The sequence below is a fragment of the Spodoptera frugiperda genome, chromosome 22, assembly GCF_023101765.2.
Source record: "Spodoptera frugiperda isolate SF20-4 chromosome 22, AGI-APGP_CSIRO_Sfru_2.0, whole genome shotgun sequence".
Lineage (NCBI taxonomy): Eukaryota > Metazoa > Arthropoda > Insecta > Lepidoptera > Noctuidae > Spodoptera > Spodoptera frugiperda.
Window position 1 is genome coordinate 2451836 of NC_064233.1, and position 115585 is coordinate 2567420.

At 38.2% G+C, this 115585-nt stretch overlaps 4 protein-coding genes and 1 long non-coding RNA gene across 20 annotated transcripts; 3 read left to right on the top strand and 2 right to left on the bottom strand.

The window, feature by feature from the left end:
* Nucleotides 1–5505: 5505 nt before the first annotated feature.
* Nucleotides 5506–23783, top strand: LOC118279782 (3-hydroxy-3-methylglutaryl-coenzyme A reductase). The gene is given in 3 exon segments (XM_035599535.2): nucleotides 5506–5677; nucleotides 20624–22578; nucleotides 22581–23783. Coding segments are annotated over 2 exon segments (2508 nt in total). The 5' UTR covers nucleotides 5506–5677; nucleotides 20624–20654; the 3' UTR covers nucleotides 23165–23783.
* Nucleotides 23784–26686: 2903 nt separating this feature from the next.
* On the bottom strand, nucleotides 26687–72240 carry LOC118279619 (paired amphipathic helix protein Sin3b). Of its 14 annotated transcripts, none has more exons than XM_050702500.1 (26): nucleotides 71787–72240; nucleotides 59308–59417; nucleotides 51960–52023; nucleotides 51272–51450; nucleotides 48484–48743; nucleotides 47704–47827; nucleotides 47042–47175; nucleotides 45295–45351; nucleotides 44321–44445; nucleotides 43735–43832; nucleotides 43147–43275; nucleotides 42568–42717; nucleotides 41659–41775; nucleotides 40175–40280; nucleotides 39316–39487; nucleotides 38166–38323; nucleotides 37465–37626; nucleotides 36790–37004; nucleotides 35660–35833; nucleotides 33714–33818; nucleotides 32961–33159; nucleotides 30991–31158; nucleotides 29878–29969; nucleotides 29325–29418; nucleotides 28818–28942; nucleotides 26687–28671 (listed from the first exon to the last, which is right to left on the bottom strand). In XM_050702500.1, the coding sequence occupies exons 2-26, from the start codon at nucleotides 59380–59382 to the stop codon at nucleotides 27811–27813; spliced, it is 4143 nt and encodes a 1380-aa protein (XP_050558457.1). In that variant the 5' UTR covers nucleotides 59383–59417; nucleotides 71787–72240; the 3' UTR covers nucleotides 26687–27810. The 14 variants fall into 14 exon arrangements, with proteins under 14 accessions (XP_050558457.1, XP_050558445.1, XP_050558455.1 ...); XM_050702488.1 differs by having other exon boundaries at nucleotides 35657–35833; nucleotides 47704–47839; nucleotides 48484–48746; nucleotides 71787–71972; XM_050702498.1 differs by having other exon boundaries at nucleotides 48484–48746; nucleotides 71787–71971.
* A 382-nt stretch (nucleotides 72241–72622) lies between these two features.
* On the top strand, nucleotides 72623–86026 carry LOC118279620 (protein seele). The gene is made up of 7 exons (XM_050702544.1): nucleotides 72623–72832; nucleotides 72908–72975; nucleotides 76649–76748; nucleotides 79497–79651; nucleotides 80684–80776; nucleotides 81447–81542; nucleotides 83225–86026. The coding sequence occupies exons 1-7, from the start codon at nucleotides 72745–72747 to the stop codon at nucleotides 83357–83359; spliced, it is 735 nt and encodes a 244-aa protein (XP_050558501.1). The 5' UTR covers nucleotides 72623–72744; the 3' UTR covers nucleotides 83360–86026.
* LOC126912112 (uncharacterized) lies at nucleotides 76934–78144 on the top strand. Its single transcript, XR_007706750.1, has 4 exons — nucleotides 76934–76994; nucleotides 77427–77534; nucleotides 77643–77750; nucleotides 77859–78144. It is a non-coding gene; the product is annotated as an uncharacterized LOC126912112 (long non-coding RNA).
* A 1021-nt stretch (nucleotides 86027–87047) lies between the features above and the next one.
* On the bottom strand, nucleotides 87048–104768 carry LOC118280102 (ras-related protein Rab-31). Of its 3 annotated transcripts, none has more exons than XR_007706733.1 (7): nucleotides 104576–104768; nucleotides 97508–97635; nucleotides 94416–94558; nucleotides 93570–93714; nucleotides 92819–92942; nucleotides 91041–92214; nucleotides 87048–87178 (listed from the first exon to the last, which is right to left on the bottom strand). XR_007706733.1 is itself a non-coding variant. In XM_050702545.1 (7 exons), the coding sequence occupies exons 1-6, from the start codon at nucleotides 104616–104618 to the stop codon at nucleotides 92108–92110; spliced, it is 690 nt and encodes a 229-aa protein (XP_050558502.1). In that variant the 5' UTR covers nucleotides 104619–104768; the 3' UTR covers nucleotides 91920–92023; nucleotides 92071–92107. The 3 variants fall into 3 exon arrangements, 2 of the variants coding, with proteins under 2 accessions (XP_035455907.2, XP_050558502.1); XM_050702545.1 differs by lacking the exon at nucleotides 87048–87178 and having other exon boundaries at nucleotides 91920–92023; nucleotides 92071–92214; XM_035600014.2 differs by lacking the exon at nucleotides 87048–87178 and having other exon boundaries at nucleotides 90923–92214.
* Between the last annotated feature and the right edge of the window lie 10817 nt (nucleotides 104769–115585).

The window sequence follows — 115585 nt, forward strand, 5'->3', positions numbered from 1 at the left end:
CTAGATGGACATATAGCGACCAGATTGGCGATATATTAAAGAAGGATGTGGGAGAGCCATGCTTCGGTACGAATGGGCCGGCTCGACCGGAGTAATACCACGGTCTCACAGAAAACCGACGTGAAACAACTCGCGTTGTGTTTCGTTGTGTGAGTGAGGTTACCAATCCACGATTCCCAAACAACCCTTAAATTCCTAACCCCCAAAGGCCGGCAACGCATTTATAACGCCTCTGCTGTTTCAAGTGTCCATGGGCGGCGGCGATTGCTTACCATCAGGTGATCCGTCTGCTCGTTTACCGGCTTATTCCATAAAAAAAATACAAATTAAAAGTACCCTTAACCGACGAGCATGCATGAAAAGACTGATGACTGTTGATGAAGCGAAAGAGGTGTGTGAGATTCGTAGCAATTGGCGTTCCATTGTCTCTGCCTACCCCCATGGGAGACTTTTAGAGAAATTTTGACATTTTAGATGAGTCTATCCAAAGACTATAGGAGAGTATGTCAATCATTTTACGTATTGCTCCGATTGTATTTATTTTCTAAGCTCTTTGTATTTTATACACAAAGACGTTTTAATTTTAATAGTATTTTACTTTTTACTCTATACTTTTACCTTTATAATATTGATATTAATATATTTGTTTTAATACATAAATCAGAAAAGCTGTCTGTGTTTACAAGTATTTCAAAGTAAGAAGATATTTTAAAGTTATTTGTGAGCAGCTTATATTGAAAGTTCATGAATGTAAGTTTTTTCATAATAACTATCGTGAGACATACTAAAAATCACGGTTTACTCACGTACATTAAAGGAGAAAAGTTCTACTAGTTTCGAATCACAGAGGGACTCTTCATCATGAGCAGCGTGCGCAGACGACGAACTCAGAAACGCTGTCGCAGTGCAGTTGCAGTAAGAGTCCCTCTGTGACTCGAAACTAGTAGAACTTTTCTCCATTAATGTATGTGAGTAAACCGTGATTTTTAGTTAATTTAATTATTTCACTTTACAAAGTCCTAGTGACAGAGGTTACTAAACCTAGAAAGCGCCTAAAACCTCAAGCATGGCACTTTTTTATGGAATAGGAGGCCACAAACGACGCTGATGGTAAATTTTTTTGACACCCGCAACACCAGAGGAGTCCAAACACTCCGTCACTCTCTGGGCAGTTGGGCACGCGCCACCCCTCTCCCAGCGCCCCTCTGTAACCTAGCGCCCTAGGCACTTAAGTTAACAACACACAACGTCACGCCTTTTTATCCCCGAAGGGATAGGTAGAGGTGCACATTACGGCACGTAAAGCCGCTATAGAATGTACACCTACTTTTCGACATTTGTGTTATAAATCCCATGTAATAGGGGGTGAGCCTATTGCCATATATCGTACACAATTCCATACTCCGTGCTACTACTGAGGATTTTTCGAAAAATCGAAAAAAGCCCAGTGATACTTTGCCCGACAGTCGCACTTACGACTACTTCCATTAGGTGACTCGTTGGCTCGTTTGCCACCTATTCCATAAAAAAAAGACTGAGCTGAGACTGATATAGTGAGGTAGATTTCTAGGCACTAACTAAATATATTTGTATTTTTTTTTCAGAATAAGAAACAAAATAGACCTACATCATAGGTAAAAAAAATCTAATAAGTGAAAGTTGCCATAAGCAAAAATTTTAAACTGAACATTGTATAAAAATTCCAAGATGGGGAAAAAGAAGGCTATAGGAGATGAAATCGACTGCACAAAAGCCATCAAAATGGAGAGGTTTGTTACAGATGCGGATGAGGCCAGTAATTCATGGTTCCACATATTTTGCCTACCTTACAGCTTACTCTTGAAAATTTGGGACAGTTGCATGTCTGCCTGCAAGGGAACCAATCAAGTGTTTGTCTACATAATGTTCCTCCAATATCTCATCTGTAGAATTAAAGCCATGGTGACCCCACACCCAATATTTACCCCATACTACTTCTACATGTTTTGTCAAATTCTCCTTATGGGTTTATTTTTAGCGTTATTTTGGTTCCTATGGGGTGATTCGCTTGTTATGCCGTTTGTCGATAATGTTATATCGGCATTTATTGGTAGAAAAGTGAATCCCCCTACTGCCCTTTCAATGATTTCCAAATCAAAACCTAAAGCAAAGGCGAATGAAACAAGACGCACTGTATCTTTTAGAAAATATTGTTTTACAAAAAAAGATTTGTATACCATGCCGCTGGACAATTCGCCACGAACTGTTAGTCCTGCGGCCATCTTAACATTCGTATTACAAGTTTTAGTAAATCAGTTGCTTTAAAAATACACGACAACAACAATAATGTGTTTTATTTCTATAGTTATAAGAATGGGATAGCCATGCTTCGGCCATAAATGGGCCGGCTCGACCGGAGTGATATCACGGCCTTACAGAAAACCGACGTGAAACAACGCTTGCGTTGTGGTTCGTTGTGTGAGTGAGGTTACCGGAAGCCCTTCCCAATTATCCCCTTTCTAAGTTTTCGGGTGTCCTTGATTCCCCCACAACCCTTATATTCCTAACAGAATTTTAGTGACTAAAAAGGCCGGTGACGTACTTTTAACTCCTCTGGTGTGCATGGGCTGAGCCAAAGAGTATAATAAGTATATGGAAAGGCTGAGCTCTTTGTTGAATATCACATGACAATGTCAAAATAATATGCAAAGAGTTATGTCAGTTGGTCAGTTGGACAGTCAATCATTCAGGGAAAACGGTGTGTTTTCTATTTTGTATATTAGTTTTTATTTTAAGCGCATTTATATTTGATATAGGTACATTATTTTTAATAGTGATATAAAGGATAATCAATAATTTAATCGATAACCCTGTTTCACTCCTAACATATACAAATTACAAGAACTTGAGTTTCCGAATAAGAAAAGAACTAATATTATTTTAAGAGCAGCGTTAAATTTAAGTTTACCAAAGTAAGTGGTTTTACTTCTCAAAAGATGACTGATTGTAAAGAAAAGAAGGCTTTCCGCTGCGATGATGTAAAAGGGGAGAAGTTTTTCGTCCAAACTGACGACATCGGGAGCGGCACGACTTGGCTGGAAATACTTTGCTCCCCACTGATTATATGCTCTAAGCTATATGATATCTACCAAGGATTAACTGCCGGAACGAACGAATTACTTCTCATGATTGTACAATGCCTATACTTACTTTGCAAAATAAAGCGTTCAGTATCGCCGAGCCCCATCTTCTACCCATACTACTTCTACATGGTCGTACAAGTTTGTATGATTTCTGCCATATTCCTAACTATATGGTTGCTTTGGGGCCGGTCGGTTATAATCCCCTTCTTCAAAGCATTTTATTACGCAATGATTCAAGATTATGATGATCTCATAGTACCAAAGAAGAAAAGATCGAAACCGAATATATCACGTTTAACTTTTAGAAAGTATTGTTTTAAAAAAGGGGACATATTTGATACACAAGTGGACAGCAGCATGTCGCCCATAGTTGTTCGTCCTACGACAATCGTCACTTTGGTATCACAAGTTTTAGTAAATAGGTTTCGATAATTCATTGTGTTTCATTTCCTTAGCCCTTTTTTATGGAATAGGGGGCAAACGGGTCACCTAATGGTAAGCGATCAGTGCCGCCCATGGACACCCGCAACACCAGAGGAGTCACAAGTGCGTTGCCGGCCTTTTAAGAAGGAATATGCTCTTTTCTTGAAGGTTTGAAGGTCGTATCGCCTTTTAAGCCCTAACAACATAATAATAGTCCGTTGTGCTGTGGTGCTGTAGTAGCTGCGACACGAACGCAGCACACGGGCTCAAGAGAGAGGAATTTCCGGACAATACCGCCGTGTCCAGAACTACTGCTTTCTGCATCAGGCTCTTGACTCAACCGTCTAACGTTAGCCTTTTTAGGTGTTGGTCAAGGCTGAGGCTATTGGCATATACGACTAGCAGCACAATGATTGCTGAATCTACATCCCACAATGTCTTATTATCTATTAGCAACCCGCCCCAGCTTCGCATGGGTGCAATGGTGATATATATTATGCGTGTATTTTACATATAAACAGCATCAAAATCCGTTGCGTGATTGAAGATTTAAGCATACAAAAGGACAGAAAAAGCGACTTTGTTTAATACTATGTAGTGGTATTATTATCTCTTTTATTATAAGATTGTTTAAGACTTCTTCGAGCCAGACCATAAAACGTAATCCATAATCAATGGACCTGTCAACTGCCAACTGCTAAATTCATCAGTCAAACGCAAGCCTATTGATAGGTTATGTCGAAATAACAACGGGGCAAAATTTTTATACTTTATGTTTTATTTTACATAACATATGTATAAATCAATGTGTCTTCAAACCAAATTATGAGTACGATACATTAGTGGTACATAAATTTGTAGTTTGTAAGGATAAATTGAAGTATGCCGCCAAAGAGGAAACCGTTTGATAATGAATTCCATTGCACTGAAGTGCGTGGTGCACAGAATTTTCAGCCACAAAGCTTTCAAGCGCAGACTGACGAGGTGTTCAAATATAACTGGTCAGAAGTCTTCTGCTTTCCTTATGTGCTATGTACAAGGTTCTGGGATTGTTGTGTTTCAATATGCGCTGGAACAAATCAATGTGTCGTCTACTGGATGATGATACAATGGCTGGTTTGCAAAATAACACATTTAACCACACCGGATCCAATCCTCTTTCCTTATTACTTCTATGTGTTCTGCCAGGTTATACTGCTAACATCATTTTTTATTCTTTTATGGGTTTGGTTTGGGAAAACCATCATTATACCGTATTTTTACGCGTTTTATGAAGCCTTTGTTGAAGATATAACAGAAGTTCCACCGAAAAATGCATCCAGATTGTCTTTAAGAAAGTACTGTTTTCGAAAAAGTGAAATTTTTGATACGCCTCCGAATAATGTTGTCGCTTTCTTACCAAATGAACCTTTAAACTTAGCTATGATGTGTATACAAGTTTTTGTTCAGAAAGTTTTGCAATAATATACAAATTGCAACCTTAAAATACGCTCTTTTATTTCATAAATTGTAATCATCAAAAAATCCTGTTTAAGTAATTTTTTTATGGAATAGTTGGCAAACCAGCAGACGAGTCACCTGATGGTAGGCAATCAGCGCCGGCCATAAACGCATGCAACATCAGAGGAGTCACTTTAAAAAGGAGTTCGCTCTTTTCTTGCAGTTTTGAAGGTCGAATCGGCTCGGAAATGCCGCTAACGACACTTCCACAGTTTTGCTGTGCAAGGTAGAAATTTTAGTGAGAAGCGCACAGTTGTGACCTGCTAACCAACAAGGTAGAATTGCATTCATTCAAATCAAATCAAACTCAGTCAGTAAAGGCATAATCACGGAATATAAAAAACTAGTTTTTTGTAGTATATATACGTGTATAAAATCTTTAGTACGAAATTCTACGTCGTACATGGCAATACTAAATTTGACGTTTCAATTTTGACATTGACAGAAAACAGATGGTAGAAAAAAATCTTTACGTCAGTCACCCCGAAAATGGCGAGAAGTGTGTTACGCTAACAATATTTTTAATTTTTAAAATAAATCTGAACATTATATTGAAGCTAAAATCATAAGTTCAGTCGTCGTAATTCGGGTTATCAGTTTAATTAAGAAACAGTTTATAAAAACGTCTACTGGTGAGTAAAAAAATATTTTTTTTATAATCACGACAAAGTGAAATTCGAATTAGAACTTCGGTGGTGTATTTATTCAAATAATTTGAATAATAAAGAGAGATCTCTGCTGTGATCGATTCCGATACTATTTACGTCCTTTTATCAGTGTTTAGATTTATGTATTCAGTTCTTTTTCACTCTGAAATGAATGGAAAAATCGCATTGTTCGAAGTCAGTAGTTTATGTAAAAGATTGCGTGATGGTAGTATATTCAGTTTAAAATAAGTTGAAGTGCGTCCTAACGTGCAGTAAAGTAGTGTATTCCGCTCGCGAATATTATCACGTAAGTTAATAATACTAGAATAACACATTTTCGGTTGTTGATAAATAGTCACTTGTGTATAAACTCCAGTGACCCACTAATGCGCGGAAGATTCTTGACACACTTTCTAGATCATAGACAATTTGCCTGTTTTTTTGCAAAGGAAACTTGATTAGAAATTTTTGTTTTTAATTCTAAATTAGAATATGAACTTCTTTTATCTAAACTCTGTTGTTTAATGACCCACTTTTTTCGTACATAATTTTGGCGATGTGTGCTTTAATATTTTTTCTCGGCTTATTGTAACAAAGGTAGGTAGTTTTAAGCTTGATTCATGTTTTTAAAAGGATTCATTTTTGTATATTTTGTCATTTAAACATGCATTTTAGGACAAACTGTATAAGCATATATGGGACACACCCAGTACAGTTTCCCTATTGTATGTATTAGGTGGGTAATTCTACCACCATAATTAAACTACATGCTGTATCTTTGTAAATATACCCTAATGTACAAGTTAGTAAACATGAACAAAGCAATTATTTAAAAAATCTAAGTACCTACAAGTCTTCTTATAAGGATAATTTTTAATGCTTCTCAGAAAAGAAAAAAAAGTAGGTATAGTTATAATTCAAATGTTTATTCTATTACCAGCTAGCTGCTTTGCCTGCCTTAATTATCCTGTCATTCTCTGTACTCCCAATTATGTTATAAATTAGTTTTTATGCTTAACAGTTTTATTCAGCTCTATTCTACCAATCAAGCCCTTTCGTTTGATATCCATAATGGAGGTAGTTGTGAAAAAAAAATGATTATATTTTATGGTCATTAAATTAGCTTTTAGTCTGTAGGTATATGAATAGGCAACACATAGTTTCTTGCATAGATCTGCACTCCAATATCTCCTCTTGCTTCACCCAAGGGCGGAAAATTCATTGCGTGATATTCCCCTCTCAAAAAATCATACTAAGGGTTAAGAGTGTAGACCAAATATCAGATTGATTTATCCTCATGAAGGAGGTAAAATAAATTTTTGGATTTCTGTATACATTAACTAATAAGGTAGATGACTAATTTTTATTTTAATGTCCGTCTTGTAGATTATTTTAAAACATTAGGTACATATTTTTTGTTTTCTTATAGTTTTAAGAAAAGATATATTAAATACTTTCGAAGATATATTAATTTGAATAATTTTAAATATTGCGTGACGTCACTTTTAGGTATGTTTCATATGTAGAAACGACGTATTTGCTTCCACTCCTAAAGTTTGAATTGTTTTTTTTAAGTACTGTTATCCTTATATGATAGAATAACAAAATATGTGTCAAATATTTTTTTATTATCTAATTGACGGACTGAATAGATTTTTTATTTTCATATCCCATCATCATCCCTATTGGTATTTATTCTGTGTAGGTAACAGTTTTTCTAAAATGCAGCAGGTTTTGATTCCCGTACGATGCAACTCTTTGTGTAATACACAAATTGTTGTTTCGGGTTTTAGTGTCATGTGTATGTGAACTTGTATGTTTGTAAACGCTACCATCATTTTTCTAAAAGAAAAGCAAGAAATAAAAAAGAGGTTGGTCTCTTAAAAAAAATCATAATACCTAAACAGCCAAACAGACAGATTGTTCAATTCTTTTTTCACATATACCCATGACAAATAATGTGTTTGCTAACAACATACCGTTAAATTTAAATTAACACGTTGACTTATTACCATTATTGATTTAACTCTATATTTAACTGGTTTTTTGGTACATAAATACAGTCACGCCGTCATCACATGGTAGGCAGTAACTACAGAATGCCACCTACATACTTCTTAACTTATATCTAACTAGCTACTTCCGCGCGGTTTCACCCGCTCTGCTCGGCTCCTGTTGGTCATAGGGTGATGTTTAATAGCCTATAGCCTTCCTCGATAAATGCACTATCCAACACAAAAAGAATTATTCAAATCGGACCAGTAGTTCCGGAGATTAGCGCTTTCAAACAAACAAACTCTTCAGCTTTATTATTAGTATACATATAATATTAGTATAGATATCATTAGAACTTATGAGACAGGATATTTACGTTTATTTATGTCTATGAGTTTCCGATTTTTTTTTTCATTACCGTACCTACTCCTTTCATCGTCTGTCTTTATGATTTTTCAAAAAAAAAGCGGTACAAAGTTTTAAAGCATTAATATAGGAATGACGTACATATTAACTACATAAGACGGTAATAAATAAATTTCTCTGAATTTATAATAGGTAGGTACATAATCATTTGTTTATATTATTAAGTTTTTTCGTCGTATTCAATCGTTTTACTGTAATGGTAGTAATTTTTTAAAGAAATGCCTCCTTGTTTTTGTTATCTGGGGAAAAACCTCTTTACCGTTACTATGTGACTTACATTATGTAAATACTTCTACCTACTAGTTCGTCTTCCTACCTACCATCCTCTCCTAAATTTTAAGTAACCCCAAAGCGAAGATAGGTGACATTTACCGTACGTGTCAAAGAGCCATCAGCCTCCGCCACATTGACATTTGAAGACACCAGTAGGGCTGATGCCTGTCCGTTGCGTCCGTTCAATTTACCGGGGGGTTACAAATTTAAGGGTTGTTGGGGAATCAGGGATTGGAAAGTTTGGGATGGGGAGTAATTGGCCGGTAACCTCACTGACATTAATCGAAATATTGTTTTTCACCAATCTTTAAGTGATAGTGCAGTTTTGATATCGAACCTAGCTAATTTTCTGTAACGGGAGGCCGCCGGTAGTCAATAAAAAAAGTCAACGTCACGGCCTTTTATAAGGCAGAGGTGCACATTATGGCGCGTAATGCCGCTACAATGTACACTCACTTTTCACCATTTGTGTTAAACGAAGCCGGTAGTAATAATGTGTCAAAATCTCAATTAACGAAATGAGACGATTCATAAGATATCCAATTATTATTATCAACGCGAATTTATCTTGAATTCGTTATCAATAACCCAAATTCTTAATTATAATTACGCATTTATTTAAACTAAATAAAATGGTAGAACGTGTAAAATGAGATATTCGGATATAAGTACGGAAACAATTTTAAGAACATTCAACCTAAGGCAGTGCTTCCTCTAAGGTCTGTGACCCACAGAAGATATAAAATATCCGCAAAATAAAAAAACGCAAGAATACACTTCTGTCCAATAAATACCAACCACGTATGGGACCACCTGATAAAGGCGATAGTAATAGTGGTCCCTAACTTAACAAGAATAAGGATGATGACGGAGTATGAAAATTAAAAATCTATTTAATCCGTCAGTTAGGTAATGATAAAATATTAGACACGTATTTTTTATTTTGTCATATAAGATAACAATACTTAGATAAAACGAATCAAAGTTTAGAGTGGGAGCAAATACGTCATTTCTACGTATAAAATGTATCTAGAAGTGACGTCACGCGATATTTCAAATCGATATATCTTCGAAAGTATTTGTTTTTGTAAGCAAAATAAAAAATACGTGTGTAATATTTTAAAATAATCTACAAGACGGACATTAAAATAAAAATGAGTCATCTGCCTTATTATTAAATTGTCCCTTGACAAGGAAAAGGTTGAGGTAGGCAGAGATAAACAAATTAAATGTGACACGCATTTTTATTAGTTAATTTAGCATATTTGCTCGGAATCTTTGATCATTATTGGTATCAAATATTATCCAATCAATTTTTTTATGAGTCGTATCACCTTATTTTAAGCAATCGCCGTCGCCCATGGACACTTGAAACACCAGAGGCGTTACAAGTGTGTTGCCGGCTTTTTGGGGGTTAGGAATTTAAGGGTTGTTGAGGAATCGGGGATTGGGAAGATTAGGAAGGGGGGAATTGGGCCTCCGGTAACCTCACTCACACAACGCAAGCATCATTTTTGTAATTCAACGAAGATAAGGTTATCGGTCTGACCCGTATCATTGTTGGACATTATTGGATTTATCGGATAATATTTGAGTACCTATAATGATCAAGTGTGGGAGAGCCATGCTTCGGCACGAATGGGCCGGCTCGACCGGAGTGATACCACGGCCTCACAGAAAACCGACGTGAAACAACGCTTGCGTTGTGTTTCGTTGTGGGAGGTTACCGGAGGCCCGATTCCCCACTTGTAACGCCTCTGGTGTTTCAAGTGTCCATGGGCAGCGGTGATTGCTTACCATCAGGTGATATGTCTACTCGTTTACGTGTTTCGTGTTATCGGCCATAAAAAACTATATGACCATTTCCACTGATACTAAGCTATGTAGCGGTGCAAGGATTATGCGCAGATCGAGTACATCCAAGCCATCTATAGCACGCATCTTTCCATATCAAAACATAGCTTAGACAAGGCAGTTTCCACTAGTGCTAAGCAAAGCCAAACGCAACCACAGGAACGTGGCATAGCCCATCTCTTTTTTTATGGAACACGTCGGTAAACGAGCCTACGTATCACCTGATGATAAGCAATCGCCGCCGCTCATACACACTTGGAACACCAAAGGCGTTACAAGTGCGTTCCCGGCTTCTTGGGAGTTAGGAATTTAAGGGTTGCTGGGGAATCGGGGATTGGGAAGATTGGGGAATTGGGCCTCCGGTAACCTCACTCACACAACGAAACACAACACAAGCGTTGTTTCACGTCGGTTTTCTGTAAGGCCGTGGTATCACTGCGGTCGAGCCGGCCCATTCGTGCCGAAGCATGGCTCTCCCACACTCCCACATCTCTGATGGAAAAGCACTCTAAAGGAAGTTATATTATGTTAGTATTTTACCATGACCGTGTAAATGGAAATAATCGCTTGTTAAAGTTAACCACACAATTTTCGCGGATTGATTTAGGAAATTTCACGGCTTTGGATTAGTATACATGACTTTTGTTATTGATTTGGACTAACGAGGTAGGAAACGTGATTTTTTTAAATATATTTATTAGTCTAGTTTGTGGATTTTTTATAGTATAAGCCGGTAAACGAGCTGCCAGATCACCTGATGGTAAGCAATCAGCGCTGTCCATGGACACTTGAAACATCAGAGGATTTGCGTTACAAATCCTTTGTGAGTCTTTTTAGGGACTTTGGAATTGGGTAGTTAGAATACATACTGCCTTAATTTCTTGAAGGACTCGTCTGAAAAACCAAAATGTTAATGCCATTTTAAGTTCCTCAAGAAAAAGAAGATACTCCGACCTGGCGACCTGATCGTGTCTTGCAGGCTTTCTGCCGATCTGTTGTTTGTTAGGATGTTCTATCCATATTTATTCGCATGTAAACTTCAGATGTGCGATGTAGGGTTTATTACGTCATCCGTTGATTTATTCGTCAATAGTCTATGTGCGACTACTGTCATCCATCACGTGTCGCCACACCATAATCCATGCTTAGCTAGTTGGTTAGAGATCGCAGTCTAAAAGGTTCAGGTTTATCAGAGAGCGCTGCTGCCCAGTCTCTATCAAATGTGTAGTCCCTTTTTTGCGGTAGGAAAATCATTCAATGCCTTCTCCCGCCTAAGGCGAAGCGAGAGTTAGCGTCAGACTCTTACTGACTTAAAACCATCCCGTTCCTACTCCTGCTTTTCGAGCCGGAGCTCCAATAAACCCGCTAGGTAGTCCGCAGCTCCGGAAATATGTAGTCTCTGAGTTCAGGGGTCTTAGTCTGCTATTACAATTGTGTCAGAATGGTCGATCATTGAGCAGTGCGAGAGGGACGGAGCTATACAACCTACATAGCTCCCCAGGTAAAGCAAGGGTTGTGTGTTAGATGACCTAATAAGGGTCTGCGACAGTCGCTGTATGCAGGTCGCTTCCAACCTCGCGATGTGTAGTCATTGGGGGAGGGCTGTGGGGGGGCAGTGGACGGTACGCGGCTGATTGTATGATGAAGTGTAAATCTTTCGTCATCATATCAGAACAATAGTTCGTTATTTACGAATAAAACTGAAGTACTTGACTAATCTATAAAGCTGAAGAGTTTATTTGTTTGTTTGAACGACCTAATCTCTGGAACTACTGGTCCGAATTGGAAAATTCTTTTTGTATTAGATAGTCCATTTATCCATGTAGCCTATAGGCTTTTGATCCGGAGCTGCGAATTACCGAGCAGGTTTTCTGAGGCCGGCTCCGGCTCGAAAAGCAGGACTAGGAACGGGGTGGTTTTTAATCAGCAAGACTCTGACACTCGCCTTCGCTCTTCGCTTAAGGTGGGAGAAGTCATTGGATGATTTGTCCCCCGTCAAAAAATTGCTATAGTTTATAAACCATCATACTGCGATCTGGGGCCTTAGTCTGCTATTACAATTGTGTCACAATGGGCGATCATTGAGCAATGCAAGAGGGTTGGAGTTATACAACCTACATAGCTCCGTCCCTCTTGCACTGCTCAGTGATCGACCATTCTGACACAATTGTAATAGCAGCCTAAGGCCCCTGTAGAACTAGCGAGTGAAACCGCGTTTATAACTAGTATTACATTCAAATGATAAATGCGTATACGTCATTTGAGCTCCAGTTCATACGCAAACGAATTTCCGTGTATATTTGTATGACAAAAGGATGTTGCTTCATCTGACGCCATGATATTATCGCTCCCATACATATGGCGTGGTTAAAAACGTCATTTGCAATTATGGATTTGGTTTCAAAAAGGATTTTTTTGCTTGCATCTGCGTACGTTTTCCTTATGAGATGACAAATACCTACGATATTTGTGTAATAAAAATAAATTTGTTGTTTAGTTTCTTCCATGTTAAGTCCCAATTTAGCTTTTTTTGGTTATTTTTCTTATGAGTCTGGTTTGAGATATGGGATGAATTAATCCTACTACTATTATAAAGGCGAAAGTTTGTATGGATGTATGGATGTATGGATGTTTGTTACTCTTTCACGTAAAAACTACTGAATGGATTTGAATGAAACTTTACCACAATATAGCTTATACATCAGAATAACACATAGGCTACAATTTATAATGATTTTATGTAGTTTTGGTCATAATATAACGATACGTGTCAATTAAGTCAGAAAAAATTCTTCCATCTGAGAGCTATCTTGGCGTGCGCTGCTTAAACCCATGGAGTTACAAAAGGAAGATGTACCGCAGGATTGTTTGTCTTAAGTAGATCTAAATAAAAGTCCGCGACAGCATATATCTATCTTTTATGTGCAAGCCAGTACAAACAAAAGTGTGAACCATAAATCTAATTAAATTTGGTACTATTTTACAATGCACATTTAGTCTATAATTATCAAACTCTTATCAAAATGAATACATTTTTCGGATTAAGTATTTAATGTAGATAAACTTTGTCTTGACTTCAGTCGCACTAAGTAATAATGAAGAAACCACTGGACTTAGCATTTTGAAATTTGCAGTTCTATTGTAGCTTAAAATATTGAGCACTTACAAAGGAATTCAGATAATTCCACCCTCATGAGATACCCTCTAAATAATATAGGTATAGGGTAGGTTCAAAGATTGTATGGAAACTAATTTTGAAATTAGAATCTGGGATGTACGATGTGAAGGAACATAAAAAAATACCAGTGTTTAAAAAAATGTCACGTAACTTTTCTTTTTTTTAAACGTTGGGATTTTTTTCACATTAGGATTTTCTCCTGTGCCGTGGGTGCGTTTACAAACATACAATTTCACATGCACATGACACCCAGACCCAAAACCCACAAAGAGTTGCTCTGTGCGGGAATCGAACCCGCTAAACGTTGCACGGCAGCCAGTTGCCCAGCCACCGTGCCAATCGTGCAGTCATAAATTTCAGCAGGGAGTAACTTAATGTGGCAGACCAAATTCTACGCGAGCGAAGCCGCGGGCAAAAGCTAGTTTCTAAATATAGTTTGAAATTGCCAACCCGAATTGATTAATACTTTGACTGCCAATAAAAATCTGTTGAAAGCAAATCCTCCGCTAGCGCCGGTCATTTTTGCCCCCATGGCGTTTAATGTGTTAAGAGCCTTTAAGATGCCCGCTTCTTATACATCAACGAGCACCTAGTTCACAGACAGACTGACGGACAATTCAATTGGACGTTTCAAAAGTGCCTAATTTAGGATTAATTGAAATAAATACTTTGACTTTGATTTTTTTGACGTGCGGCTTCGAAACCTACCAACGGCAAGTACCAATGTGACATTTTCCGAGTTATATGTACTTTCTAAGATTATTAAGACACCACTGACAAACGGTGAAGGAAAACATCGCGAAGAAACCTGGGCTTATAATTTCTAATTATAAGTTTGAAATTGCCAACCCGCATTGAGCAAGCGTGGTGATTAATTCTCGTTCCTTCTTTGTATGACAAGAAGCCTTTGCTCCAGCAGTGGGCAATTTGAAATTTAATATTTTATTATTTATTTTTTTAATTTCTTTTCGCGATGTTTCTGGTGATGTATAAACCTCATTGGTGTTACATTGTTCTCACATAATTGAACCAACGAATACAATGTAACCAAGTATCGTATTTTGAAAAAGAGTAACCTATGGAGTTTCTTGCTCGTTCTTCTCCATAGGAATCTACACTTTGGAACGAGCAAATAGAACAACTATACCCTATGCGCCGTAACAAGGTGCGGCTGACAGATGCCTGTATGACGTTGACGTCTCTCTTTAGGGATGGACATTAGAAAAATCTTTTTGTATCGCTATCGATACTCGCAGCATACATTTAATTCTCTTTAATTTTTTTATTAAATGTGTGTGTTATTTAGTTGTGCAGTGTAACTATGTGTATATACTTGTCAAAATAAATATTTTATGACCGAGCCCTGAGGTGTTTCAGAGTTTCAGTTTTACAGAACCGTGAAGAATATAAGTATATATTAGTTTGTATATGTTACTAAAGCAACCACGATCTTTCAGATTAAGTACCACCACGCATTATCAAAGGCGCCGGAATTGTCTACTACATATTTGTGCTCAGATAAAGTCACTGTGTTTCGGGCAGAGAGAGCCGCGTCTACAGTAGATTTACCCACATAATTAAAGGTTTTTTAAGAGTGATAATTGAACGACGCACGATTTTTGTTTTTTATTCTAAAAAAACATCGACTGCCTATCTATCGTTGCAGTATATCCCATCACTAAACACGACTATGGCTTTACGTTATACGCATAACACTTTACTTTATTTTTCATTTCATTAGATTTTATTTAAAGACTAGAACATTCCGGTTGGTTTTAATTTAATTAACTAAACTTCCGAATGATTTAACATAATACGAATGTGATACAGTTAAAATACTAAGGCATAATTTTTAAATCGCAGCAACATTCAAGAGTGATACGAAACGTTACTGAATCTGTCAGCCGCACCTTGTTACGGCGCATAGGGTATAGAGGACTGACCGACAGACAGAAATTTTGTTTTCTTTATATTGTAATATTTGCTTTGACGTTCAAAAGTGCCTTCCTGGTCTATTTGAAATAAATATTTTTGACTTAGACTCAAGTAATGACCGCTAAACAAAGTCCAAAGTTCGAATCTCTAGTCAAAACAAAACGAAACACACACAACTTTAGCATTTCTACCGAGCTGTTTGTAATTCTCTCGCGCGCCGTCCTGCTTTCTCCAATCTCGAGTTGTGTCCTTATTTTAAGGAGCTTAGCTACCTTCCGATGACTGTCCACTGTCAATATGTCTACCATAATATTACGCCTATTACTTCTGATAAGGTAATCAGAGACATTGAATTATACTATTGACACAGTGACAGTGGTTATGCAGTGTACCGTTTTAAATATAGGAGAGCCATGCTTCGGTATTGCTGTGTCGGCTTTACCGGAGTGATACCACGGTCTTGTTATATACCAGGGTGAAACAACGATTCACCATGTGAGTGAAGTTACTGAAGGCATAATCGTCCCCCATATTTTTTTACGGTATAAGCCGGTAAACGAGCAGACGGATCACCTGATGTTAAACAATCGCCGCCGCCAATGGACACTTGAAACACCAGAGGCGTTACAAGTGCGTTGCCTGCCTTTTAGGGGTTAGGAATTTAGGGGTTGTTGGGGACTCAATGATTGGGAAGATCGGGAAGGGGGAATTGGGCCTCCGGTAACCTCACTCACGTCACGAAACACAACGCAAGCATTGTTTCACGTCGGTTTTCTCTGAGGCCGTGGTATCACTCCGGTCGAGCCGGCCCATTCGTGCCGAAGCATGCCGCCTTACCCAAGGCGGGAGAAGTCATTGGATGATTTTCCTCCATCAAAGTTATGTGTTAAAAAAGGTCTTTAGGTTAACCAAACTGACTTAGTATATGTCTATTTAAGTATACAAGGCCAGATATATGCTAAAATATGAAATGACATACTTAACATAACACTACTAAGTAATATGTACCCAAACGTCTTAGGAATACAGACCAAAATCGCTTGAAAGTTGTAAGAATAGTTGTATGGCAAAAATACATATGTATATGTCGTATGATTTTTCTGTCTTGTACATAATTTTGAAGTACATAATGAGTTTTGTTCGCGATTTCTTACGCTTGTAACTAATTCTTGTAAAAATGTGTGTGTTGTTCACATTTTTGGGTCCCGTGCGTTGCTTGAAATTAGTCGAGTTGACTCGTCGATTAGTTTACATGTGTAACGTAATTAATTTACTATGTCTCATGATAGTTTTTTTTTCATAAACTCCGCACTAGTATTTTCTCCTGTGTCGTGGGTGCGTTTACAAACATACAAGTTCACATACACATGACACCTAGACCCGAAACAACTATATCTGGATCACAAAAAGAGTAGCTCCGTGCGGACTAAGCGGGCTTACCGGAACCCGCTACACCGTGCACTTATAATAATAAAATCTGACATATCATACCATCCTAATTAAAAACCCCTTTTTTTCGGGAAATTGGTTAAAAAAAACTTATTTTTTTATATTGAACGGTCACCCATCTGAAACAAGACCGCGGTAAGCAGTCAGTATGATTGTATTGAAGGTACCTACACTAATTCGTGTGTAGCATATGAATTATATATTACCGGCTACCATATTATTATGTTTAAAATCTTTAAATGTATTCCGTGCGTATGTCGGATACGTGATTCGCAATATAAACGCTTTAACACCTGGTATTCTGCGAAGGGCTAAGCAGAAACTTCAGTATTGCTATAATTAATTGGAGTATCTATAACCTAACCCGCATTGTGGGAGAGCCATGCTTCGGCACGGATGGGCCGGCTCGACCGAAGTGATACCACGGCCTCACAGAAAACCGACGTGAAACAACGCTTACGTTGTGTTTCGTTGTGTGAGTGAGAGTACCGGAGGCCCAATTACTTCCCAATCTTCCCAATCCCCGATTCCCCAACAACACTTAAATTCCTTACCCTCAAAAAAGCCGGCAACGCACTTGTAACGCCTCTGGTGTTTCAAGTGTCCATGGGCGACGGTGATTGCTTACCATCAGGTGAAACATTTGCTCGATTACAGGCGAGTTTTATAGTGATTATTAGTGATTTAGTGATTGAGGGTGCTTCCACCAGTCAAAGTCAAAGCATTTATTTCAATTAATCCTAAATTAGGCACTTTTGAAACGTCAAATTGAATTGTGTCCGTCCGGCACCAGAGATGTGCTATGTAGCTATGCTACGAAGATGTAATAGCTGAGCTGTGAAAATATTGTGATTGTGACCGTTTCCACTGATACTAAACTATAGAGCTATGCGAGGATGATGCGCAGCTCGATTATGCGATGTATTGATAGTAGGGAAGCCACCCATAGTAGTCGTCTTTCCATATAAAAAACATAGCTTAACTGAGTCCGTTTGGACCAGTGCCAAGCTACGCATACCACATGAATATGATTGGTGGAAGCCATAGCATCAACAGTTGGACGTAGCAAAGCCCGAACAGACACGATCACCTCGCCTGATCGGAGGATCCTCCTTTTCATAAAATTATTTTAAGGAAAAATCATTCGAATAATGTTATAAATTATTTATAATTATATAACTTTCGTTTTCATCTAAAACAAGTATAAAATGTCGACGTTTTCGTAGAAAGCTGTCACGGTCATCTGTCCGTTTGTGAGCGCAAAACTCCAAAACTGGTTCCTTTATAGGTCACTCGGTATTATTGAGAGAATCGTAACGGTTTTTCGCGAATTTGTCGTCTAGTGGTTGTTAGTGTTACTGCCATGCAAGGAGATACGGATTCAATGCTTGAATTTAATAAAATATTTTTGGGATTTGAGGTATCCTGGCTTCTATAAAAAGTCGGCAACACCTCTGGTGTTTCGGGTGTACATGAGCGGCGATTGCTTACCATCGTGATGATGGTGATCCGATTGCTCGTTTACCAGCTTATACCATAAAAAAGACCGGGCAGCAGCGCTCTCTGATAAACCTGAACCTTTTAAACTGCAATCTCCAACCCGCCCTTTTTGGGGGCACGCAAAAATCACAGATCCTTTAGACTTCTTTACCTTGAAATATCTTTCTTCTCTGCTTACCACTTCTCTGTTAAAAGCCGTGATGTTCTCTAACTGTCTATTTTCCCGTTGCATACAAATAGTTTAGCCAAGCGTTACGCTAGCTATACCGCTGTTACTGCTGTATAAATAACGCTAAATTTAACTGCGTTTAAGCTAAATTTAGCTTTAGTGTTTGTGTTTTGTAACATACATACATAATAATTACAGCTTTTGATCTTCGAAGGGAGGTAGGCAGAGTCGAAAGCACACAGAGGTGCATATACAATGTGACATCCACATTTCACATGTTTCGGCACGAATGGGTCGGCTCAACCGGAGTGATACCACGGCCTCACAGAAAACCGACGTGAAACAACGCTTGCGTTGTGTGAGTGAGGTTACCGGACCCAATCTTCGAAATCCCTGATTCCCCAACAACCCTTAAATTCCTAACCTTCAAAAGGCCGGCAACGCACTTGTAACTCCTCTGGTGTTTCAAGTGTCTATCGGCAGCGACGATTGCTTACCATCAGGTGGCTCTTCAAAACGGCTGAAGGGATCGGGATGAATTTCCTGCCTGCGGAAATTATGGCAATCACCCTTATGTAGAGGAGGCCCATAGTCCAGCAGTGGACTGTCACGAGTTGTTGATTATATTTCTTGAATTACCATCGCCATCGTGCCGAAGCATGGCTCTCGTACGTGTGAAACTATAATTTATCATTTACTAGCCTTCCAAGTTCCAACGATCTCCATATAAATCATATCTGTCTATTGTTTTATTTTTTTGCAATAGCACACCACCGTTGCCTCTTTTTTTATAAGGCTGTAGAGTAGATGACTAATTTTTATTTTAATGTCCGTCTTGTAGAATTATTTTAAAACATTAGACACGTATTTTTTTATTTTCTTACGGAAACCAATACTTTCGAAGATATATCGATTTGAAATATCGTGTGACGTCATATCTAGGTACATTTTTTACTTAGAATGTCGTATTTGCTCCCACTCCTAAAATTTGGTTCGTTTTATGTAAGTATTGTTATCTTAAAATAAAAAATACGTGTCTAATATTTTTTCATAACCTAACCTACCTAAATTTTACAACGCCTCTACCGGTCCCGTTTGGAACTAAAAGCTATAGGTTAAAAAAATTGACGTCGTCGCTAGCGACTATCGACAAATACTATTGCTTCAAACTGATGGTAGAGGTACTAGACAGCAGATGAAACCGAAGAAATATCTAGTAGTTATCTCTATATATAAAAATCAATTGCTGTTCGTTAGTCTCGCTAAAACTCGATAGCGGTTAGACCGATTTGGCTAAGTTTGGTCTTGAATTATTTGTGGAAGTCCAGGAAAGGTTTAAAAGGTGAGAAAAACGTTTGACGGGGTACGAAATTTGCCGGGTCAACTAGTTAAAAATACAGAAGAAATGCTGATAATTTATTTCAAAGTAACCGTTAGTTTCAAGGTTGCCATTTTATAAAATAATTTCTCAAATACCTCGTTTAGTTCGGCCTTGTAGTGCTGAAGTTCAAAAATTATAGATTCTTTTTATTAAGTCATATTTTATTGTCTGGAATTTTTTTTTTGCCATAATAGCGGCTGACCTGTGTGGCATTAGGTAATGAAAGAGTGAATAGGAATTGCGTTTTGAAAAACCTTAGATGTTATTAATGATAAGAAAAAATAACTCTTACGCACGAACGTACATATAAAAGCTATTTGGTATCCCATGTTTTGCTTTTCAGAAAATAAGTTATGTCTGGCAGGTCTGGGCCCTTGGTCCACATGTTCGAGTGTTATTAAATAAAAAAATATAAAACAAAGAAAATATAAATTTTAAAACAAAATCCCTCTATTAGGCGTCGAAGTACTCGTCCGCATCACCGTTCCTGGTGAACGTTCCCAGAAGATTGCCCGCATTGCCACGTTGAATGCAATGCTTATCATCTGATCTGACCGAAGAAATTGGTTTTTTTAAAAAGGCATCTGGTCACGTGTGAAGTCAATGCTCTAAAAACACATTTTTAAAACACTAAATTAAAGTTTTTAACAATTAAACACGTGGGAATGACAACACAATTACTTACAAGTAATAAATGGCAGACAAAAAAAGATTAATGTATACAGTTTTTTACAAACAAAAACTAAAGGAAAACCCTTTCTTTAATTCCAGATATCAGCTGTGAAGCAGCTAAGCAGTAGAAATGAAAGTTTGGGGGGCTCACGGAGAATTCTGCGCGCGACACCAATGGGAGGTGATCGTCGCTACCTTAGCCCTTCTAGCCTGCGCCGCCAGCGTTGAAAGAAATGGTCCAGGAAACAGATCGGAACACTGCGCAGGGTGGGCCCGCGCCTGCCCAGGACTCGAAGCAGAGTACCAGGCCGCTGACGCAGTGATCATGACCTTTGTCCGCTGCGCCGCCCTCCTCTACGCCTACTACCAAATCTCAAACCTCCACAAAATAGCCTCGAAGTATCTCCTCATCATCGCTGGCGTGTTCTCCACGTTCGCTAGCTTCATCTTCACCTCAGCTCTCGCCAGCTTGTTCTGGAGCGAGCTGGCGAGTATTAAGGATGCTCCGTTCCTATTTTTGCTGGTGGCTGATGTAGCTAGGGGCGCTAGGATGGCGAAGGCTGGGTGGTCTGCTGGAGAAGACCAAGGGAAGAGGGTTGGGAGAGCGCTGTCTTTGCTCGGCCCCACAGCAACTTTAGACACACTTCTCGCTGTTCTGTTAGTGGGAGTCGGAGCGCTGTCTGGCGTTCCTAGATTAGAACATATGTGCACATTCGCCTGCCTAGCTCTTTTAGTAGACTATTTAGTATTTGTGACATTCTACCCCGCCTGTCTGTCTTTAGTAGCGGATTTCGCTTCAGGACGCAAAGAAATATCGCCTGACAATCCTTTCTCTGAAGCTGACTTGAAACCAAACCCTGTTGTTCAGAGAGTGAAGATGATTATGGCCGCTGGTCTTCTGTGTGTGCACCTGACCAGTAGATGGCCTTGGAGCGTTGACAACGGGATCATAGAAGGTCCTACGGACACATTAACCCCTGCCTCGAATGACAACGTCCTCCTACATTCCTACGTGAAGTGGTTCTCAGTCTCCGCCGACTACATAGTTATAGCGACGCTACTGTGTGCCTTAATCATTAAATTCATATTCTTCGAAGAACATCGAAGCTGGATCATTGATATGAACGACATGACCGTCAAAGAAGTAATTCAAGAGCAAGCAAGAATCAAACCGAAATTCTCAGTAGGAGACGACTCTAACTCTGACGTGTCGACTCAGACAGAAGGAGTTTCGGAAGAGGAGTGGCCCACTCTCTCTCCAAGCTCTTCCGCAGCTAAATTGAACGCGAAGAAGCGTCCAATGGCTGAATGCCTCGAAATATACAGATCTGAAGGAGGCTGCATCTCTCTTAGTGACGAGGAAGTGGTGATGTTGGTGGAACAGTCTCATATACCTTTGCATCGGCTGGAGGCGGTGCTGGGCGACCCACTCCGCGGCGTCAGATTGCGCAGGAGAGTGGTCGGGACAAGATTCCAGACGGAACTAGCTATTAAACAACTGCCTTACTTAAATTACGATTATTCTAAAGTGCTGAATGCGTGTTGTGAAAATGTTATCGGTTATGTCGGAGTGCCGGTAGGATACGCCGGCCCGTTGGTCGTTGACGGCAAAGCTTACATGATACCGATGGCTACTACAGAGGGAGCTTTAGTTGCTTCTACGAATCGAGGAGCTAAAGCTATCGGTCCTAAAGGTGTAACGAGCGTCGTGGAAGATGTAGGAATGACGAGAGCGCCCGCAATCAAACTGCCAAACGTAGTCAGAGCGCACGAATGCAGACAATGGATAGACAATAAGGACAACTACGCCTTAATCAAAGAGGCCTTTGACTCCACGTCAAGATTCGCTCGTTTACAAGAGATCCACATAGGCGTGGACGGGGCAACACTGTACTTAAGATTTAGAGCGACAACAGGAGACGCTATGGGCATGAACATGGTCTCCAAAGGCGCAGAAAACGCCTTAAAACTCCTCAAAAACTACTTCCCTGACATGGAAGTCATTAGCTTATCAGGAAACTACTGTTCTGACAAAAAGGCAGCAGCCATTAATTGGGTAAAGGAAGAGGGAAACGGGTGGTCTGCGAGACTACTATAACCAGTGACAATTTGAGGACTATCTTCAAAACTGACGCTAAAACTCTGGCGAGGTGTAACAAGATTAAGAATCTCTCGGGGTCTGCTTTGGCCGGGTCCATTGGGGGTAATAATGCCCACGCAGCGAATATGGTGACCGCCATTTACATAGCAACGGGGCAGGACCCAGCTCAGAATGTCACCAGCTCGAATTGTTCCACAAATATGGAGTGCTGTGGCGAAAATGGGGAGGATCTTTACGTGACTTGCACCATGCCTTCTTTGGAAGTGGGTACTGTCGGTGGTGGCACGATTTTGACGGGCCAAGGCGCTTGTCTAGAGATCCTGGGCGTCAAAGGAGCTGGGGTACGCCCGGCAGAGAACTCAGCAAGACTAGCTTCCTTGATCTGCGCCACCGTACTAGCTGGCGAACTCAGCCTAATGGCTGCCCTCGTAAATTCAGATCTTGTCAAATCTCACATGCGACATAACCGTTCCACGGTAAACGTGCAATCGGTGAACGTTCAACCAGACACTATAACACTAAAAGTACCGACGTTATAACACACAGTATTTATGAAACTTCTCCTCAACATAGGGGCCTTATGGAAATGGAAAATCAGTCGTTTCAAGCCGTTTTTGGTACTTTATTGAATCAATGTAGGGCGTAGCACTGTGCTTCATTTAGCTAGAGATGTGAGAAGCCTGGTTAAACAATGCTAGATGGTTATAAGAAATCACGTTATTAAATCAAGAATTTTATTAATTTTGAAGACATGATGACCCACATCTGTGTATTGTGAAATTAATTTGACGTTTGGCAATAAAGAATAGAATATCGACGCCATTTTCTCTTTATTTTTTTCATATGACAACTCGTAATTGAAAGAGGCTTTTTTTCTCACTATCTATTATTAAAAAACGTTGCCAATGAAAATAATTGTTTTAATTTCACATCTGCCATGAAACTAAATATGAATAACAGTGATTTTTTACTATATTTTTAACAGCAAGAGGATTCGGTGGCCTATTTTAAGCAAAATAATATATTTTTATGTTATGTTATTATATCAAAATGGTATTATCTATTATATGTTTAGTCTAATGTCTGCTAATGCTGCAAATGTGAATCGAGAACATAAATTTTATTAAATAGTTGTTCAATAAATTGACTTTGAATGTTTTATGTGTTTTATTCAAGTTTTTTTTTTTTATGAGAAAAACGTGAATTATTACGTATCGTAGCGTTTATTACGAAAAACTAGCTAGGTACGGCTGATGAAATATAAGTTGTCAAGGGCGACTGGTTTAATTCGCCATACTGACTACGTTCCCACTCGTACCGTGCTACTCTATGTACATTTTATATGAATCTATATAGAAGTATATTTTAGTTAATATTGTCCCTTTAATCGCCGAAGGGGTAGACAGAGGTGCTCATTGATGATGTTAACTGGCACTTTAAAAGCGGTTATGTTATGAAGTCCTTTTTTCCCATGGTACCTAAGTTATTTTTTATTTATTGGCATAGTAAACGAGCTTACTGTACTAGCTATACTATTCTCGAAAACTGCTACTATTCTATATTAGAGGGTTTTTTAGCTAGAAAAGGTGATGAAAAACCCATTGTGTCATAAGTACCATGTAATAGAGGGTGAGCCTATTGCCATATACTGGGCACAATTCTAGACTGCGTGCTACTACCGAAAAATTTCAAAAAATCCGAAAATACCCCAGTAATACTTTGCCCGAGACCCATTGTCCGGCAGTCGCACTTGCGACCACTTGACCATTTAGGCAAAATTAAATTAAATTTGACATAATTTACAGTAAAATCTACTGTTTTATTGGTGCATTAAAAACTGACAGTTTTATGCGCTGCGCCTAAGTAGCGTAACGAAGAACTAAGTGAACATAACATCAGGCCTTTAGGGTGCTTTTCCAGTAGCCATGCTGCGAAGATGTAATAGCTAAGCTGTGAAACTATGTGACCGTTTCCTCTAATACTAAGCTATGTAGCTGTGCGAGGAAGATGCGCAGCTAGTATCGATGTATCGACAGTACGTCGTACGGAAGCCAACCATAGCAACCATATAATCTAACTTAGCTGTTTTCACCAGTGCTAAGCAAGGTGTACTAATTAATATGATTGGTGGAAGCCGAACGCATCCACAGCAACGTGGCATTGCACATCTCTGGTGGAAAAGCAATCTTATCCCCGTAGAGATAGACAGAGGTGCACAACTGCACATATACAATGTTACAACAACTTATACCAGTTATGTTAGGAGTCCCATATAATAAGAGACGCTATGGTAAAATCTATACTACTTTAATATAATTATAAAGCTAAAGAGTTTGAATGCGCTAATTTCTAGATAGTAGCGTAACGTGGCTTGGCTCCGTATAAAAATTTATTGAGGCCCTTTTTATTTTTTGATGGGAGGCAAATCATCCAATGACTTCTCCCGCCACTTGGGCGAGACGAGAGTGTTGTGACACTATAAAGGTAAGGGTCCATAGACCCGCATCGTACGCATCGTATGTATCGCACGTATCACACACATCGGAAGCATCGCACGTATCGGACGCATCGGACGTATCGCACGCATCGGACGTATCGCATGCATCGGACGTATCGCACGCATCGGACGTATCGCACGCATCGGACGTATCGCACGCATCGGACGTATCGCACGCTTCGGACGTATCGCACGCATCGGACGTATCGCACGCATCGGACGTATCGCACGCATCGGACGTATCGCACGCATCGGACGTATCGCACGCATAGTGCGTATCGGACGCATCGTACGCATTGTACGTATCGTGCGTATCGGACGCACCGGACGCATCGTACGCATTCCGTATGACCTCATCGGTACGCATCGCACGGATGCGGATCAGTGGACGTAGTTGTATTAGTTTATACACAAGACGAACTAAAATCCGTTGCGATCATGAGTCTACTGTAATTGAGTAAACCTACCAAAACTTCAGAGTCCGGTAAGCACCTGTCAGGCGATAGGTCCCTCAAAGCACTCAGAGGGGTTCTTTTAACCTTGATAAGTCTGCGTTTGGCCACCAACCCGCTTACTGCCAGGACGGCGAAGCGAAGGTGTGGCCGAAGATGGAGCACACAGACTTAGAAAGTACCTATTCACTCTGACCTTGAAAAGGCCCGGGTTGTATTTCTCAGGAAAGATAGAAGCCGGCAGATTGTTCCATTCCCTGGCTGCACGAATTAGGAACGTGGATTCGAACTGTTTCGTTCGCACCCAAAGGAAGTCCACTCTCTAGAGATTCCGGAGCTGCGGACTACCTAGCGGGTTTTCCGGGGCTTCGGCTCGAAAAGCAGGAGTAGGAACGGGGTGGTTTTTAGTTAGTAAGACACTCCCTCTCGCCTCGTCTAAGGCGGGAGAAGTCATTGGATGATTTTGCCCCCTCAAAAATAAAAAAAACTTTAGGGATGATAGTGGGCCGACTTTCTAATAGTCTTATGTTATTCATCGCTGTTATAACAGCTAGCCCATGTTTTGGGGGGCGCCTTGTAATAATTGATATGGTAGATACGGCGCTAGTGACGCCCGTTTCTGCAACTATTAGTCCAAATTGAACAATACGGTAATATCTATCCTTAATTTTATTTGTAATGTTTGTAAAACAGTCTGGTACAAATTTTTAAAACATTGGACACGTATTTTATATTTTCTTTCACTTGCGAAGATCTGTCGATTTAAAATATCGTGCGACGTTACGATTTAGAACATTTTATAGGGTAACGACCTCGCACTTTTAAACTTAACTCCGTTTTATCTAAGTATTGTTATCTTATACGACAAAATAAAAATATACGTGTCTAATATTTTTTCATTACCTAACTGATGGACTAAATATATTTTTAATTTTCATACCCCGTCATCATCCCTATTATCTAACTGACGATTTTTACCCTATTTGTTTATAGTCTATTGCCCTATTATTTTATGTTGGATAGTCCATTTATCGAGGAAGGCTATAGGCTATAAAACATCACGCTGAGATCAATAGAAGGTAGCTAGCAAATAAATGAGAAAAACGACAATATATTTATTTGTAATACTTTTATTAAAAAATTAAAAATTCTGTCTTACTTTTCTTTTTTTACAATATTTTACATACATATTAGACAGTACAGTGATTACGCTGTAGCTCCAATTTCCATTGTTCTCTACGATACATACAATTAACAAATTCGAGTATTTCTTTACTATAACAATGAGATTGAATAAATTATTGTTTCGACATTTGCAAATCAATCTATCCCATTTTTAATTTTATATTTTACATTATTGAGACAATTTCAATATATTTAGATAGTTTGAAATGCTAGTACAAGACAATTTTTATAATAATTACATGGTTTGTTTAGCCATAGTCATAGCTTGTACTTTTTTTATAGACAGTGAGAAGTTTTCATAAAAAAAGTAAATTATATACATAAAATCACGCTTTTTGTTGAAGGAGTAGAGCAGTACATATAAGATATTATACAGATAGTAAGATGCCTTGAAACATTAATGAGATTGTGTCAGACAGGGGCAATCGCATTGAGAGTCTATTACCAAATACCTCACACAAAACTATTGTTGAAAATTATTAACATTTACATTATAACCCAATGTATGGATTGAAACAGCTATTTTATGCTCGGTAGCCGTAATTATCATTACTTCACCAAGTCAGTCAAATTCTGTAGTGATTATTACAATAGTTTGAAGTCAAAAATCTACATTTTCGAGTCTTACAATCATGAATGACTAGATTTATAGTGTCTACCAGACATATAATTGTTATAAAACAAATATTTTCGTCAAGAACTATGTCATTCTATAAGAATATAATGTATAGTTATGTTGAAGTGTACCTACACGTTCACTGTGTTGTGTAACGACATATTTTATATATACAATGTATTTAAATATCTAGGAATCGATTGTGTTTCCACATGAGAGACTATAAATCAGAAGTTTATTGCTCATTATACATGTGAGGTGTAAATGAAACGCATACACTTTATTATAAATATAATAACATTGTGATCTGTTGACAAGGTCGTAACACTATCACTGACTGTCGAATATTTACAGTAAGACAGGCGTACTAGGCGCACTATAGCGGAGTCCGTGGTCGCGGCACTAAAACGTGTCGGCGGCGAGGGGGGCGGAGCGCTAGGGCGCCGCGCGGTCGCGCAGCCAGGCGCGGAACGTGTCGCGGCGCCGCGCGGCCTGGCGGGGCTGGGAGGCGCGCGCCGCCGCCAGGCAGCCGCGCCGGTACAGCTGCAGCGGCCGGAACGCCAGCAGGCGCGGCGCGCCGCACTCCGGGGGCTTGCGGCGCGCGTGCACCGCGGGCGCGGCCGGCGCCGCCTGCGAGTGCGCGTTGTGCGTGTAGCCCGGGGCCCGCGCGCGGGCGTTGCGCCGCAGGAACACGGGCTTGGGCGGCGGCGGGGCGCCGGACGGTCGGTAGCGCCAGGCCGGCTCGTCGGGCGGGGCGCGCGCCGCCAGCAGTTCGAAGGTGACGCGGCAGGAGTCGCCGCCGTAGAGTTTGACGAGGAAGGCGGAGTGGTCATGTCGCAGCAGTCTTGCGGCGCGGCGCACGTAGCTGTGCGGGCCGCGCATGCCGGAGCGCGCGAGGTCGGCGGCGCGCACGGACCAGGGGTCGGCCACGCAGTGCTGCAGCTGGCGCACGGCGATGCTGACGAGCTTGTCGAGCGTGTAGGCGGGGTAGGCCTTGATGCCGAGCATCTCGCGCGCCGCGTCCTCGTAGGCGGGCGCGTCCATGTTGCCGTCGAGCACGGCGCGCACGAGGTCCAGCAGCACGGCGTAGTAGTGCGCGGGCTCGGCGGCGGCGGCGGGCAGGTTGGAGGGCCGCAGGCGCAGCGCGTGCGCCACGGGGGGCCGCGCGGGCCGCTCGGCGTTGCGCGCGCGCTGCAGGGCGGCGGCCGCGCGCCGCGCCGCGCCCAGCCGCTGGCACAGGGCTCCGTGCACGCGCAGGAACAGGTACCACGACGACGTGCACACAAACCGGGCCTCCTGGTGGACAAATTGAAGATAACATTAGTAAAAACATCACAAGAGAAACAAATTTAAGATATTCACACCCAAATAACTATTAATTCAGTGCTCTAATATTTCTTAACATGAAAATATGAAGTACACAAGTACTACAAGCTACTTACATTAGGCGGATGATCTCTATAGTCCTCCTCGACGTCCTGCGGCTCCGACTTGATATCAGTCTTCATTGACATTTCCTCGTTACTACTAGTGCGCTTCACGCTGTTCGCTGAACCAATTGAGCTTTCTGTAATGCAAATACATAATATTAATACTTATTCACATTCCAATAGTACATTAGTAAAGATTTTATTATTAAAAGAAGTGTTTAGAAGAGACATTTCAGTAGGAAGGCAGCATGCGTGTATCACCACCGACATTCTGTAGTTTGCACATCGCACGGTTTGTCATCATTGTCTCGAGAAATATTATTACATCATTAATCGAAAAAAATACTATTATTTCTAGATAGTAGAATATCTGAATCTCGTAGAACATATACTTGATACTACAATGAACCAATTATTAAAGCTAATATGGATAGATAATGGAAAGCACCAAGTTTTTTAACAGTGTTAACAGAAGATTTGTTAAAAGTTGAAATAAATAGTAATAAAGTAATAATTTACCTTTGCTATCTGTGTTATTATTGTTCTTGGGCTTGTTTTCTTTATTCTTATTGTTTTTACCGCTCTTGTCTGAAGCGTTGTCAGATTCTGATGACTGTGGACAAAAGAGAATACAAATTAGTTATATTTTAATGAATTTTACTAATATTAAATATGAAACTTTGTGTATGTTTGTTATTCAATCACGTCAAAACGTCTGAAGGATTCGGGTTTGAAACAGTGGTAGATTATGGTTTGAATTAAGACATAGGCCCGCCGTTTTATCCCACGGGAACGTGGACGAACGTGGACGTGCACTAGCATATGCTAGAACCACATAAACACTAATTTGGACACCAATAATTTTGCAGAGTAGTGAATATGTCTCAATAATATAAAAATTAAGAGTCAAAACCAAAAGATTATTACATTTATAAAAAGAATCATTCGAAATATCCAACTAATTAACCAAAAATGTCTATGAAAGAATGTGTTAAGGACGGATTAAGCAGCGTAGTTGGTTTCAAAATTAATTTAATGTATATGTATGTATCTTAGATCTTGAAGTGCTTACCTCTTGTTTCTCCTGCTTAACATCATTGGTATTCTTGTCTTCCGGGTTCTCAGTGGTCGGACTTCCCGGACTACCAGCCTCGTCTTTCTCTTCTGTACAACAAGGATATTTATTGTTAATATAATAGTGATAAGTAGACTTGTATATAATTTTTTATTGTAGCATCACATATTTTTATTTTCTTATATGTTTAGAAGTATAGTTAAGCCAGTTTGTAGAAATTAAAATACTAATTTGAGGTATGTGAAAGTTATTTTAATATAGAAATTTAATGCTTGCAATAATTGTGTCATTTTAGATAAAAGTGAAATCTACACTGACTTTAGAAAAATAAATGTGATGTTTAAATATAGTTAAGTGAGACATTTCAGTAGGAAGGCAGCATGCGTGTATCACCACCGACATTCTGTAGTTTGCACATCGCACGGTTTGTCATCATTGTCTCAAAAATATCAGCAATATAAAATGTAACTTGGTTTTACGACATACAACAAAATCAACTTAGATCACTTGTAAATAGAACTTAATATAACTTAACCTAGGTCAAGTTCGACGTGAAATGTTTGTAAACACATCACAAAGGCCTTCAATACCCTTAGTAAGAGTCTGTTTTGCTTCTAACGAAAACAAAACGAGAGCGCGTTCGACGCTGATTGCCTGGTTCACTCGAGTCGGCCAATCCAAAGGCTCTCGTTTCTATTACTTTAAACGTAAAGCAAACTCATACTAAGGGTATACAGAACCGTCACTAACTCCCACGCAATGCTTCAACGTAAAGTAAACTTGTACTAAGGGTGCGGTAACACGGGATCCGAAATTTCCGAATATGGGATCCAGTAGGTGAATAGCGACTGTTGAGAGGCAAATCGAATCCGATTCTAACGTCGAAGAATCACCGGATCGATTCCATCGATACTGGAAATCCTTTATAGCATGTATTAACATCTTCTGTCCCCATTTACCTCTCAATCTTGGTTTAACCCGTTGTCTATCGTTGTAAAACTGTCGCTAGATCGCACGCGTAAAATTAACGCAATGTAGTTCTATTTGTGTCTTACATTTCGACATACAATCTTGGCTAAAGATATAAAATAAAGTATTTATTCAACATACCTTCATCCCTCTCATCATCAGACAAGGGTTGTCGCGGATGAGCGAAGAGATCAGGCAGAAAGTGTCTGAGCAGTTGCTTGATGCGACGCTTCTCCGTCTTTTGAATGGCGGTCTGCCGCCGGGCGTGGTGTATCAGCAGTTCCGCTGTATCGCGAAGGATTTTTATTGCTGTTGACAAAGAAATTATAATATTAGTATACAAGAAACAAGTGAACAGTGATATATAAAATAGTGTTTATGTTAAACAGGTTCAATGGGCTGATTGTGTGCTAAATTGTGTGCAAAAATATCAGATAGATTGGTCGTCAGATTAAGGGATTAAACCCAAACAAACAAAGTCAAACTAAATAAAACTGTTAAAAAGTCACCAGACCAGAGGTATTACAAGTGCGTTGCCGGCCTTTTGGGGATTATTAATTTAAGGGTTGTTGCGGGAATCGAGGATCACGTTGCACGGCAGGTAATTGGGCCGGTAACTTCACTCTTTCTGCTCGGCCGTGGTATCACTCCGGTCGAGCCGGCCCATTCATGCCGAAGCATGGCTCTCCCACACTTTACTTGTGTATATAAAAACGCGAGTGAAACTGTTAGAATAACACAAAAATTCACTTCCAATTCCTTCCATTAACATTACTAGTAGATTTGAAGGAAATAATTGACTTTAATTGTTACGCATTACTAGTGAAAACGGAAGCTATACGGCGCAATGTAATGAGCTAATAACCGTTTAATTTCCTATCCATTATTATTGGTGAATAAGTGGATTTAACTTGCTTGTTACGAATATTGGGATGTTCTAAGTCTATTTAAAACTAATTTGAAAAAGTAGCTATATCCTTGAACTTCGTCCGCGCAACTAACTTTAGGCAGAATTCTTTTGTTCCTATTTTCATAAAAGCTCCTTTAAGCCAGGATCTACAGTAGATACAACCATGCAAACACTGGAACACTGAAGTCCGGCGCGTCCCAGGGACATGAATGACTATCTTGGATCCCGCAACGAAATAAATCAGAAGATATTATTAGAAGAGAAAGAAATAGAAAACGATAGTTTCCACTCTCCTTTACTTATTCTTTACAAATGTATGTGAATATTGTTGATAATATTAGATCACCATGTGACCAAACTATATTATCCTTTTATAACAACATATAGGTATATATCATCCAAATATATAATTATAAAATGACATAACAATACATAATAAACAAGGAAAATCTGTTCAGATTGGCGCGCAATTTGTTTGTATACGTAATTCGCGCGCGACCTTCGGTACAAGGCCGCATGACGCAACGCTCGCTACAAACTTTATATAAAGAGCCGATCTAGTTTATTTATAGACTGTGAATAGGTAAATTGTTTTGTGTAGGTGTTCACGTTCGATTCTCGGGGAAAGGAAAGTGTTTTTGTGTTATTTTTGTTTGGTTGGTGTTTCCGAAACGTGTTTATTTCAATATTTCTATTTAGCATTATTTTTATCGTGGATTACGTGATGGTAAGCAATCGGCGCTAATCGTAGAGACCCCGCAACTCCTTAGCAATTACAAACGCATTACCAGACTTTTGGGGATCCGGGATTTGCAAATCTCTCACACAAGGGATGCTTAACGTCGATTTTCTGTAAATCCACCCACTGGTGGTATCACTCTTATTTATTATGGTATAAGCCGGTAAACGAGCAGACGTATCACCTGATGGTAAGCAATCGCCGCCGCTTATGGACACTTGAAACACCAGAGGCGTTACAAATGCGTTGCTGGTTTTGGGGGTTAGGAATTGTTGAGGGAATCAGGGATTGCAAAGGGGAGTAATTGGGCCTCAGGTCGCGCCGGTCAACTTATTATGAAGCATTACACCTAAACTTCTACTAATGTTGAAACTTATTAACCCTAAATGTTAAACCAGACGATATGGTAGCCAAGCACCATCCTATTATTATTATATAGTATAAAAAAGAATATGTCCTTACCTTCCTGCCGGCTTTGCATGTTGTAATCGACCACAACATGAGGGCCAGGCCGCCGCGCCGCGAACGCAGACTCGACTTCGTTAAACAGAGACTTCGACCGCATTGCTTTCAGATCATTCTGCTTGAAGTTAATCCCTTGATGGTCGAGGGATTTCAGGTAATACTTCTCGTTCTGTTCGCGCCATTGCTTGTTGAAGCCCTGTGGAAGAGATGTGGGGTTTAGTTACTGAAAATTTATGTGTTTGTGTGACCATTTATTTATGGCACGACGGGGTCAACGCCTATGAACGCTTACAACACTATGAGGGTGTTTAAAAATGTCAATGAATCAAAGTTTTGTCAAAATAGGAGCTAAAAGTTTGTGAACATCAAGGGATCTAAGGGTCTGGTATAATATTTTTGATATTTTCGCCACCAAACCATGCTCCTATCAAGAAAGACAATATGGTTGCCCTTTTATGTCACAAATAAAAATGTAGTCTTTCCCTAAAGTATGCAATCATCTCCATTATCAGCCTTTAATGTATAGTTGTCATTAATCTTTGTACTTGCTGAAGTCTTTGACTACCCAGCAAACTGTCGTGAAATCGGCTATGTTAACCCGTTGTCTGTCGGAACGCAGATCTACGCGAGACACAATGTGTTTTCTATTGTGTCTTATATACCGATAGACAAGAGATTAACGACCCTCTCATGCAGTGCGTACAAAAGAAACATTAAATAATATCTAAAACATATGTGAATGTTATTTACCTTCTGCGCCTCCCGCCATTCATCTTCCTTAGCCTTTAGCCGGCGTAGCACGACTGGCACGGCGACCACGGGGTTCTTCTTCAAACCGGCTATGATGTCTACAGCCTGTAAACGAAATAAACATTATTATATTGGCAATTAGACATACTATTGTTTAGATATTAATACCAGATGCAACCCTTTCTAGATATACAATACAAAATTATACATTTTAAATAAACCCTGGATGCATTTAAAAGACAAGATTTTCAGATAAACATTACAACCAGACCAGAAACAACAATTTGTGGATCGGTGCGTGAATCGAACTCGCCATATACGTTGCGAAACAGCCGATAATACCACTGCACCAATAAGTTGTTGATGATTGATGATAACTTTGAATATTAGGATTTTGTCTTTAGTACATGACATTGAATATATCAGAAAGCTGTGCAACTGGTGCTTAGCATTACAACTTTAATAACTATATTATACCGCGTTTCTATCTACATAATAAAGCTAAAATTCTACACTACTAAATAACTGAGCGCTTACTCTTGAAACCAATCTCAATGTCAATGCAATATCAATCCAATAAAATCTCAACTACGTAAAAATTTTACAATATCAATGTCCATCGATCGGAATTGGATTCAAGAGTAAGCCACCAGTTGTAGTTTGCGTTAATTCTACTGTTTACTAAGTCTTTAACCATTCCTGCCCTCAAACAACTATTGACGAATCATGCTAGAATTAGTTCCATGCGGGAATCGAACCCGTATCACGTAAGCGTAGTAGTTTATTGGCTATTGTGTAAACCAACTTGCCTACAAACTACACAACTACAATTGACTACCTAACCGCCGTCCTCAGAGTCATTTAATGGTTACTTAACCCAGTCCTTAGCAATTGTTTCCGGAACAAAATCGTTACTAAGGAATAGTTTAAGTAATCATTAGATGACTCTTGAGTATGACAGTAAAGGAGACAAAAGTGCACATATACAATGTACACCCACTTTTCACCATTAAGTCCCCTGTAATAGGGGGTGAGTCTATTACCATATTCTAACACTACAGTAAAGCTACACAAACTAAAAGCACAACAGTGCATAGTGCAATAATATAAACTAAAAAATATAAATAAATAAACCGTAACCCAACTTACAAACTAACTAAAAACTAAATATAAAAGAGCAGAGACGAAGGCATGCAATGCTGTGTATAAATAAACAAAATGCAAAAATAATAAATAGCAGTACTACGGCATTATACTTTTGAAGCTGTGGTTGGGCAAATTAATGCTAATATTGGTAGTTAGACAATGTTTTTGTATGGAAACTGCTGAGCTGATTTAGATAAATACTTGCATCTGTAAATCGGTATAGTTAAAATATGTATTATTTTGGTTTCTACATAGAATAAAAAGTGTCTTTTGCAGATTTTACAAAAAAACTGCATTTCCACAGTCAGCAGCAAAAATTTTCAAGCATTTTACGACTTTTTACAAAACAATAACATTATTAAATTGGTCCCCAAAGGTGCAGTTTTCAAATATAGCAGTGTTTTTGCTATACAGACTAATATTTGGTATACAGACAGGGTATGAGCTGACTTGGGTGATAGGATACTTTTTATCCCACAGGAACGCGGGCGAAACCGCTGGCAGAAGCTAGTATCTTATTATAACTGGTATAATCTACAGTAGCAGCGCAACAATCGCCGCGTCGTGTGTCGCGGAATGCTGCTCATGAAAATGAGCCTCTAGCATGGCTTGAAACTAGTCGAGTTCCTCGTCAAACAGTTACGTGAGGAAGCCGATAACATAATAATTAATTTGGTATAATCTACTTTTGAATACCGACTTTGCCCAACCCAGCGGTAAATACAGGCTGTGTTATAACACAGTAAGCCTGCGTTCCTAGTTTGCACAGCATGCCTAGTAGTCCGACTCGATCGTACCACCTTATCACCGTAAATCCGGCGCAGCGCCCTCTGGTGTATGGTGGGCGAGTGTCCGCCGAGACAGTCGTCCAGCCGGTACTTGGCCGCGTCCTCTGTCGTCATGCGGGCAAGCTTCTTCTGTACGCCTTCCAGTACGCGGATGGTTGACGCGTTCGTTTCTATTACCACGTCCAGCTGGAAAGAGGGAGAGTAGGAGTTTAGTATGGTTTGATGATAATTTTTGTCTGTTCGCGAATGTTAATATTATAAATGTGAAAGTCTTTGTGATTGTGTGTTTGTTACTCAACGTCAAAGCAACTGAAAGGATTGGGATAAAATTTAAAACAGAGATAGATTATGGTCTGGAATAACACGCAGGCTACTTTTTATCCCAAGGGGATGCGAGCAAATCCGCGACTAGAAGATAGTGTTGTTATATATGTAGTATTTTACCAAGAACTGCAGCTCAAACTCAGTGGTTTGTTACTGATGATGCTTATGGATAGCAGTAGATTAAACAGAACAATTCGAATTTTAAAGATAATGTTGTTTATTCAATCTGATTTCTCATTTGATTTAAAACATCTCTATGTAAAACAGAGATATGTGGCTATTTAGTGGACATAGAGATGGACATAGTATCTATACTATATTATAAAGCTGAAGAGTTTGTTTGTTTGTTTGTTTGAACGCGCTAATCTTCGGAATTACTGATGCGATTTGAATAATTATTTTTGTAATAAATAGTGCATTTATTGAGGAAAGCTATAAGCTATAAAACATCATACCATAATCAATACGAGCTAAAAAGAGCGGGTGAAACCGCGTGGAAGGAGCTAGTAACAAATGTACACAGTGTATTGCCAGTTTTTAATAACGACAATATCTGTGAGGCTGACTGAGTAGTTAAGATGTGAGAGCTGAAGATCAAGTAGCGTCATTTTGAAATATGACCATATACCAGTATAGCAGTGTACAGACGTCCAGAGCCGACAACGAAACTAATTCAGCATCAGATCATATCGGATTTGTCGGTTAAGTCTGTCTGGTAATAGATGACTATAATGACATTTAACTTTCTCTGTCTACCTAACTACACATATGTTGCTTTATCGAATCGACAAAAACATGTAATGGATATCAATACCAACCTCGAACCTCTCATCCTCGCAGCGGTAGATGTACTCCTCGTACTGCGTCTTGCGGCTGGTGACGAAGGTGGAGTCCTCGCTCCAGGTGGGGAAGGACACCCACGTGTCGTTCAGCACCTCGCGGCACAGCGCCGTGCGACCAGAGCAGCGCCGCGCCGCCGCCTCGCGGGGCAGCGCGCAGTACGACGTGCCCAGGCGCTTGCATGTCGATAAATCTGTAAGAGTATAGTTTTTTTAATATAAATGTTGAAGAAAATCATTTCTTTGTTATCTTGGTCTAAAAGTGAAAGAGGGGTATAGAATTTGTCTTGTCTTTTTAACTATTTAATGTATGCTCTTGCTAAGTGTGAAAATCATGACAAATCTAGTCTAATTAGGACTGTCACAGAGGGCAGTCTAAAACTACAAAATATTACCTCCTAAGATGTTTACATACTTCTTTAGCAAAAGCTTAACTCATCATTATCATCACATTATCTATCACACATCCACTGATGACCATAAGCCTCCTCCAATGAGTTCCAATGAGTTCCATAGAGAACGATTGGAAGCGACCTGCATCCTGCTTTATCTCATACAGCATCAAAAAGCCTTCTTTACCATCCCACGCATTCATCCACACACATAATCCTTCATAATCATCATTTCCCAAAGAAAAAATCAATGTATAATTACCAATATCCATGGCGGCGTCCCCCTGCGGGCGGTCGTGTCGCAGCTGCGCGCCGAGCGGTCCGATGGGCTCGTACCGCAGCTTGGGGTCGGCCGCCGCGGGCCGCTCGCGCTCGAACACCACGCCGCTGGCCCCGCCGAACGTAGCGCTGTTGTAGCTCGTGCCTACAAGTGGAAGGTATGGGTTTAGTTGTTTTGTTATTAAGTTCAATATTATGTCTGAATGAAGTGCAAATATGTTTATACACCGAACATATCGCTCACATATTTCGTATATTTTACCTTGAAGTCAAGGTATAGCAGTTTTTTATTTTAACTTCAGTATTTTGAATTAAGCTAAATTTTTAGGTAATATTTCTAAAAGTTCACGAAATACAACAACAAATTATGTCGTTATTTAAAAAATATATATATAATAGACTACATCTAAGACTGTCTAAAACTGAAGACACTAAAGAGATAGACATTGAAATTAAATCAAAGACATCTTCCAAACAACTCATATCTCTACTGAGGCATAAAAATGCAATAGTCTATCTATATAAAAACCAAATACCGTAAAACAGAGTGAATAGATACAAGAGAGATGAATAAAATGGTGGGAAAATGTTTTAACATCTATTCACCCCATTCCTGTATCTATTCACCCTCTGAGTGTCCATTCACCCCATTTTACCATTATCAAATTTAATTCTTTGACTTACCGCTATGCAAAGTATTAGTAGGAGTGTGTGGGGGTGAAGGCGGTCCGAGGAAGTCCTGCAGCCACTTCTGCAGCTCCGGGTGGCGGCACAGGAACGGCGCCGTCACCGACAGGAGCTCCGACGACGATATTATCTCGTTTGTGAATAGTAATAGACATCTGCCAACAATTTTATACCGTTAGATATTGAATACAGGTGAATTGTGGTTAGGAATGTAGTTAATGTTATTTTAAACGTGTTAATGTCGGTAGATTTGGCTACTTAAAACTAAAAAATGTGTCAAACTATCTTTATATGCTACAATTTGACTAGCTTATGCCAGCAGTTTCGCTCGCATTCTCGTGGGTAAAAAACTATTCTATCAACTAAGTCAGCTCATAGCTTGTCTGTATGTATACCAAATTTCATCAAAATCCATTCAGTAGTTTCAGCATGATTGACGGACAAACATCCAAACAATGAAACTTTCATATTTATAATATTAGTGTGATGTTAATAGCCAAAATCTACCGACAAATATGTGATAACTGAGACATTTCAGTAGGAAGGCAGCATGCGTGTATCACCACCGACATTCTGTAGTTTGCACATCGCACGGTTTGTCATCATTGTCTCAAGTTCTAAGTAGCATATAATTCGTAAATTGGATAATTTCGACATGGTTGCAGAATTTATTTAATATTTAATGAGTGTTTGTGGACTTTACAACATGTGTTGTGTCATGGACAAGTTCATTGACCTTTTGTTTTTGAAATGTTTACCAATAAAGACTGCAAATTGCATTTATATTAAACTAGTTCTAGACTGGTTATTTTTATCGGTTTTTGAGACACATATGGGGCTATGTGTCTCTTACATGGGACTCTTAACATAACTAGTGAAAAGAGTGTGTTACATTGTATATGTGCTCCTTTACAATAAATAGGAAGATGTTTTTAATGTCATAGGAGACAAATGAAAAGACTGATCCTCTGATGGTAAGTGATCAGCGCCAGTCACAGGTGTGTTATCGGCCCTTTAAAACGGAAATACCGCCGACGATATTATGTTTTCACAAACAACAATTATTATTTTTATCAACCATTTCTCCTATAACCTAATACTACTGTTATTATAAAGCAAATATGTTCTCATATCATAACAAACTCACCTCAAAAAGTTATCATAGACATGTTGCGACCTCAGAGCCTTGCGCGCCCTGTCGAAGAAATTGAACTCATGCACCGTGGCGAGCTTGGAGGCTTCGGCGTAGGACACGTCGCGGACCGTAGCCCCCGTCAGGCCTGATAGACGAGACTTCTTTGCCGGGGGTGCGCCGACTGCTGTTGGGCGAAATTTGTTTATTAATACAAGTTCAATCATCATAAAACATATATATTTTCACTGTTTACATAGTTAATTGTTAAATACAGATTAGCCTAAGGTATTTTGTATATTACTGTTATTTTCATAGTGCAATATTACTGTTTTTATGTTCGTGACACCAAATAAATAGTTTTCTATAAAACATATTTGATGATTGTGATTCTTATGACATTTATTGACTACAAACTGCTTCTCTTTATTGCATTTTTGACTTATAATCGTGATTAATTTGTGTATGGACTTAATTTAAAGGCCCTTTCTGTCCCCTTTGAAGTTTTAAGGTTGTTCTATGTACTAGTTGAAATAAATAGGTCCTAGTACACTGAAATTTGATTATTTTCAACCCATACATTACTAGTGGTTTATTTATTATTATTTTTCTTGTAAGACATTATATCAAAATATCTTGTAAGACTGCTACACAATCAAATGGGATTTATTCTGTAATTACAGTTGTAGTAAGTGAAATAAAATAAATAAATTATGTTTCCTACCCTTTCAGAGATTAAAAAGCAAGACGTTATATTGACCTATTGTTTTCTAAACCAATAGACAGTTAATTATTCAACCTTCTCTACAGACAGTTGACTAAGACACAACTAATTGACCTGTACCTATAAATTAATGAATATTAATAAACTTACCCATCTGGCTAGATGACGTGAAGCTGGGAGATCGTTTGAGATGATGGTGCGCTTGCGGCGGAGCTGACACCGAGCTGGATGTGGAACCTGTGTGCTTCGGCAGCTGCTGTTTAGAGAAAAACACAATCAATTTAGTTATATTTTCCTTTGTAGTCAAATCTATACAAATATTATAAAGCTAAAGAATTTGTTTGATTGTTTTTTGTTTGTTTGAACGCGCTATAATCTCCTGAACTACTGGTACGATTTAAATAATTATTTTTCTGTCGTATAGTGCATTTATCGAGGAAGGCTATAGGCTATAAAACATCACGTTATAACCAATAAAAGTCAAGCAGAGCGGGAGCGCGCGGAAATAGCTAGTAAATTATATAACTAAAGTGTTTGGGCATTGTACAAGACAGATGTCCATGTCCCTGGGACTTCAGTGTTTCGATGTTTTCATGGTTGTATCTACTGTAGATCCTGGTGCACATGAGTCACAGCGGTTATAGGAGGTTGTGCCTTGTCCCAATATAAATACTGAGTTATGTGTCATTAAAATATAGGCTAGTTATCTATTAAGTCTGTTATTAGAAATTTAAACAAACAAATCCAATTTAATCTAAACAAACCCCATATAGGAAATCTATGTTACATAGTCCAGTACATTATGTATATAGAATCTACATCCCCAGCTGTTCAACCGGCCTCATCTAGCTATTTGAAATATTGACGTGTAAAAGTATTATTTTATAACCTACTTTGCAAAAAATTTGCAAAAACAAAATAAAAACTTAAACTCGATACATCAACATTACAAAAACAGGAACAATAGTAATTCCACTATCAGGCAGTGTAAACAATGTTATCTTGCGACCATTAGCCAAGAAACACAGTATCAGTGTGTTTTATCATATTATCTGATACCGCACGTACGAGCCAGTCTCGTAATGACACTGCTTTGAAATCACGTGTCTTCCTTGTGATAAGAATTTCAATAATATTAGGTAACTTATTTTTGTAATGTTACTTAATATTATTAAAAATAGAGAGGGTTGTGGTTTGTAATGTCACGCGTTATGTTAAAGGGAATTTCAGTTACGTGAAACAAATACAAAGAGATATCTCTTTGTATTTGTTTCACGTAGAATATTTGCTTTCATTGTGTTTTAGTTATTTTGACATGTTAAATATAGTGTTGTTATATTGCACGACTCTCTAACCAGCCCTTTTTTTAGGTGGGAAAATCATCCAATGACTTCTGCCGCCTTGAGTGAGGCGAGAGGGAGTGACAGACTCTTACTGACCCAAAACCACCCTGTTCCTAGTCCTGCTTTTGAGCTGGAGCTCCGGTAACCCGCTAGGTAGTCCGCAACTCCGGATCAGGCATCAGCCCTACTGGGCCCCGTCTGTGGTGGTCTGATGGCTCTCTAACCAGCCCTAGAGCAATGTTTACCCCACGTCCTGCCTACCCCAATATAAAAAATGGAGTGTATACTCACAGGAGCGTGGTGGTGATGGGGCAGATGGTGCGGTATGGGGGCGTGGGGAGCGTGCGGCGCGTGCGGCGGGGAGGCGCCGCCCGGGAACCGCTCCGACTCCGACTCCACGCGGGACGACTGCGGATACATACTAGTATTAGGATCTCTTCAGATATAAAAATATATGAGTCATTTTTTAGGAGGCTTAGTTCGTTAGATCTAGACGCCAGATCTAGGATGAAACGTGTCTAGATTCTTGAATGCACATCTTTCTTTTTCAAACACTAGAAAAAGAAAGATGTGCATTATACATTACACAGCTGCTTTTCCACCAGACATGTGCTATATATAGCTATGCTGGGAAGATGTATTAGCTAAGTTGTGAAACTGTATGACCAGTTTCACTGATACTTAGGTATGTAGCTGTGTAAGATGTAGAAAAGCACCCAAAGTTGTTGTTTATTGTATCAGTTACAAGACATTCACTGCTGTATAAGCTACCTCCAACAGCTTCATGATCAGCCATATTTGAATGGTATTTTTTAACATTAGTCATAAAGACTTATATCTTATTATATCTCCTATTATATCTCCTATTTTAATTAGTAGCCACCCAAGAAAAAGGAAATAGAATCTTCAAAACCTTCAGTGATCTAACTATAAATCCCAGATTATTTACCAAACATAAGAATAATAGTAAATCCCCTTTACATAAACCATAATTCATCAATTATTATGTTATGAGTCTCTAGCATGGCTTGAAACTAGTCGAGTTCCTCATCAAACAGTTACGTGAGTAAGCCAATAACATACCTAATAATTAACTTAGTATGTCTCACGAAAGTTATAATAGAACCTTAATTCAGTAGCGAACATATTTTTGCTAATAATGACAGAATATGTACTTTATGTAGAGTATATAATAATTACCTGATGGTGAGCAGGCACGGGCGGCGAGCGTACATGCGGGTAGTGTCGCTCGCGGCTCTCCGGCGCGGGTTTGGTTACCGCCTTAGCATCAGGAAGAAACTGACCGAACTCCGCCAGCAAATCATCTTGGTTTTCGAACAGTTTCGCCACCTGATGGTATAAGGATAAGGTTAGATTCATAATATTTAATTATAAATGCTAGTTTACTATTTATTATTCTAAGTCGAAACATACTACAAAATTATAGTTAAAAAATACCATTTCAACATAATCAACATGCTTCAGCACTGCTAGGCCGGTTCGACCGGAGTGATACCACGACCTCAGAGAAAACCGACGTGAAACAACGCTTGCGTTGTGTGAGTGAGATTACCGGACACCCAATTACCCCTTTCCCAATCTTCCCAATCCCCGATTCCCCAACAACCCTTAAATTCCTAACCCCCAAAAGGCCGACAACGCACTAGTAACGCCTCTGGTGTTTCGGGTGTCCATGGGCGGCGGCGATTGCTTACCATCAGGTGATCCGTCTGCTCGATTACCGTCTTTTTCATCTAAAGTACATCAAAATGAACAAACCTGTGAGTACACCTCCTGCTCCGTCTGCTGCTTAGCTTGAGGTTCCTTCATCTCGCGGTGTCCGCGTTGGTAAGCGTGCAGGATTTCCAAAAACCTCTTGTACTTGTCCGGTTGTCTCGAGAATCGGGACTGTAATGAAATTATTTGTGTTAGAAACTTATATTTATACTAAAGCTTTGAAGAAACTCGTTTGGTTAGAATCAGAACTCAAAAGAGCAGCCGCTAGTTTTTATCATTAAAAATCAATCGGTAATTAATTTCATCATTATATTGTGGTATTCAGTCACATCATATCAACAGCCTATTTCTTTTTTGAGTTGTTCCGTGCGGGAATCGAACCCACTACACGTTGCGCAGCAGTAGGTTGCCAACCATGCAGTCAGTGGCCTCTAAGGGAGTCACCGCTGAGCCCTCTGCTCACACAGAAGATCGCTTATTCACGACGCTTTCTCAAAGCGGTTTGGCGATTTTATACAATGCATGGATGGCGATTTTATATAGCAATGAACATCTTGAGGCTGATATGCTGAAGACTTTATGAACCGATGATCATGTACAAAATAATAGTAAAAATAAATATTTCCTCACCTTAATCTTATTAACGTATTCAATAGCGTGGTTGAACTCCACTGGTTGGCTGGGCGGTGCGGGCGCGGGGTGCGCCGGGTTCGCGGGCTGGGCAGACCCTGGGTAACATAGCGTGATGTTATTATTACATGTTTAAGGTATGTATAGGTAGAGGTTGAAGTTTAGAAGTGGGTATTCAGAACTCAAAAAGAGCAGCCGCAAGTTTTTATCATTGAAGATCAATCGGTAATTAATTTCATCATTATAAAGTTAATATTTGAATTTAAATTTGATTACACATGTGTTGAAAAGATTTACTAGGTAGAACCTCTGTGCTAAACAAGTCAAAGTTGGTATTTGTTTTAAAATTGGCAAATAAACTTAATCCTATATACATCCATTAAATATCCTGAATCCACTTTAAAGCCCTTTTATCCCTGGGGAATGGACATCAATTTGAACCAAACATTTTAGACTAATATTCCAACACTCTTATTAGCACTATTTAGACAAAAACGAACCATTTTCAGGCCATTTTTACATTTATTGAACAGGATTTTTGACCTAATATGATTATACAGCTAGAGTATTTAAAAGTTAATCTTACCAGGTCCAGAAGCGTGGTGTATAGCGGCTGCTTCAAGCTGCTGATGCGCCTGCGAGATCTGATGCAGCGTGTTGGTAGGCGCCGCGTTCACGGATAGATTGTGAACGATCGCGTTGTTCACAGACCTGAGGAAATGTAAACAGAGTTTAATATGGAGTTTTAAGATAAAATTGTGAAGTTTATTGAGGATTGGACGTGAAAAATACCCTTTGTCTGTTTAAAGAAAATGTGTGTCTACCATCATCACTGCAGTTTTCGAGTGTTAAGACTAATATGTGAAAGGTATATATATGACTTCGTTCCTACTCCTGCTTTTTTTATTAATGGAAGTAAAAATCGCGGACTTGTATAGGACATAGCAATCATATAATCAAAGTTAAAATCCAGGATAAAGTGATAATTAGAAACTTTTTTTAATTAGAAATCAGACAAGGGTATTTCTAAAATATTGTAATAGTTATTAAAAGAGACATTTCAGTAGGAAGGCAGCATGCGTGTATCACCACCGACATTCTGTAGTTTGCACATCGCACGGTTTGTCATCATTGTCTCATTTAATAATAAAAAAAGAAAGTACTTTTAGAAATTTAAACTGTTCACATCTCAAAAACTACTGTATCAAATACGATAGAATTATTTCTTTGTTTTAGAAACTACTTAGGTCTCGTCGTAATCGTCGCGCCTTTTATCCCCGAATGAGTAGGCAGAGGTGCACATTACGGCAAGTAATACCTACACAATGTGCACCCACTTTTCACCATTTGTGTTATAAGTCCCATGTAATAGGGGGTGAGACTATTGCCATAAACCTATTAACAAAACAATAAATATAAAATTGATCACCTATTACATGGGACTTATAAATGGTGAAAAGTGGGTGTAAATTGTAAAGTGGCATTACGTGGCGCAATGTGCATCTCTGCCTACCCCTTCGGGGATAAAAGGCGTGACGTTGACGTTAAATATAAACTTACATTTCCATATTGGAGTACGGGCCCCCGGCGCGCCGCACCGCTTCCTTTTCAGCCTCCCTGTAACAAAGGAAAAATTGTAACCATTGCAATAACCTCACTCTTATAAATATAATCGGTAAAACTACTAGTTCTTACACTGCATATTTGCTTCTGCCTACGCCTTCAGGGTAATAAAAAAGCGTGATTTTATGTACATAAGCAGTTAAGTAAGACTTGCTTACTAGTCAAAGGTTTGAGTAAAACTGATTTGAAAATGAAATTAACTGACAGATAGATGAACGTTTTGTTTAATTACCCTCAACATCGTTTATTAAATGTTGCGTTTAGTTTCAGCTGTCATTGTTAAGAACAAAATAGTTTCAAGTTTAGTTTTTTAACATTCGACAATAATGAACACGACAAAAATATATTCAAATCGGTGCAGTAGTTTATGAGTTACGCGCACAAACATTTCGATTCATATTTTTTTATTTATTTAAACACTACCTACTTCCGCGCAATTTTACCCGTTCTTCACAGCTTTTTTTAAGCCTAAAACCTTACTTGATAAATGGACTACCCAACACAAAAGTTATTTTTCAAATCGGACCAGTATTTTCGGAGATTAGCACGTTCAAACAAACTTTTCAGCTGTATAAAAGTAATAAGATACGTATCTAATGACGTTAAACGTAAATTCATGACTACATATACAATTTTAACATAACATAATAACACTATGAAATATAACAAAACCTATCTATCATTGGGGTAACGTCAACGATGTTATGTTATGTTAATTAGCGATCATAAACTGTACTGCTATGACGTAGTACAATTGTTACAAGTTCATTCAACCGGTATGCCATTTATGTGTTTTTCGTTATAATAAATTCTGTTTTGAGATGTTATAATCTTGAAGACGGGTTGTTGTGAAGCCCGCGTTTGCATCTTAGTTTTTATTTTCATAGTTTTAGTAGGTAGTCGCTGATATTTTAGATTATTTTATTGGTATTTCGTTGTTAGTTCGATTTAAAAATATATCTATCAGTTTCGTAACATAATAGTCGCATAAATCTTTATATGATGAACACATAATGCGTTCTATATTAGCTATCTTTCTAATCACTACACCAAACGTTGCTAAATCAGTTTATAGATGATCAGAAATTAAACCCTTAAGATTAAATTCCTAATTTAATATGATGTTTAAGTTGCTGTTAGCTTCACTTATGCTCCTTACGATTGAACTGTATAAAACTGCACTGTTAGTAGCCGCTATAACAATTTTTTAGACATTTCAGCAAAATAAACAATAATTTTCAAACAGGTTCTTAGAAAATTAAATCTATACTAATATTATAAAGCTGAAGAGTTTGTTTGTTTGTTTGAACGCGCTAATCTCCGGAACTACTGGTCCGATTTAAATAATTCTTTTTGTGTTGAATAGTGCATTTATCGAGGAAGGCTATAGGCTATAAAACATCACGCTATGACCAATAGGAGCCGAGCAGAGCGGGTGAAACCGCGTGGAAGTACTGGGCGCTAGTAGTAAATATTAATAAACTAGCTTCTGCCAGCGGCTTCGCCTTTCATCAAAATCCGTTGATTAGTTTTAGCGTAATTGACTAACAACCATCCAATACAAATAAACGTTCATATTTGTACTATTATAAGTGTGATTAAGTGTGATAACTTATAAGTTTTTAAACTGACATGGTCACTAACACTAGAATGGAAACTTAACTTAATATTTATGATAACTTACTGGGCAACAGGAAGGAGATGGACGAGCTGCGGCTGGGGCGGCGGCGGCGGGTGTTGCACGCCCAGCAACACGTTGCTGCTGCCGCCGCCGCTGCTGCCGCCGAACCCGGTGGGCGACGGCATCGACACCGACACCTGACAATCATTACTCTATGTCATTTTCTGTACACATAATTGTAGTTGTCTTATGCCCGAATACTCAATTTTAAGAAGCTCTCAAATGTAGTTCTGTCACTACAAATTCTTTGTAAATGACATAGATAGCACGACATTTAAGTACAACTTAAAATTGAGTAGCATTTCAGTATTCGGGTGTTACGGGGTACCCTTAATATGAGATTACTTTACGTTTAAAGTAAACAAAACGAGAGCGTGTTTAGCGCTCCAATTGGCTGGCTCGAATAAACCAAAATAAGTAATTCAAAGAAAAATAATAATCACTTTTGGACATCAAACAAAACAAAAAGCGTCTGTCTATCTGTCGGTCAGTACTAGATTCATTGACGGACAGACCGACATACATTTCTTTATAATTATGTTGATATCAAAAATACCCATTTAAGGTTTAATTAGAATAAGTAAATGATTTGATTTTGAGTAAAACACAAATACCATCACCCAAGATGAACTAAATATTATATTATAATAGAAAAGTTTGCTTACCTGTCCGTTGCTCTGGACTTCGATTTTATATCCGGGCGGCAAAAAAGTGTTGAATCCGACAATCAATTCGGGATGCCCTTTAAACAGGTTTGATACTCGGGTGATGACTCCCGGGGTGTCGATACTGCAATACAGACTAAAATTAAGATGATGGGTAACGTTTGGGGTTCGAGGTCTCGGCTAAACAAAATATTATCAGTACAATAAAAATTGCAGCCATTAAATTTTTCATTTGAAAATCAAACGGTAATTGTTTTCATCATTTTAAAATATATTTATTTAACTCTTCATGCATATAAATGTGTACACAAGGCGGGCTTAATACCGTAGGCATTTTCTCCCAGACAAATCTTTAATCTAATGTATTTCTTTTTTTTATTTTAAAATTCCTTCAATGTTATTTAGTAGGTATGCAACAATAAATTTAATTTTAACATACCTATATCTACGCTTAGTCATTTATTTCCTTAGTAATAATACCTATTAGGCATACAGGTGTTGCCTACTTTAGGTAAATATGAACAAATGTAAATAAATATAAAACCTTCATGCTATAATTTCAATTAAAGTTTCGACTTCTCGCCTCTGAATTAATTTCAGTGCTTCTATTTACTGACTAAAGTACTAATTTGAGAAATTTCTCATGTACTTTTTAAAATATCGCCTTGCTATGTACTTTATCACCAATAAAGTGGAAGATAGTCAAAGAAAGTCCTACGAAAGCGAACAAAAACCAACCAAAAATAATAAAAACACTTCCAAACTACAAAAAAAACTTACGTCTGACTCTTAAACTCCTTCATGATATCCAGAAAGTCATTATAAACTTGTGGCTGCGTATTGAACTTGTATTTGACTTGATCGAGGTATGACAAAGCATCCTCCACCTTCAGACGTTGGAATTGGCCAGCGGCTTGTTGTTGCTGGGCGCCCGGTCCCACGGCCACGCCTGGCGGGGTCGCCAGGGGCGCTGGGGCGGGCGACTGGCGCCCTAAAGCGGCCGGCAATGCTCCCAAATTCGGCTGCTGGGGTGGTAAGGCCTGCTGAAAGATTAGGGTTTGTTAGATCGGTGTTCTTTGTAAGGAACCTTAGATAATAGTTGTAAGTTAAATTCGTTTAATACTAGTTATTTCCGTGAAGTATTCCCCTACTGCTTGAGTCCTAAACGTAATAAAAATTAACAATCTTACTTTAATATTATAAATCCGAAAGTTTATGTGTATGTTTGTTACTCAATCACATCAAAACGGCTGAAGGGATTGGGTTGAAATTTGGAACAGGGATAGATTATGGTCTGGGATAACATGTAGGCTACTTTAATATAGAAATAAAGCTCTATAGCCACACAAGCTCTTACAAGTCGCAGTATAGATATGCAGATGCACCTTTAGTTATTAAAATGTGTGATGTTACATTGTGATTTATACCGACAACTACGCCTTACTTTGTCGCCTTATGGTAGGACATGGCTAGCAGACTCTATTGTTTATCTTTTGTGCCCATATTCAAAGTAAATTATTGATTTTTAACCATCCTAATACTACAAATAAAGACTGTTTGTTTTAGTGTCACATATTTGTAATTTAATTATTGTGTATGGATAGGGCAACGAGAAAAAGCTATAGGTAGAAAGCAAAGAATTTATCAACAAGTACTCATGACATGATTATGACACAAGTATAAAAAGGAAAATCCAAAGTACAGAGTCATAAAGGAAACAGAGACAAGTCATCATTCTTTTAAGTAAATGAACAAATTTAACCAGCTAATTGGTCAATGAACTGCAGTAGATTGAATTTATATGAATTTGAATTAATTCGGTACATAAACCTAGAAAGCTGTAAGACTTGTTTGGGAGTATGTAAAATTGTACGTTTGTAAACGCACCCACGACACAAGAGGAAATCCCCGCGCCCAATACAAAGCGGGGGTTTATTTAGAAAAAGAAGCAGTATTTTAGTACCATTTTTGTCTGGTTTACCAAGAAACTCCTGTTTCCTCGAAAACTAATCACAGAAACATCACAAAGCTTATAATTTTTCCACTATGAAGAAAAAATGATGCCAGATTTTTATGCAACCAAAAATACGAGCCACTGCGAAATTACAGCCAATTGTCAAAACAAATTTCTAGCACACAGCCTTTGAAGTCAATGAAAAATAAACAAGTATAACCTTTTCTCGTTCTTATTACATAACAGCATTGAATGTTATACAAACAAACGCTATTATTGTTCGTAGTTATGTTATATAGGTTACATAACTGATAGGGCAGGTCATGGATAGGCTATCTATATAATAAGAACCTAGGACTCAGTTAAATAAACACTAGTTTTAGAATAGATCTAGAATAGTACCAAGTACTGGTGAAAAGTGGGTGTTTACATTGTATATTATTACGTCTGCAATTGCGTGGATTGTAAAGCGTGATGTTATTATAATAACCAAGATTCTTATGGGGAAAATCATCAACAACAATGACTTCTCCCGCCTTGAGCGAGACGAGAGGGAGTGTCAGACTCTTACTGACTAAAAACCACACCGTTCCTACTCTTGCTTTTCGAGCCGGAGCCCCGGTAAACCCGCTAGGTAGTCCGCAGCAACTGCCACCAGCTGCTGAGGGATGGAGAAGCAACAACTTCTAAATGAGTGACTTCTTTGAGATCCCAAACCACTTGCCAAGCGTGCAGTATCCGGAACTGCGGGACAACTCCGAGCTACCGAGGCTTCGGATCGAAGTAGGAGTAGAAACGGTGTGGTGTTTAGTCAGTAAGAGTCTGACACTCCCTCTCGCCTCAACCAAGACGGGAGAAGTCATTAGATAATTTTTCCCCCTCAAAAAAGCCGTAATAATTTGTCTACAGGATTATGACGTATATAATAACCAATATGGCGAAGATTTGGGATAAAACGCGATTGTATAAGTTGCAATTTGTGTTATATCATATCTTTTATTTACTTAAAGTGTGGGTAGAGATGCACGTAATAAATATAACACCCACTTTCGGACAGTTATCCGACTGATATGTAATAGGAGGCAAGCTTGTTGCTGTATACGAAATCCGTGTGCTATTATTGTGAATTCTGAGTTATATATCTGAATAATGCTTTTCTGGACCGAAATATCACGATTTTTACTTCATGATGACTTAGCAAAAGCTGTCTAGCTTTACTGTTCATAATATTTATTGTATAGTGTCTGCTCAGACTATTAATATAAAGACTTAGTAATAGTCACGTTATTAGCCTTCGGATTTTTTTATGGAATAGCGGGCAAAAGACCAGTTTTGTCACCTGATAGTAAGCGATCAGCGCCGCCCATGGACACCCGCAACACTAGAGGAGTCATAGGTGCGTTACCGGCCTTTTAAGAAGGAATAGGCTCTTTTCTTGAAGATTTGACGGTCGTATCGGTTCGGAAATATGGGTACAACGCCCATGGTGAAGTAAAAATGAAGATTTGATGATAAAGTCGAGAAAAATAACAACATCTATTCGGGACCCCCATCTACTCCTTACTTATACACCAGTCTGACCATAATTATGATAAAAATATTAATAACACCAACCTTAAGCCTCTGAGGGACTTGTTGGGGCGGCGGCGGCTGCTTCGCTGCATACTGCACGGCGCTGGTCTTCAGATAGTTGATGACGGGACCACCTCCTGAGGGCCGAGCGCCAGTGCGGGCGAAGCTTCCACTGCCACCAACCGAGAGAAGAGTGGCTGGCCCCGCTGGGGAGCGGATGTCTGTTGGACAAATTGTGGGATTAGTCATTTAATTTCACATTCAATATTAACTGTATACAGTGTTGGCTTGAGCTATAAAATTATGATTTTTTTCTACTTAGTTAATCAATAAATTTAATAATAAGATATGAAGGAAAGGTACTGTTCTTTGTCTAGTTGTGTTGATAATATTAATCCTAAAGTGTAGCAACAACAACAACTTTTAATCCGGAATCATTCAACTGCTGATTACTACTATCTGTAGTATTTAGCTCTGAATTGAGAAATATAACACAGAGTAAGCTTTACTTTACACCCAACTTACACCCTTTTTAAATAATATGTTATATTATTTTATATTATTTACACCCTTTTTAAATAATATGTTATATTATTTTATATTATTTTTAAAATCGTAAGATTATTGTGCTAAGTCTAATGATTTCTGGACATTAAAGTTTAGCAAACTAGGTAGAAAATAAAATAGGAAAAATACTTTAGATTATTATAAAAAAAGGTGTTCAACTTACCCAAAATTTGGGGTTGGGGCGACTGGGCCAAAGTGTGCATATTGCTTGCACCAGCTTGTTGAATCTGTAACAAAGACATTTATAGAATTAGACACATTTTCACTATTTCTCCTACTATTTTACTCATGGAAATGAAATGAGCATGATCCATGCCTACCACAACAGATTAATTCATTTTATTGTTGACAAAAGCATCTTTTTAATTAGAACTTTATTCAAAACTGCTTCATTACACAATTACACATTTCCCGCATATTTGTTCCTTATATTCCATTTTTCTCCTAAACATTAACCGCCGTACTCAGAGTCATTTAATGGTTACTTAACCCAGTCCTTAGCAGTTGTTTTCGGAACAAAATGGTGACTAAAGAATAGTTTAAGTAATCACTAAATATCTCTGAGTGTGGCGGCAAATGCATAAAACTTTGCGTTAAATAACACAAGACAATACCGGAATATCGCATTACAGCTCCTATCTATCAGAAAAAACAAATGTTTAAAAAAATATCAGTGTTTACAGCGCGCAGGTAAAATCGAGCAAGGCCGGCTCTGAATAACAAGTATATTCAAGTGAACGTTGGCGTTTGGCTATAAATAAACCCACTGACTCATTGCTCATGTCTTATTGGCATACAACCGTGTTTTCACGCAAATATATTGTTTATAAATTCGCGCATTTTCGCCGACATTTTAGACAGGTCTCTGTGATGATGTTAAAAACATGGTCTTTCTGTTAAAAGCATGGTTCCACCTTCAAAGACGTAGACAGATGATACTTAGAGAGTTTAAGTCTTTAGAAAACTGTTAAAGGCAAATCCTCTGCTAACATCGGTCACCGGTGACCCTCCCATGGCGCTAACCGTGCTAAAACCTATAAGCGCATCATCATGCAATCAGCCATACTCTGTCCACTGCCTCACACAGTCCTCCCCGAATGACTACGCATCGCGAGGCATCCAGCAACTCTCTGCGACCTTTATCAGGTCTATCCTATAATCCGGAGCTGCGGCCTGATCAGGATTTGCCTACCTAGATGGTTTACTGGGGCTCCGGCTCGAAAAGCAGGAGTAGGAACGGGGTGGTTCTTAGTCAGTAACAGTCTGACACTCCCTCTTACCTCACCCAAGGCGGGAGAAGTCATAAGATGATTTGCTCCACTCAAAAAGAAAAAATATCAGGTCTATCCTACTTACGAATGGACTTTAAGTTAGTCGTAGAAAAACTGAACGTTTAACAAAAATAAATAAAAACATCTTACAAAAATAATAAAAATAACATTCACTCGTTACTATTTGACCCGAATATTTCAGGTAAATTGGCACAAATATATGAGGAATGTCAGTGCCAACATTTTTATTATTATACTCAAGCTATTATTATTTATTTACTAATGCTTTGTTTTCATTGACTTGTAACATTAAATAGTGGTTTATAATTAGACGCTATTTCGCGTGGGAATAGGTCCTATTTGAGTAGGACGGTGGTGGAATAAATAGCCTATGTTTAATTGTGGTAAATATATTGATAAGCACACCACATGTTCCCAGCCCTTATCCTGTGCACTAGGCAGGCTGTGACATTGAAGCTTAGCGTGCTATGGACATGAACAAGTAGGATCCCAACAAATTAATTAATCAGGAAGAAAAACAAATATAAGCGTCTTTCTTTGTTTGTTACTCGATGCGATGCGATATTCGTGATTGTATAAGAGCGATTTTAAAGATTTGTGTACTCCTAAACCAGCGTATGAATGTTAGGGAAGCGGAAAGCTAAAGAAGCGCAGTAGGTGGCACTCTGTAGTTTCTGTATTTTTCATTTTTTTTGGAATAAGCCGGTAAACGAGCAGACGGATCACCTGATGGTAAGCAATCGGCACCGCTATAGACACCCGAAACACTAGAGGCGTTACAAGTGCGTTGCCGGCCTTTTGGGAGTTAGGTGTTTAAGGGTTGTTGGGGAATCGGGTATTCGAAAGGGACCTTGTTTATACCGATGTATGAATACGTTGGAAGTTAAAGAAGTATGTAAAAAAATAGGTGGCGCTCTATAGTTTCTGTATACCTCCATAGGACGAATGCCTAGTTTATATGCCATGTACGTATAAGTATAAAATAGTGATGTGCATAATTGTAAACAAGTAGAGGTTATCGACACGCTATCGATATATCGACCTCGAGGTGCAAACAGCTTGTTTGTTTTGCTACACTTATCATATTATTAGTACACTTTAATTGGACAAGGAATTTGTATTTTGTAATTTTATTTTGTAGGTTGCCATGGTTTCTTTGTGATTGTATTTATTTTATTAGTTTTTGAAATGTCGGATATCAATTAATTCTCTAATAATGACTATGTAAATAGTAATAGCCGGCCTCATCTAACTATTTGAAATATTGACGTGTAAAAGTGTTATTTTATGACCTATTTACAGAAATAAATATCATTTATCATTAATATTATTGACAGAACAATATATATATACATTTTTTATTACCCTGAGATCCAAGATTTTTGATTGCAAAAGTCTGAATAGTAAAGAGTTATTCCTGAGGTATTAGGTTTACCCAGAGCTGCGGACTAAGTACGGGTTGGTTTTTAGTTAGTAAGAGTCTGGACACTCCCTATCGCCAACGCGATAAAATTGCGGGAATAAAATTGCAAATGGAGGGAATTAATCCAAGGGAGAAGCCATTGAATTATTTCCCCTTAAAAAAGCCCCTAGGTGTACGAAACTATTTGTCGTGGTAAAATAATTATTCAGCAGACTCTCCAGCCAATGCTGGTGTCTTTTACAAGACTACTGAGATGCCTATGTCCAGTAGTGGACTAAAATTGGCTGATGATGTTGCTTCGTAATAAAATTGTTTTAACATTTTCGGCACACCGCAAGCAACGTAGTACTTTGCGATGCTTCCAATGCTTAGTTTAATATACCCCCTTGTACGCAGTTGTCAGTCCTATTGGCTAGGTCAGCAACGGGATGGGGGGGATTTTCACATGATAATACATACATACATACATAACCTCACGCCTATCTCCCATGAGGGGTAGGCAGAGTCAATAGAACGCTAATTGCTACGATTCTTACACACCTCTTTCGCTTCATCAATTACAGTCATCAGTCTTTTAATGTATGCTCGGCAGTTTACATGATAAATCTACAAAAACAAGCTGAACAGTAAACTAGCTTCTGCCAGTGGCTTTGTTCACGTTACCCATGTAAAACGCGACACAATCATACAAGAACTTATTATTTTTCTTTTAATTTATAATTTAATATTTCATCTACCATGTTGGTACGGTAAGTTGAGCTCTATTTATTACGTAGAAGGTATTTAATTGCAATTACATAAACAAAATGACGTTGCTATCGAATTAATTCGTTATAGTCAACATTTTTAACTTGAAACTTGGTTAAAATATCATATTGTTTTGTTTGTTTGTAAAGAGCTTACTATGTGTAATAGTAGTTGATGAGAACAGGGTTTGGACACCATTATTACTAAAAATATCAAGCTTTTTATTCCATGACGATGTATAAATAGGTGCTACTATGATAATATAAATTTTAAATTTACTTGCTGCGGACTACCCAATAAGTTACCGGGGCTTCGTTTCTAAGAACAGGCGTAAGAACTGGGGTGGTTTTTGGTCAGTAAGAGTCTGACACTCTCTCTCGCCTCGCCCAGGACGGGGGAAGAAGAATGATAAGGAGATAACCCCTCAAAAAACCTAAATTTACGTATGCAGCTTGATCACGTAACTCTTCGAGGTAGCTACACTAGTTTCAAGTCACGATAGGAACCTATAGTACTATAGTAAGGAGTAGAATGTACGACAAACATACAACCGTATAACATAATCGATTTAAATACATCTCATGATCGTTCATGAGTGAAAGAAAGAGCGAGGAAACTCCATGATTACACCTTTTCCTGTTACACACTTCCTAATAAATTTTGCCAGTTTTTAACATCCTAAATACTGAAGTATTTATAATCATTAAGGAACAGCGGAAAACCGCAAACTTACTATGAAGTTTCCAGTGTCATTGCACCCAATTCTTGTCGCCAAGGATAGTCACACAACGTGGTCAGAATAGACGTATTTTTGGTACGTTTCCAATTTATCTGTATAACAGGTTACATATGGAAACTGCTGTATATGACGCTTTAACTGACGTACTTAGTTTTAAGTCAATGAGCTGGTTATTTCTGGTACAGAGTCGTGTGATGACAGTTGGGTAGAATATATTAGTCACCAGAACTAGTCTTCGCGTCTTAAGATCCGACTAATGCACGCTACACAGCTTACAATTTTACTGTGCAATTTTAATCGTAGGTCTATACAGTCTAGGTGTTTTTTTATATAGCTATGCTACGAAAGTGTGATAGCTAAACTGTGAAACTATGTCACCGTTTCCACTGATACTAAGCTATGAAGCTGTGCGAGGAAGATGCGCAGCTTGAGTATGCGTTGTATCGATAGTAGGAAGCCATCCATAGCACACATCCATGGCACGCATCTTTCTATATAAAAAACATAGCTTAGCCGAGTCCGTTTCCATCAGTACTAAGCTATGTGTACCAATGAACATGAAGAGGCTTATAGTCCAACAGTGGACTGTCACGGGCTATTGACTGCAGTTTCTACACTTCTGAGGTGGGTATAAAAATTCAATAATATTGATACTGTTTTTAATCTATTTATTATTGTTGTATGCATTATCTATTATCGGCATCACAATAACCTACACTGATGATAGCTATCGATCGTATATTAAAGTGAAATGCATTGTTTTTTATTAATCATTTCACCTATTTTATCTCTGACGCGCATTTTGATATTATTGTATCAGTTATTGACGAATATGTTTTCCTATTAAAATAACTACATTGACATAAAAATACTCGTAATATCACATTTGTTCAATTCTACGAAGGGATGAGCACAGCTGTTTTTCCAGTTATTTTTAAAGTGCTATTGTAATAACAAGGGGTAGATCTTCTATTGTTAAATATTAAATGCAATTTCATTGTAAAGGGCAAAAAGTGGTCAAATTCAACCCACTTTTTATGAAAGGTTTTTTTATGGTATAAGCCGGTAAACGAGCAGACGGATCACCTGATGGTAAGCAATCGCCGCCGTCCATAGACACCCGAAACACCAGAGGCGTTAAAAGAGCGTTGCCGGCCTTTTGGGGATTAGGGTTAGGCTCTAGGTACTTACCTAGGGCACCCTCTAGGTCTGATCCGGAGCTGCGGACTACCTAGCGGGTTTACCGGGACTCCGGCTCGAAAAGCAGGAGAAGGAACGGGGTGGTTTTTAGTCAGTAAGAGTTTGACACTCCCTCTCGCCTTGCCCAAGGCGGGAGAAGTCATTGGATGATTTTCCCCCTCAAAAAAAAGGGCACCCTCTAGGTATAATCCCCTCTGTGTTATGATGTGATAAACTTTTAACTCATAATAGAGTTTCAACAATCTAATTTGTAGTTCCTTGCCGATGGTGCATAAATCAATTTTCCTAAGGCCTACATAGAGAGAATCCATTTTCCTCTTTAATAATTTACTCGGCTTGCAGCGACCTAGTTTCCAGGCGGCAGCACCGTTACTACTGTAAAATATGTATGTATAAATCCTAGTATTGATCGCTGACTATAATGACCAATAGGGCACTTTCCAAGCTTGCAGCTATCTCGTCAATATTTTGTTGATGCATATTTTGATGGGATTAATCACAAAATCGAATTGTTTTAGACAATTCCTGTTTTTATTTTCAATTTAGTATGATTTTAAATAATGCCGATTAACAACTGTATTCGATCTTTTTTGTTGTAGGAAACAATCATATATTTATGTAATTGCAATGCTATTCACGAATATAATCCCTGAACGTGGCTTGAAACTAGTAGACTTCGTAGTCACACAGCACGTGACAAAAGGTGCTTTTCCACCAGAGATGTGCTATGTAGCTATGCTGCGTAAATGTAATGGGTAGCTAAGCTATGAAACTATCTCTGTCTGCTATTATCGATACATCGCTTACTCAAGCTGCGCATCTTCCTTACACAGCTACATAGCTTAGTATCGGTCACATAGTTTCACAGCTTAGCTATTACATCTTCGTAGCTTAGCTACATAGCACATCTCTGGTGGAAAAGCATCTAAAACCGTTAACAGAATAAATTGAACTTTCTATTCTTTTATTATCTTTGTATTTTAGTTATTAAGTGAAACAGGTACTCTTCCACATATCCTATCTAACTTTAATCTTCTTACAACACATTAAAAATCAACAGCTTATTCATAGCCGCTTAGTTTTTATGATTTCATGAAAAAATCTCAACATCCATACCGAAGGAAACTATTCATTACATAATGTACGGCGCAAAAGAACATAAAAAAGGCATATAGATACTCTAGCATCCGCCATTTTGTTACTCCTTTGTACCAAGATGAAAAAAACGTAATTGAAGTGTTTACAGTACGGTTTTTTGTTACAATATTATGTACACATAGCATTTCTATTTAAATTATAATATCGTTCAGTGGATTTTGAAAGTTATTTAAAAGAACTTTTACAGGAAAACGTGATAATTGTTTATCGACATTTAAAGACAAGATTATGAATCAATTTTATGCCACAAATTATTTGTTTTTTACTCTCATTTCTTGTTATAGTTCAATCTTATTGACATTTAAACTTTCTCCAATGAATTTCTCAGTGTTTTTTTTTCTACTTTATCGTATTTATTTAGAAAACCAACAGCATTACATGTATTTTACAATAGGTTATGTGAATTACAGATATTAAGGCTCATAATAGGTTTTCCATTTTACTAGAATTTGAGTATATGCAAACAGACTTAATAAAATTAATTAAATAACATCAAGAACAAACAATGACTCATTTAATCAGTTACAAAGACTTAGATTTTAGAATCAAATCTTTGCCAATATGGTGCAATGAGAGTATCAAGATAGCTATGTTTTTATTGATTAAGAGATGCACAGAGCCTCTAGATGCAGTTTGTTACAAACTGGTGGATCTAGAAGGCATCAAAGCCGGCCTAACCTAATACTGAAATGTTACTTGATATGTACTTAAGCCTTTAACTGCCATCAGAAAACTGTTGAAGGCAAATCCTCCACTAACGTAGGTCACTGGTAACCTATGTGGCAGTTAACATGCTATTTCTGTCATTTCACAAAGACTTTATAGGGCAGAACTACTTTTGAGAGTGACTTAAAGTTTGTGTGATGTTCGAGTATTTGAACATAAGTTCAACAATAGACGTCTTGTGGTCGATATGATGATGATGATGATAAATAAAGAACTAAAGGCTTACCTGAGCTTGATTCTGGGGAGGCAGGGGCGCGGGCTCATCAGGCCCGAGCCGCGGGACTCCTGTCCGTTTCATCATAACAGATGATCAGTGATTTCCCATCACACGATCACCTGGAATTAGAGAGAAATTACATTATTAATAACATGTTTCAGAGATATTTTAGCGATTGATTATTTAACATAATAATATACATAGGCCTATGTCAAATAGACATTTCGATACTGACATAAGTACTTGACTAAGAGGTTTATTTTTTTTAAGTTGTGTCTTCTAGTTAATGCTAATAATGATAGGTATTTTAAAGATATGGTAGAAGAGAAGACCATCTTACCCCCATACTCAGAGTCATTTAATGGTTACTTAACCCAGTCCTTAGGAATAGTTTTCAGAACAAAATCCATACTAAGGAATAGTTTAAGTAATCATTAAATGTCTCAGAGTGTGGCAGTTAATCATTTAACCTCTTGTATGTAAGCATGACACATTGTGTCTCTTGTGAATCTGCATTCGGACATAGCAAGAGTTAAATAATAAGTAGGTAAGTGTAAAGTGTAAATTCTAACAGACTGCACAATCCCTACACTACATAATAACCTAACACATGAACATTAGCTCATGACTATACCAAAATACTTATATCACATTAGGACACTCAACCCCGCTACATCCTACTCAAAATATAGAAGAAACTTATATGAAAAATGTCTTGAATCATAACAGTCAAACATATTTCTGCTCCGCTGAATTAAATAAATAGGAAATGTGGATATGACATATATAGAGAGCAGTGACCTATTCAAATATATCTTGTTTCTATTTTAGTGCTTACATTTAGGATTAATGTAGGTAACCTAAAGATAGGTTTAGAGTATTTATGTCCTAGTTTTTATAGACCAGATGATGTGTATTAATTGAAAGAGTAACTATGGAGTTTCTTGCTTGTTCTTCTCCATTCAAAATTACACTTTGGAACAAGCACCTAGCTTCACTGACAGACAGACTGATTCAATTTAACATTTCGAAAGTGCCTAATTAAAGATTTATTTGAAATAAATGCTTTGAAATTATTATTAATCTAGATGGAATTGAATTCTAACTATTTATACTGAAATTTTTGGATTTAAAGGTTTGTAGAAGAAACTGGAGATAGAAAGGTTTAAGTTTTTGTATGTTTTGGAAGGCCTATCACCATATTTAAGGTGCAGTATGATTGTTATGCCTGACTGGTAGCCACTGGATGCGAAGAGCTGCATATTAAGCTCATTGGCATTCTGTCGAAGACTCCTATGTCCAGCAGTGGACAGAAGAGTTAGTAAAGATGATGAAACATTAAGACTTGTTATAAGTATCAAAGAATTTTGAAGTCTATTTGATTAGTTATACAATTTGCACATTAAGATCTTGATTTCAACATTACTGTGATTGTATTTTATCTGCGTGCATGATGTGCAATTGTTTTATTGCAACATAGAGCCCAAACATGTATTAAAGATGGTAATTTTGACATGATATTATAGTGTTTAAGTTATTTGTTTTAACATTTTCGGCACACCGCAAGCAACGTAGTACTTTGCGATGCTTCCAATGTTTAATTTAATATACCCCCTTGTACGCAGTTGTCAGTCCTATTGGCTAGGTCAGCAACGGGATGGGGGGGAATTAGGCAAAAAATATGCTATGCTAACAATCTATTAGCTTTTATTAAAATCTGATAAATATCCATATATTCTAATTTTTCTATCACTTAGGACCTCAAACAGTAACCGAGAAGCTAATTGAAGTCTTTTCTAACTCATGGGCGTGCCCTAAGCCCTATCTTACTCAAGTAACGACGCAATCACCAAAATTCACCACTTAAATCAATGGCTGATCAATTCTTCACGCGTGACAAAGACATAACGTCAATAAGATAAAGTTTTTGACGGAAACCAATATTTATATCGCACAAAACTAACCAAAAACTGAGATAAACTAATGACACTTGATAACTTCCGCGACTACTCCATTTTTCGAAGACATAACACGTAATAACGTCACAGTCACACACTGAAATAAGAAGCCGTATGACTGACCACGTGGTTATTACAGGATAATTTACGGTTTTAAATACAGGAAGAGAACACTCATAGTATAAAACCGATAAAATCAACGAGAGAACGCGTCCATATAGAGGTTATGCGCGGCAGATTGTAGATTTCATGTAGGTACTTACATGTGATTCGACTACCAAACTTCAATTCTTTCTTCTTTCTATATAAAAAGTGGCTTACAATCTGCTATAAAACTCACGAGTACTTTGTGATCGACATTTACAGCTCACTTTGACGAATCTAGTTCATCGATCCGTTAGTAGCTGAATAAAATAACAAGTGATGGTAATCACCGCGCGCCCGCCATTTTCATAAACGGAAACGAACTAACCACGGATGATGTTTTGTTTTTATTATTTTTTAATAATTTACGTGCGTTACGTTTAATGCTACGTTATAAATAAAGTTAAGAATTTTAATTACTACCCACATTTATGGAACTTTAATTGAAGCTGTTATGTAATATCTGTGTAACTAACTCACATTTTCTGAATGGGAAGCCTTTTTTTTAAGGTTTACCCTGACTTCAGTAAATATAATTTCATTATTTTAGTGAAATAATTATACCTTCATTAAACCTTTAATGACAATTTTTATAGAATCAACTAATCAAAACAGATGATACGCATTGCGCTCAAGAAGTAAAATGAGATGACGTCACATCCTGAATTTAAATCATCTGTATCGTTCCACTTTCTTAAAACCAACATTTTTAGCATTCCGTCCAGGGTCAGCAAAAAACGACATTGAATATTTCGCAAACATCAAGAAATAATCGAATTGTATTGGCCTACGTCAATACCCGAAATGTGCAACGTGACTAATATAACGTAGTACGGTGAATGTAAGTGTATAGCTTTTATAAACATATTACGCAACTAAAACACGAACATAAAGGTACTCGAAAGCTAGAGGCGAGGTACATTCGAATTTGGAATTTCGAATCTCCGGTCACAGCACCCACACAGGTTTCGTTCACAAACCGGTCCGGCAGCACCGACGATGACACAAACTCGTACTTATTTATAGCGGAAAACGTACACAAATCGATAACACCCTAGCTAGCTGCACAACAGCGACTGGGCGCTGCAAAATACCTAGTCGGACAGACTTTCGAGTGTGCCGAGTGCCGCGTACGGCGCAGGCAACCAAACACTGCCGATACCTACCTATCGAGAGTTATTACAAGTCCCGCCTTTTTACATGGCCACGTTTTGAAACCATCTATTTAGATATTGGACTCGCCTCTTTTCACGGTACAGTCACTCACGAAAATCTTTAGGTATTATTATTTCTACAATGAATCATAGCGAGCGGATCTCGTTTGAAGAAAAAGTTAAAGGTGGCTAAGGATAATCATCTTTCTGAATAGAGCGGTAAAGTCCGGTTTGCATCGGGCCGGAGGAAACGAGGACGGCGCGGCGGTATTCGTCACCGACGTAGAAAATGGCGACTAAATACCAACAATTACACAGCGCGACTCACCGAACGTCAATGCGAATCAATGTTACTCGAAGGAGATCAGAAGTCAACCCAGTTAACTGAACTACAAGATTTCAGCTCCTATCTATCTGTTGCAATTCAGATAACGATTGGCCTCGGTCGCGTCCAAATGAAAAAGTATCAAAACCACTACATACCGCTGAATGTTAAATGCAGACACGTCGATATCTTCAATTTCATGTAGAAAACGCCTTTTATAACTCAAAAAACTGTTTCGAGACAATGAATAAAGATAATAGCGCGTCACGGCTTGCTCCAAGCGAGCACATTCGTGCGCCTCCAAATAGCGCAACGGCGCAACTTTTTCGAGCGCGGCGTCAACACGGTCAGGTGGGCGAGGTTGCGACACTGCCATAGCGCTATCTCGCTCGCACACAACGCTATCTCTTTCGCACCCACGACACTGTCGGGCCGGGACCGGAGGGACGCAAGCGGAGCCCTTCCTCGGACAAACGTCGCGCACCGAGCTGCGCGGCCGACTGACTGCTCACAGCGCCTCCAACCGCGGCGGCCCGAGCGAGAATCGAGCTCGATCCACTACACGGAACGGCAACGTCGCCGTAGAAATAATAGCGAGCGAAACCGACTTGCAACGATATGAAATGCCACGAACCACCGCCGCGGCACTGGTGGACCAAAACAAAATCTCCTTTCTCTAAAATTATACAACAGTCGCTATTGAGAGCACACCCGGGCCACTCCGCGGCTATTTCCCGCCAAAAACAATGCAGAGATATCATCAAAATAGTTGCAAGGAAATGCATAACACGTTTGATGTATTGGAGGAATGGCGGGGCATAGTTTCCGATCATTAAACCTATGCCAGTATGGATTTTTGTGTTCTTATGTACATACATAGTTACGTGTAGCTTCAATCCGCATGTAGCGGCTTGACAACAGCTAGTATCGACGGGGAGAATACTAAATTCATTGCAGTGAATCAGATACATGGTAACAGCGAAGTAGCGAACTCGATACGGATCATGATGTAAAGACATTGTCTCATGATAGTTATGCTAAAAATGGTTATAAAACAAGAGAAGGGCGATGAAACGTTTTGTCCTATTGAGTAGGTATTTCAGTGGGTAGAATTTCTGGTTGATCCTTTAATAAATTCAGTTGTGAACTGAATATCAGTTTATTTCTTCAGTAATAACTCATATTATATTTTCTTATTAAGCCTATAATGTAAGGGGAATAAATAGGTCAATACACAAAAGAAACAAATTCCAAATGTGTGATGTTTTTTTATTAAAACAATGTTTTTCTAAGCTCTCTGCTCTATTGGTCAGCAAACCTAAAATCTCAGTTATTGTTATTAAAAAATGAATATAAAAAAACTAACTACAAATAATAAAAAAAACAAGAATCTAAATCTACTTCTAAAATAATTAAGCACATTAGAAAAAAACTTGATTAAAAAAGCGTAATTTAAATAATAAGTCGTTGGATACTATTTAGAATTACAACGCAGTTTCACGACAGAAACATGACCAAAAGATGTTGAAAAACAGAAAATATTAAAACTGAAATTACTGGATTTCAAAACCATTCCTGAAATACCAAAATTACTACCGACACGCGCCTAAATAATTTACTTGTAATAAAACAGAAAAAAGATCTACTAAAATATGCTGTATTCTACAAAACGGTTTCCATCTAGGTAGTCAAATTCAATACTTTTATCGAAATGTCAAAAACGTTATTTTTCTATAAATTTTGTATGAGATCGCAATTTATGACGTCATAATTTTTGCGTCAAATAGCACACTTTCTTCTCTAAAATTAGCTACAAAAATTAAATAAACAAGTATATCGTCAAATTAATAAATGAATGTACGATTATTTTGGGATGCTTATTTAATTTATTTATTGTAATATGTCATATTTATATTTCCTTAATTATTTTTATTTTTTGATTTAGCGCAAGTTAGCCGTATATAAACGTAATTCATCAAAAAAATGTTACATCTTATACACGTCTAACTTATGTTAGCGTAGTGTAGTATGGGAGGTCGTAGTGCATGATCAATCATCTGATGCATATTTCAATATTTTTATAAAGAACATGTACTTACTTACAAAAAGAATAGTCAATGTACCATTAATAAACTAATTAATACGTTAACACATAAGTATTTACTATGTAAAAGTCGCTAAGTCGTTCATTTTACAAACGAACAAGTATACACACGAACTGCACTAAACTACGCTAACTATGAGTTAGTGCAGTGTTGCACAGAATTTGACCAAAGTGATGCCAACTAAATAATAGTTGGCGTAATATAAATCGAGTGATTTCAAAAAGTACCTTTACTTAGCGTTTTATAAGATTTGTAACTTTCTTATTTTTGCATATTTCTTCTAAATTTTTTTATGACGCATGTAAACACACATTTTAAGTAACTTGGCATAAAAAAACGTTTTTTCCAAATTTCGAGTTAGCGTAGTATAAATTGCTGGTGTCGAAATGTTGAGTGGTGCCAAGAAACTACAGGTGGTTTTTTGGATAATCAAATAAAGGATAGGTCATGAGATTATTTGGCATAGCATTAATGTGTAATTACGATTTCTGTTATTTGTATTTCTGCCTTGTGATAACATCTTGGATCCCCTAAAATTTACTTTTACACCATATTACAGCTGTTCTGTAGTTATAGTACAGTCTATTTTTTACTACTAAAGCTAACTGTACAGTCAAAATAACGCATTAGGCTGTATAACGTCATATTAGGTTGTCATTGCCAATCAATAGGAAAAAAAATAATGATGACATTCCTGACCCAATTAGCTGCATTGATTTTTTTAGGTATTTATTAAAAACGCACGCAATTATGAGGAAAACTAACCGACTTTTTTTCAATTGTGTAGTTTCCCTAGTGCAAAATAAATTAATATTTAATTCTGTACAATTGAAATATTAATAAAAAAACCCACTTTCATTCATAGATTTGATGATCTACTTAATTTTCAATTTTTTCTAGCAAATTTTCTAGAAATAAGTAAGCTATTTGACGTAAAAATCTGATGACGCCATGACGTAGTATTTCATACAAAATAGTAAATATTGTTTTTGACGTTTCGTTTTAAAAGTATTGAATTTGACTAGTAGGAAACTAGCCTCTTTCCTTTTACCCAAGTGTATAAAGAGTATTGTCGAGTCGATTTACTAAAATAATATGACTGTTGTCAATATAATGTGCAACTCTTCCGTTACGAGTGACTAAGAAACAACGCACAGTCGAAAATATGTCTGGAATTTGGCATAAGTTCTTTGGAGAGTTTAGGAAATCTTTTATAGATTAAGAATTTCTGAAACCCTACGAAAAATGGAGAGTGATTGCCGCAATTAGACATTTAATGGTTACTTAAACTATTCCTTATTTTGTTCAGAAAATAATTGCTAAGGACTGGGTAAAGTAACCATTAAATGACTGAGTGGGGCAGTGAGAAGGCACTTTTTGCGTGCTACAAGACACCAGTAAATATTAACATACGGAGCTGTACCGACCTAGCGGGTTTACCGGGGCTCCGGCTCGAAAAGCAGGAGTAGGAACGGGGTAATTTTTAGACAGTAAGAGTCTGACATTCCCTCTCACCTCACCCAAGGCGGGAGAAGTAATTGAATAAATTTCCCCCCTTACAAAAAGTAAATACTAGCAAACCTTTATAGTTAAACTGTTAATTAGAACAGAGAAATAAACCGTTACGATTATGAGTACAGGTTCTCGAGCTTAAAGTACACAAGTACATTGGCAACAGGTTCTAAGGCAGCCATTAAGGACGCCATTCCATCAAGCAAATAATCAAGAAAGATCAAGTTAATTGCATATTTTTATGGCATAATTTGAATTTGCAATAAATTGGATCTTTATTTGCAAACACCTGGATGTTAATTTAGTTCAATTAGATTAATTTCTTTGATATATAGTTTAGGTATTGTAAGGCTCAAGAGTTTGTTTGTTTTAACGCATCAATCTTCGGAATTACTGGATCGATTTCAATATTAGTGTGTGTAGGATAGTCCATTTATCGAAGAAAGCTATATAGGCTATATATATCACGCTACGATCAATAGGAGCCAAGCAGCGAATGAAAACGTAACTTTACTATATTTGGTGTAGATAGGGAGAATCTTGGGCGTCCATTTTCCAACAACAAATCTTAGAAGTTTATAAAAAAAAAATGCCCTTTCTACCTGACTGTCTCAGTGAAAAAAATCCCCACGCTCAGGTTTGTTTTGGAAACAATATCAGTCATCTGTTCGGGCCTTTCGTAGCAAAAACATATGGTTTCAGTGTACCTTTTTTTGGATTGTTTTGTTATGAAAATAGGACCTTTTTGCAATGGTACCTGAGTAGAGCATTTTATGGACTGCAAAAATTAAACCTTCACGTATCTCACAACCATAAACCAGTCAATGAATTAGTATTTTAAAAGAATATCCCTCATTCACAGTTAATAGGAATAATTATTACGTTTAGGAAAGTATTTTAAACAGGACTTTACTCCGAAACAAGTATGTTTATTAGAATTGGTATACAAACTACTGTTGTTTTTGACATTTCAGAACACGTATCAAATTAAATCAGCTGCTAAGGGCTGTATTAACCGTTTTTTGGAGAGGACCACTCGTAGTTCAGCACGCTAAGGCTGTTGACTACTTAACCGGACTATCCCTAGGGTGGCTCTAACAAGAAGTTAAGGCCCCCAGCCAGGGCAACTAAAACTAAGTTTACAAACTATATGACCGCATCACTGAGGGCACCCCCTGTGGGGTTCGAACCTCGGCTCAGCGGGGCCATAAAGGGAGGGCAGCAAGTCGGGACAGGCTGGGTCTGATTATTTAATTAGGGAGTTTATGACTCTACTAGCGGCTCAGCTGCGCGGGCTGGCTCGGATTGCAAGGGACGGGGGGGGGTCGTTACCAGGACGTCGCGACGGGCCCCGGCGGCGGGGTCGGAACGTGGAACGCGGTCTGTATTTGTTTTTCCGGAGAGTGCTAGTTTCCCTACGGCTTTCCTGCAAGATGGTGATGGGATCATCGGGCTGGACCAAGGTATGCCTCGGACGGCGAACGCGGGAGATTTGTGAAGGAACGTATCGGGCGGCCGATACGATGAGGGGGTTAGAATGCTTCTCGGCAGTATCGAAGTAACGCTTTGACAAACGTTTCATGAACTGCTTCAAAGTTGGAATTCTAAGATCGACGTGAAGTTGATCATTCCTCAGGTACCACGGGGCTCCCGTGGCCCTTCGGAGAAAACGGTTCTGGAGGGTTTGCATCCTATGGATCGTGCGATCGTGCGCTTGCGCGAACACCGGGCAAGCGTACGTCATTATGGGGCGTATGCACGTGGTATATATGCGAAGTTTGCATTTGAGGGACAGTTTGCTGCGTGCATTCAGCATGGGGAAGAGTCTACCTAGAGCGAAAGCGGCCCGCGAGCGGACCGTCTTTATGTGCTCTCGAAAACTAAGGCGATGGTCTAAGATAACACCAAGATATTTGGCTCGCTCCTCCCAAGGGATCGGCTTACCAAACAGGGAGGGCTGGTGTGATCGGGGCTTTATGAACAACACCGCCTGGCTTTTGTCGGGGTTTACTTCTATTCTCCATCTCCGGAACCAGTCGCCTAGTGCGGCTGCGGAGTTTTGGAGATTGGTAGCTATTTGAGCTGGGTTTTTGCCTGAGCAATAAATCGCCGTGTCATCGGCAAAGAGGGAGAGTTGGACCCGCGGACGGGTCGGGATGTCGCTGGTGTATAGCGTGAAGAGTAGGGGATAGCACGGCGCCTTGAGGTACGCCGGCTCGGATTGGGCGGATTGAACTACTGCTTTAGGTTTAAACCAGTTTTAAGTCCCCTTTTTGGTAATATTGCTTCACACAGTCCGGATATATTTTATCTAATCTTGGAATAGGGCAAACAAATTTATCTTTAAGCGTTTTTCCCTAAGTTCATATGATCTATATTTTTCCTTTTAAGGTTTTTAAGATATGTAAAGTAAAATATACGTTGATGTTTCAACTAAGGCTGTTGTCTAATTAATAGAAATTATTCTAGAAGCCGTATAAATATGGCTTTCTTATACACTACAACTTAGCAAGGAAACCTAGTAATTAGGTAGGTAAATAGGTCTATGAAGTTCTTTGTATTCTTAAAAACTGTTATTCTCATCCTTATAAGGGACTAACCATGCATTCTAAACAATTCTAAACTAAAGGAACACTACTTTAAGCAACAAATGACCAATGAATGCAAAACTAAATAAGAAAAGCATGTATAATCCACATTTGGATCTCAAAACAGCTTATTTAAAACCAAAATCAGGGTCAAATCATACCATTCAGCTAGACAACTAATAAAAAAACCAAATATGGTAGAAGTTAATGCCATTATCACCTTCAGAACTACTTCAGAGACGAACGAAATGAACAAATCAAAGTCAAAAACGTATAAACGTTGATAACCTGACGAAAAATGCAAATCTAACTCAATCAGTGGTGTATTTATAAACAAAGGCAAGATTGTAGTAACTTTAGATTCATGAATGAATGTTTTGGCAGGATGTAGACGTCAGCTGGCGAAAAACAAGACCTTCCCCAAGGAGCATAGCAACATAAAACCGAAACAACCCATCATGACATGACAATCCTTCAGAGGTCAAGAAAGCACAAATGTTTCCTAAGGCCTAAACTATAAATTCCATCCAAACAAACAATCCAATGTATGATAGGGACATAAATATAGCACAGAAATAACCATTCGTAAAATATAAATTCATCATAAATATGCAATATTTACAATCAGCCCGAAGCAGTGTGGTGTAAATATTATACTTAGGTATACAGATTATGAGCGAACCATTATTCTATCTAAGGCTCTCGTCCACTCAATAACAACCTAGTTTGTTTATTACTTTACTTGTACATGTGTTTGTGTGTACCCGCAAACAGGTATACAACAAACACGCCAAGTATTAACCTCAATTAGCTCATCTGTGTGTGAGTGACCCACACAAATACAAGACGTAACTAAAATTTAATTATAACACCAATACCCTAGCGTTAAGTATTAAACTCGTTTATCGTTTGTATTAAATTTATCCCATTGTTAATCGGAGGATACAAAACGAATAGCCTTGAAACTTCTTATCGAACAAGTGAGTTGACTACACACAATTACCGGCCGTGAAGCGCGACGTTGCCAACATTCAGCGCGCTACTGCGTCTTAATTTTACAACACCGCCGCCATTTTGTTTCCATTTATCAGATGCAACTTACGAATGATGAGACCCGATTTATTCTCTTTTCATTATAGCCAACACATTCGTAGATTAAATAGACACATTCAAAGAAAGCCACACCACACTTTCCTCAACGAAAATACACATGTTACGTAACTATAGGAAGTTGTCAGTCGACGTATAATGCATACGATAGCTCGGGCATCGAGCACAGTGCACCCTGAAAGTTCAAGATATCTCAATAGCGAATATTGGATATGCTGTAGATGTCTAGATCATCGAGATTGCAAGCGTACCCTAGCCATACCTAGGTATTTATGTAGGGGGCAGAGTGTCGGCGCAATATGGTTGAGATACGTACATTGAGAGGTTCGTGAGCCAGCGCCGGGTGCGGGGCGAACGCCCCGTGCTGCCAGGGTAGCCATCCGGCCGACTCACAACCAGATACATCACAAATACGGTCATTTTCAACGCAAATTCCGCGGTATCGATCACGCACAGACGCCATTTTGAACCGACACTGAGCTCGGACGAGCGCGCGACGTTGCCACGTCGCACGTTTCCAATCCGCACTTCTATTTCTGGCGCCCGCCCCCCGCGCGCCGTGACGCCGGAGGTCGCCAAACACCGCTCGACAAAACATTCACGATTTCAATTTATACATCAACTTCGCGGGTTCGTATTTGAAAAACTCATGATCTAGTAGGCCTTCGGATCCGACAGGCGCGGGCGGGGAGGCGGGGTGGGGGGTGTTAGTGTTATAACAGCGTTCCGATGATAAGATAGTACTTATAGACATCGCATAGATGTACATGAATTGTAATATATCGTCCGAGCGCGCCCGGCTTTCACCAAAGAGCGGAGCGAGGCGCGGCCGCGCAGGACCGCGCCGACATGTGCCATTGGCCACCGCAGAGATCGATAGACAAACACCGACGAGGACGCCGACCTACATACGATACTGAGCCTTGCTGCTATAATAATAGACGTCGTATTTGTGCGGTAGTGACTATAAACAAACTACCGCACGAGCACACTGACGTCGTCCACGTAGATACGCACGAACACAGGCGTTGTGAAAACGACGCGAGCGGGCGACGAGCTGCGCGACCTACCGATGTATACCATCATTGTATTATGCCACTTTTCTAGAGTCGAAATTCCTGTGCAGCGACGCGCCCAGCGCGCCCTACCGAAGGACAAAGGGACGATTTCACACGGAAAACAAAGGGAAACGCCGGTCCACGGATAATAACACATTTTTTGTTTGATAATTTAACTTTTTAACAAGTTTTATCGGGTGGCAGCGCGTTGCCAAGTCGCCAGCTTGTGCGATCGCGCGCTCTCTCATTATGAAATTGGGATTTTCTAACTGCACATGACGCAGGCGAATGATAAGAAGATTTTTGAAAGGTTACATAAAATATGCAATACTATATCGGACGTAGTGAGTAGCGTATGGTAATGGCACACAGGTGCGCCGGACAAGTCGTAACAGGCAATATGGCAATGTCCATCAAACTAATATTTCGCTACCTAATTTCTAACTAAATATAAGAAAGCAATGAAAATCAACTAAAAAAATTGATAATAAGCTCTAAATAGTAAAAGACGCAATCTGTCAACCAGTCACTTACCTCGATTTTTACACGAAAAGTGCGTTATTCTTCACTAAACTCACTGGAACGTCACTCCGAGACGATGCAACAACAATATTCAAGGTATTTTAAGATTTTTAAACAATTTGATGTGCATAAAAAAATTATACATGCCGTTGAACAAACGTCCGGCGCGCATAGAGACCGAATGCGAACTGTTGGTTAGTTTGGTTTGGTTGGGTCGGTTGATAGGTGGGGGGCGGCGGGCGGCGGGCGGCGGGAGGAAAACCGGAGAACGGGCGATCGAGGGAGACAGAAAGGGCACGATTTTAATAATTTTAAAATGGCATACTTTACAATAATAATACCATGGAACTGTTTGAAAAATACAAAATGTTTTTTGGAGTTCTTACATTTAGGAAAAAGGTATTTTCCTCTGATAAAATGTTGGTTAGTGATTAACTTGACATAGATGTTTTCCTGTTTCAAACCACTCACAAAGCAGAGGCAAAAACATAATGATTTATTGTTTTAATGTTGTCAATCGAAAAAAGCATCATGGTGTTTATTTATTGATAGTAGGTATTTTCATGTATGGTATTTTTATTAATTTATATAAATACGGATTAAAGGTTGATTTGAGAATTATGAAATTCGGATTTAAATAACACAGAAAAATGGAAAGAGGTTTGTTACAAATATCACGATAACCCTACCAATTGTAATGAGCTATTGATTATCAGCTGTGTTTATTGATAAATAAGCCATTATAATAAGTTGGGTTCTTTCTGTCATTTTTTAACCAATAAGGATAAAGTTTGTTATTAAAAAAATAATGTTGACTTCTCGACCAATGAGATTAGACATCGTGGATGACAGATTTTGACAGCAAAAGATAAACTTCTTCCAACACGTATTGAGAATTTCCGACATTTATCAAGTTTTTCTCGTAATTTAAACACTAAATTCGTGTTAAATTATTAATTAGTGGTTAAAAATGCGTTCAGCTGTTGCTTTCTTTGCCTTCACAATTTTATTAGTCGCCGTATCAGCGCGGATAGACCCTAAAAACTTAAAGTGCTTAGGTGTGTATTTCACGAATATAGTTTGAAATTAATTTCAATAACTTGTGGTTTTAATTGGTATTATCATTATTTCAGTATGCCGGACGACCTTCGAGGAGCTTAACGATGTGATAAAAAAAGTAGATAAATGGAAAAAAGTCGATGTAAGTAGTTAAATATTACATTAAAACTTCATAGTTTTATTACTATTGATTCCTGCAATTTCCTGCTTGATCTTAGTTATTCGATAACTTAAAGTGCTATGTAAACATTAAGAGTATAATTTTACGAGCGTCTGTAAAAATTAAACAACTTTTTTAATAGTTCTAACTTGATTACCATCAACTTTTTATTTTTATTTAGAAAAGTTTTTAATTTAAAATTTTTATGTGGAACTTAATGTCTAATGAATCAAAAAGTTAAACTTTAAGACTTTTGGAACAAGTAAAAAGTTCTAGAATGTTGATTGGTATGTTAGGAAACAGTGGCGGACTCTTGTATAGTCTTTTAAAAATCTTATATACTATTATACAAAACCTTAACTTTAGTTAGTAGAACGCACTAATCTACAGAACTACTGGACCGATATCAAAAAATATTTTTCTATTGGAAAGTCCATTTATCAAGGAAGGTTATAGGCTATAAAACATTACGCTATAACCAAGCAGAGCAGGTGAAACCGTGCGAAAGTGGCTAGTTAATAATAACTTGTATGTTAGCAACTGTCATTAGCACTTCACATTTCACAAGTGGTGATATAGAATATCAGTTAAGTATGTACTCTACAAATCTTGGTTTTCAACCTTGTCAAAGTATTTTTTCATTAGTCACAAATAGTCCTCATACCAATTTAAAGCTTTCTATCTTGAACATTGCGTAAGGTTCCATACAGACATCCATGCCCCATTTTAGGAAAATGAGGACACTCGCTAGCTAACATGTGAAGTTATTCACACAAAAAATAATTTCATAAAGTCGCTCTGTTATGATGTGAAAAACAGGCAAAGAAACCTCCAGTATGGGTAGGATTAGGATAGCGAGAACATGCTGTATAAAAAATGGCACATTAAGAGCCTCCTCTATTTTTGAAATTGGTTACAAATAATTAATAATAAATGCAGTAACTTTTCATTCATACAACAAGATTACCACCCTTTCTAATCTTGCCAATCCCCAACAACCTTTCAATTCCTAACCCCCAAAAGACCGGCAACACACTTGTAACTTGGCGATTCCTTACCATTAGGTGATCCGTCTGCTCGTTTACCAGCTTCATACATAAAAAATACGATAAAAATTAGTGTACGAAAATACTACATTAATCATTAACGGAAATCCCACTATTGTGTAATGATAATTTGTAATGATAAGTGAAATCAATACTTTTACAGCTCAGATGATAAGCTACTTGTAATCTAATTACCTACCTAATTCATTATTGAATTAAATATCTGATTACTAGATTCTGTCAGCGGCTTCACCCGCTTTCCCGTGGGATAAAAAGTAGCTTATGTGTTATTCCAGACCATAATCTGCCCCTGTTCCAAATTTCATCCTGATCCCTTCAGCCGTTTTGCCGTGATTGAGTAACAAACATACACACAAACTTACGCATTTATAAAATTAGTAAGATAAAATGTATAGTATTGACTGGTAATTAGTGAACGATATTGAAATATGTGATTATGATTACAAACAACTTTCCCAAAAAAGTTTTTTGGATTTTATTTTTATCATAATAATTCTGTTTATATCACTAGTGCTTGGTTTATTCGAGCTGGAAAATACCACAGCCATAGTAGGAAATACATATATACGTACATAACTTCACGCCGGTTTCCCATGGGGGTAGGCAGAGAAAATGGACCGCAAATTGCTACGAATCCAATATAGAACAGGAGCTAATATAGTCTTTAAAAATATCAAAAATACCACAGTCATAGTAACAAGATTTGTGGTATTATTTCAGCTATAATTTTACCTGAAGTGAACATTCTTTTTTTTGAGATTATCTTTTAACAAATTGCCTTTTAAACAAAAGACATCTATGTAGATAAGGCCCTAGAACAATAAGCCTTCCTTTCTTAAGTTTTATGGCTTTAAAAATGAATTAAACAATAGTTACTAAACTGGGGTAAGCAAACCCCTTTCCTTTTTGTTTTAAAAAATACCATGATCCTCTTATTATTTCTATTGTGTTGATAAACACGGAGGTTGACTGCCCAGACCTATTTCCAATATGAAATAACATACATTTCACATCCAAACACAACAATTTGTGGATAACATAAGGAGTCTGTATAAGAATTGAACTCATGACACGTTAGCGTAAAGGGTCGTGGTGGCCCGGAGGTTTAAGACGCTCGCTTCTCATCCATGAGAGCGCGGGTTCAAAGCCAACGGCAAGTACCAATGTGACTTTATCCGAGTTATATGTACTTTCTAAGATTATTGAGACACCACTGACAAAGGGTGAAGAAAAGCATCCTGAGGAAACCTGGGCTTATAATTTCTAATTATAAATTTGAAATCGCCAACCCGCATTGAGCAAGCGTTTTGATTGATTAATGCTCAAACCTTCTCAGTGTGAGAAGAGGCTTTTGGTCAGCAGTGGCCACTTATAGCCTGTTGATGTTGCAGAGATTATTATGTTCAGAATATGCTTAGTATAAGTACCTGTTTAGTTACATTTGTACCATTATTAAACCTACTTATGTATTACGCAATGATCATAAAATGTCCTGTATTATACGGGCTGCGGCGCCTATGCACCATACGCAGCACTACATAATATAAAACAAAGTCGTTTTTTCTGTCCCTATGTCCCTTTGTATGCTTAAATCTTTAAACTACGCAACGGATTTTGATGCGGTTTTTTTAATAGATAGAGTACTTCAAGAGGAGGTTATATATCACCATTGCACCCATGCAAAGCTGGGGCGGGTCGCTAGTCTATAATATAAAAATAAGTCGGGTTTTCCTTTCTGACGCTATAACTCCAGAACGCACGAACCGATTTCCACGGTTTTGCATTCGTTGGAAAGGTCTCGGGCTCCGTGAGGTTTATAGCAAAGAAAATTGTGAAAAATGTTCAAGAGAAAAGCACGAAAACGGGGAAAATCATTGGTGGCGAAACGGAGTTCGCCGAGTTTGCTAGTATCTTATAAAAAAAGGTCATAAGGGCAGTAATATTGCTAAAGCCATAGTTTTATCGAAGCTACGGATGACTCGAAGCTGGAGTAGGAACGGGGTGTTTTTTAGTTATTAAGAGTCTGACACGCCCTCTCGTCTCGCCCGAGGCGGGAAGAGTCATTGGATGATTTTCCCTCCTCAAAATAATTGGTTTTGTGATTACTTGACTTATGACTAGACTGTACCTGTTTTAAATAGAAACTAATACTATGTATACAACGTCACACCTTTTATCCCCGACGGGGTAGGCAGAAGTGCACATTATGGCACGTAATACCACTGTACAACTTACACCCACTTCTCACAATTGGGTAGTTTCCTAAGTCAAAAATAAATTATTTTGATATATAAAATATCCCAAAATAATCGTACTTTCATTCATTATTTTGACGATATACTTATTTATTTAATTTTTCTAGCTAATTTTAGAGAAGTAAGTATGCTATTTGACGCAAAAAGTTATGACGTCATAAGTTTTGATCTCATACAAAATTCATAGAAATGTAACGTTTTTGGCGTTTCGATAAAAGTATTAAATTTGACTAGTAGGAAACTACCGCATTTATGCTGTAAGTCCCATGTAATAGGTGGTGAGCCTATTGACATAATACTTTATACTAACATTTTGTATATTTATTTTTCCAGGTAGGCAACTTCAGAATGGATGCCAGTGGCAACACAATGCAGGAGAAGGTACCAGCTCACCGCTCAGCTGTGTACATCTCCGAATTGATTGATGAAATCTGTAAGTAATAGCTGATGTCGGTAGGTATCGTCATGAGCTAATGTTCACATGTAAACAGCAGCTCATGTAGTGCAGCAGAGATTGTCCAGTCAACAAGCATGTAGCGTAGACTGTCCAGGCGACACACGTACTTAGGTATCGTCATGAGCTAATGTTCACATGTAAACAGCAGCTCATGTAGTGCAGCAGAGATTGTCCAGTCAACAAGCATGTAGCGTAGACTGTCCAGGCGACACACGTACTTAGGTATCGTCATGAGCTAATGTTCACATGTAAACAGCAGCTCATGTAGTGCAGAGATTGTCCAGTCAACAAGCATGTAGCGTAGACTGCCCAGGCGACACACGTACTTAGGTATCGTCATGAGTTAATGTTCACATGTAAACAGCAGCTCATGTAGTGCAGAGATTGTCCAGTCTACAAGCATGTAGCGTAGACTGTCCAGGCGACACACGTACTTAGGTATCGTCATGAGTTAATGTTCACATGTAAACAGCAGCTCATGTAGTGCAGAGATTGTCCAGTCTACAAGCATGTAGCGTAGACTGTCCAGGCGACACACGTACTTAGGTATCGTCATGAGTTAATGTTCACATGTAAACAGCAGCTCATGTAGTGCAGAGATTGTCCAGTCTACAAGCATGTAGCGTAGACTGTCCAGGCGACACACGTACTTAGGTATCGTCATGAGTTAATGTTCACATGTAAACAGCAGCTCATGTAGTGCAGAGATTGTCCAGTCAACAAGCATGTAGCGTAGACTGTCCAGGCGACACACGTACTTAGGTATCGTCATGAGTTAATGTTCACATGTAAACAGCAGCTCATGTAGTGCAGAGATTGTCCAGTCTACAAGCATGTAGCGTAGACTGTCCAGGCGACACACGTACTTAGGTATCGTCATGAGTTAATGTTCACATGTAAACAGCAGCTCATGTAGTGCAGAGATTGTCCAGTCAACAAGCATGTAGCGTAGACTGTCCAGGCGACACACGTACTTAGGTATCGTCATGAGTTAATGTTCACATGTAAACAGCAGCTCATGTAGTGCAGAGATTGTCCAGTCTACAAGCATGTAGCGTAGACTGTCCAGGCGACACACGTACTTAGGTATCGTCATGAGTTAATGTTCACATGTAAACAGCAGCTCATGTAGTGCAGAGATTGTCCAGTCAACAAGCATGTAGCGTAGACTGTCCAGGCGACACACTAAGGTACTAAAGTAATCGTCATCTAGACTGATAAATAATAAATAAAATTGGAGTGTCTGTTTGTAATATTGAAATAACCGCTTTTTACTACATGCATATTATGAATATACATACGATACATACACTAAAATAATATTTTTACAATTTTTGTCTGTCTATCTGTTTGTTCTGACTAATCTCTGAAATGGGTGGACCGATTTTGACGGGACTTTTATGAGCAGGTAGCTGATGTACTAAGGAGTAGTTTAGGCTGATTTTATTTGAGAAAAATTATATTATTTTAGACAAAAATCGAAAACACAAATTCTAACAGAAGTATTTTTATAATAACCGTCGTGATATATACTAAATTAGTAAGCTGCGCGATATTGCCGCGTGCAGACGCACACTGCTCATGAAAAAGTCCCTCTGTGACTTTCTACTAAAAAAACTAGTAGAGCTTTTCTCCATGTATGTGAATGTACGTGAGTAAACCGTGATTTTTAGTTAGACTAACAAAAGTCTTGTGGGTGTAGTAGTATCAGAGATATTGTAAAAAACTTCTTTTTTAAAAGAGTAACGATGGAGTTTCTTGCTCGTTCTTCTCCATTCGAAGCTACACTTTGGAACGAGCGCCTAGCTTCACTGACAGACAGACTGACGGACAATTCAATTTGACGTTTCAAAAGCGCCTTATTTAGGATTAATTGAAATAAATGCTTTGACTTTGACTTTGTAGGCTAGTGATCTATACAATGTGATAGGGGCGAGACTTCTAACCCGTTAAGGCTGAGTTCTACATCTAATTTTATCGACAAAAGTCGGGGGTCGAAGTGGTCGAATCCCCTCCCCTAAAAGTTATGGCTATAATATTTTTTTTACTTTTTTTGATATCAAAGGTTGTATGCGTTGTAGAAACAAAAAAAAATCGACAAACGGTAGCTAACAACCTTGGCTAACTAATTCATTACTTTTTTCATATGTTTGATAATGTTTTGGTGAGAAAAAAAATCATTTGTGAAAAAAATCACTATTTTTCAATATTTTCAATTAGGGGTTCAACCCCCCATATTATTTTTTTTGTCGATAAAATTAGATGTAGTACTCAGCCTTAACGGGTTAGAAGTCCCACCCCTATCACATTGTATATAATTCTTCTGTAAGTGTGTATGTCACTGAACTTCTCTTAAACGACTGGACCGATTTTGATGAATTTTTTTGTGTGTGTTCAAGGGGATCTGAGAATGGTTTAGATTCACAATTTTGTCAGCTGGACAATGTTTTTTAAATTACTTTTTTATTTATTAGTAGTTGTTGGTTTTGGAATGTTTTACATTGGATCCGACAGACGGCGCTACCATCGCAGTGTCAAATATTAATGACGTTAGATATTGTCATAACATTTGAATAACAATTTTCATCAAAATGGTCCAGAATGTTTTAGCTTATTAAAAAAAGTTTAAAATTTTCAAATTAAAGACGTGTAGACAGGACAACGTCTGTCGGGTCCGCTAGTTATATATAGATACGAGTGATCTCCATACTGTATTATTTGCAGGTAAGAAGATGGACGACTACGTGCGCGTGTACTACAAGGCGACGAACAAGCTGGCCATCATGCAGCTCATCACCAAGGACGGCGGCATGAACCCCGACTTCTCCAAGACCAAGTTCGTCACCGACGACGACCTCAACAAGAGTTTGGAGTATTATGTGAGTCGCCTTATTGCTTTTTTCTTAGAATTAAGTTTCAAATCTTAAGAAGCTTCAGGTTAGGTTATTTTTACTAAAATTTTGGTACAGTCGCCCGTCGTTTAAGACCGCTTCTCATGCATGAGAGTGGGATTGAGACCTACCAACGGCAAATGCCAACGTGACTTTGCGAAATTGCTGCGAACAATTGAACCACCAATTGGAAGAAGGGAATAAATCCAAAAAACAAGAAAGGAGATAATCAAAAAAAACTTTATAACTTTTTACTGTCGTCTTATAGGCTCATGTGAAATCACTGATATTAAAGAAAATATAAATTCTTACTTATTTACTAATAGATCTGGCTGAAATATATACATACAAACTAGCAAACCCGGCGAACTCCGTTTCGCCATTAATGATTTTCTGTTTTCCTGCTTTTCTCTTGATTTTTTTCCTGAATTTTCTTTGCTATAAACCTCACGGAGCCCGAGACCTTTCCAACGAATGCAAAACCGTGGAAATCGGTTTGTGCTTTCTGGAGTTATAGCGTCAGGAAGAAAAACCCGACTTATTTTTATATTATAGATTAGTTACAAGATAATACTTTTGTACGTCAATCATCTAAAATAACTAGATGAGGCCAGCATTTCCAATATCTAGTTTGGGCTCCTAGAAAATATTATTTTCTCAATAATGAGACAGAGACAGAGTCGGATATTATGCCTACACTATCATAATATTCATAATATTCCCCCTTCCTGACTCGTTGGCCGAATGGTCGCAATTGCGATTGCGGGGCAAGGGGTCACGGGTTCGATTCCTGGGTCGACCTAAGTACTACTGGCCTTTATTCCGTTTTTAAAAAAAAATCTCAGTAGTACCACGGAGTCTGGAATTGTGCCCAGTATATGGCAATAGGCTCACCACCTATTACATGGGACTTACAACACAAATTGTGAAAAGTGAGTGTACATTGTACAGTGGCATTACGTACCGTAATGTGCACCTCTGCCTACCCTTTAATAAATACATATTGTATTATGTTTCCAGTGCGAGCGCATGTTTGAGGAGAATGAGGATGAAATTACATCGTTGTACAAGAATCGGCCCGACGATGACATCATGCCCGACGCGGAGAGAGAGGTACGTCAAGTCCTTTTTAAAAGGCCGGCAACGCACCTGTGACGCCTCTGGTGTTGCGGGTGTCCATGGGCGACGCTGATCGCTTACCATCAGGTGACGCGTCTGCTCGTTTGCCACCTATTCCATAATAAAATAGTCATAAGTAAGCTTATTTTTAAATTGCAAAGTAATTCTTAAGTAGACCTGAAACGTCAAAATAGAATAGTCTGTCAGTTATGTTACGTGGTCATTAAATGGCGTAGCTGCCTTGGCCAAACAAATTTTAACGCCCCTATGTTCGTTCCAATGTGGAGATTCGTATGGAGAAGAACAAGCAAGTAACTCTATACGTTACTCTTTTAAATACCAACATATGTTAGTAGAATTTATAATCACAAAATTTCCCCAACAACTCTTGAATTCCTTCAATTCCTAACCTCCAAAAGGCCGGCAACGCACTTGTAACGCTTCTGGTGTTTCGGGTGTCCATGGGCGGCGGCGATTGCTTACCACCAGGTGTTCCGTCTGCTCGTTTACCGGTTTATACTGTAAAAAAAACACATTTATACCACCTCTGCTACCATCAAGTAATCCGTCTGCTCGTTTACCGGCTTATACCATAAAAAACAAACCACATTTTTACCACCTCTGCCCACTCAGCAAGTAACAACCCCCTATATTACCGTTACAGATCTGCTTCAACCACGCGCAGTACTGCGAGGAGTGGATGTTGCCCACTGAGGAGGACACCACGTGGACGCACGAGATGGAGGCTGAGTATGTCAAGGTAAGCAGTTTTGGTCTTCTTTTTTTTTTAAAAAAAACGTTGCCCCACATTAGGATTTTCTCCTGTGTCGTGGGTGCGTTTACAAACATACAAGTTCACATACACATGACACCCAGATCCGAAACAACAATTTGTGGATCACACAAAGAGTTGCTTCGTACGGGAATCGAACCCGCTACATTTTGCACGGCTTGCCGGTTGCCCAGCCACCGCACCAACCGTGCAGTCAAAGTGCGGTCTATTATGGAGGTGACTAGGGTTCATTGATCAGTACCCTTAGTACAAGTTTGCTTTACGTTGAGCGAAAACGAAACGAGAGCGCGTTCGGCGCTTTGATTGGTTGGTCCATTCGAGCCAATTAGAGCCCTGAACGCGTTCTAGTTAGCTTAAACCAACTCGTACTAAGTTCCCTGGTTACGCAACGTCATAGGCGAAAGACGAACATTAATGTTGAATTTTGGTACCGTAAAATGGGATGAATAGGGATCGAGAGGTGAATATGGACAGAAGAGGGGTGAATAGATAGTATGAAGAATTTCCCTGTACCTATTCACCTCTCGATCCCTATTCACCTCTCGATCCCTATTATTAGAACTTATAACGGGATATTGATATCACGGATTAACTGAGTTAATCCGTGATCATGGCGCTTGCAACAGTGCCGAAATATCGGAAACTCGCTAAAATGAATAAACATGGTAAATATCCCGTTATAAGTTCTAATAATAGTGTTAGTGACCATGTCAGTTTAAAAACTTATATCTCGATCCCTATTCACCCCGTTTTACGGTACATACCAAAATATTATTTTAGGCTAAGACTTGATTTGCGGAGAACCACATGGATTAGGTTACTTTCCACTAGAGATGTGCTATGTAGCTGTACTATGAAAATGTAATAGCTAAACTGTGAAACTTCTTGACCGTTTCTACTGATATTATGCTAAGCTTTGTAGCTGTGCGAGGAAGATACGTTATGAAGGTGCGCTGCCACAAAGTGCTATAGGTACTCTGCTCTGCACATAGCTACACCACCCGCGTTCATCCATAGCACGCATCCTTCCATATAAAAAACATAGCTTAGTTTCGTCCGTTTCCAGCACTGCATACGCATCCACAGCAACGTAGCATAGCACATCGCTGGTGAAAATTGATACAAGCTGCCTTCCCACGCGTTGACGCGTTGTAGTGTGTCGTCCTACATCTACAGCGTCTTTTCTTTTTACATGTGATTTTCACGAACGTTGTTAAAATCTGCGGCATGCGGACGGCGACATAGTATAAAACTCATCTAAAACCTTGTTACGGTTTTCGTTAGGGTTTTTTTATAATAATCATCGTTAGACATACTAAATTAACTAAAAATCACGGTTTACTTACGTACATTAATGGAGAAAAGCTAGTTTCGACTTTCGAGTCATAGAGTAAGGCTGTTCTACGTCGCAGTCTGCGCACGCTGTTCATGATGAAGAATCCCTCTGTGATTCGAAAGTAGTAGAGCTTTTCTCCATTAATTTACGAGAGTAACCCGTTAATTAAAGTATTAAAGTTAGTAAAAGTAAAATTAAAGCAAGGTATTATTTAAAGTGTTATTTTATAGCCTATTGACAGAAATAAATATCATTTCCTTACACCTACTTTATACCAAACACATGAAACTAATTCACTCCTCAATACTTCCAGGTTCACGGACCAGATCCCTACGGCTTCGGAGGCCTGCCGCCCCAGACACAGATGCCAGACGTCAGCCAAGATTATGATGATGAAGACGCACAGAGCGATGACTTCGACATCCCCGCTGAGAAAGATGAGCTATAAATATATAATATAATATATTATATTATATATAACACCAATCCTGCCTTAAATATATAGTATATAATATGTTTTAAAATGTCCTGTCCAATTTGTAGAATTTGTAATAAGGATTAGTGATATAAAAATGCATTTATTATGCATATAAATCTTCCTTTATCTATTAAAATAAATGGCATCAAAATTCGTTGCGTAGTTTTGAAGATCTATGCACACATAGGGATGGACAGCGGATAGCGACTCAAAGTCAAAGCATTTATTCCAGTGAACTATAAATACGTAAGGAATTGTAAAACGGCTGATGCCTGATCCGGAGCTGCGGACTGCCTAGCAAGTTACCGGGGCTCCGGCTTGAAAAGCAGGAGTAGGAACGGGGTGGTGTTTAGTCAGTAAGAGTCTGACACTCCCTCTCGCCTCGCCCAAGGCGAGTGAAGTCATCAAATTGAACTATAAAATGTAACCCAGTGCCTTAGAATTTTATAAAAAATATAATTTATTATAACAAAATTACTATTAACGGTTCGTGCAATACTAATGTCTGAAGATTAGACGACAAAGTTGAATTTGTCTTTTAGTGAAAAATTATATTTAAATAGAGTAATTTTCTAACTAGCTTTCAACGCGGTTTCACCCGCTCTGCTCGGTACCTATTGATCGTAGCGCAATGTTTTTTTAAAGTGTAGATTCCTATGGAGAAAAACGGGCAAAAAATTCCATAGGATACTCTATTTTCAATCAGATTTTTTAGATTGGATAGTTTTTAAAACATATTATATGATATATAGTAATAAAATAGTCTGTATGAAAGTCTGAAGTATGCTGAAAAAATCTTTGTTCAGCTGTAAAATGTTGATGTTTGAATATAATAATGTTGTAAACAGTTTTGAGTTTGGTCATTTTGTCCCATACATTGCAGTACAACATTTTTGGCCGTATAATAGGGATGATGACGGGTTAGAAAATTAAAAATGTATTTAGTCCGTCAGTTAGACAATGAAAAAATATTAGACACGTATTTTTTTTTATTTTGTCATATAAGAAAACAATACTTAGATAAAACGTGTCAAAGTTTAGGAGTGGGAGCTAACTACGTCACTTTTGAGTATAAAACTTACTCAAAAGTGACGCCACGCGATATTTCAAATCAATATATCTTCGAAAGTATTTGTTTCCGTAAGAACATAAAAAATACGTGTCTAATGTTTTAAAATAATCTACAAGACGGACATTAGAATAAAAAATAGTCATCTACCCTATTAAAAAGTCTATTGAAGGCAAATCCCCCCCTACCTTACTACTTTTGCCCCCCATGGCGTTAAATGTGTTAATCTATATTAGTTGTGCCTTTCAATGGTCACGTATAAAGTTTCGATCTCATATCGGGTTCGATTCCGGGGTTGTGCAAAGTATTATTTGATTCTTCAATCGATTTAGAAATTGCAATGTGCAAGAGTGATTACATAATTATGTTTTGTTACAGATTGGCTTTATAAAAGGGTGTTTAAATATTATACAAACTGACTGGTGAGATACCTTCAATATTTGAGGACGTGATAGTATGCGAACATATATCATGAAATAAAATAACATAAAAATGAAATATTAAATAACTTCTTAGTAAACTTCGTACACAGTACACCGAGAGTCCAGTATTTATTTATTTAACTGCGGAATACTTGGACACGCGCTACCAACACAGAATACATAGGTACCTACACTGTACAGCTGTTGCCTACCTACATCGAGACCTAGTCTAATTTCACCTATTTTTACAGACATTTCGATAAAAAGTTAAGCCCCTTTTTATATCAAGTTAACGAGAATCGAGTACCGAGTACTCTCCATAAGTATTGAAGGTATCTCACCAGTCATACGGTATATAAAGTGATTTAAGAATTAAATACATTGTTGCTCAAAATTTTATATGAAAATGATGTTATGGCCATAGTACTTACTTGATATTTTATTATAAATGTATATTTTACATATTATTACAAAATATATGAGATTATAATTGGTTGTTGTAAAAAGAACTGTATATTTGAGAGCCTAAAATCCATTTCAGTTTGCAGTGAGATTGCTATAAAGTATGTATTACATGGGACTTATAACATAACTGATGTAAAGTGGGTGCTATACATTGTATATGTTGCATCTCTGTATATCTTCTTTAAAACAAATAAGACTATATGTATTTTGATATCCATTGGATAAAAAAGGAACGTAATATATGAAATATCTATTTATCTGTCAGTTAAATCTATCAGTAACTAACTGCCGTACTCAGAGTCATTTAATGGTTACTTAACCCAGTCCTTAGCAATTGTTTTTCATATAAAATCGTTACTAAGGAATAGTTTAAGTAATCATTAAAGGTAAGTGTCCACAGGCCCGCATCGCACGCATTCCGTATGACGTCATCAGTACGCATCGCATGTAGGCATTGCCGATGATGCGGTCCGTACGATGCGGATCAGTGGACGCAGTTGTATGAGTTTCTATACAAGACTAACTAAAATCCGTTGCGTGCGATGCGTACGATGCGTACCTTAGATGTCTCTGAGTATGGCAGTTAGAGAATATGTTTATTTTAAGCACAGTTACCTAATGAGCTAGTTTTAATGAGATTTTGTGTGTTTTAAACAAAGGGCATTAAATATTTTGTTTGGATATTATCGTGTTTTATTTTATCATAAACTAGCGACACGCCCCAGCTTCGCATGGGTGCAATGGTGATATATTATGCATGTATTATACATATAAAACTTCCTCTTGAATCACTCTATCTATTAAAAAACCGCATCAAAATCCGTTGCGTAGTTTTAAAGATTTAAGCATACAAAGGGACAAAGGGACAGAGAAAGCGACTTTGTTTCACCCTGTCACCCTATCACCACTTAGTAGTTACTAACTCATGGGTGACTGGTGATTTTTCACCGTCGCCCATGGACACTTGAAACACCAGAGGCGTTACAAGTGCGTTGCCGGCCTTTTGGGGGTTAGGAATTTAAGGGTCGGGGAATCGGGGATTGGGAAGCATTAAATAAAACGTATTAAAGTAAGTAAATCACATTTTATTCACAATTAAACAGTGTACTAGATACAAGACAATTTACAGAACAAAGATAAAAATTACATCAAATTCGGTTCAGCCAACCGCGAGATATTTGCGAATAAATATACATACTGGTAAAACTGAGAACCTCCTTTATTTAAATAAAGTTAATGATTTTCATCAAATTAATTTCTTAAGTTATAAAATGCATTAATTATCCTAATATGATGGAAGCTAAAGAAGTATGTAAGCATCGTAATAAGTGGCGCTGTGTAGTTTTTTTAAAACATTGTCCCACACTAGGATTTTCTCCAATGTCGTGGGTGCGTTTACAAACATACAAGTTCACATACACATGACACCCAGTCCCGAAACAACAATTTGTGGATCAAAGAATTGCTCCGTGCGAGAATCGAAACCGCTACCAATCACCGCGTCAACTGTGCAGTTTCTTGATGGCTAAGTAATATAATACAAATATAGACAGAATAATTTATTTATGTATTGGCCAAAATACAACATATTTTCTCGTATGCAATCATCATGAAAAAAATGTCTACCATTAAAATAATATTTTAATATTTACATTATAATTATTTATTTATTTATTTAATAATGCCAAAAGGACAACAAACGCAAGCATAGTACAGTCATTACCTCCATTGATTACATAAAAAATAACTTAAATAAGTTTTTATAATCTAGGCAAGTACATCACAGTCGACGATCATCGAAGGCACTTTTCGAAGACTTCTTGGAATTCAAATCTGAAAGAAATCATATTTTTACTTTTTAGGCTCATGACTTTTTTATGGAAGTGGAATAGGAGGCAAATAAGCAGATGGATCACCTGATGGTAATCGGTTATGTACTCAGTGCCCTAAAGGTCCACAGGCTCGCATCGTACGCATTGCACGCAACGGATTTTAGTTTGTCTTGTATAGAAACACATGCAACTGCGTCCACTGATCCGCATCGTACGGACCGCATTATCGGCAAAGCCTACATGCGTGTACTGATGACGTCACACGGAATGCGTACGATGCGGGCCTGTGGACGTTTACCGAAATGCGTTAGTACGGATTAGCTTTACGTTTAAAGTAATCGAAACAAGAGCGCATTCGGTGCTATGATTGGACGGCTCGAATAAACCAAGCATTTCTCGTTTCGATTACTTTAGACGTAAATCAAATAAGGGTACGAGCTGTTTTAAAATTCCGACACAGCTGCAGACGGTGACCTAACTATAATCACCGACCTGCTTACCAAGCGTGTATAGATATTATGGCACACCTTTCTTACAAGGAGGAGGGTCATAGTCCAGCAGTGGACGTTCATGGACTGTTGATCATGTCGAATAAACCTTATTTGAGGGTGTTAGGGGGTTCATCAAGTGAAATCTCCAACTTTGGGTGAGGCGAGTGTGTCAGTGGTGTCAGACTTTTACAGACTAAATACTACCCTGTTCCTTTTTCTGCTTTGGGCTGGAGCCATGGTAACCCGCTAGGTTGTCTGTAAGCTAAGGGTGCTTTTCCACCAAAGATGTTCTATGTAGCTATACTGCGAAAAGTAATAGCTAAGATGTGAAACTATGTGACTGTTTCCACTGATACTAAGCTATTTAACGGTGCGAGGAAGATCGATCGAGTATGAAATGTATTTGTAGTAAGGAAGCCATTCTTAGCACGCATTTTTCCAAATAAAAAACATAACTCAACTGAGTCCGTTTCCACCATTGCTAAGCTATGTGTACCAATGAATGTGATTGGTGGAAGCCAAACGCATCCACAGCAACGTAGCATAGCACATCTCTGGTGGAAAAGCACCCATACTTTGTCACTAAATAGGTACCGAAGTGATTTGTTATAAGGAATCGAAATAAAACTAAACAAGGAACATTATCAATATATTTCATTTATTTAATAAACTTAATACAATTAAAGCTAACGTTTATGTGTTTACCAGATAGGGCTTAATAAGCGTCAGGTATTTTGTCTAATATGGTATTAGCAAGTTTTAAACAATGTAGCAATAAATTTGTGAAATATGTTTTTAAACTGACATGGTCACTAACAATATCATTAGAACTTGAGACGGGATATTTACCATGTTTATTTATGTGTAGAGTTTCCGATATTTCGGCACTGTTTATTTATTTATTTTTAAAAACATTGCCCAACACTAGGATTTTCTCCTGCGTCGTGGGTGCGTTTACAAACATACAAGTTCACATACACATGACACCCAGACCCGAAACAACAATTTGTGGATCACACAAAGAGTTGCTCCGTGTTTGAAATGCAGCCAGTTGCCCAGCCACCGCACTAACCGTGCAGTCATTGTGTTGCAAGCGACATGATCATGGTAGGTAAATTTGTGATTGGTACGGCGATTGGATTAATGACTACAGGCCTTTGCCCTGCAGTAGGACGATCATGGCTGAAGTCTACATCTAAATCTCACAAATGGCCTCTAGACAAAAAGGACCTTAAGGCACATTGGCGTAATCTGGTGACCACATAAATGTTAGTTTCCATTCAGCTGTACATTAAAAATTCGTTTAAATCCTAAGTTAATGTATAAAATCTCAAATACTATCAAAAATATTATTTTTATATACAAGATTATATAATTTAGGGTCTATGCGACCTTTTTCAGGACTACTCCGGTTCTCGAATGCGAAGTTTCGTTTAATCTTCGGCCGTAGGTTTTATTGATTTAATAATAGAATTACTTGAAATAACGTTTTATTTTTAAATTTCATATCAAAACCTATTTATTATCATTATTTATCTTCATTTAATTCGTTCATTTTTGTTCACGAAAGTTTGCAATAAATAGAATTGTAGTATGCAATCTGCGAAGTTTTAGACGAAACTTCGTTTTTCGTTGAATTAGAGTAGGCCCCCAGGTCGTCTTTTCACCTCGTAGACATCAAAACAATATTTGATAATAACCAAAGACCCTTCATATAAGGTGTTCTAAAAGTATCTGCCACGGCTTTAATGGGAAGTAGTGTTGTGTTTGAAGATAACAATATAGATTTTCTGTATGAAAAATAAAATTAATCATAATCAATATTTAACTATTGTAATCTTCAAACACAACACTACCTCCCGTTAAAGCCGTGGCAGATACTTTTAAAGCTCCTTATATAATTACAACAATTTTCCAACGAATATAAATACCCTGTTGCTTAAAAACATTACAATTATTTATAAAACATAATGGTTAAAACATAATTGAGCATTTCTTTATTTTATACCTGGCAAGACAAAGCATTTAAGTTCTTTTTTTTGATGTGGCAAGAATTAGTTTCAACTTATTCAATAATTATTGTAGCATATTTATTGAAAAATTAAATAACGATATTTGAATTTTTAAGTCTTATGATATGGTAAGCGTCCACAGGTCCGCATCGTACGCATCGCACGCATCGGACGGATCGCATCAAACGGATTGACTGCGTCCGTACGATGCGGATCAGTGGACGCAGTTGTATGAGTTTCTATACAAGACAAACTAAAATCCGTTGCGTGCGATGCGTACGATGCGGGCCTGTGGACGCGTACTTTTACAATGTGTAATCAATTTTGAATACATAATTGTTATTTTCGAATTATTTTAATACGAAACATAGAATATTACTTTTGTAACTAGTCGAGTTCCTCGTCAAATAGTTACGTGAGTAAGCCGATAACATAATACTTAATTTAGTTTGTCTCTCGACAGTTACACCTAATACATAAAAGTTTATTTTTAAGTATATAATATAATTTTATTGTAACTTTCGTGAGACATACTAAATGAATTATTATGTTATCGGCTTACTCACTTAACTGTTTGACAAGGAACTCGACTAGTTTCAAGTCATGTTAGAGGCTCATATTCATGAGCAGCATTCCGCGACACACGACGCGGCGATTGTCGCGCTGCTACTGACAATCGCTGGCAGCACGCATGGTTTGAAACTAGTCGAGTTCCTTGTCAAACAGTTACGTGAGTAAGCCGATAACAATAATCATTAATTTAATATATAATATATCGTAGAAAACTTATAAATAACATAACTAATAATATTTCTTACATTGTAATATAATACAGACCTATAAATCTTATAAGTAGTTTTAATTCCTTCACATACGCAAAAGGGGTAGGCAGAGGTGCATTGTGTACACTAGCTCATACCTGTGGGATAAAACATATCCTATGTGTTATTTCAGACCATAATCTACTCCTGTTCCAATTTTCATCTCGATCCATTCAACCGTTTTGACGTGTTTGAACTTTCGCATTTATAATATTCTAAGATCACACTGAATTTTATTCACCAAAGAGGTAGGCAGAGCTGTACATACTTATTTAACAATTTCTATATACACTAACAATATAATATATTTTTTAATTTTTATTCCACTGTAGATGTATGTTTAGCATATGGTGTGTAGCACCACCCTCCCGGGCGGGAGGGTGGTGTAAATATATAAACATAGCTTAGCAGAATGCGTTTCCACTAGTGCTAAGCTATGTGTTACTATGAATATGACCCGTGGAAGCCAAACGTAACGTAGCATAGCACATCTATGGTGGAAAAACACCCTAATTATGACAAAAATATCAGAAACTTACCCAACTTGAAAAAAAGCGATATTCAGATACTATTCCAAAAATCTTGTTGCTTCTTATATACAGTAACTGGTATATATATCTTTCGTATTGTGAATTTTAAACCTTTGAACAGCATTTTTGGATGATTTACAATTTTTTTTGTATGTTTTACAAACTATGAATAAAACATGTAAATATGTTTTTTTATAGTCGATCTAATCTCATATTTTACTAATTGAAATTAGATTGTTCACTTTTGTTAAAGATTATTTTGTTAATGTTTTATTTTTTCTTTATTATTTATTAAGTAAACGATGTTTGCATTTGACCTATCCGCTCAAATATGACATTATTGAATTGACAGCTACAAAGAATTTGGCGTATGTAAATAAAGTTGCAATTTTAAAAAATAATGTGTTAGAAAAGGTTTTATTCAATATATTGGAATATTTTTTGTGAGTGGGGAAAATCATCCATTGAATTAATCTTCCGTTCTGGGCGAGGCGGGAGGGAGTGTTGGACTCTTACTGACTAAAAACCACCCCGTTCCTACTCCTGCCTTTAAAACCAGAGCCCCGGTAAACTCGCTAGTGAGTCCGCAGCTCCGGATCAGGCATCAGCCCTACTGGGCCCCATCTGTGGTGGTCTGATGGCTCTTTGAGGCGCACGCGGAACGCGACGCGCCGCACGCATGGGTCGAATGATGAAGGGGACATACAGAGCCGTACTATCTCTAAGGCAAAACGAGGCAAGTGCCTAGAGCGCTAGTTTACAAAGGCATGCCTAACATAGAGAAACGGCAGTCAAAAACTAATTAAAGGCGCCTTTGAGTTGCTTGCCTAGATTATATTGCATTATCTAGTTATAATTAGCTTCAGTGCACGTGTGATAAGACTGTGATCTCTCTCTGCCTACCCCATCCACGGTACGGTCAGCAGCACATGTTCTTCTGCACGTGTCCGTGCGCGATGCTGTCTATGCTCCACGCCGGGAGCTCTACCTTGCCCGTGTGGGTCGCATCTTCTTCTGTGCACGTATAATATGTCTGTGATCTCTGCCTACCCCCCTACCCCCCATATACAGTACGGTCAGCAGCACATGTTCTTCTGCACGTGTCCGTGCGCGATGCTGTCTATGCTCCACGCCGGGAGCTCTACCTTGCCCGTGTGGGTCGCGTCCTCTTCTGTCGGCGTGCCTGGAAGGGTGATTTTAGTAGTTAAGTATTTATGTTAGATATATTCTATTAGTGGTGATGATGATTATTTTTTATTTAATTATACCAGGTGAGATGGTGGCCAAACGTCATCCTTTTAAATACAAAAAAACCTCAAAGAAGTAATTATTTTGTAACATTAGTAAATTAAATTAAGGCTTTTTCAATTATCGATATGACGATACCGAATACTTTTTTATTTAAATATTGAGTATGTGTTCAATGGAAGCGACTGGACACACGTATACGCAGGAAGTGGATGATTGCATACTGATTCTATAGAAATCAAATACTTATCGCTACATTGTATGGCCGATTAACGAACAAATCAACGGATTTCGTCACAAATCCAACATCGCATATGTGAAGTTTACATGCGAATAAACACGGATAGAAAATCCCAACGAACAACAGTTGGGCAGAAAGTCCGCCAGGCATGATCACCTCGCCTGGTCGGAGGATACTACTTTTCTTAGGGAACTTTACTCTCTGTACAGACTCAAGTGACCATGTTTGCGGTCTGCCTTAGTTTTCATAATAAAATTCATTGCTATTCCAATAAATAAAGATATAGGTTGGTTAGTACCTGTGGGTATTTTATCAGGGTCCACATCAGCGGAGTCGTAGGACCGCAGCGAGGACACCAGGTTGGAGTTGGACAGCTTCAGTAGAGCCGCCGCCGTATTCAGGAACACTTGGTCGATTCCTTGCTGTGGAAGTTATAGGGGACTTTATTTGAATGTGGTAAATTTAGAGTTTTAGAAAATTTAAAATCTATTTAGTCCCACAGATAGGCAATTAAAAAATATTAGACACGCATTTTTTCATTTTGTCGTATAAAATAAAAAATGTATCTAGAAGTGACGTCACGCGATATTTCAAATCAATATGTTTTCTAAAGTATTTGTTTCCGTAAGAAAATAAAAAATACGGGTCTAATATTTTAAAATAATTTACAAGACGATGAAAATTAGTCATCTATAAGTTTTTAAACTGAGATGGTTATTAACTATCATTAGAACTTAAGACGGGATTTTTACCATGTTTTACTATTTCTACGAGTTTCCGATATTTCGGCACTATTGCAAGCGCCATGATCACGGATGAACTGGAATATATGCGGGTGGATGTTTATGAGCAGCCAAATCTCATAAACATGGTATAAATGATAAATCATATTTATTTTTGCAAGTTGGTTATAACATAACACCTTTACACGTAAATTTTTAGAATAACTAGACTACTCTGAGCAGAAATGCCAAAACTCAGAGGTAAATATCCCGTAGTAAGTTCTAATGTTAGAAGTCGTCATCTAGCCTATTAAATAAGAATATTACCTGGTCATGCAAAGCCGAAGTCTCGCAGTACTGCGCGCCTATAGAGGCCGCGAACTGCGCCGCCTCGCTGGACTGCACCGCCCTCAGGTCCTCCAGGTCACTCTTATTGCCCACCACTGAGAGGACCATGGCTTCGGGAACATTACTGGAAGAGGAAAATGTGAACATTAAGTAAGAGGATGTAAGAGCCAACTAAGAGGACTACAAATTGGATATAGATTGTGCAACAGCGCTCTGTAATAAACCGGTTTTGTGACTCCTCTGGTGTTGCGGGTGTCCATGGACGGTGCTGATCGCTTACCATCAGGTGACACGTTTGCTCGTTTGCCTCCTTTCCATAAAAAAAGTGGTTGGATTGTCATGCCAACCTTACTCACACGGCTGTACACTAACGCAAGCGTTGTTTCACGTCGGTTTTCTGTGAGGCCATGGTATCACTATGATAGACTTTTCGGCCCTTAAATCTGTGTTTTTTACTGTATAAGCCGGTAAATGATCAGACGGAACAGCTGATGGTAAGCATTCCCGAAACATTAGAGGCGTTACAATCGCGTTGCGGGTCTTTTGGTATTAGGAAATTGAGGACTGTTGGGTAATCGACGATTCCGAAGATTGCGAAGGGGGTAATTGAGCCTCCGGTAATCTCACACAACAAAACACAACGCAGTGATGCTTGTTTCATGTTTCACGTCAGTTTTCTGTGAGGCCGTGGTATCACTCCGGCTCATTCATGCCGAAGCATGGCTCTCCCACACTGAGTCTACAAACGGCGTTGATTGCCCACCATCAGGTGATCCGTCTGTCTTTTGCTGCCCAAAAATTCAAAAACTATAATAAAAATCTTACCTCTGCAGCTCCTTAACCCATCCTTTGATAGCAGCAAAGCTATTAACACTAGTTATATCGAACACTAGCAGCGCCGCGTTAGCGTTCCTATAGTACATGGGCGCCATAGACCTGAACCTCTCCTGGCCCGCTGTGTCCCATACCTGGAATTATAAGGGGAGTCTATTAAAGATGGTTTTTTAAAAAGATGTCGTGGTTTTTTACGGTATAAGCCGGTAAACGAGCAGACGGATCACCTGATGGTAAGCAATCACCGCCGCCCATGGACACTTGAAACACTAGAGGCGTTACAAGTGTGTTGCCAGCCTTTTGGGGGTTAGGAATTTAAGGGTTGTTGGGGAATCGGGGATTGGGAAGATTAAGAAGGGGGAATTAGGCCTCCGGTAACCTCACTCACACAATGTAAGCGTTGTTTCACGTCGGTTTTTTGTGAGGTCGTGGTATCACTCCGGTCGAGCCGACACATTCGTGTCGAAGCATGGAGCATAAATGATGAAAGGAATGAATATGAGAGGAATTTTATTAAAGATGGGTTTTCGAAAAGACGTCGGTTGACTGCATCGTACAATATATTTGTCAACCAACCACCTCTGCACTTGCTGTGGGTGTGACTGTAAAGACAGAGATTGGACAAACATGCACGCTAACTTTCACATTTTCTTTTGTAATGGGACAAGCCCGCCACAACCTCCCATACCGCTGCAACTCCTGTAAGCCAGGATCTACAGTAAATACAACCATGAACACACCGAAACATTGAAGTCCTTTCAGAACTTTTCCGGAACGTCCCCTTGGGATAAGGAGTATCCAAATGTGTTATCCTATGCCATAATCTATTTCTGTTCCAAATTAAAACCATATTTGGCTTTTAGTAATGATGACAGCACGATAGAATATGTTTGTCAACCAACCACATCTACTCTTGCTGTGGGTGTGATTATAAAGACAGATACTGGACAAATATGCATTTGTAATACTAGTTTCTGTCATCGGCTTTGCCCGTGTTCTCGTGGGATAAGCTCCTATGTGTTATTCCTCAGACCATAATCTACCCTTGTTCCAAATTTCATCTTGATCCTTTCAACCGTTTTGACGTGATTGAGTGCACACAATTATTCACATTTATATGATCTAGCGTTCTGCACTTCTCCTACACATAAACTATAAGTGTACCAAATTTTATGCTCCTACTTCCGCGCAATTTTCGTAAAAAGGGGTTCAAAGTTTTTGCATCACGTATTAATATATAGATGTACTTATATATATGTATATTGTTGACTTTGTATGTATTTATTTACGTTGGAGTACACATCCCATCTAAATATTTCTTAGGAATATTATGTCCAAAGGTGTTGTGTTTCAAAGATTGTCTGGAAATCAGTATCAGTGATAAGACTGCCTTTGTGTCTATTATTTTATTTATAGTTTATTTTTTGTATTATTTCTTATTAATGGTGTACAATAAAGATTAATTTATCTAATCTACCTATATCTTTATAATATTAGTAAGTAACAGATGACAAAAATCACACGACGAGCAAATCAACGGATGACGTCTTAAAAATCCTACATCGCACATATAAAGTTTACATGCGAATAAACATGAATAGAAAATCCCAACGAACAACAGTTGGGCAGAAAGCCCGCCAGACACGATCACCTCGCCTGGTCGGAGGATACTCCTTTTCTTAGGGAACTTTACTCACTGTTCCCTAAACGATATCACAGTTTTTATAGCTTGAAAACATTGTCTACATACACATACGATACATCGCTATCAGTGAGTCCCCTACACATTAACAATCCGATAATCTCGTTAAACACTCGATTGCTAATACCGAGTATTTTACACATCGGTAAACTTGCTGTGTGTGTGACATAATACACGTATTATAGTTTTATATTTTAAGCAGAGGTGCAATGATAGCATAGTCTTATAGTCTAGCAGGAGTAGGAACGGGGTGGTTTTAAGTCAGTAAGAGTCTGACACTCCCTCCCGCCTCACCAAAGGAGCTATGCTACGAAGACGTAATAGCTAGGCTGTGAAACTATGCGACCGTATCCACTGATACTAAGATATGTAGCTGAGGAACATGCGCAGCCCGAGTATGCGATGTATCGATAGCAGAGAAGCAATTTATAGCACGCATCTATTCTTATAATAAACATAGCTTAGTTGAGTCCTTTTCCTTTTACCGTCGAGCATGCATGAAAAGTATGATGACTGTTGATGAAGCGAAAGAGGTGTGTAAGGTTACCATCGTAGGCCGCATCATCACTTACCATCAGGTGAGATAGAGGAAAAACGTTGACCAATGCAATGTAAAAAAAATTGCGTTCCATTATAGACTGACGATGTTATGATGCTAATTTATAAACCTTGATACAAAACATTTGATTCGGAAGTTATCAATGAAAGTATTTGATATGAATAGATATATGACGCTAAACATTTTTTTATAATATAGGTAATCTGTATGTTTTGGCGACCTCTGATAAGGAACGACAAGATACATATAAGTACGTACGCACTCTATAAAGTAGATCGCAAAATAGGGTAGATGACTAATTTTTATTATAATGTCCGTCTTGTAGATTATTTTATAACAATTTTCTTACGGAAACAAATACTTTCGAAGCTAGTTAACTATATCGATTTAAAATGTCGTGAGACGTCATTTCTATCTCATATCTCTATTTTATATGTAGAAATTACGTATTTGCTCGCACTCCTAAACTTTGATTCGTTTTATCTAAGTATTGTTATCTTATACTATTTATGTTTCGAACTCGCACTCTCATGCATGAGGGTTTGAAGCCTACCAATGTGACATTTTCCAAGTTATATGTACTTTTTAAGATTATTTAGACACCACTGACAAACGGTGAAGGAAAACATCGCGAGGAAACCTGGGCTTATAATTTCTAAGTAAAAGTTTGAAATCGCCAACCTGCATTGAGCAAGCGTGGTGATTAATGCTCAAACCTTCTTCGTGCGAGAAGAGGCATTTAGTCAGCAGTGGCCACTTATAGGCTGTTGATATGTGTATATGAAATCAGTAAAGCTAGAAAAGGTACAGTTTAGACATTACCTGTAATTTAACCCTCGCGTTCTCGAGATTAATGTTGCATGTGAAGAATGACGCCCCGATGGTGGGCGAAATGTGTTTGGAGAACATCTTGCCTATGTAGCGGACCACCAGGCTGGTTTTGCCCACACCTGGAACAAATACATAGCAAATTATTATTTTAATAATGGAGCTAATCATCCAGCTATTGCACAGAGAACTTATACAACTTTAAAAAAGTGTATTCTCATGTGGAAAAGCTATAATTTAAGCTTGGAATTGTTGGGCCGGCTTGACCGGAGTGATACAACGGCTTCACAGTATTTACACCGTCGTGAAACAACGATTACATTGTGTGCAGCTGTATGAGTGAGGTTCGGGAGACCTTTTATTTAAGGTGGGAAAATCATCCAATGACTTCTCCCGCCTTGGACGATACGAGAGGGAGTGTCAGACTTTTACTCAGAACCACCCCGTTCCTAATCCTGCTTTTTGAGCCGGATCCCTGTAAACCCGCTAGGTACCCGCAGCTCCAGTTCGGGCATCAGTAATATCGAGATTGTCACGATATCCCTGACGCCTGGAGAGTCTTTCGCAACGGCTGAGGAGGTTCGTTCCCTCAGTTACTGGAGACCTAAACCTACTCCTCGTGTCTTATTCACAAACCCCACAAGGCCGACAACGCACTTACTACGCCACTGGTGTTTCGGGTGTCGGCGATTGTTTACCATCAGGTGATCTGTCGGCTCGATTACCAGCTTATATCACAAAAAAGCAGTGATTCGTTACACCAAACAGATATTCAGTTCAAATTCGTAAAGATAAGTTATTTTTGATCTCAACAAACTACTCAGGCACCGAAACCAAACATATTTCGATAAAAAAACTAGGTCATTAGTCGTTATAAAAACTAGACGGTTTTAAAGTTCGCCAGACCGGTTTTTGATTACATCAGTATTCGGTTAAACGTTAAACAAAAAATGTTGGAAACTGGTTTGGGCAGCTAATACCATATAGGTAGGTATATGTATATAATTATGTATGTATGTTACTATGCTAACCAGTATTCAATATTATGGAATTAACTATAGCTTCCTCGTGATGGACAGTTTTGGCATTTGGTAGTTATAGTTATCATCAGAATAGCTCGTGTCAATTCATTGATGGACTTTAGGCCTCCTCTAGATAAGAGGGATCTTAGCAGGAAGATTTCTTTTTCTTCTCCTCTAATAATATCTTCTGATTTATTTCGTTGCGGGATCCAAGACAGTCATTCATGTTCCTGGGACGCGCCGGACTTCAGTGTTCCGATGTTTTCATGGTTGTATTTACTGTAGATCCTGGTGCTTATTCGTACAGGAGTGGCAGCGGTATGGGAAACTGTGGTGGGATTGTCCCATATAAAAAGGGTGGATTGCAGATCGCAGCTTAAACGGTTCAGGTTTATTAGAGAGCGCTGCTGCACGGTCTCTGTCATATGGTCACAAATTTACTTTTATTTCCCCATGAACCTTGAATATGAATGAAGATCCTTGTTTTATTTTAAGTTTCTATTAAAAACCTAGATCGATCCAGAGAATGTAAATAAAGAAACTATGTATTCTATTGTAATGGAATATCAAAGTATCGAACTTGAGTCTTTTTAACGCAAACCGGCACGTGTATTCCTATTAAAAACCGGTTAGTGAAATCATTATGGTAATTATATTATTATGATGTAATACGGAAACACTCTAAACTGACTTTTGTCTGCGTCTGCGGTATAGTAAGCACATAAATATTCTTTCCCGCATTCCTACTTTTTCCCGATCTCCGGCATTAAAATTGACTGTTTGACGAGGAAACTCAACTCTAGTCACGGAGAGGTTCATATTCATGTACATTTTGCAATTTTAATATAAACTAAATAATTAATTTTAACTAATACAACTATCTTAGCGTGCTTTTCCACCATGTAGGTATGCTACGAACATGTAATAGCTTAGCTGTGAAACTATGTGACCGTTTTTTTATGGAATAGGTGGCAAACGAGCAGCCGGGTCACCTGATAGTAAGCGATCGGCGCCGTCCATGGACACCAGTTTCCACTGATACTAAGCTATGTAGCTGTGCGAGGACGGTGCGCAGCTCGAGCATGCGATGTATCGATAGTAGGGAATACATCCATAGCACGCATCTATAAGACGCATCCATAGCTAAGCTATGTGTACCAATGAATATGCTAGGTAGAAGCTAAACGCATCCACAGTAAAATAGCATAGCAGATCTCCGGTGTAAAGCACCAGATATAATTACAGTTCAGAGAGATCACAGTCATAACTATTCGTACCAAAAAAAAAATACATTGTATTCTATCGCTACTCCAACTCTTTCAAGTAAGTCATAAGAGTCAACTAATTGACTACACATTTGACAGAGACCAAGCAGCAGCATTCTCAGATAAACTTGAAACTTTAATACTGCGATCTCCACCTTGTCTGCTAAGATTCCTCTATGCAGAAGAGACAGTCCAGCAGTGGACTGCCATGGGCTGTTGAATGAAGTAATGATAACTACTTTAACCAAATAAAAGATTTGAGATAAAAAACCCAAGATAAATATTGACAATATAATCACTATGACTTATTATTGGCTTGGACTACTGTTTGTCTGTCGTCTTATCTGATTAGATTACAGAGAAAGGGTAGACAGAGGTGTTTGAATGTGATGGCGAATGTCTTAAACTTATTCTTGAGTATTAAGTGGAAGAACCATGCTTCGGCACGAATGGGCCGGCTCGACCGGAGTGATACCACGGCCTCACAGAAAACCGACGTGAAACAACGCTTGCGTTGTGTGAGTGAGGTTACCGGAGGCTCAATTACCCCCTTACCAATCTTCCTAATCCCCGATTTCTCAACAACCCTTAAATTCCTAACCCCCAAAAGGCCGGCAACGCACTTGTAACGCCTCTGGTGTTCCGTGTGTCCATGGGCGGCGGCGATTGCTTGTCAAGGTTGATCAGGTGATCCGTCTGCTCGTTTACCGGCTTATGCCATTAAAAATGTTGTGTGAAGGAATGAAGGTTCAAATGATTCAAACTTCTTCTTCATATAATATCACGCCTTTTTATTTCTAAAGAGGTAAACAGAAACAACTGTAATGGTATCATGTAATGTAATGGCTTCTCCCGCCTTTGGTGAGGCGAGTGGGAGTGTCAGACTCTTACTGACTAAAAACCATCCCATTCCTTCTCCTGCTTTGAGCCGGAGCCCCGGTAACCTGTTACGTTGTCCGCAGCTCCGGAATCCTCTCTCGACGGTTGCATACTCATCCAACGGAGCAATCCTTATTCTGATATTTCTGGTTCATATTTCTCTGACATTTTTATGCCAACCCAAGTATCGAACCCGACACCCAGTCCAAAAGGGTTGCAACGAGTATTAAATTCAGTATTGCACATTACATCCTTAGATGGTTGTCTTCCTTGACCGACTTGTAAGTCAAGGAGGTATCATGTAGCTGAGTGTTACGGCTTAACGCTCTGCTGGTCTGGTTTCTAAGTAAAACTAAGTTAAAAGTAGTAAGTTTTATGTATGATTCTATCTAGCTAACTGCCTAAGTAACTAGAAATTTTGTATGCAAATTACAAATCTATTTAGTCCGTCAGTTAGGTAATGGAAAAATATTAGACGCATATTTTTTTTTGTCATAGTTTAAGATAACAATACTCTTTTTGGGAGAGCCATGCTTCGGCACGAATGGGCCGGCTCGACCAGAGTGATACCACGGCCTCACCGAAAACCGACGTGAAACAACGCTTGCGTTGTGTGTCGTTGTGTGAGTGAGGTTACCGGAAGCTCAATTGCCACCCTCCCTGCTTTCTAAGCTTCCCGGTTCCCAATTTTCCAACAACCCTTAAATTCCTAACCCTCAAAAAACGCACTTGTAAAGTTGTAACGCTTCTGGATTTCGCGTGTCCATGGGCAGCGGCGACTGCTTACCATCAGGTTATCCGTCTGTTCGTTTACTGGCTTATACCATAAAAAAAAAATGTGTACGGAAATAAGAAATGCGTGCTTCGTAATTACCTTTAACAAAAAATATCAACAAAAACATTACCATATCATAATTTCCCACATTTTATCTTAAAATAAAATTCAACATTAATTCATCATTATCATTAAATTCAATTAGCCATGTATAACGGAACACCTAATTAGTTATGCAGTAAAGTATATAATCGCTTTTCAATACACTATCTTATCAAAGGTAAATGTTAAGAAATGATAAGGGCCCATGGTCAGGTTGGAAAGGACTTGATATGCGAAAATCTATCTTAAAGGCTGAGAAATGAATGTTTTTGAAAGGCTAAGTATGATTAACGCAAACTGATTCACTATTTTAAACGACCTTGCTGTTTATGCTTGTACTTTCAATTATTTATTTGTTTTTATTTAACTCTTTATGCACATAAAGAGATATATAAATTAAGATCTCAAAAATTATAAATATTTAAAAGCATTTCTAAACTAAGATTAACTATAATAATATAAAATATATAATTATTAAGTCTGAATTTTTATATCTTTATATTGCTGTGCCCAAACTGGGTCCATAATTGCTACTTTTACCTGTAAGACTAAAACATCTATATACATACATTGTGGAAAGAAAATAAATGAATATGAATATGAATAAATGTGTACACAAGTCGAGCTTAACCGTTTGTATGTCTTTTATATGAGACACAATAGAAAATACATTGTGTCTCGCGTAGATCTGCGTTCCGGTACACCACGGGTTAATGCTGTAGGCATTTTCTACCAGCCAAACATTTTGGTGGATGCAGAGACAAACCAGTGGTTCATGGAGCAAGCAAATCCAGAAAAAGCTAATACAATATACTTACTTACACCAATATTGTATACCAATGTACTTACTTATATATTATTTAAATAATATGGAAACATAAGAAACCTACATAATTATGACTTTAAAGTACTAACTTTAACTTGAAATTTATTTCTTATTTCCATTCGGTATTTCGAAAATACTTACTTGGAACTAACTATTTCCAAGAATTGTGCTATGATGGAGTATGAAATCTTGGTGTAATGTGTATGTGAACAAGTATGTTTGTAAACACACCCACAATACAAGAGAAAATCCTGATTCATTCACAACTATGAACCCTTTGAGGAGTTACAAGGTGAGATGTTCTTTACATATCACGGGACCACAGGGTCCTTTGGGAGGCATATATGGGGCCGAAGCCAACCCGCAGAGGCCCTTTGAACAATTTTAATCTAATTGTAATGGGACATCAGCCGGCGATTATCCCTGTATGCACTATGGAAGTACACCAAAGGATAATCCAGTTGATGCAGGACTATTGTGCAATATGGAAGAAAAATTATTGGGTTATGGGTGTGAGTGGCTAATGGACTGGTAAATATGGTAAGGTGTGATGTTATTATTGTTATATACAAATACCTATATATTAATATCCTCTATATAAATAGTGTTACTATATACACATATACCTAATTGTTACCATACGGGATGTAAATAATAAAATCAGATTATTTATTGATTAAAATAGGCGATGAATCATATCCATCCACACTGGTTACTGTAATTATTTATATGTTTGTTTATTTAACTGTTAGAGGAAGTGTTATAATAATTATGTTAGACACTTTTGTTCTATATGTATAGTGGTTGGTAGGTAGGTTAAAGCAAGCAAAGATATATTATAGGTACTGTGGCTCGGCTTGAAGCATACGTAGGAAGGAAAAGTGTATGGACAACAGTTTAAATGAACAATTATAAAATATTGCAGGCTAAAAGAAAATAATTTAGGGAGACAAATAAGCAACACTAGTACTAATCTCCTAGACTACTAATCTCTGTCAAACAAAAATAGAGAAAACAGACAAAATAGGTGCCTAAATTTCACAGGCTATTATTTAGTTTTTAAGGTATACCAATAGCTTATTCCTAAAGGTATTATGTATTATAATAGTCTGTTAGATTTACCTATTTCTTTATTTGTTGACATTTCAAAAGTAGGTACCTATTTATGGTTTAATTGGAATAAATTATTTGACTTTGAATTAATTAAGGCATAGACAGTATGCAGGTCGCTTTCAACAGACAGAGAAATGTCATTAAGGGGGGGCATGTGAGGCAGTGGACAAACTGTGGCTGATTGTATGAAGCATCTGACACTTCCTCCCATTTTACTTAGAGTGGGGGAGAGCAAAAAGAATTTTGATGTGACTCCCTTAGATGACCTATTACTACACCTGCAACTACTACCTACCAACTGTCCGTGATTTGATATCTGCTATTGCAAGGACTATGTTCAACAATAGATAGGTGTATAATGATGATGAGGTCGCCCAGGAATTTAATAAAACAAGTTCATATTTGGCTTGTCCTATTAACTTCCTAAGTTGCTATTAAGTATTCATTACAATAATGATGGTACTAGACATTGCAAACAAGTTTTTAAACAAGCATTACAAGAAGTTATGGTAGGTCAATTAAACTTTTTTTTTATTTGTAATAGACTAATACTGAATGTTGATTTTCTTTTGTTAATATTTTCTTTGTTTTTGTTGTACTTTGTTTAAAGTTAGTTTATAATTAATGTTCTATGATTTAGTTTATGTTTGTTTGTGTAGATAAATGTGATTTGATCGAAATTGAAACCATTTTAACAAAATAAATATTAATATTTAATTATTAATTTATCATAGTTTATTCATTTAGTCTTGTTCTACATTCAATTTGTTTTTTTTTTCTAATTACGCCTCGCTCGGCATAGATCATAATCAAGGTTTTTTTCCAGACAATAGATTCTTTATTCAAATGTTTCGTAACAATTAAAGCGTTAATCAGACAACAATAAACAAACCGACACAATAAAGTTTTAAAAAGTTAAAAACTGTTCTAGATTAAGTCTATTGTTATTTTATGTTCTTTACCTCGAATTCCAGACTTAATGACGAAATCACTGATAGCAAAACGATATCCAAATTGATTCGTACTACAATTTATTACGACATCGAACAAGAAAAAGAAATAAAAACTTAATCAACTTACCTTGTGATCCTAAAACTACGATTTTCGCTTCAATAACTTTCATTTTGCACACAAAACACTATAGCACAACAAATAACACGTATTTATTTACACTTTACATTGTTTTCATAACATTTAAAGTGAATAAACGATTAATTTTTAATTATCGCGGAACATGTTTCTCTCTCGCTAACTTTTACGAAACTAAAGTTTGTTAGGTATATTATGTAAATAAATTAAGAATGCTTTCTAAATGAGTAAATTGCGAAGTAGGATTGGCCATTTAAAATTGGTCGGGTAATACTTATTTGACAGTTAGCGTGTACAGTGACATCTATGTATGTGACTGTAAAGTTAAAATGTTGTGGTTGTTTTGTCTATGGTAAAATTCGAATAGAACGAAGTTTGTCGTTTTACTTTGCAGCGTCGAATATAGATGGCGTGTAGATCGTTAGCCGAAATTCTGTTGATGGGCATGGCCTAGGACATACAATTTTTAAACGTCCTTGGGCACGGTTCATTTATTAGTATTTAGCTTATGTACAAATCAATTACCATAATGAAATTAATTTAGAGACAGACGTATATGTCCTGAGGTAAAATAGGCTTTTATAATACTTGACAGCACTAGCATGTAGTCTCAATACTTTCCTGCAATAAATAAATTAGAGCAAAAAAGTATTACCGAAAATAAGTATTTATTAATTGAAAAATAGGTATCATCTAGTTTTCGACCATAAAAATAACGATAGCCCACTTAATATCCCAACGTTTATGGCGTTATGAGGCTGAATAGTTTACGAGTAATATTAAGTTTATAGTGATTGCTATAAGATGGGCAAAGGCAGGGAAGGGCAAACTGAGATTGAGCTATAAAATAATATTTAATAGACTACAAGAGAAGATGCGATGCCATTTTAACGAGATGCCATTAAATCTCCATCTTTGTTCCGTAATCTATAGTTTCAATATAATTAACCTCCTTTATTGCGTGGCTGTGTGGTGAGGGCAGAGGAGAGTACATTTTGACCCTACTCCTACTCTTTCCGCGCGTGTAGTAAACTAAGGTTTGACTCCACGGTTGGTGCGGTGGCTGGGTAACTGGCAGCCGCGCAATGTGTAAGCACGGAGCAACTTTTTGTGTGATCCAAAAATTGTCAGAAAAGACTTCTCTGGCCTTGGGCGAGGCGAAGAGCGTCAGACTCTTACTGGCTAAAACCACTCCATTGCTACTCCTGCTTTTCGTGCCGAAGCCCCGGTAAACCACTAGGCAGTCCTTTTAAATCTCATCTATCAATAGTGGAATTTCCACTACTACCAGACCAGGTACCATCAGACTCCTCGTATTTTGAAGAGGGTCCAAAATTGATTTATAGACCTTTTACTACCTCTTGGTTCATTAAAAACAGTGACATTACGTATATGTTGCTTTCAGTTAAACCGAACAGAATAATTTCATACGTGCTTACTTCCTTCAATAACAAAGAATTTCACATATAATACTTACTTCCTTCAATAACAAAGAAATAAAAACATTATATCCGAGACTAATTCCAATAGAATCACAGAGACATAAGCAATCCAACGAGAATAACAACTAAACGAATTCAAATCAATACAAAAGAAGCGGGAATACCAATCCAATATGGCCGATTTGCGAGCGCTTTCGACCGCCATTAAAATATTTGAAAAGGATCGCTTACAATACTTTTATTGCGTACAATTATTAAAATAAATACTGTATTCCCTTAAAATAAGGTCTAAATTTGCTTGCGTTGACTGCAAATAAAGATTCGCAGTATATAAGTGCCTGCCACAAGTCAAGTTGGAAATCGGAAAACATTATACAGATTAAATTCAGCCGGAAGTATATAGAGTTATTGATCTATGGTAAATATTTGACGATTGTTTTTCGTGATTGCCTCGGTGGGCGGGTAGCTATCTGTTTTTTCAACATTTTTGTTATTTTGTGGACGAATCAAGATTAATTTTTTTATGTAACGCTTCAATAAAACCAATTTAGGTATTGTTTTGTTAGATTACATCTTTTTTTAATGGTATAAGCTGATAAACGAGCCGACGAGTTTTAATGACGGATCACCTGATGGTAAGCAATCGCTGCTGTCTGTGGACACTTGAAACACCACAGGCATTAAAAGTGCGTTGCCGGCCTTTTAAGGGTTATTGGGGTATCGGTGATTGGTAAGATTAGGAAGGGGGTAGGTAAAGCCTAATTTCAAGCCATGCTAGAGGCTCATATTCATAAGCAGCATTACGTAGAAGTACGCAGCACACACGCTGCGGCGACTGTCACGCTGCTACTCTGATGATAATTAATTTAGTGTGTCACACGAAAGTTATAATAACAGAAAAACCTAGTATGTATTATATTGTTATCGTTCTACCTCAATCTACATTCATGAAATACCCTCAAAATTCATATAAAATCCGTATAAAATAGTGGTGTCAGCAACTCTAGAAAATCTCCAAACACACTTTAATTCAGCCGCTTAAGAAATCGGAGCGTCCGTCGCCGCCGTACATCGGCGGATTTACATAAAAACGCCATACAATCAACATATCGCCGGTTAAAAGTTTGTCAAATTGTCTGTGAATGTGCTGCTCGGCTGGGTTACCGAATGTATTAGGCGAATAATATGTTAAATTAAGGTGCCTACTCGGTTAAATGTAATATTTTGCTTTATTGTGCCATTTTGTGTAGTCGTTTTTGCTGAAATCTTTTGTATTTCACTATCACTATGTTTGTAGCTTGTTTGAAACTTTTAAAGAGAAACAGCACTGCTATACGCATTTTTGATTAAACTAGAGTACAGAGTGTTTATTTGCAAATATTGTTTATTACAATAAAATGTGGTGTTTAGTTACATTGCAAACTTAGCCATATTTTACAAGGAAGCATGCATATTTAACAAGTAATAGGTAATAGAAAATTAACTTGAATATAAACAGAAAAATCCAGGCCAAAGTCAAACTGTTAATGTGACTTTGATATGATATGTCAAACATTCTTGTAAGATTTATTTAAAGTCATAATATTCAATACATTTTATATCATCAATTATGATGATAAATAATAACAACATTAATTCCCTTAAAGTATGAATAATAAAGAAAAAATACATCATAACTTAGTACAATATGACAATCCCTACAAATTACGCGCTTTGAATATCAACACATACCATAAACAAAGGGCATATATTCTTCCGCGCCGCCGGGCAACGGTAACTGCCCACTCAGCCTAGCGAAACAGATGAAGCAAAAATGTTTATGATACATTAGCCAAATTACGACGGCAAATGTTATCTGTGCGATTTGTTTGTGTTTATCGTGTGCTTTTGGAGTTTTTAGCCGCTGAAGCAAAGTTATACAGCGCTGAAAATGACACTTTTTTAGTATTTTTGGTATATTCTATATGAATTCTCCATTTATGGTGCCATATAACGATTATTCGCATTATGAAAACCTAATTTAACATCGCTAACTAATTGATAATTACCAATTGGGGCAAAATGTTTCCAGATGAAATTGATTTTTTGTCATTATTTAGGTACCAGCTAACAAAAGGAAGAAGCGCTGAAATCGCTGCGCATTACACAAACACCAATATGTTAACGTAGTATGTAAGTAATGAGAGTAATTTAGCTAAAAGCCCGCGAAACGCGGCCAAAGTGGTCGTAACAATAAAAGTGGCGATAAATTTGTAACACCGCCATCTAGTAGTCAGAAGATCATGTTGTATTCATGAGAACCGTCGCTAGATGGCGTTAGTCGTGATTTAATTCTGTCCGGCCTTTTTATGTGAAATGAAGCGGAGAATTAATTTGCTAACGTGTTTCGTTCAGTGTTCTTATATTTATTTATTTATATTGCTTTATTTATAAATTGGTCGGGGTTCTTATGTAGAAGACTGTCTGTTGTAGGTATCTCTAGTTATTTTAAAGTTGATTTTGACGACTAACCACCGTACTCAGCATCATTTACTTGACATAAGCTCCATATAAAATGTGTTAAAATTATACCTCTGGTAGGCAAATCTACCGATAGGTAGGTTATTGGAATGCGCCGTTAATGATTACTTAACCCAGTTCTTAGCAATTGTTTTCGATACAAAATCTTTACTAAGGAATAGTTTAAGTTATCATTAAATGTATCTGAGTTACTGCGATTAAACTTATTTAAACAGTACAAGTTTATTAATAAACTCTTGTAAAGACTACCTTCATACTTTACTAAAGATTATTCTGCAAGGGAGTGGAATATTCTCTTTGCCGAAGCCTGTGTTTCCTGATTGATATAACCTGGGTGTCTTTGAGGAATTTAAGGGTTGTTGGAGAATCGCGGATCGGTTTTCAAATAAACCCCAACAATAGCACAGAATTTGGAGTTACATGTCATGTCTTTCATTTAAGTCATTTTAAGTCATTCTGCCTCCTACATTAAATTCCCCGAGGGAAGTTGAAACTATCGTTTTCTTTTTCTTCTCCTCTTATATATCTTCTGATTTATTTCGTTGCGGGATCCAAGACAAAATACAGTGTTCCGGTGTTTCCATGGTTATAACTACTGTAGATCCTGGCTTACAGGAATTGCAGCGCATTGGGAGGTAGTGGCGGGCTTGTCCCATAAAAAATGTCTTTCATTTATCTTATTAGGTTAAACAATGTAAGATCATATGGCATTGTATTGGAATAGCTGTAAGATGTCATATTCTATAATATAAAAATAAGTCGGGTTTTCCTTCCTGACGCTATAACTCCAGAACGCACGAACCGATTTCCACGGTTCTGCATTCGTTGGAAAGGTCTCGGGCTCCGTGAGGTTTATAGCAAAGTCGCCCAGCGAGTGACGGAGAGAGCTATGCTCGGAGTATCTTTGCGCGACAAAGGTTTATAGCAAAAAAATTTTAAGAAAAACTTTAGAAAAATGCAGGAAAACAGGGAAAATAATTGGTGGCGAAACGGAGTTCGCCGGGTTTGCTAGTTGTTTATAAATAAATAAATTAATTAATCAATCATTTCTGACAAATCATTACCTAAAAGAAGAAGAGCCAGTAGCTTCTTCCTGGTAGCAGTACCTACTGATGGTTGACATAACATCCATGGTTTTCACGGGTAATTGTGCAGTGAAGTGTCGCGAGCGTGCAGGGCCCGAGTAGTGTATTGTGCTGCGGGCGGCGACACGCGGGGTCTAACGTGGATGTGGTTTATTGTTTTAATCCACCATTTCGTAAGACTGCCTCGTTGGTCGAGTTGGTTCAGCAGTGGACGAAAACGAGCTGATGATGATATGAAAGGGTAGAATATATTTATTTTATCGTCATGTTTTATCCCGCCCATATAGGGGTGAACTGAGGTGCACATTTATTTTCGGCACGTAGGTAATACCTCTAAGTATACAATGTAAACCCACAAAAGCTATTTCGTGTTAAGTCCCATGTGAGCCTATTGCCATAGACCGGGCACAACTCTAGGTTCCGTGCTACTACTACTGAGAAATGGAAAAACCGAAAAAAGCCCGGCAATGCTTTGACCGACGTGGGAATCGAACCCGACACCCCTTGTCCGACAGTCACACATGCGATCTCTTGACCAACGACGCAATCACTTACAAACTTACTACACAATAAAATAGAAAAGAAAATAAATACAATATTTTTACGAAAACAATAAGTCAATTCCATACTACGCTAGTCGCACCGCAAACGGGCAATCAGCGAGCGATCGCCAACACGACAACACCCCCCTTACCCCATCCCCCCCGGCGCTCCTTGATTCCAAATTCAATTTGCACCAATCAACGGCCGCCGTCTTCCCGCCTTCCACGCGACGTGACAAGCTGTTGTTTTTTTTTAAATATCGGCCCTATTGTCTCTGATTGTTTGCGGCCAGTGTAATGCGTTCAGCTTTTAGACAAATTATTCTTTTTATGGGAGTTTCTGTCTGGTTAGTCTGTTTTGGTTTCGTGGGTTACCCCTATAGGGGTAGATTGGTTTAAGTAAATGTATAGAAAAATAGTGATATAGATTTTATTCGTGTCGTTTAACACTTAAAATCGTTGATTAAAAAATTAAGTTTTTTTTATGGTATAAGCCTGTAAACGAGCAGACGGATCTCCTGATGGTAAGCAATCGCCGTCGCCCATGGACACTTGAAACACCAGAGGCGTTACAAGTGCGTTGCTGGCCTTTTGCGGGTGTAATTAGACCTTCGGTAACCTCACATACTCAACGAGACACAACACAAGCGTTGTTTCACGTCGGTTTTATGTAAGGCCGTGGTATCACTCCGGTCGAGCCGGCCCAGCGGTGCCGAAGCATGGCTCTCCCACACTTATGTCTACAATATTCAGGTCTAAGATGTTAGTTTTGTATAGGAGACTCGTGTTACAATAAAATATTTAAAAATATAGTAATAAATCATAGTAAACATTTAGAATTCGGTCTCTAATAGTCTTCATTTAAAAGTAAAGAAAATAACTGAACTTAATATTTTATTTAGTGACTTCAACCTGATTTAATTGGCCAGTAGGGCTGACACCTGAGCCGGAGCTGCGGACTTAGACTTAGCGACTTTACCGGGGCTCCTACTCGAAAAGCAGGACTCAGAACGGGGTGGATTTACTCAGTAAGAGTCTGACACTCCCTCTCGCCTCGCCCAAGGCGGCAAGGGAGAGTCATTGGATGATTTTCCACCCATAAAAAACATGATATAATTTTTTTTTATAATTCAACGAGGTATACAAATTAAAGTCTTAAAATTGTTTTCTTTTTATTGTAATATTTGCTTTGACGTTCAAAAGTGCCTTCCCGGTCTATTTAAAATTAATAATAAATTTATATTATTTAATAATTTATCGTGTTTTCTTGGTCTATTTGAAATAAATAATTATGACTTTAATTTTGACTTTTACTTAGACTTTGAATCAACCCCAGCAACTAATTTGCTAAAGGCTATAAAAGCCGATCGCAAGATAAAAAAAATCAATCTGTCATCAATATATTTAACCATAGACAAAAAAAAAAACGCGCGCGAACCCGAAACCGAAAATGCGAATTGAAAATGGCCACAGGCAGCTTGGCGCGGCGCGCGGGTGTCGTTACATTGCCAAATATCAAATATTGATATTCTCTCCTCAATTTTGTATTCTGTTTGAATTTGTAGATACTATTTGCAGTTCTACTTGCTACAGTTTTGTGTTCTGTCATCATTGTTTGCTGTAGATAGATAGATAGCTGTTATAGATAGGTAGGTAGGCAAATAGAGTAAGGTATTGTGGTCTGATTGTGTACCTATTTATTTTATTGATAGATTTAAGATGATTGATTGTTTTTCTACGATTGGTTTCTCGGGTTGAGTCGGATAAATTTTTCAATAGGTTGCTTATGGGCAGACGTACTCCACCGTAGGCCGCATCATTACTTACCATCAGGTGAGTTAGCGGCCAAACTTCGATCCATTAAATGTAAAAAAAATACAGTGTGTAGAATAGGGCAGATGACTAATCTTTATTTTAATGTCCGTCTTGTTAATTGTTTGAAAACTATTAGATATGTATTTGTTTTTATTTTCTTACGGAAACATATACTTTCGAAGATATGTTGGTTTGAAATACCGCTTGACGTAAATTTTAGGCACATTTTATATAGGTACCCTGAGCTGCAGACTACCTAGCGGGTTTACCGTGGCTCCGACTCGACGGGCAGGAGTAGGAACGGGATAGTTTTTAGTCAGTAAGAGTCTGACACTCCCTCTTGCCTCACCCAAGACGGGAGAAGACATTGGATGAATTTCCTCCTTAAAAATAACGTGCCTTGAAACTAGTCGAGTTTCTCGTCTAAGAGTGACATAAGTAATTCGTCAAACATAATAATTAATTAAGTACATTTCTCTGTCATTTCAAGAAGTAGGTGTAACGTCACGCCTTTAATCCTCGTAGGGGTAGGCAGAGGTGCACATTACGGCACGTAATGCCGCTGTACAATGTACATCCACTTTTCACCATTTATGTTGTAAGTCCTATGTAATAGGGGGTGAGCCTATTGCCATATACCGGGCACAATTCCAGACTCCGTGCTACTACTGAGAAATTTTCAAATATTTTAACCAGAAGTAGGTTAAAAGTAAAAAAGAAAGAAAGGGATAGAACACAAAAATGAAAGAGATATAATTTAAAAGTCTCAGTTTGAAGTTATCGACAGGAGTGCGCGGAGTGTCGGCTGGTAGCGGCGGTAAGTTGTTTAAACAAAAGACATCAATCACTGAGGACACGCCCTCCGGCCCGTAGCTATAGTCGGGATGAGATTTTCTTTTAATTATTTATAATATAAGGCGGTAAACTGGCAGACGGATCACCTGATGGTAAGCAATCGCCGCCGCCCATGGACACTCGAAATACCTGAGGCGTTACAAGTGCGTTGCCAGCCTTTTGGGGGTTAGGAATTTAAGGGTTGTTGGGGAATTGAGGATTGGGAAGGGGGGTAATTGGGCCTCCGGTAATATAACCTCACTTACACAACGCAAGCGTTGTTTCACGTCGGTTTTCTGTAAAACCGTGGTATCACTTCGAAATGAGATGAGGTAAGGTCTCGGAGAGTAAACGAGATATTTTATGTTGTCGTAATATAATTATATTCAAATGAAAATAAAATTTATACGATTCTAAATTTATCTAATACTAGCTTCTACCAGCGGGATCATCCACGTTCTCTTGGGATGAAAAGTATCCTATATATTATTTCAGACCATAATCTACTCCTGAACCAATTTTCATCCCTATCCCTACAGCCGTTATGGCGTGATTGAGTAACAAAAAATATGCACACAAACATGTAAATTCACAATCTTTCACTTATAATACAAAATGTATTTGTATGGCATTTTAAAAGCGTAACAAACAGAAATTATTGAAATAATTGGTATTGCACGTAAATACGCGCTACGAGCTACGAGTGTAGTGCTACTCTGGACTACGCGATACGAGCTACGAATGTAGTGCTACGCTGTACTACGCGTTACGAGTTACGAATGTAGTGCTACTCTGGACTACGCGATACGAGCTACGAGTGTAGTGCTACGCTGTACAATGTGCTACGAGAGTAGTGCTACTCTGCACTACGCGCTACGAGCTACGAGTCTAGTGCTACAGACGTGTGATATTGTGAACTCTTATCTTTCTTTTTCAGTCTGTAATGGTGCTAAATAACTATCAGAACCGTGCAATGTACTATAAACACGTTTCAATCTATCTACCAACAAAACAACTCTTCAAAAACCAAATCCGTTTCCACCTGACTATGAATACACCGCCCTATCCATAACAAGGCAGCGAGTGAGCGAGACAGCACTATCCTCCGTCTCGCTCGGCGACGGCCGCGGAATACGAGAGCGGCTCAGTTTTTCAACACCAATTTATACAACCAACATCACTTCAGAATATTAGGGGGTGTGTGAGGTTTGGGAAATGTAGGACTGTCTCGAAATTTTTTGAGGATTTGTTAGTGTGTTTTATTGTCTATTATCGAGTATTAAGTAGATGTGTTTTTCTCTGGTTTTGGATTATTGTTTATAGGTACGGCGAAACACAACGCAAGCGTTGTTTCACGTCGGTTTTATGGAAGGCCGTGGTATCACTCCGGTCGAGCCGGCCCATTCGTGGCTCTCCCACACTTAAAAGTGTAGTTTTTTTACTTAGGTAATACTTAAATATATATTTTCTTCGAATCTTCAGTTTCTTAGGGCATTAGAGCTAAATACTGAACTAAAATAGATTTGACAGTAATTACCCATGGAGCAATACAATTGCCAATTTGACACAATTATTTCATTATTAAAGCGGAATTGACATAGGTACAGTATATTATTTTCCTTCTAAAACCATGGTCACCCTACTCCCCCCTCCCTCCCTCGGCTTAATTTAGTGTTGTAAGCGAACCGTTACCAGTCGCATGTTATTTAACTGTTCAGAGTTGCCAGATATATATATGTCTACGTATATTCAAAGGATGGCAACATTCAACGAATTCTTGCTTTTTCTCTTATCATATAGATAGTTTTTTGGGAATACCCTTTCTATTTGTAAATGTAATAATAATATTGTGTGGTGACAAACAGAGTAGAATACATTTGTCACCACCCCTACTCTTCCCGCGGGTGTCGTATACCCGACTAAGTGACTACACATTAGACAGAGACCGGGCAGCAGCGCTCTCTGATAAACCTGAACCTTTTATACTGCGATATTAAACGCATTTGCTAAGTGAGGAGATTATAGCAAACAGTCAAACCATCTTGTGTAGATTAGGGATTTAGTTTAGCAGTGGACTGTTATAGGCTGTAGATGTTGTTTGATCCGGGTATCGAACCCGAGAATTAGTCTTTGACATTTACTCTAGTGATCATTCGACTGATCAAGCATTTTATACTTGACATTGAATATGACTAATTGAATTTAATTATTCTACTAATATTATAAATGCGAAAGTTTTTATGTCTTTTTTATGTCTTTTTGTTAGTCTTGACGTCAAAACGGCTGAAGGGATCAGGATGAATTTAAGAACACGGGTAGATTACGATCTAGAATAAGTGAAGCTAGTAATTTACTTTGTGATCTACGTAAAATATTGACATACCTCGCTATGACCTCTCGCCTCACCCCCTTGGGCGAGAAAAGTCATTGGATGATTATAAAAAAAACCTGCCTTCTATTGTCTAAAGAGGTGAACAGAGGTGTATATTTATATAAATCACACTTTTTGGCATATACTAGATTATGTCTGTTGACTGAAACCGGACACAATTTCAGACTCCATAATTTTCAGATTTGCTCTTTCGGGAATCCAACCCCAGATCAGTAAGGTAAGAAAAGGAAATAAAACGTCATTTTCCAACATATCAACTATATATTTAATTCATAATTTGCATATTATTAATTATTATTATATTAAATTATAATTTATTATTTACGATTATTTATACATTACAGGAATTCATGTGAAAACATTAATTAGGT

Bases quoted from the DNA above. Each gene is read 5' to 3' on its own strand.
- LOC118279620 (XM_050702544.1), top strand. From the start codon at position 72,745: ATGCGTTCAGCTGTTGCTTTCTTTGCCTTCACAATTTTATTAGTCGCC. The intron at 72,976-76,648 runs GTAAGTAGTTAA...TTATTTTTCCAG, and splicing joins ATAAATGGAAAAAAGTCGAT to GTAGGCAACTTCAGAATGGA. The intron at 81,543-83,224 runs GTAAGCAGTTTT...CAATACTTCCAG, and splicing joins TGGAGGCTGAGTATGTCAAG to GTTCACGGACCAGATCCCTA.
- LOC118280102 (XM_035600014.2), bottom strand. From the start codon at position 104,618: ATGAAAGTTATTGAAGCGAAAATCGTAGTTTTAGGATCACAAG. The intron at 93,715-94,415 runs GTAAGATTTTTA...TTCCTCTTCCAG, and splicing joins TGGGTTAAGGAGCTGCAGAG to TAATGTTCCCGAAGCCATGG. The intron at 92,215-92,818 runs GTACTAACCAAC...TCACCCTTCCAG, and splicing joins CCCTGATAAAATACCCACAG to GCACGCCGACAGAAGAGGAC.
- LOC118279619 (XM_050702488.1), bottom strand. From the start codon at position 59,382: ATGATGAAACGGACAGGAGTCCCGCGGCTCGGGCCTGATGAGCCCGCG. The intron at 47,176-47,703 runs GTAAGCAAACTT...AATGATTGTCAG, and splicing joins AAGTCCAGAGCAACGGACAG to GTGTCGGTGTCGATGCCGTC. The intron at 31,159-32,960 runs GTAAGGACATAT...CTTTGTCAACAG, and splicing joins CATGCAAAGCCGGCAGGAAG to CAATAAAAATCCTTCGCGAT.